The sequence below is a fragment of the Parasteatoda tepidariorum genome, chromosome 9 (genome assembly GCF_982258835.1).
Source record: "Parasteatoda tepidariorum strain Cologne lab strain chromosome 9, Ptep-v5.0, whole genome shotgun sequence".
NCBI classification, from domain to species: domain Eukaryota; kingdom Metazoa; phylum Arthropoda; class Arachnida; order Araneae; family Theridiidae; genus Parasteatoda; species Parasteatoda tepidariorum.
Genome location: NC_141763.1, coordinates 93,477,854 through 93,591,078, shown reverse-complemented (window position 1 = coordinate 93,591,078; position 113,225 = coordinate 93,477,854). Strand labels below are relative to the sequence as shown.

At 32.2% G+C, this 113,225-nt stretch overlaps 2 protein-coding genes across 2 annotated transcripts; one reads left to right on the top strand and one right to left on the bottom strand.

The window, feature by feature from the left end:
• Nucleotides 1–42,380: 42,380 nt before the first annotated feature.
• On the bottom strand, nt 42,381–43,334 carry LOC147804342 (uncharacterized). Its single transcript, XM_087151537.1, has one exon. It carries the CDS (start codon nt 43,332–43,334, stop codon nt 42,381–42,383), a length of 954 nt encoding a protein of 317 aa, XP_087007663.1.
• A 5,407-nt stretch (nt 43,335–48,741) lies between these two features.
• On the top strand, nt 48,742–112,305 carry LOC147804341 (uncharacterized). Its single transcript, XM_087151536.1, has 27 exons — nt 48,742–48,820; nt 50,782–51,082; nt 52,054–52,142; nt 54,415–54,615; nt 57,259–57,559; nt 60,168–60,247; nt 60,356–60,556; nt 62,995–63,295; nt 65,741–65,820; nt 65,915–66,115; nt 68,038–68,338; nt 71,253–71,377; nt 74,371–74,571; nt 77,728–78,019; nt 79,807–79,895; nt 83,664–83,861; nt 90,452–90,746; nt 92,773–92,900; nt 93,769–93,969; nt 97,297–97,576; nt 99,298–99,425; nt 101,570–101,773; nt 103,471–103,756; nt 106,516–106,601; nt 108,778–108,984; nt 111,551–111,818; nt 112,290–112,305. Exons 1-27 carry the CDS (start codon nt 48,742–48,744, stop codon nt 112,303–112,305), a joined length of 5,139 nt encoding a protein of 1,712 aa, XP_087007662.1.
• The last annotated feature ends 920 nt before the right edge of the window (nt 112,306–113,225 follow it).

Here is a 113,225-nt window from a genome sequence, read left to right as displayed (position 1 = left end):
CGTTAATTTTGAGATAATTCGATACCAAAAAGATGTTGCCGTGAGACCTTTTGAAATGTTCGAGTTGAACAAGAATTTGATACTAACTGTTTTCAGCGTGATTGTAAGTTATGAGGTTATAATATGGCAGTTGCATTAATAATTTCCCAAGCAATAATTTGATGGCCCTAATGAATTCTTTGTAATTGTTACCGAGTGTACTAAGAAGTTTGGAAATTGTAAATGTTACAGTACGTATTCAGATCTTTGGGAATTGCAAACTGTGCATTCAGAAGTTCGTAAATTTTTACTGTTGCAGTGTATACTCATTATTTCAGCTATAAATGTTGCAGTACATACTCAGAATTTTGGGAGTTATTAATGTTTCATTATGTTGGGAGTTATTTATGTTACATTTATACTCAGAATTATGAGAGTTATTAATGTTATATTATATGCCCAGAACTTTCTGAGTCATTAATGTTACATATATACTCAGAATTATGGGAAATAGGAATGCTACAATATAAACTCAATATCTACTCAAAATTTCGGAAGTTATTTAATGTTTCATTATCCCAAACAGCCACAAATATCCACAACACATTTTTTGAGATATCTCTTAGATAAAAATACTGGATACTCCCAAATCCAGCAGAGATCTCTAAGATATCTGAATGTCCTTGAAATATCCGACAAAAATCCAGGGGTCGCATCTGTGTGATGTCTAGCAGATATTTGGATATAGATATCTACTGTATATCCAAGAGACATCTGACAGATATGACTTATCACAGATGTCCATGAGATATCTAGCCCATAACTTTGATATCTTAGGGACTTCTAATAGATATGAGATTTATATAATATCCGATATTTGAGAGATATCTTAGTTCTTCAAAAACTTGATTTTACTAACTTAAAGGATCCTATGTAAAGAGTAAATTTATGCTTCATATCTCATAATTTTATTAATAAAATTAATTCAAATATTACAGAATGTAAAGTATAAATAATCTAATAATGATAGATCATTTTATTTTGCAAATAAAATGTATGGAATTTAAATTATTTGATGACAATTTTTATCTAAAAATTTAAATTTTTACAAATTATTCGTAATTTATAAATAAAAAAAAATATTGGAGAGACTTGAAAGTGTAAAAATACAAAGTGATATAAAAGTTCTTCATACTGATAGAAAGATTTTTTTATATTAAGTTAATTTTCTTCAGTTAACAATGTTTTTTTTTCTTCATTTTTTTAAAAAAAATGTTGAAATTTTTAATCGATTTTGTCTGGAGAGTAAGCATCAAATTGATTTTTATTTGCAAGGAAATATTTTACCATGAAATTGGACAAAATTATGTGAATAATAAAAGACAAGAGAGTTATTTATGACCCTAATCAATTTATTTATCGTATTACAAATTTATCTATAGCTAAAATAAATTTGTTATAATATTGACTATATTTGACCAGTAATATATTTTAAATCTGCTTCTATTTGGTGCTCGGCCATAGAAAATTTGTTTACAGGTAACATCAGGTTATAGAATTTGCTGTACCTTCTACATGATAAAACTCACTTTAGTTGATTAATATTATGCTCAGTAACTTAGCATAATTTTTTTAATAGAAGTATTAGCTGTATTTGATTTCTGCTTATTTATTTTTATTTTATTATTTTTTCAAAAACTGAACAAAATGGACGTTCGCAAAAAGTTTTAAAAAAATAATTGAATTTGCTTGATCCGGATAACCGAAAGTAACAAAATTTTTTTTTAGTTTGAATCCTAACAGTTTTCAAAAATTAAATATTAAATTCAGTATTAAGATTTACTAAAAGGTTTTCTACTTCAATTTATAATGCAGTATGAATTTAAATAAACAATTATCTTCCCAATTTAATGTAAGAAAAGGCTTTAGCAATTTTTCTTGTTGTTTGTTTTTCATTAAATTCACCATTCACTTCATTAAATTCACCATCACTAATGAACACTTTAACTCCAAAATCAATTAGATGAGCCATGAATGTCATAATGGGTTTTAAAGAGCACTATGATAATAAATTATACTTGTTTTTCTTCCAATTTACACATTTCATGAAGTGCAATTGTGTCAAGATATTTCAATTCAAAATGATTATTTTTAACACTTACTTGTTTCATAAATCTGAAGATAAAACATAACATATAAATACCTATCTTTTGGAGAAGAGAAACATAATAAATTGGCCCAACTATTATTGAGGCCATCCATATTTATTTAATAGTGGAACTAGGAGCTACTAAATAATACAGACTGCGGATTAATTAGTAAATTAATAATTATATAATTATGAAAATAGTCAACATTTTGTAAACAGGGCAAGATAAGTGAGCTATATGTGACCCGAATTATTTATTGTGTAATAATTATTTATTTATTGCGATAAAAGCTACCCAAGATACTCAGATAGGAATTTGATTAAGAATTTCTATTTTATGTGAAATAAAACATATAAGATCAAAAATTCTTCCAAAAACGAATTGACCCAACGAATATTTGATATTAAGTGTTATCTTTTTTCAAATTAGTAATGTATTTTTATTTTTATTCAGTTTAAGTTTTTATCCAGACTTTAAATACTGACTGCAAGTAAGTTAACTATGACGCAAACTATTTATTTGTTTAAATTTAATTATTATTATTCACATTGTATTTCTTATAACCATCGACGAAATCATCAGTAATTGATATTAAATAAATCTTTATTAAACAAATATGCATTTTACTTTTTGAGAAAGGGTAGCACTACAGTTATTTAAACAAGTAAAATGTCGCGAGTCCTCCTTTCTCATTGATTCCCACTGGGAGTTTTCTGAAACATGGATTCCACAACAACTAGCTTGTGTGCACTGACCATTTTAAAAATAAAACAAACTTAATCGCATAAAAAATATTTATTTACCTCTCGTATATCAAATATTTCATACAGAGAAAAAGAAACTTTACGTACAATTGTTGAATCAGCCAACCCTGAAATGCAAATAAACATTCAATCTTTTTAGACTTGGCTCACTGGTTTACCAAATATTTATTTTCAAGTTCCAAACCAAATTATATAATTAGCGAAGACTGAACTAAGTTAAATAATTAGATTTATAGTTCTGTTTAACAATAAAATATGTATTGAATAATCTCGTGAATTTTACGTAAGTTTTTGGGAAAAAAAATAAAAAAAATACTAGCAGATGGTCAAGATGGTGCGGTATTAGATCGATGGTGCAGCATAGTGTCATCAAAGTATTGCAAAATGAAAAAATACGAAAAAAAAAACAGAGTAATATCACTTTAAAAATTAAAATCTTGCATAATGCAACCACAATATAACACGACGCCGAAAAGTCGCAACACCTTTAGGCAACTATCTAAATACATTATAAATTTTAAATGAAATGAGGGAAAAAAGTTGATTCAGAGGAATGGTGCGTCTGGAAATTCATCATCACAATTATATGTAATGATATATTTTAAGTGAAAAGTGAATCAGCATTAGAATTTTGATAGCATATACTTAGTAACAATTTGAATACTATATCATGCATTAAAAAGCATCCATTTTTATAAAAAAAATTATGTTTCTTATAAACAAAATTAGTCATTTATGGCTGTTTTTAATAGCCTTAAAGTACGTAAAGAAATATATGTAGAGAGGCACAACAAGAAGTTTGTCAATAGAACTCTGATACTAACTCAATTTACTTATGTTACACTTACCTAAGCCAGAAATTTTGAAAATCATAATCATCAGACATAATTTTTATAATCAATGAATCATAATCTTAATCATAAACTTAAAAAAATCATAAAAGCTATTTACAGATAAAAAAAAAAATTTAGACTGAACCATGAAGTTTTATTAGTTAAAGGTTTTGGTACTTAATTTAAATTTGAAAAAATGTAAACAACGCTGGAACTTAATTTAAATTCCAAACATAAAAGTCATATTTGTACATACTATCTGGCCAAAAATATCCGAACACCCCTTAAAAAAGTGGTTCTGATCCGGTGACGCAATTTGATGCGCAATCGAAAGCTATAAAATTGTTAGTAGTGGTTTGTCAGGTTGTATTTATGCGTTTGTGAGGCAATGAGTAAATCAAAGGAGCTTAGTGAGTTCGATCGTGGCAGTATAGTGGGATGCCACCTTTGGGGAATCAGTTCGTGAGATAGCGGACATTCTACAGAAGTATAAATCCACTGTGAGTGATGTAATTAAGAAGTGTAAACGTTGGGGCAGTAAAACTGCACAAAAACGACCCGGTAGGCCAGAAAAACTTAGTGAACACAGCCGTAGAGCTCCGAAAAGGGTAGTGGAACAAAATCGCATGGGTAAAAAGCTAAAAATGTTTAAGTGCCTTGCGCATGAAGCATAGTTATAATTTTAAGCTATATATTCTCTCTTGCCGTGAAGATCTTCACGCTGTTCTTAATGCAGCGAATTACACATTTAAGGACAAGATTGAGTTAACCTTAATATGTTGTACAGCTTTAAATATCATTTGAAGCTATTGCTTACGGGTTGGCACCTAAGATAATATGCATGAGATAGGGAGTAAAATTTTTTTTTATTCCCAGCACCCTTATGACTGCCAGTATTTGGCGAGCACATCGATGTCTCATGGCAATGAGACAGCCGATGTGCTCACCAAGAATGGCTGTGATCTTCCTATGGACTGTTTGAACAGTCTTACTCCCACTGAGATCCACTCCCTGGGAAAACTTCGTTTGCTTCCAGTGTGGCGCCGCACTCCATCCCATCAGTGGTATGCTGGCAACCGCCCTGGCAACCGCCTGATCATTAACAAGCAGCGGTCCTCGGTCTTTCCAATTGGCCATGGCCAGATTTCGTAGTGGCCATCTTAAGTGTTTAAGGTTTCAAAATGGGGAGAAGACTTTCCAACCTTGTTCCTGCTCACAACCAGCAAGTCCTGATCACCTTCTTTTTTGCTTTGGCGCTTCTTATAAGCAGCTGCTGGTTGATCAGGACTTTCTGCAGATATATGGGGAACTGACGCGACGGGGCCTTCTGGACCTGGTCCAGGGGGATGTGTAACAACAACAGTACTAAAGTTGTATCAGGAGTGTTAATGTGCAAAACTTTAAAATAATTTGTAAATATCTTGAAGAAGCATACCTGTCACAGTTTTTCATTTACTTTTCTAAAATAATATGGCTTTAGAGGGAAATTAAATGCTTTAATCAATTTTATTGCCAGTGTTTTACTTATTATGGATACTTAATTAAAAACAATTCATATTTCTTGTTTGCTTATGTTGAAGGCTTTTTTATGGCTAATTAGTATCAATGCAACTGGCTGCAAGACCTTTTCATTTTTTAAATTCTTCATATTTGAGATGTTAATATTTTAAAAATTTTGCACATTATACATGAAAACCGATTTAATTTTTAGAATTACCTCTTATCGAAAAATACATTTAATAAAAGTAGTTACAGTATTTCACCAAAATTAAATTGTGTGTCATGTCAGCACCTCCAACAATTGTAAACGATGCCATTGAAATTCTATTCATTAACTATTAGGAAAAAGCTTTTTCGGAGTCTATGTGAAAATTTTGTGTGTTTTTGCATTTATAACCATCTGATTAAATATAACTTCAAGAAAACTATGAAAATATCAAAAAGAGAAAATACATTCAAATTGAGAATTGTCGTCACAATTTAGTTACTAGAATGTTATTATAGAAACTTTTAAGTACAGAGTTATAACCTATGTTATTTACTAAATAAATAGAACAAGAACAATAAATTGCTTCTCTAGATTTAGTTGCAGGTTCATTTTTTTTTTAGGGAAAAGTTTTTTGGTACTGTTAAATCTATTCAAATATGGAATTTTATTGAAAAAGGAGGTAAGTGAAAATAGCTTGATTTCATTATAATTATGTTTCCTATTATTGAAACAATTTTTTAACGAAATAGCAATTTAAAATTATAACTGTTTGTCACAGGAAAAGAGAAAAAACTGATATCATATTCATTTTATCGTTCCCTTGCTTTCGGGGAAAAAATATCACAGCTTACCAAGAATGATTAATAGTTGGTACATGTATACAAGATAGTTTCTTATCCAGAAGAAAAGGAATTATGGTAAAATTTTTTTAATTAAATTGAAAAACTTCTTCAATTCATTTTAAAAAATAAGGGTTGAAAGAGATTACACCTGCAAATGTATATCTTTAGAACTGTTAAGAAAATAGTTTTCGTGTTGAAGGATATTCTCCTTCTTTTTAAAACAACCTGGGGCCAGTTTTTGATCAGTTTCTTCTCATTTCCGGAATACAGGCATGCCTGAATATTTCCAAATACTTTTTTTTGCATACAACATAATTTCGGTGGTAACCAACATTCCGCAGCACCCGTTTCATGAATATCGTGTTGACGATGTCGGTTGACTTCCTGCAGCGTTTTTAAATGCCTTGATTTATCGATCGACATTCCATTTTTTTATGAATCGATCTACATAATTATTTCGATATTGTGCAATATGAGTAAAAGTCCGACGTATTTGCATAGATTGATGTTTCTGAATAACTTATTTCGATCTTTTAATCAGCGACTTTTTGAAATCAATTAATATTGTGTGCTACTTAAGGAGTTATCTGGAGTCTTTTAGAACGTAAAAATAACTATAAATTATATCAAACTATTTTAAAAATCGCTAACTTGGCGAGATTTATCCAACCAGATGAAAATTATCCAAGTCAACGAATAACATTAGGGAACAAATTTTTTATTGCATTAGTACAAATAATTAATCTTGCTGTAAGATTTGGAATCCCCATACCCAAATTAGATAACATTATTGCTAATTCGGGTAAAGGGGTTTTCAAACCCGAATTTAGTTTTGCTTCTAAAACTAGAGATTTTTTTTAAAAAGGACAGTTAACTATACAAGTTTATAAGCGAAAGGTATTGAGAAAAGTTTTTGCTCCGGTAAAATATAAAGAAATATGACGTATTGGAGACAATTTGAAGACTTTATGAAAGTATGAAAACATTGATATAGTCACTAACATAAAGATAAACAGACTGGAATGATTGGATTACATTAACCGGGTGAACACCAGTGATATTATTCATTTATTCATGATCATTCTTGGGAAAAGCTCCAAATCCTCACCGCAATTCAATGACACTTGCTTATTGTTGTCTATGTATAAATTCGCCTATTTATAAGTTTAATGATTACGTTCGATAGAGTTGTAAAAAAACTATGGAAGAAAATAATCATAGGCTCTAGCATATCATAGCTTTATGACTAAAATCTGCTACATAAGAAAATAATACAGGTTATCCCAATAGAGTTTTAACAATGGTAAAGTTTTATCATATAGGTGTGACAAACATATGCAATACGCTTTTAACTATTTTTGATACACGCTTTTGGCAAAAGTTACTGCATAAGAAAATAATACAGGTTATCCCAATATGGTTTTAACAATGGTAAAGTTTTATCATATAGGTGTGACAAACATATGCAATACGCTTTTAACTATTTTTGATATACGTTTATGGCAAAAGTTACTACATAAGAAAATAATACAGGTTATCCCAATAGGGTTTTAACAATGGTAAAGTTTTATCATATAGGTGTGACAAACATATGCAATACGCTTATAACTATTTTTGATATACGTTTATGGCAAAAGTTACTACATAAGAAAATAATACAGGTTATCCCAATAGGGTTTTAACAATGGTAAAGTTTTATCATATAGATGTGACAAACATATGCAATACGCTTGAAACTATTTTTGATATACGTTTATGGCAAAATTTTATCTTGATCAAAATTCAATTGGGATATTCTATGGTATTTTTCATAGCAATCCTATTGCGAATTTTTCAAAGGAAGGCACAAATGTGTGCGAAATGTTTGAACAAGTTTCCAAATCATGACCATTTTTGCCAAGAAGAGAAGGAAATGAAGGGACCTTTTAACGTCATTGATAATATGGTTCAATGTTAATATGGTCAATGTTGTTAATCAATGTTGGTTTAATAGTAAGTTGCAAAGAAGGGTAACGAAAGGCTGCATGTTATATAAGCACACCGGACAAAAAACTAGTCGCCCTTAGAAAAATGATGAAAAACATCATTTAATACCGTGTAACACCGTCTCTGGATTCTATAACAACCTGGATTCGGTTAGGAAGTTAGTCCACGAGGTTTTGCAGGTACGTCGAATCCAGTTTAAGCCACTCTCTGAGGATTTGATCGCACAAATGCACCAAATTGCGAGGATGCTGATTTCATCGTTTTACCCGTAATTCCAACATGTACCACAGATTTTCAATGGGATTGAAATCAGGTGATTTTGCAGGGCAGCCAAGATGGAATTGAGTGTCTGAGTGTTCATAAAATCAGTCACATACTCTTCCAGCCCGATGAACTTTGTTATCTTGAAAGATGGAGGCATAGAAAACACACTCTTCATGAAGATATTGACTGAAAGGCAACGTCTAATCATCCAGAATGTTCAAATAAACATGTTGGTACGTGTTAGTGGCCACCTTAGAGAGGGAGCTCAATCCATAATAAAAAAAAGTGCCCCCAAATCATGACAGACCCAACTTCGACTTGAATCTGACCTTGCACACAGTCAAATGGAAATGTTCGATGCACTCGACGACATGCGACTTTCGAATAAAAGCAAAAACGTGATTTGTCAGACCATATTACATCCCGCCAGTCAGCAACTGTCTACGTTCGGTGGCTTCCAGTCCACTGAAGTTGCGCAGCTTTATGTGCCTGTATGAGCAATGGTCTCTTACAAGATATTCGACTCTAAATGTTAATTGCGTGAAGCTCCCGTCGCAATGTTCTCTCACTAACAGGTTGGGATATACCTTAATTTACTAATTGAAGCAATTCCAATCGTATTTGGAAGCGATTTTGATCGACAAGTCGTGAAACACGTCTCCGATCCCTTTCATGTAGGATCTTTTTCCGACCATAATTCTGACGTCGTCTTTCGTGACCACGTGTATTACACCACTTCTTGTAGAGACGTTGAACAATCCGCATTGAAACACCAACAAATCCAGCAACTTCATTCACCGTATAACCACAGGCACGGCCCAACACAATTGCCCCTTTTTGCCAGTCTATCACATCCTTACACTTACCCATGTTAACACATAATTTTCGCTTCAAACAAAAATATCTCACTGATAGCTACTCACCTTTGATCAAGTTGAAGCAGCTCGCCCACAATTTAGCATGTTACTTGACCACTGCATCATCTAACGAAACCTAACGATTCATCGTAGCTTGCGTGCTAGGGTAACTAATTTTTTGTCCGGTGAGCTTATGTGTCCACGGCAGGATTTATTAAAATAGGGAAAGAACTTTTATTTTAGATTCTATTTTAGTAGGTGGTTGCTTGCCAAGCGCTTCATAATAATGTAAAGTTAAAACTGTGGGAAGAAAAGGATGGTCGTTTTTCACTTTTATTATTAAAATTGTAAATAAATAAAAATGCTTCCCTTTAAAAGATTTCTTGTACGTTGCTCAATTAAACAGCAGAAATAATGCATTTTCCTTATAAAAACATTATCTCAATTGCGGATGACTAGCAATTTTTGACTCGCCATAAACATAAAAATATAATTTTTTAATCTTTTATATTAAGATTTTGACTGTGATTTGGAAATTCGACGCAATAGCGGAGTTCTTGTACTATGCCGTATTCTTTATATCGAGCTTTTGCTGTGTGTTCGCAGTTTCTGCAGTCCCTTATATAGGAATTAAATTGTAGATCAATGATTTCATTGTGATTTTATGCAAGTGCCATTGATTAAAAACGCTATTCAAATTGCGTAGCGCTACACCTCAGTTACGCATTCGTGTAAAGAAATGCATTATTTCTGAGACACTTCCTAAACATTTTGAGATACATTTTCTTTTCTTTACGTTGAAATTACACTATATAAATTGCAGCAGAACGTAAAGAATAGTATCACCATTTTCAAAGTAAAATGTTAAATGGATGCTATTTAATAAGAAATATAGGAAAATCTTACTAACTAATGCGCCAAAATAAAAAAGATGATATAATTTTGAGCTTATCTCGCCAAATAAATTAAACAGTGCGCAAAAAAGTTAACTACTCAAATATAATGTGTGGCCAAGTGATTGGATTTTCATTCACTATTACTCAATCTTATTAGTTCCAGAACCTAACTTTAAATTTGCTTATCAATTAGTGATGACTAAGGCCCGGATTTTGATGCATTTTGATGCATTTTGATTTTTTTTTTTGCATTTTTTGCATTTTTGGATATTTTTTCTCCCTTAGAGCATTTTTTGAGATTTATAGGGCATTTTCTTTAAATTTTGGGGCGTATTTTGCATTTTAACGCATTTTTTAAATTTTTTGTTAATTTTTTTCTAATTTTTTATTCTTACACTGGCTTCTAAACAATGAAGAAAATCTCTAGGATATTTAAAGGTGAAGCAACATCTTTTCAAATTGAAGAAGAATTGTCAGTAAGTGTGACCGTCCTTTTCAAGTACGCACCAATAACATCAGTAGACGTTGAAAGAAGCTTCTCCTGGTATAAAAAATTGCTTTCAGACAAGAGACGATCGTTTACATTTCAAAATATTAAAAAAAAATTAATAATCCACTCTAATTCTGATATTTAGTAATATTATGAGATGGAAGTTGTTATATTCATTTAAGTTTCTATACAAAATGAAAATGTTTTGGAGTGAATATATTTTTCTTTTTTTTGTTATTTTAGGATATAAAACATATTTTTCAAACTTTAATGAACGTAGAACAAGTATTGCATTGCTTTATATTTTTTGAAACGACTCATAACAATTTTAAAAAGTAAAACATTGTTTTAGTTCAATATTTTTACTTTTGTTTAAGTCATGTCATAAGGCATTTTTAGCGCAATTTTCACATTTTAAGGGCATTTTTTGCAGTTGTAAGGGCATTTTTTGCACTTTATAACAGCATTTTTTGCACTTTATAAGGGCATTAATTGAGATTTTTTAGGTCATCAAAATCCGGGCTCTAGTGATGACGATATTTTAGGTGACAAAATTGTACTTTTCTAAGTAAACATGCCTTCTATTATACATTTTTGAATGTCTGACCCTTAAAATAGCCTCAATTAAAAAAATGGGGTTCCAAAAGTTAAGTCAGAGACCGATCGAAAAATTGGGTCCATCTTAGGGTTAATTTCGATCCTTGAGAATTTCGTTCAATTTTCTGATAACTAATGATGCTCCGGAACTACTGTAGTGATCAAAGAAATGTTTGAATACGATTATAAAAGACATACTTACCTAAACATAATTCAGCGGGAAAAATAATTTATTATGATTATTTATTTTTTTGTCATTTTTTTTTATTATTTACTTTATATTGAGGAGAAATAATTCATCGTAGTTTTACACCTATTTAATCTAAGAAGCAGTGACTGGGTGGCGCAATTGGTTTGTCGTCGGCCTTCTGAGCCCAAGTCTGCGGGTTCGATCCCCGGCCCAGACACCGGATTTTCGGGATGCAGAAAACCCTCAGCGGCCATGTCGTATGATTATGCGGTATGTAAAAGATACCTGGAGTGCCTTATTGGCTCTTGGCACTTCCGGCAAAATTAAATTCCTAGTTCACTTTAGCATCCAAATAGAGTCTCGGTGCTGCCATCTAGTGTGGCAGAAACTAGACGTCCAAATTAACATGACCAACGGTATCTCACCCATTGTGGTGGTCCTGAAAGAGTGGATACCACCTCTGAAGAACGCACTAGGTCTGCTTATTGGCAAGACCGATTGTGCAGCTCATTGGAAATAAAATAAAAAAAATCTAAGAAGTTCTAAATGACAAAATTCAAATTTTCAAGGTAGATTAATTCCGGAGATATGAAATTTTAAACGTACGACTTCTTTGAGATGGCGAAATATGCAAAATAAATGAAATTAACATGAAGTGGATGAATTTTCTGACTACTCTTCTTTCCAAAATATTCGGACACTATTTCTCAGTATGCCGATAGTTTGAAGGTAAGATATTCGAATAATTAGAAAATATAAATTTCATCAGAGAAATATCGTCTCCACTAATTGATTTGCATATTTCAAAATAGGCTCTCGAACTATCAAGATTGAATCATAGATAAAATTGAGTCAGAAAACTGAAGAGTTTTTCATATAGATGATTTATATAGATGATAGATAAATAGGGGATTTTTTTGTTGTTTGCATGTCATTTGAATACCCAAAGACTTTTTCCTTTTAAAGTTCAAGCATTGATGCGAACTTTTTAAAAATCAGCATGGAATACCTATATGCACTCATAAACGTTCCAAAAATTTTAAAAACTTCTGTTGAATAGTAAAGCTGTGCCTTCGTTATTTTTTTTTTTTTTTTTTTGTATTTTTTTTCTTCCATATTGCACACAAATCACCACAGAAATTTTTCTTTCGTTTTATAATATGCAAATGAAAGCACATTTTTCCAGCAGCGATCAATATAATGATTATTTTCTGAAAATTTCAAAAAATAAAAACAAGTACTAATTAATACTGATTTTGAACGAAATCTCCATGTAAAGCAACGAAAAAATTATTTATTTTATTTCTTATTTCTATCTATGTAAATTATTCTAAGGGCGGCACTATTTTGAAATGTATTTTACTTAAGGAATTATATATATATATACATACATAAATATATATATATACACATTTAAAGAATTATGTTTGTGTATTTATTGTTAAAATTTTTATCCCACTTTAACAGAGCAATTTGTTTCAAAAGGCTCTGAACAATTAAAATTTTGTTTGTTGTGTCATACACTTAACAATGAATAAAAATTTTAAAGAAACTAAACAATGCAAGAAATATACATAAGGAACGTAACAATGAAAAGTATTCACTTTGTAAAAAGCTATTGAGTGAGTTGGGCGATTTTTATTCAACTGCTCTTTTGCGATTCAATTTATATTGATTATGGCGAGAATTTTCTCGAGATTTTTCAGGTACATTCGTAAAAAACTGTAAGTAACATATATTTCATTTATTCAATTCAGTCGACTAAAAAATAAAACAAAAAAGTATCTACATATATTACTTCAAGCTTAAATCTGTTTGATGCTGCTCATACAATTCGCCAGTCCAGTTTAAATTTTTCATAAAAGAACTGAATTATGCCTGCAAAATAAAAATTTAGAGCATTAAGTTAAGCGTCTCCCATCGCCATTAATTATCATTACAGCTCCAAAAAAAGCATCGAAACTAATTTAAACTTGCATATTTTCGAAAAAATTTATTTAAATGTGTTATTTTTGTAAAAGTTGATATATTTTTTTAAAAATATATATATATTTATATCATTACTGTGTTATAACTAATTGCAAATATGATATTTTTTTCATTAAAATCATGTCCTAAATATTAAAAAGGAATATGGATATCTTAAATCATTAAAATATCTATTGCTATTATTTTTTCAGTAACAAATTGTTATTGCAAGATTAATTTGTTTTCAAATAATAATAGCTGAAATTTCGTTTCATGTAGGAAATTGAATGGTGTTCCTAAAAGAGGAGCATTAAAAAGTAGTACTGGCGGAGAGGAGGAGCCAGAGATTTGTTGTAGAATTGGAAGTGCTCTCATAGCTCCATCCGAGTTGTGTTGTTTTGATATGAATGGAGATAAAAACTTTGATGGAGCCAAACATAGTGAGTTTGGCGGAGAGGAGGAGTCAGGTTTTTGTGTTAGAATTGGAAGTGCACGCATAGCTCCTTCGGAGTTGTATTTTTTTGATATGGATAAAGTAAAAAACCTTGATGGTGCCAAACATAGTGATTTTGGCGATGAGGAGGAGCCAAAGTTTGTTTATAGAATTGGAAGTGCACGTATAGCTCCTTCTAAAATGAACTGCTTGAATATGGATGAAGCCAAAAAAATTGGTGGAGACAAAGGCAGTGATTGTGGCGACGAGGTGGAGCCAAAGCTTTGTTATAGAATTGGAAGCGCTCGCATAGATCACTCCAAAATGTATTGTGTGAATGTTGAGGGAGGAAAAAATATTGATGTAGCCAACGCCAGTGATTTTGGTGAAGGAGAGGAGCCGAAGCCTTCTAATGAAATTGGAAGTGCTCGCATAGCTCCATCCAAGATGTATATTTCCATGGTGTGATAAGGAAGAAAATGGCTGACATCAAAATGACTTTGAGAAATGAATTAGATTAAAAACGACTTTGACATTAAAAAGGACTTGGAGTTTAAAAACGATCTTGACATAAAAAATAACTGACATTAAAATGATTTTTAAAAATTACTGATATTAAAAATGACAATGACATTAAAAATGACTTCGTAAATAAAAACAATTTTACCATCAAAAAAAAAAAAAAAAAACAGGGCGATGTCCATTGAGTGTTGTTATATGCAATATTCTATTCCCAGCGGAATATCTTTCAGAAAACTATTTCGCTGGAAGACACTCGTAAAGCTCCCACAGAACAACATCTTTGCTGACCCTCACCTCCACGTGGTATCGCCCGGGCAACGGTTAATCCGGCTAACGAGGGCAGCGGACGTGGGAGCACAAATAGTTTCCCAAGGAATTCTATTATTCTACCAACTGATATTTTCAAAACAACAACCTAAACTCTGAAATAAAGAATTATCAAATTGGAGACAAATAAATCACATCTAAAAGCAAACCGGTTTTAGAAACTTCCACGCGAGTGTATATTCTCTAAATTAATCTAATTACCGATGCAGCTTTTAGTATGAAAGCTAATTAAACTAGTCTCTGATCTTCATTTTAAAAAAAACGTATCAGTGATTTTCACCAGGACCGGCTTGTAATTTAGTCATGAATTGCTTATGACCCATTGCTTAAGAAGGAAGAACTTTAGAAATTCAGATTTTAAGTCCAAAACAAATGACTGCGCCCTGAAAATAAATAAATAAATAATTAAAAAAAACAGGAGAATACTCAAAACTTCAAAGACAATAAAAGTTTACGAATGTGTCAATTATAGATCAGTCCAATTAGATCTATCGTGTATTTCACCGACTCTAAATCTTAATTTTGTAAGTAATTTAAAATCCGGAATTTTTTTAATAATATGTGCTTTTTGCTTTTTTGTTTTCTTTTCGTGTAATGTATAACCGCTAAAACGATTTAATACAAATTTAGGTTTTTTAAAGTTTAGCTTTGTATACAAAATAATTATATTAATCCAATTCGGGGATCATAAATAATTGACAAGCCATCATTGATTCCAAAATGGTTTAAGGTAGCTCAACAACATCCATAACAATATTTTGAATTTTTTCTTAAATTAACCCTTTTTATTAGTTTTTTTTATTGATTATGAATGAAAGTTATGTTTAAGAAAACAAATAATAAAAATTTTACTATTTGCTTGAAACTTCAAACAAAATTTGGTTAAAAATTCCCCTTAAGGAATACATGATATTAAAAAAGTTTATTGACAGCTTTAAATGTTTTTATTATACACTAATACTGGTCTTAAACTAAAAAATTAAGCTATCCCTGCCTAACATAAAATAACACAGCCAAAACAGCTTTTGAACACGCCAAAAACGTTAAAAAGTATAAGAACATGAGAAAATTAACTGGTTGAAAATTGTAAAATTTCTATTATTTTTCCATGATTCTAGCTTAAGATCTGCTTCATAGCAATGAAAAACTGTTATTAAAATTTGGAGTCAATGCGGGAGAAACAATTTTGTTTTTGTGTTTTGCGTAAGCAAAAAATCCCATTCTGATAAAAATTCGAAAACAGAAAACCATATTATCAATTAGATTTTAAAACCATACTACCTTGAAGACATTGAAATGTAAGGGAATTTTCTGTTTAAATTGAAAAAAAAAATTATCTCCCAAAATAATATTGAGATAAAATATTTTCCACTATTCAAGTGCAATCTAAGCAATTTGGTGTATTATTATAACAACAAATTGTTTGATTTGTATGCATGTTTTTTTTAATTTTTTTTTTTTTTTAATTTTAAAAAAAATTGGTTTTTGTGTAAAAAATATTATTTTAATCACCAAAAATAATATTTTTTTATCACAAAAAATAATCATCTAAAATAATATAACATTAATCAACAAAAATAACATATGGATAAAATATTTACCAATATTCAAGTGCAATATAAGCCATTCGCAGTATTCTTACCGGTTACCGAGTTTTAATTTAATAAGTTCTTTACAAATTAATTAATCTAGATGTAAAAATTTCAATTGAGAAAATCTTTTTTGCAATCTGCAAATAATAACAATTTAGAAAATAGGTGCGTTATTTTCTGTTTTCAGTGAGATGGTTTCAATAGTTTTGCAGTAAGTATTATTTTCTATTTGGAAACTTTTGTCCCTTCCCTTTTAAATTTTAGATCTAAACAATTTAACTTTGCTTATAGCTAAATTGAAAAGGTAAGAATTATACAAGGCTTGGTGTACATGGTAAAAGTCATTTTAAATTAATAGGCATTCAACAATGCGCTTTTTAAAGCGATACTAGTATAAAGAAGTGGAAGTGTACAGAATATTTTTTTTTAAATAGAAAAAAATAGGGTTTTGTTTTTAAAAAAATTATTTCAATCCCCCCAAAATAATATAGAGATAAAATATTTGCAATTTAAACAATTTTTCTGTATTCTACCCGGTTACCGAGTTTTTACTTAATAATGTTGTTATAAATTAATTAATCTGGGCCTAAAAATTTAAATTGAGGACATCTAAGTTAAGGAAAAAACTCTCCATTAATAAATTTAAGCAAAATATTTCAATCTGCGATTAATAACAATTTTGAAAATAGGTGCGCCATTTTCTGTTTTCAGTGAGATTGTTTCAATATTTTTGCAGTAAGTATTATTTTATAATTTGAAACTTTCAGAGAATTATTTTAGAGTATTATTTAAAGTGTTATTTTAAAGTGAAACTTATGTTTTTTATCCAGTACTATTTTAGAGGATTATTTAAAATATTATTTTAGAGTAAAACTCTTAGAGTATTATTTAATATTTGGGACAAAAGTCATAACATATTTTTTTTTTAATTTTTAGAATCAACATTTACTTAAAAAGACCATCTGGAACCCGTAAAAGAAATATCATTTTAACCATAATAACACTTCGCAGTATTAGTGGTGGACTGACGTGAAAAAGACAACAGAGATGCATAATATTTTTATCAGTTAATTTAAGACTGTTAACATTTTTAAACATTTGACCTCAGCTAAACATTTTAAAAGCCATTACAAATTACAATTTACCTACCATCCCATGCAAAAGTAGGCTTATCGAGTTTGTGCAAAGATCGTGAAGTGTTCGCCAAACCATAAAAACAAACACTGCTGATAAAGTAAAATTAATTTCCTTGTTCTAAGCTGTTTTGAAAATGAACTATTCGAGAGCAATCGAGGCATGTCTGGCTCAAAGGTACTTAAAAATGTTTAGCCAATCTTTTGAAAGTGCCCTACTCCAAGAAATGCAAACATTGCAAATTGGTCGCTATTACTTAGGCAACTGGGGCAGGTATTGAATTGAAATTTAATCGTTTTAGATAACGCGAGAACTTTTTCTAGCTATGGAACTGATTATGTAATGAAGAAGAAATCGAAAATTACCTGATTTTTCTACGTGAATTGTTACGAGTAATTTTTCGCTATGCAGTTTTAAAAACTCATAATGAAAAAATCATCGCATTTATTAGTGCTTTTTTCAATTTTAATAATTAATTTTGGTAATGCTGTTCCTCTTCAGGAAATAAATGGTAAGTTACACTTATATACGGAAATTATAAAAGATCTTAATCATAACAGATCTTAATTGTTAGGGGGACCGGAAAGTAATGCCGTTTAGGTGCATTGAATTTCCGTTAGTCTTAAAACCCAATTCATTTTTTTCAATGCATTTCGATTCATTTTCGACCCGGAACTGAAAGATTGTTGCTGAAGAGGGTGAATTATTGAATAAAAAGAAAATCTTGATAACAAATATCAAATGCACCGAAACGACATTACTTTCCGGTCCCCCTAATATAATAGATCTTATGAATCTTGTAAAACTTGTGACATAACACAACTTAAGTCAACTTTGATAAGATGTTAACTTATAAATGGGGATGAGTCATTGTTTTTTAAAATTTCTTATGTCATTGTATTCGTATTACCAATCAATATATAGTTAAATGGAATTTTCCGTAAATATGTTTAATATGATTATTAAATTTTATTCAGCGATAAAATTAGATTATATACTAGATTTTTTACACAAACTAAATATTAAATTCATTTTTTTAAAAAAAAAACAATAGATATTTGGTTTTTTAGCATTTCAATTGTTAATTATGAAACATTTCTTAAAATATCAGTATACAAGAATTTATGCAAATAGTTAATAAATATTGTAATCATTACAACATTTTAAACTTTATTTTATAATAATTATAAAATTGCTATAATAGCTTTTTACAAAACAAAAAAAAAGCCCTTCATTTGTTACAAAAGCACAAAAAGTTAATTCCCAAATAATTTTGGATTGCAGTTGGTTTAAATTTTAACACTATTTCACAAAATCATTGAATTCGAATCCCTTATTAAGTATGCTGTATATTTAATCCTTTGTCGCAAAATTTTTATTAAACTTATTTTCCATGATTTTGTACTAATTTTGATCAAAATAAGTGAAAACTATTGCATTTAGCATTTTAATAATTTATGGTGATGAAATACAGGATGAAACACCAGGATCTTTTTCTGCATTAATGGTAAAAACTTCCAAACACTGCTCACTTCCAAACAATATTTTTTCAAGTTTGCGCATATTTGCAGTTACTTGGAACTAACAGTAATTCATCACTGAAATTTTTTAACTTACAAAATCAATTAGTGATATGAAAGAAAAATAACTTTTTTTGAATTTAATATTTCAGTACAAATATTATTCGGTTAATCTAACAGAGTTTATTAGTAACTGTCAAAACGTTTTTTTTTTTTAGTATTAAAGAATTCCAGAATATATTTTTGCTTGTAATTAAAGCGTCAAAAAGAAAGAATATATAAGGAAAAAACAAACGCCGGTATCCCATATGCGTCAAAGCATTTTCAATTGCATTCAATTACACCAATTTCTATTGCACTGGACAAATTTGATTTTCGCAGAGGTCAATATGCAAGATAGACAGGTATATATTATTATATTACAATTGCAACGAAAAATCCGACAATTTAAATTAGTAGATGAAAGTTACATTACAGCAAGCTTGTCGTCAAATACGCATATTTAAAATTTTAAATAACAGTAAAAGGACTAAAATAATGCAAGCGCCACATATTCTTCGTTTATCTTGAAAAGTTTTTTTATTTAAAATACATATCGAGAGCAGACTGCGTTTTTCTACAGATTATAGGCTGATTAATTTTAATAAGTGGCCAAGAAAGAAAATAAGAAAAATATTTGAAATACATATAAAGAGCAGACTGCTTTTGTCTACAGATTATAGGCCGATTAATTTTAACAAGTCTCGTAGTGGAAAATAAAAGGGAATGGTAGATATGCAGTCAATAGCTTTAGAAGTGAACCACAAGATTTCTTCAACAAGACAGCGGAAGAACTTTTATTTTACTAGTAAGAAGAAAACTTAGCCGGTGGTTAGCCATACATTGCTTTATTAAAATAAGATAATTGTACAAAATAAATGATGTTCGTCTTTTTTCTTTTCTGTATTAATACTAGAAAAGAATAAAAATATATTTGATTTAAACCTTATTCGTATAATATTGCACAATTAAACAACAAAAAAATATAGTTCCTTAAAAATAATTTGTCGTAATAGCGGGTGACCACTAACCTTGACACGTAATAAACAAGCAATTCTTGTATCTTGATTATTAGCATTTTGGCTGTGACTTGTAAAGTTGCCGTTATATTGGACTTTTCGTAATAGCAGAAGGTTAGTAATTTTAAACTTGTTTTGTACATAATTTTTGTATCTTTAACTAGAATGTTGGTGGTGACTTGGAAATTTGCCGTTATAATGGATTTTTTTTATATTAGCAGAAAGGTAGTAATTTTTAACTCGTTTTAAACATACAATTTTTGTATCCTTAATTAGCATTTTATCTGTGACTGAGAAATTTGCCGTTATAATGGACTTTTTCATAATAGCAGAAAGGTAGTAATTTTTAACTCGTTTTAAACATACAATTTTTGTATTTTTAATTAGCATTTTATCTGTGACTGAGAAATTTGCCGTTATAATGGACTTTTTCATAATAGCAGAAAGGTAGTAATTTTTAACTCGTTTTAAGTATACAATTTTTGTATTTTTAATTAGCATTTTATCTGTGACTGAGAAATTTGCCGTTATAATGGACTTTTTCATAATAGCAGAAAGATAGTAATTTTTAACTCGTTTTAAACATACAATTTTTGTATTTTTAATTAGCATTTTATCTGTGACTGAGAAATTTGCCGTTATAATGGACTTTTTCATAATAGCAGAAAGGTAGTAATTTTTAACTCGTTTTAAACATACAATTTTTGTATTTTTAATTAGCATTTTATCTGTGACTGAGAAATTTGCCGTTATAATGGACTTTTTCATAATAGCAGACAGGTAGTAATTTTTAACTCGTTTTAAACATACAATTTTTGTATTTTTAATTAGCATTTTATCTGTGACTGAGAAATTTGCCGTTATAATGGACTTTTTCATAATAGCAGAAAGGTAGTAATTTTTAACTCGTTTTAAACATACAATTTTTGTATCTTTAATTAGCATTTTATCTGTGACTGAGAAATTTGCCGTTATAATGGATTTTTTTTATAATAGAGAAAGGTAGTAATTTTTAACTCGTTTTAAACATACAATTTTTGTATTTTTAATTAGCATTTTATCTGTGACTGAGAAATTTGCCGTTATAATGGACTTTTTCATAATAGCAGAAAGGTAGTAATTTTTAACTCGTTTTAAACATACAATTTTTGTATTTTTAATTAGCATTTTATCTGTGACTGAGAAATTTGCCGTTATAATGGACTTTTTCATAATAGCAGAAAGGTAGTAATTTTTAACTCATTCTAAACATACAATTTTTTTATCTTTAATATTGGCATTTTGGCTGTGACTTGGAAATTTACCCTAATAGTAGACATTTCGTAAAATGACAAGCTCATCATACATCGAGCACCCACTGTGCTTGGAATAAATTCGTCTATCTTGATAAGAAAGGTCAACTGTAACAGCTGATCAACTTAACATGTTTTGCTTCTGTGCTGTTTAAAAATTTATTTTTAACTGCCATGTTCAAAAAAGAAAATTACATTGCTAATTGAGTACCGCATGCAAATAAGAATTAAATTATATTTAGCAATTCCGTCTGAATTAGAATAAACAATGAAAATACAAGTAAACATTCATTAATTATATAGATACAGTTTAAGATTTTAAAGAAATAATTTTAATATATGATATCTCCCATTTTTAACATTAAATTACTTATCAAGCTCAGTTTTAAGTGTGAATCACTAACCATTTTTGAGCATAAGAACACATTGCTATATTTTGGCTTTGTATATTTTTGTCAGAACAACTAAGTGGAAACTGGGAAAGAATTTTCGCAAATCCAGATCTATAATATTCTGATACTATACCAGTACTATAATATTCTGATTTACTGTATTTACCCCAATTTTTTTTTTCGAAACTTTAGTTTGCGAAAATATACAATCCTGTTTTGCTTCGCAATTTTTCTTACTCGTTTCTGAAACGTCTGCTTCAACTGCAATATGAGATTTGCTTTTTTTTTAGATCTAAACAGTAAATGCGTCATCAGAGAAAAGTGGATTCCTTATTGTCCATTGAATGGAAAAACAGGATTATGCTCCGCCGCAAAAAGCATTTATGACGCTCAGGATATTTGCAGTGAGAATAAAACTGTTTTATTCAATCCAAAATCTATAAAAGAGTTTAGAGAGGACTTACAAGACCTTAAGAGGTGTATGCAGCTACCTAAAAGTACGTAAGATCAATATACGATTACGTCAATACATGTAATGTACATTCATGAACAAAATGTAATTAAAGTTATTGTATGGCTTTCTGATTGATGTAAATAATTTAGGCAGCCATTTTGGAATTTAGTTGTAAAAACTGCTAACAGATGGCTGAGTTACAGTACTGAGTTACAAATACAAATGCCATAGGACTTCATAATTTGTCTAAAGTAAGAACTCCCCTATCCATTCGTCTGAACCCGTCGCGGTGACCATGGTAACGAGGTATAACTATTTCATGTAGAGGTGTGGGGTCACAGTTTAGTACAGGATTCCGATCAGATCGGCGAGAGAAAGGTAATTTTTTCTCCGGTATAATGTGTTAGGCCTAGAGTGAAGAGAAGCTACCCTCCCTGAAATGCGCTATTCTTGTTTCCATAGCAGCAGACGGTCTCAGACTTTGTGGCGGGGAGAGTTCTTACGGTAGACAAACTACTATCTAACCTGTGATATTTCATGACCAGAAACACACAGTGTTCAATAGTGTGCGTGGTGTTTCCAGACCTGGTACGATAATCTCCTTCCAAGTCTCTATGCTAGAACTGATAGCTCTGGTCATAGGTGGCTTGCGCCATCTGGAGAAAGCTTCTGCAAAATTTGCAAAATATACACAAAAAAATACAAAATTTGTTAGAAATCAGACAAAAAGTCTTGTGAATTCAAATTTTGAAATCGTCAAATATTTAAAATTTGATTTCTCAGGAGACATTCAACCTATTTTGTTTAAATTTTGTATTTTGTCATATAAAGTTACGTTCCTTAAAATGACATATAAATTTGCAAGCAGTACAACTCAAAGTTTTCGATTCTTATTCAATTAATTTAAAATAATTATTAATTATTAATTTTTTGAATGGAAATTTCTTTAAATTATAGAATTTTATAATTTCGTGCAAGTATTTTTTGAAGTAAGCAAAAAGAAAAATTTGCATTAAGGGATCCAAAATTTCGACAGCTCTTCTGACCAAACTATTGGGACCACATTCCTCAGATTGCGACTATTTTGTGATTCAGGAGTATGAACCCACAGAAACAAGTGCATGCATGCCCAAAGAGAGTCTGATTCTGTGACTAATTTTATAATTTAATTATTGTCTGCACTAATTAATTAGAATATATGAAGGCATCACCACACTAAGATTGAGTCCTAGAACGTGAGGATCAGATTACTATCTCAAAAGTTATTCAGAATGTGAAATTTTTTTGCTCACAATACATGAAGTGTATAAACATGTTTGCACAGTGCACAAAATAAAAAATGAACCATCTTGAGAAACTTTTGATCCAATGATCGGATAAACGACCACCCTGAGTAACTTTTGATTCAGATTCTGGACTTAATCATATTGATTTCAGGAGGGTGATCGCAAATAAGCTAATTAATTACTGCGGACGTTATTTTAAGTAACGAAATCAAATACAAAAACACACTTTTCTGAACTGAATAAATTAATATTTATTATCTGCGAATTTATATTTCTGACCATCAAAACTAGCAATCTAGAATGTATGGTCCATATAGTTCTGTCAGGTGAAGGGTTCAAAGTTCACCCCACCTAATGATAATATGCTGGTGCAATAGTGGCGATTTCGTACTACAGGACGATAACGCCACACGAGGCTCGTATCGTGGATTATTATTTTCAGGAGCACAAAATTTAGTGCATGAGATGGCCAGCTTTATCCCCGGACTTGAATCCCATCAAGTATGTTTGGGATGTTTTAAGAAAACGTGTTGCTGCTCTCAATCCTCCTCTTCAGACCCTTGCCACGCTTGCGGCAGCTTTGCCAGCACAATGGTTTGTACTTTCAACAGAGCAGGTAGACCACATAATTAAAAGCATTACACATCGTTTTATATGCCATGACGCAACAGTGACATATCGTTGAATGTGCTGAATATTGCTACTAGAGGTGATCATACTCCATACAGACCTCACTTTCTTCATTCCAAACTTACGTACCTGATTGATTGATTTCATACCTGTGCTAATTTTTGTAACACCGCACTTGTCTGGTAAATACTTTCATATTATTTTATATATTATGATATGCACTATAATGTGTGTAAATTTCATTAAATTCTACTTTTAAATGTTTGAGTAATGTTCATTTTTGTCGAATTATGTTCATATTGTTGAGTTTAGTAAGCTCGCAATGGAGTATTAGAGTGATTTTTTCTATCAAATCAGAGATGGAAATAATTTTAACACTTCTGCCTACAGTGCTAAAATGTCTAATTCAAATTTACTGTGGTTCGCAGCATTTAAATGGCTGCCAAACAGACTTTCAGTTATTACTAAAATTTAATACATAAAGAGCTTTAAAATTATCGCTGACATCTTTTTAAAATAGTACTTTTGTGTCTGTGAAATCAATGTACTGCCGTACGTAAGGCCATGGCAATAGCTGGGGGGGTGTAAAAAATTGGTTATATACACTATCTACCAATAAGCATTTGGACATGTGTGATTGAAAAGAAAAGCAAACTTTATTCATAATCAATAGTTGGTAGAGCCTTCACGAGAGGCAATTACAGCATGAACCCTCCGAAGCATACTTTCCACAAGTCATTGTGTGACGGCTAGTGGTATTTTCTTCCACTCGACTTGGAGAAGACATGTGAGTTCCTTCGCCGATTTTGAACAGGTAGTACACCCCTTAATTCGACGATCCAACTCGTCCCAGAGGTGGTTCTCGATAGGGTTCATATCAGGCCTCTGGCCAGGCCGTCAGTCCATTTGATTAATCCCATTTGCACCATACCAAGCCTTGGTGACCCTCGCGACATGACGGCTGGCATTGTCGTCCTGGAAGTAACAGGGGTCCACCCCATAAAACTACCATAACGTGGGAAGCACATTGTCATCCAAAATAGTGCAGTAGGCATCTTGCATGGGACTAATGCCGATGTTGTTCCCCACACGATATATACCGGCGGAGGGCGTGAGGTATATCAGGACCGCAGAGTTTTTTTTAAAACTAATTAAGGTGTTAGAGTTGAGAGATGAGCTGAAGTTATGGAAGGCACATCGGCTTGATTACTGTTAAAGTCTATATGATATACACGATAATTTTGAAAGTAGACCAAGTTGTTCACTAAAAGCAGGTGGCTAATCCAATATATAAATGTTAATAATCCTCAATAATAACAATTCAGTAAATAATATGAATGATTATTAGATTTAATAATTACAAGGATTTAAAACGCATGTAGGAAAGGTGGTCTTTACAGATCCTTGAATATAAAAAGTGCTAAACAAACATGTTTTGTTAGCTGTGTTCTTTATCTCTTCAATTTAATATTTTGCTTTGAATTAATAGTGCTCTTTCAATTCACAGATAAAACAACCACTGTTTATTTTTGGACCCTCATCAAATGGCCTCATTTAAAGATGGAAATCGACAAATTGTCTGACGACTATGATTGGATGTCCAGAAAACTTGAAAAGTACTACTCAAAGAAAATAGGACATCCTTTGCCTTCAGACGCGGAAGGGTACATCATAGTCCTATATGAGAAGAATGAATTTCAGTTCACTGTTGGAAATTCATTGAGAAACGCACCATTTTTCTGTGCAAAGGGTACTCATTTTTCTCCCATGCCACTACAGCAAAAAAGGAATTTTTTTCCAAAAACAAAGAAACCAATGCAGGAAAAGAATTTTTTCGAAAAAACAGTTGAACGTCCGGAAGTAAAAACAAGGTGAGAAAGGAAACTGAAAAAGTAAAGGTGGTTTCTCAGTGGACGCCGACGTCACCGTTTCTACGCATGAAATCTAATACGCATGACCAAAGCGACACGAAAAGACATCAGAACTCTACGTCACTAGTCTATTCTACCTCTGTGCAGAGGATGTATTAGCCGTTACCGCAAGAACGAGTACACTGTAGCGTTAACGTCGGTGCCTACGGTGTAACTAACCCTAAAGTGTTAAAATTTCATGAATCTAACAACTGTCAATCCTTTCATTCCATTAAGTAATGCCGCTGACGACAGCGTTTCGACTCATGAATTCTAATGCGCATGTCCAAAGCGGTATCTCAGCTGTACTTCGATGTAAGAAGAGACGTCAGAAATCTACGTCACTAGCTTATTCTACCTTTGAGCATAGGATTCATTAGCCGTTGCCATGAGCACGGGTACACGTTGCCGTCAGTACCTACGGTGAAACTAATTCGGTTAATTTCTTGCGAGGTCACATAGCTTTCTAAAAAATTTAGATCACATTAGGACTCAGAAAAATATAAATAACATAAACGGATGTAACTAAAGCGTTTTAACCAGGAAAAATATTGATTATCTCAAATTTTGAATTTTTGTGCAGCACTTTTGCCCTCTTATGCGTCTCTCCAAAAAAAAAAATCAAGAGCGTTTTTCTATGTGTTACATTTTTCAAGTGGACCGGTCAATTAAAACAAACAAATTTTTATCAATTTAGTGCAAATTTAAACTTTAAATTTAGCATTGCATTTTATACATAGGAATTACTTTATTATGTATCTATGTTTTTTGTTATAAACAACTTTCTGGTATATTTTTTCGCCAGGATATTGAATTTTAAAAACTGATAATAAACTAATGGAATACCCGCAAGTGACGTAGTGTGTGTATCTTGGTCCTGATTAGTTGATGAAACGCGGCATTTGTTTATGTTATTAGCTGTTTTTTTTTTCAATTCTATTTCAATTAAGCCAAGCTCGTCAAATATAAATTCATTTAAGTGACACATACTATTTTCTTACACAAAGATATCAATTATTTCACTATATATTTCTTATTTAACGCAAAGACACTCGCGAAGCCGCGTAGAACATAAATTAACTAATTATGCATCGAAGTTGCCAGGTACACAAAACAGAAATATATCACGGTGATAGTAAAATACATATACAAACAATCAAAGTTAAGTAAAAGATGTAAGAGACAAATAATTATATTGTAACAAATTGGTTGTGGGATACGGTGTTTTATTTAATTAACTTAATGTCAATTAACATTCTAACTTATATAGAGAAACTTAGCTCGACTTCGACTCGCCATCTTTTTTTCTGAACGATCAGTTGGTGCTGTCATAGGTCATGTGCTTATACACTATCTACCAATAAGTATTAGGACATGTTCGATTGAAAGGAAAAACGAACTTTATTCATAATCAATAGTTGGTAGAGCTTCTACGAGAGGCAATTACAGCCTGAACCCTCCGGGGCATACTTTCCACAAGTCCTTGAGTGACGGCTAGTGGTATTTTCTTCCACTCGGCTTGGAGAAGACATGTAAGTTCCTTCACCGATTTTGGACGGGTAGTACACCCCCTTAATTCGGCGATCCAACTCGTCCCAGAGGTTCTCGGTAGGGTTCAGATCAAGGCTCTGGATAGGCCAGTCCATTCGATCAATCCCATTGCCACCATACCAAGCCTTGGTGACCCTGGCAACATGACAGCTGGCATAGTCGTCCTGGAAGTAACAGGGGTCCTACCCGTAAAACTGCCACAACGTAAGAAGCACATTGTCATCCAAAATAGTGCAGTAGGCATCTTGCATGGGACTAATACCGATGTTGTCCCGTATCTCAGGACAGCAGATATAGTCATTTGCATAGGTGTCCGAATACTTATTGGTAGATAGTGTGTATCATTGATCGTCTTCCTGAGTTGCAAGTACTCAATTATATTTCAATTGGTTATATTCTAAACAATATACACGTTTTATACAAAATTCCTGCATTCTTCATGGTCATAAAGTCCCAAATATTTGACAATATATCTTAGTATTGACTTTTGTTTAAGTTACAGCAATTATGTTTGTACTAATAAATTCATTATGTTTTTCTGCTTTATATCCAAATGTAGCAGCGATCCTCCAGAAACTTCTTCAATCTCAATCTTAGAAAGCACTCTTACAGATGCTTCTTCAGTAAAAGACATTGAAAGTACTCTCACAGATGCTTCATCAGTAAAAGACTCTGAGAGTACTCTTACAGATACTTCATCAGTAAAAGACTTAGAAAGTACTCTTACAGATACTTCATCAGTAAAAGACTTTGAGAGTACTCTTGCAGATACTTCATCAGTAAAAGACACAAACGGTAATGTATTCAAATAAGTGTTTTTTTTTTGTTTATCAGTAAAAAATAGTTTGAAAAATCAGTAATTGTCTTTTAAGGGTTGTTAAAATGCACTGTTTGTCAATTGCTGAAAAGCAACTGGTTAATGCAAAGTGACTCTCTTAACAGCTGAACAATAACAGTAAAATCAAGTGCAGAGGGCGTGATAGAGCAGTACCCGTTATCTGTATAAAAGGCCGTGCACGCAGTCTCTTCATTCTTTCAAAAATTCATGCTGTTTAGGCGTTTAGCACCATAGGTTGCTGAATTAATTTCTGTGAAATTCAGTGTGATGAATCAATAATTAAGTGCAATATGTTATCTAGATATCCTTTGAATTCTTACGATTGTGGCCAAGCAGCTAGACGACTGAAAGCAGGTCAAAATCTCTTTTGTGGTCACAGTAATTGAAGTGTCAAAAAGTGTCATCTCGAGATTAAAAAAGACCACTTACGGTGGGAGTGGTATGCGACAGCATACCGAAGGGTGATCTTTGAAGGAACACTACAGCTTAAGAGGAGCAATATGTAGTACTCCCAATAGTGAAAAGGAACAAAAATGTCTCTCCAACGCAGATAACTACAGACCTTGCAATCACCACCGGTACACATGTTTCAGCCAGAACCATCTCACAGCTCTAAAATCAAGTTAGTTTGCATGCATGGAAACCTGTTCAATGCATCCCGGTTTAACCACCGGGAAGATTACGCTGATGTAAATAACGTATTTGCTTGGGGTAACCAGCAGTAGTTCAGAGTGATGTTCTCCTTTCAATCCCGATTCACAATCATAAGTGATTCTGACTATCAGTTAGTGTGGAGAGAGGGGGAACACGTTGTGAACAACAATAGGTTCGTTAATGTGATCGGTTTGTCCCGGTGTGGACAGGAATCATGATCAATGGCTGAAAACAGCTTAACATCTTCGAGTAAAGTAACGTTACATCGCAGCGGTATTGCAGAGAGATTATTCTGGATCATGTTTGCCTTTTTAAAGAGGGTGGTACAGAAGGGGGTCCACACTTTCTGTTTATGACAATGCGCGGTCACAAAGATCAGGTGCGTTGTGGTATCGGACACACTAGTAAGTAACGACTTTGAGCGTATACAATGGCCTGTGTAGTCCTCGGACCTAAATTCAGTAGAGAATGCCTAGGATGATCTTGGTTGACTTTTTTTCACCAAAGACACTCTCTTTCTAAAACGAACAGGAGCGGAAATTTGCCTCGAGATAGAGGTGCACATCTTGCTGAGGTATTTATTCTGTTCTACTGAGGTTCTGCTTCATTGTGGCAAAAAGAAAACCATTTTTCATGGCTATTTGAAAATCGTCCAATGAGCATCTTCTTTTTTTTAATTTTATTATTTTACGATTTGTCGACATTTTAACTATTTTACATAATAATAAATGCACAATGTCTCAACTTAATATGTACTTAGTTTCATGACATCAATCAATGTCTGTTATTTGTCACAGGCCTGTCTTCTTTCTGCACCTTTTGGAGCAATTTCTTTCGGTGTTTTATTGTATTATTCTTTCTTTAATTCTTCCTAAGTTCATGCTTTAATGTATTATTCGTTCTTTTAATTAGTTTTTAACACCACTATTTGTAAAGGATTCGAAAGCTTATATAAAAAAAACACTTTGTTCCAATGCTTTAGTAGAGAGACTTTTAAAAAGTTGCTTAAATTAACTCAATAAAATATTTGAGAAAAACGTAGTAGTTGACAGCCCTGTAATTATTCAGTAAAATAAAACTACTCCTTAGCAATGGTTTAGCAGTAATAAAAGAAAAATTTTTTGTTTAAAATATTTTGGAGCAAACTGTCTTTTTATCCAAACTTTTTCTTTCTTCAAATACACGGTAATGAAATTAAACCAGTGATGGTTCCGCGTGCAAAAAGTCGTATTTTAATCTACTGTTTTTTTCACATAGCAAAACAGGTTTCTCCATGTTATTAGATAAAGAAATAGTGTATCGGAGAAGAATCATTATCCCAATTTGGCCCTTTTGCTAAACCGCCAGTGGGTTAAAACAGTATGCTGATTTCAATAATCATTTCGCGAAGTATAAATTTGAGTTTAGAAATATATATTCTTTTTTGTCTAAATTTAATAGTAAATATTAAAAGGTCTATTTACAGAACACTTTAGATCAGAGGTCGCCAAAGTGGTCTATATAGACCCCCTGGGGTCTATTTAGCAAAAGCGGGGGTCGATCTGAGCCAACGGGGGTCGAATGGGGGTTGATCCGAATCGGAAGTGTCGATTAGGGATTGAAGAAAAAACAGTTCTTAATACGCAAATCACACCTAATTAAGTATGTAAATCCTAATTAAGTATGTAAATCCTAATTAAGTATGTAAAATTTGCGAATTTTTTTATAATTGACTTAATATCAGTTTCTTTATAGAACATAAATTAATAAATATATATTTATTCGGGTAAAACAAGTATTTACGTACCAGCTCGTAGTGTTACGAATTCTGCACTTCTGGTTTATAAGTCATATGCATATGTGCGCTTGTCCAAATGTCACGTGTTACGAGCATTGACGTTAAAAACGTAACTTTCATTCTCAGTTTCAGATGTCTTTGCAAACTGTGAACAGTGTTGAATATTTGCAGCGTCATTATTAAAACTTTTATAGTTTTGCATAATTAGTTATTATTTCGATAAAACCATTCGTTTAGTTTAGATATCAATTTTAATCAGCAATACATGTAAAAAAGAAGGTAAGCATTAATAATATGGATTAGTACAGTCCGCGACAAAACTGCAAGATGAACTGGCTGAATTATTATCGGATCTTGAAGCAAAGACGCTTTTAAAAATTTAACAATAAGCAAATTTTGGACAAATATAAATATAATTCAAAAATATATGAAACTTTACGAAATAGCTCAATCATTTATGCTTGCCAAGTTCCTATATGGTTGAAGCCGGTTTCAGTCACGTAAATTCAAAGTACAGAAATAAATTAAATGTGGAGTTAAGAGGGGATTTAAGATTAAAATTGACCAATTTTGAACCCAATATAGCGAAAACATCAGGCACACCCATCTCATTGATTAAGAAGCAATAAATCTGTATTTACTTTACTAATTGTTTCTATTTATTTATAATGACTTATTATTTAATAAATATTAAGGTATTTAAATTTCAACATCAATATATTTTTCGTAAAACTATTGTTACACAATGTACTATTACTATAATAAATGTTTAGAATCATAAAATAAATGTACAAACACAGTATCTAATAGAGTTTTATTTTAATTAACAGTAAATTACTTTTATGGGGGTCGATGGAAATTTCGAAAAACTTTATAGGGGTCGATGATCAAAATAGTTTAGATATTCATTTTACGCAAACATCTGTAGAGCATATTAAAAAAATGGAATAATAAAGTGTAGAAAACTTAAAAATAAAACATGATTCCCTAGCGTTGTGTACATTTTTACTTTATTCTCTAGAGGAGACGTCTGAATGCGTCATCAGAGGAAAATGGATTCCTTACTGCCCAGAAACGAATGAAACTGGTTTGTGCCCAGCAAGCAACTTTGAAGTAGCTCAGGATACATGCCGTGAGCATGAACTGATTCCCTACATGTCAATACGATGGCATAGATTCGTTGATCTGTTTAGACAAGAATTGGAGCCACTTAAAACGTGTTTGCTATCAAAAGGTAAGCATCATAAAGGAAGGCTTCTATCTTTGTGCCAGGGTTGGTATAGCCTGGCTGGTAAGGCGTAAGGCCCATGTCTGTGAGTTAGATTCCTACCGGCTGAAGACTCCCCGAGTGCAAATGGTGCAAAATGTGCACGCTAAATCTATCGACGTCACAAAGTCCTCCAAGTTCCCATAACCAATCGATACCTCTGGGAGATTGATCGTGATAGGATTCAGATCAAAATTATGATCTGTGGATGGATGATCCTCCCTGAGGAATGCTTTCAGATTTTAGGTGTTAGATTTAATCACTAATTTTTAATAAATCAGATAGAAAGACATTCTTTTGTGCAACTCTCAAAATAAAAATTATGTGGTTGGGTCACCCACCATTGAGATGAAACTTCTATGGCAGGGCCACCAACACATCCACAGCAGGCGGAGATTTGCCATTAATGTGCAAAGTGCGTCAGAAAAATAGCGAAATGCCAAATTTGAGAGAAATCGGTTAAGTAGTTCCTGAGAAATCGAATTTAAAGGAGTCCTATAATAAAATTCTATTTCTAAGGAACTATTCATTCGATTTCCAAATTTTATATTTTGCCGTGTAAAATTTCATATTTAAAAATGATGCAAAACAATTGCATGCCTTACAATTCAAAATCGTTACGGGTATTGTTGAATGAAATAATAAAAATAATAAATATTTACTAAATTATTTTGCATGCAATTATACTTGGAGAAACAAATTTTATAAATTTCAAAATTTTATAAATTTTGAATGAACTTTTTTCTGCGTGCAAAAATTCTCAATTCGTTTGAAAAAGTCTCGCGATATTGCAGTATAAGCAAGAAAGTAAAATTAACAATAAGCTGTCCAAACTTTGGATCATTCTCCTGGTCAAACTATGGGGACCATATTTCCGAGATCCCTATGTTTTGAGGGTCTGAAATCAGAATAAGTTGAGAAAAAAAGAACGGTATGTTTATTCAGAGAAAATATATTTGCTTGTGACAAAAGTACAAAATGCATACTTTAATGTACACCTTTAAATGATGTCAAACTTGTGTTTAAGATTATTAAATTTACTTAAATTTACTAAAAAGTCAATAGGAAGTGATTATTACAAAATAATTGTAGGGGAGAGTCGGGTAGCCCCTCCCACTCAAGGATTATTGCTTATATTTCTGTATTGAGTAATAATCAATATTTTTGTATCTATCTATTGTTTTATCCCCTAATTAAAGAAAGCAAAGAGAACAAACTAAAAAAAATAATAGTTTAACTTAAAAAAATAGAAATTTAAAAAAACACGTTTTTCAGCTCTTTTCAAAATGTGTCGGGTAGCCCCGCCCAGTTACAAAAATTATGTTTTTTGACTGTTTTTTCAGGTGTAAATGAAAATGACCAATGTATTAACAATAGATAAACCTCATTTATCATTTTTATCACAAAATTATTTTATTTATTACATATTTATATACTTTTAGTGAATTCTATCATTTAATAACAGCAATATTTGTTGTTAAAAATGCATATAACATTCAAATTTGAAGCAATAAAATAATAATCCTTACAACCGTACATTTATCGACGAAATAAAATTGGGCGGTGATACCCGACATTCATGTGAGCGGGGCTACCCGAAATCCAATTTTTTTGTAAATTTGTAATTACTCGAACAATTTTTCACACATAGACTTTTTTCTCTGTGCAAATTGAACTTAAGACTGCATACTTTAATGCTGTATGTATAGAAAAAATATTTTTTTTAGTGTTAAAATGAAGTTTAATCGAAACATTCAACCACTTTTTCTTAATTTCATGACTACTGTATTTAACATATTATCAAAACTATTGTTTACCATGTTAACAGCTGCATAAATACTTGAAACTTTGAAAATAATCTTTTTTTATACAACAATTAATGTCCGATGGATGGCCCATTGACTTGAAAAAATATTCTATACATATGAAATTGGCAGAGGGCGGGGGTACCCACTGGGCGGGGCTACCCGACTCTCCCCAAGTGATCTAGCAACAGTAAATGTGTCAATCATACCAATTTCCTTTTAAATAGGCATGTATAGAAAGTGGATTAGATAGTACGTAAAATTTAACCTTTTGCTTTTTGCTTACCGTTCTTAGCATAATGAAACCATTCTGGTCCACTAAATGCACCAACCATAAGCAAAAAGTTTAATCGTAAAAAAATATGTAAAATAAAATAACCAGTTCTTGCATCAATATTCATTTTCTGCCCCTATGTTCCTTCATTTCTTTAATACTATCCAAATTTCATATTTTCTCATCCAAAGTTTTCTAGTCTGGCTTCTAGTGTAAAACCTTCATCCATGGACACTAAAACAACAAAACCTATACTGTGCGCGATACAAATAAATACTTCATAGCCGCTTTACTGTACCTATACACCACTGTCACCATTTAAAAAGCTAGAGGGGTGTTAAACTTATTCACTTGTACCCTATTGAAATGTAATGCGTGCAATAAGTAATATAACGAAATGTATATCTTCTATGATGTGATGTAATTTATGATGCGTATAATGTAAAGTAAAGTATATTACTTATTTGTTGAAAGTTGAGTATCTGTACTAATATCAATTTATTCGCATGCAGATGGAGAAGCTTCCTTGCGAATTTGGACCGCCATTGAATGGCCTGAATTTGCGAATTTAGCTATATATTCAGATGCAACTGAAAGCAGTAAATGGCTGATAGACGCTGTCTCGGAATTCGATAAAAAGAACAATTTAAAGAATTCTGTTTCAGAGGGTTACGTAACAGTCGTGTATCATACAAACGATCCGCCTGCCTTGACTGTTCAGAATGAAGAGAAACTATTGCCGTTTTTCTGTGTTAAATACGTTGAACCTACTCTTTTGACTTCTAGCAGAGATCCTCTTACTGAAACTACCAAAGAGTGAGTAATAAAAATATTGTTTTTCAGCATTAATCATTTCTCAGAGTAGGCAACACTCACTATCATGACTGTTAGGACAAGTTTATCCTATCTAAGCCTAGCACTGTCTATGGTTATTCTCAGGGCTCGAAAAACCGCCCGTCCTCGGCGGTCAAAAATTCCCCGCGGACAACGAATTTCTCGAATCCGACGTCCGCGCGTACGGCCATTTCCCCGTTAATGTTCGTGATACATTTTCAATTTTTGTTATCTTACAGGAGTCTAACGCCTCACTTCTAAAATGACCCTGAAATGGAATTGATGTTTTCTGTGTCTGGGAGTACTGCAGCGGTTGAAAGCGGCTTTTCAGCAATGAACTTACAAAAAAATGCATTACGTACTGGTCTTAAACAAGAAGCGCTAAACGCAATTATGAACATCTACCTAAATGGAACGCCCCATTCAGATTTCCATGCAGAAACCTCTGTAAATCGTTGGCTTGATTGTGGAACTGGCAAACGTCATATTTGATTCATTTAAAAAACGCAGTACCCTCGGATAAATTGACATTCCAGATAACTTGACCTTTGTCTTTTAAATTATTTCACAAAAGAAATAAATTATTTCATAAAAAAAATACTAGGTTACTATTAGTAACCTAGTGTTTCTTTTATTACTGTATAATGCCATCTTAGTAACTACTAATTCATTGTGTAATTTATATGAATGTTTGTAATAAATAAGAGAAAATTATATTTTTATTTATTTAGAAGCTACGGGTTAGTTTCAAAGGAGGACGGATACATTGTTGGACAAGCCGTCCTTGGGGACGGGTAAAATTTCTGAGTTTTTCCAAACCCTGGTTATTCTACAAATAATAAATTCATTTTTCATTTCTCGAATAATTTATTTTTCAGCAGCTATTATACTGTGAGTTTGTGACAGTTATCCATAACTGTTAGGCTAAATTTAGCCTATCTAAGGCTAGCGCTGTCTATGTTTATTCTAAAAATAATAAGTTCATTTTTCATTTCCCGAGTTAATTCATTTTTCAGCAGTTATTTTTATAACTGCTGTGAGTTTTCAATACTTTTCGAATAAATGTTAGGACAAGTTTAGTCTATCTAAGGCTAGCGCTGTCTGTGGTTATTTTGAAAATAATAAATTTATTTTTCATTTCCCGAATAATTCATTTCTCAACTGTTTTCATAAGTGCTGTGAATTTGCGACAATTATCCATAACTGTTCAGACAAGTTTAGCCTATCAAAGGCAAGCGCTGTCTACGTTTATTCTGAAAATGGCGCAAAACGTCAATATGGAGAAAGATCACAGTTTTGCGGAAATGAGAAATGTTTGTGGCTTAATTTTTTAATATTTATAAACTTAATCCACTTGTTGCATTATCTGGTCTCATAAAAATTGGCAAAACAAGTTAAATGAGGCAGTGATTTCGATAATTTTCTTCTAGGTGGAAAAATGTCACCAAATTGCCGATTTTTAAAAAAACGTTATTAACGTTTAAAATATTTAAAGTTATTTGTACTTTCTATAGCCCAGATAATTCTTCACAGCAAGATGTAACGCTAACGCACCAAACGTAACCATGTGATTAGTTACAAGTAACCAATTGCTCTAATAAGAGAATTTCAGAAATGCTCGATGGGATTAAAGACTTAAAATGTCTGGCTGATCTCCCTGCATATCTTCAGCTTCAAGGTAATTCTCGTCCAAACAAATACATAAACGCTTCTTATCATACATAAAAATTAATTGAAAATCGAAGAAATCTCTGAAAAATGGAACAAAGAGTTTTCAGATCTCAGCCCTATAGTTTCGAAATGTATGGGTGCGTCCCTTAAAGGCGTGTTGTTTTATTTCGCCATTCAGTAGTGCCATTTCCACCATAACATCTGATACTCCATAGTGGCTCACTTAGAGGGATGGTACCGTTTCATTATTATTCTACTATGGGGACCGAAAAGTAATGCCGTTTGGGTGCATTTGATATTTGCTATCAAGATTTTATTTTTAATCAATAATGTATTCACCCTCGTTAGCAACAACTTTTCAATACCGGATCGAAATAGATAAAAAAATGAATTGGTCTTTAGACTTATGAACATTTAATGCACCTAAACAACATTACTTTCCGATCCCCCTAATATATATGTGAACTCATCGTGAATCATCGTTCAAACAAAATTGGTTCTGCTATATACCAGATTGTTCCAATTTAAATATTTACTTTGTTTTTATTATTATTTTTGTCTGTCAATTTGCCTCCTGACTAAACCATGTTGTTGCTTTGAATGGTATTAATTTTAAAAACATTATTTTATTGTTTTCTCATTTAGCAATGCCATCTATTCATGTACATTGTGACTAATTTTGAAGTTTGGATAAAAAAGGTAGTTTCCGAAGCAGGGAGCATACTTTTTTTTAATATCCTTCTATTTTACTTTAATTTAAATTTAGAAAAAATTGCCCATTTTTAGGACATTTGGTATGCTTTAAGTTTTATTTTTATATTATAAGAATACAACAAACTTTTTTCATTTTTATTTAGGGATGAAACTCTACCAGATTCTACCTACATTCCAGATTTCAGAGGTAAAAAGGATTATTATTTTGTTTGAAATTTGATAATTTGTATTCTTTGATTTATGAATTAAAAATTATATCCACAATAATGAAACTATAACAGCCACAACTTTCGTCTCAGATTCCAGTGTAACTGAATCTGACACAACTTTCGTCACAAACTCCGATGAAACTGTATCAGACTCAACTTTCATCACAGACTCAAGTGAAACTGAATCGGACACAACTTTCGCCACAGATTCTAGTGAAACTGAATCTGACACAACTTTCGTCACAAACTCCGATGAAACTGTATCAGACACAACTTTCGTCACTGACGCTAATGGTAATTTCTTAAATATTTTGTATAAACTCATCATTTCTACTAATTTACAGTTTAGAAGAATTTTGAAATATAAATACAATAATTAGAGCTATAATTTTAATATTGACTACTATACTATTATAAATTGACAAATAAGGTAAATCAAGCGGAACAAAGTGTATAAAAAGATAAATTTTAAAAATAAGAAATAAAATTTTACATTTTGCATAGTTTTTGCAACTCGTTTGTCGTTTAGGAAAATATTTTTCAGTTGTAAAAATTTTTATATTTTATTGTATTAATCTTATGTCTAGATTAGATGGCTGTATTAATCTTATCACATTACAGAAAAATAAAAGAGCAACCGTACTCCACTCTCTCAGCAACTCTGAAGGCAATTTCTCCATTCGGAGTTGCAGATAGGGTTGCTTAATTGCCAGAGCGGTTGCCTTTTACGGGGTTACCATATTTAGTTATTTATCTTAACTTTTGGTTCATACTTTATCTTTTCATGAGACCTATTATGCCATAGTTTCTCAACAATGTTCGTAATGGGAGAAAAATGAAATCTCAGACGCTGCAGAATATTGATTGATTTTGATTTAATTTTGTACATTTTAAAGTCTTTATTCAGCTGCAAATAAACACTCTGAACAGTTCATTTCCACATTAGTGAAATAGCATAGTATAAAAAGGATTATGATTTCTACCTCAAATTATATAATGATATTAAGATATCCATGAATTTCATGTTACATCTCTAAAAGGATAAGGGGATAAAAGGGGGATGGACCTAAATACTATCTAGAATTTTTACGATATTTTTTTTTTACATTGAATCGAGTGACTATTGTTATAGATGATATTTATGTTTTATGCATAGTTTATTTATAAAGTACAGCTTATTTATACATTTTTGCTATCTAACATTGCTAGCTGGGCAAGAGAGGTATTATTGCCTATGTATATGCTAAATCAAATGAGAATAAAACCAAACTGTCTGATTTAAAAGTTCAGCAATTCGAAAATTTATAAAAGTTTCATGTGTAGAAAGTACATTTGATTTATACCACTTTTATGCAACTGACACTGCTATCTAAACAAATATGGCATTTCTTCAAATTTAATTTTTTATGCTTAATACAATAAAATAGTCCTTTGAAATAATTCTTTAGGAGAAATGAGGGATTAATGTATAAAATATACATTTTTGACTTACTTTGACATCAAAATTATTAGATCTATCAAATCAATTCTATTTTTTTTTTAATTCAGTCTAAAAATACATAATAAATAATGTCTGACTTGTCCATACTACAATGTTTTAGAATTTTATTGTTATAAAATTCATTTACATTACATAGAGGGATCATCACTTTTACTCATCAACTACTCATTGCATATCTGGAATATCACTTTAATGAAAGTTATTTTTTTAAATTTCTTTGTAAACAATACACAATTACTTTGTAACAAGATTTTATTAAAAGCATACTTTTTACGTATCCTATTAATTTGTTATAGTCTTTTACGTGTTTTGTTTTGCATTTTAAATAATACGAGATTTAAAATAATGCAAGAAACATTATTCATTTAAATTTTTTATTATTTAATTTCATTCATAAAACAATATTACACCTCTTTTTTCTTGTTCACCAGACAAACCTTATAAGAATATGCAAAATATCTGAAATAAAAGAAAGAAATCACTCTCATGATAAAATTTTGCCAACACATTATAAGAATAAGGGAGATTAAATACCATACCATTAATTAGAAATCATTTAACAGCCTTCAGGTATCTCTTTTAAACCAATTTTAAGTTTGAAAGATATTTTGATTATAGTTCTAAGATTATTCTATACATTAATGAAAGATGGCAGGTATATTTAGTTTTGTAATTTTTATGTTTGGACTGAAATTTGTTTTAAAAAAATTAATTGTTTTTATAAACGAAGACTATTAAAAATGTAAGTATATTGAAAAATTAGTAAAGTAAACTTACATACTTACTATCATTGTAGAAAAGTAAAGTATCAATAGATAAATGTAAAATGTAAATTATCAATAGTTAACTTTAAATAATAATAAACAAAATATTATGCAAATCATCATACACTAAAAAAAGAGGGGATGAATGTAGAGACATATAAGGCGATTGGGAATTTGTATTTTTAAAAAATACTTCTTATATATAATATTACTGCCTTTTTTTAATACTTTTCAATAATTGCGGAAAAATGGAGTAACTTTGTGAGAGACAAGATAAATTTTATAATATATATGCCTAATTTCTTTTTTTTTTCTTGGAAAAGCAACTTTATTTTATCTTTAACTGTTAATCCTGAACTACTCGGTACACAATTTGGCAGACATATTTGAATGCAGCTCAGACACATTCTGTGTAAATTCTTTTGATGACTGAATAGACATTGAACAGCCAATCGAGATCAATATCAACATTTTCGGAATGGTACAATGGTGTTTGATGGAGATTGTAAGCTGCATCATACACCCATTTCGGATTCACAAGTTCATACATGGAATGAATCATTTTTATTGCGTGGAAGACAGTCTGCGGTCTTGTGCACGTCATTGGGTGCATTGAGAATGGATTCTTTTATCCCTAACTGGTGATCAATGCATAATTCTCGTATTTGCATTAAAAGGGTTTTGAGAGCGGCCATTCGCTCTTCAGTAGGGTTCAATTCTCTCAATCACTTTGGTACTTTTGTGAGGGACGGGCTACGTGCTATGGTTTGCGAACGGAATCCTTTCATTTTTCCGTTTGTGTGTAATGCTTAAGGTATTCCCGTCTACTTTCTTTGGCTTTGGCTTTTTCAGCCTCGGTAAGTTTAGGCCTCGGCATCGTTTTTTTCTTGCTTCATTTCTAACTTTTGGGACCGCATCTATCAGTTTGGACCCTCTTTATTTGTGATATTCACCTGAATTAGTATTGAAAACGATCCGGTTTGAATTGTTGGTTAGAATTTCTGATTCTTAATTCAAACAATGAAAACAAAAATACCGTTTAAATGATGAAATTCTCTTTTATTCACAACTCAAGAAGTATTTATGGGATCTCTCTGGTCCCATATCTTAAAAATAAACTCACCAACTTAATGCATAACATAACTAAAAGTTAGAAAAAGAATTCTAAAAAAAATTATCGAACAGCAGCGGTCGCCATAGCAACGCATGCAATGACACTCCTGATTATTGTAGTTGAAAAGTGTGAGGGCGCCATAAAATCCAATACAAGACCCATTTTGCAAATGGGTAAAAAATTTAAAATAATCGAACACATGCCTTTACAATGAACAGAAATAAAGATTAAAATTTATAAATAAAGAAATACAATCATTATTATATTTTACGTTATAATAATGCAAACTTTGGCGAGTTGCTTGGTGGATATTTCAAAATGAAACTTTTCGCCGGTATAAATCTTTACATATGTATCATGTAATATATATAACGACCCACCCTATTAATTCAGGGTATGCGTTAAAAATCTGTACCGTCGCCGTGGCAGGCCCATCCAGAAGAGGGGGCGCAGGCTCAATCAGTGCCGGTCGGGGAACCCGGCGAAGCCCCACCGTGGTATTTGTTAAAATTCAGATCAGTTTATTATAAGTTACATGGCAACAGCCCGATAATTTGATTTCAGCAAGGGATACACTACAAGTTGTTCAAAATATGCCACAAGGGATAATGATAATTAAACATTTAAAACACAAAAAAGAGGAACCACCGAATTGAAATAAGATCAAAGGATCCCAATAAATTACGAAAATATTAAGTCTAGAGGTCAACGGACCCTTATATTATTATACAAACCCTTACGAATTTCAGCAATTAGTTGGCTGCACAAAGCAGCACATAGGCCAGGACTGTTTGAACTCAGGTCTAAGAGTGGACAACAACAACTCAAAACATAAACAATACAGGCAGTTAAAAGTAAAAGCATCAGATAAAAGGTCAAAGGCAATGACAAGTATAAAAGTAAAAGTTGACAGTGTCAAAACATAGAATGTATACTCAAAAGGGGAAAAAGCAATACAATTTAAAAGATTCAAATGAGTTAAAAAGAGATGTGATAAAAGGTACAGGATAAAACATTAAGAATACAAAGGCTAAAAATACATCAGGATTGCAACAAAAGGCTAAAATACAACAGTAACAATCCTCCAATAAATAAAAAGTAGATAGTAAAATACAGTAAAAATGTTAATATAAAATACGATAGTAAACATTAAAATAGTAGCAGATAAAAACAGCTAGGTAAGACCAAAAAATACATGAGAATAAAAATTATTAGAAATGAGACACCCAGGGTGGAGTGTGCAGGTTCCGGGATCTTATGGGTTATCCCCAAGAACATCCTCTAGTGTTTGTTTAATAATGATCTTAATGATTTTTCTGCAGGTCAAGTTAGCGAAGCACTGATGTTGGTTAAAATTATTAAAATGATTGTCACGAAGTGTCCGGAAATGAATACAATTTAGAATTAAGTGGTCTATAGTTTGTTGTTCACCACAGTAGTTACATTGGATGTTTTTGTTAAAAAATCTATTTTGGTGTTCTCCGAACACTCCATGACCCGTTAAAAATTGGTTAAGATAAAAACTTGCCTGCAGTCTATTTAGTTTCGGATCTTAAAAAAATTTCTGTGTCTGCCTTCCTTTCCCAGAACTCTGCCACTCTTGCTTCCAGCGTATCATTTTATGTGACTTGACCAGAGTTTTAATTTGAGCGGCGGAACTAGGGACCTCTATTGAGATTTTGCAGAGGCTAGTGGCATCTTTTGCTGCTCGATCCGCCTCCTCGTTGCCTTTAATGCCAATATGGGCTTTTACCCAGTTACACTTAATGTTATTCTTCCAGAGTAGTTTCGTGTCCTCCACCAGTTTTAAAATCGGTTTCGGATTATATAATGCTTGCAACGAGGAAAGCGAATCGGAGTAGATTATTGCATCTGGATGACCAACACTAGAAAGCCATGAAAATGCCTTATTGATTGCCACAAGCTCTGCAACATATACACTGGAATTGTTTGTGAGTCTGATGGAGGCCGCCTCGACAAGTTTGCCATCTATCCTAACTATCACTCCAGAACCTGTCCTATGATCTATCTTATTGGATGTGGGGCCGGCAACCTCCATCCTCGACCCATCAGTAAAAATTTCGAGGCCTTTATTAGATGGGAGTGATCTACCATAGGGTACAGAAAGAAAGGCTGATGGATTAAGCCTGGTAGGGGGACTCTCAAGGTGTGCAGTTTGGAGCATTGTCTGAATATCAGAATCAAAATCATCAAGTCTCCATTGCCACTTTAATTTTTTGACGCAAATATCGTCCAAAATTTTGAGATGGATCGGTTTCACCGCCGCCAGTATCTGGAGGGCCTCAGAACTAGTAGTAGCATAAGCTTTAGTAATTACAATAAGTGAGGATCTCTGAATAGAATTTAGTTTATCATTAATTTTAACAGTATTGCGATACCAGACACTGGCGGCGTATAAAATAATGCGTTCTGTAGCCCGCAGGTAGATCGTTTTGAGTATGTTTGGTTTGAGGCCCCAAGTTGCCCTGGCCACCCTTTTAATCATGTTGTTAAAGTTGGCCATCCTCTCTCTAACCTGGTTAAGATGGGGAATCCAGGTCAAGCCCGGGTCGAGTAATATACCTAGGTATTTGAGGAGTTGTACTTGTCTGACAGATTTTGTGTGATTAGGACTCATCTTAATATTAGGCAATCTACCAATTTTCTTTTTATTCTTGGAAAAAGTAATGCAGTTGGTTTTATTGTTGCTAAATTTGAGTCTATTGATCCCTGCCCAGGCTGAAAGTTCAGCAAGACAGTGGGTGGCCAGTTGGTCAAACCGATAAAGAACTGGGTGTCTCAATAAAAGTAAAAGATCGTCAGGAAAAGCAATAATGCGGCAATCATTCAAATTTACATCATGAAAGTCATTGAAATTAATGCGGTTAAAATAGTCAAAAACAGAGTTGATGTAAATAAGCCACAGCACCGGTCCAAGGGATGAGCCCTGCGGAACTCCCGTAAAAATGTTTCGTCTAAAAATACAATTACCCTCTTCATCATTAAAAATGACTTCTCGTGTCAAGAAAGCTAAAGATCATTTTAACAAGATTATCTGGGAGATCTAGTTTATTAATTTCGGTTTTAAAAGTGAACCAGTTAGCATTATTAAATGCATTGTCTATGTCCAGAGCCACCCCGACACTATGTTCACCATCCTGCCTTGCTTCCTCAACAAATTTAACAACCTCAAGGAGAGCATCCTCTGTCCCTCTCCCGGTTCGGAATCCAAATTGATTGGTACTCAGTAAATAATTATTTTCAAGAATGAATGAAAGTCTCTTAGTTAGTAATTTGTCAAAAATTTTACCCCAGACCGAGAGCAGGGAAATCGGTCTATATGAAGCAGGCAGCTTCCTGTCTCTGTCAGTTTTAGGAATCAGGGTGACTCTGGCACATTTCCAAGGCACTGGGAAATGGTTAAGAGCAAAGCAAATATTAAAAATGGCTAACAGCCAGACACTATTAAAGTTAAAAATATCTCTAAAAATCTCATTTGGGAGTCCATCAGGGCCCGGTGCTCTATTACATTTCAAATCCCCAATAACTGCCTCCAGTTCGGGCTTTGTAAAAGGTGGCTCGTTGTGACCCCTAATCAGTGGTTCACATTGTGTATCAGTATTATCCGGGAAGTGGTGCGACATGATGACAGAGACAGTCTCCTCGAAGCTGGAGGTGAGATCGCCGCTATCTTTTATCACTGGACAGTGGCTGGTAGGTCTCAAGTTATCGCCCTTAGCAATTTTGTATGAGGCTGAAAACGCCCCATCCTCATTGACCCTGTCTAGGAATTTTCTCAAGTCCAGCGCTTTGGCCTTCCTAATTTCCTTTTTATAGGCCGCAAGTTGTTGTTTGAATCTGATCTTAAAAGACGCACGTTCCTGTTCATCAGTGGTCATTTGATACCGCCTCCTAAGGGCCCTAACTTCCTTGCGCTTTTGACTAAGTCCAGGATGCCACCAAGAACAGTGGTGTCCCCTCTTGACATTCTGTCTCAGCATGCTAGCCCTACAAGCCGCTACAATATCCTTAGCAATGTCAATAATACTGGTGTCTAATTGTTCGACCGTATTGACAGGTTCAAGATTGTAGGTACTTATAGTATCCCTCAACCTAACCCTCAGGGCAATCCAGTCCAATCGTTCATATCTGATATTGGTGTTACCACCCCTGAGCCTGTAGTCACTCTCAATATTATCGACGGTGATCAACTCGTGGTCTGAGCACGATATTTTGTCGTGGACCCTATAGTGTTTAAGCTCTTCGATATTGCTTACAAATAGGTCTATCCAACTCTGTCCGAGGACAGAGTTGTAGGTAGGTGGTCCATCAGGATCATTCAGTACGTCTAAATTATGTTGGCCAAAAAAATCCAATAATGCCTCGCCCCTTGGATCCGACCTAGGTCCCCAGGCCGTGGATTTTGCGTTGAAACGGTTCGACTGTCAGAGTACTTAACCAATAGCGAATCGAGAGTCGAAAGATTCTCCATGAGGTCCTCGCTCGGTGACAGGTATACCGCAATAAAAAGATATGTTTCTCCGTAGCAGTCGAAATTAATAGCCACAATGTCCCTCTCATTCAAGACGGTAAAATCATTGGCCATGCCCTGTGCTGTCTTTACATACATAAAAATAGACATTATTTCTATCTAAAGTAATTAAAACTTTAATCGGAACAAATTATAATAAGTTTTAATTTTATTAGTTTAAAACAAATAAATATTTTAAAAGAAATTTTATCAAGAAAATAGTTTACTGAACTCACCGCTACTAAAATAATGTGCAGGTTCCTGTTATGGTACATCAACTGCATTGAGATGGTCATTTCATAGTGAGAAAGTATTTTTAATGCTTTAATTTAAAATGAAATGTTATCTATAAATGTCATCTATAAAAAATTTCATCCGATCATTCTCTTCATCAACGTCTCCACCATTTTTATTTACATTTGTATACGTCATCACATAAAATTGAAACGTCATAAAAGAAAACTATCTGATTGGTTCAAGTGTGAAGGGAGAAAAAAATTGCCTGAACAGTTGCTGATATTTCGAACAGCCGTGATTTCTATATCACTCGAGGATTTTCGAACAATTTTTGGAGAAATTGCCTTTAGAGTTGGGGATAGAGTGAAGGTTCCGCTTACGGTTGCTCTTATTTTTCTCTCGTGTGATATGCCCATTAGTTTTTATAAAATCAAAAATTCTATTTTGTCCCCATGACATAGAACAGTGGCTATCAACTGGAGGCCCGTGGGCCGCATTTGGCCTCTCGAAGCCTTTTTTTATGGAGTGCGAACTAAAATATATTAGTTGTCATTTTTTGCGGATAATTTGCGTACAAAATCTGCATGGATTTAAAATACTTTTCGTTCGTTAAAAAAAAACTAATTTCTTCGTTTCTGTGAAATATAACATACCAACGGAGCAAAAAAAATTTTCTCTGGTTTTGCATCCAAGAAAATATTTATTCAAATACAAAACTAATTGTGTACGTTGCTTAAAAATCTACTTCTAATTTTAATTTGTAATTCAATACTTTTGTTTTGTACAGCTTGATAAAAATCTGACAGTAATATTTAATGTTCCTTCAAACATAAAAGAGTTCCATTTAAAATTTTGATAACGTTTCGGCCCGCCATTTGACTGGTGTTTTTAATTGTGGCCCCCGGCCTCATGTAAATTGGAATCCCCTGACATAGAAAATAGACATAACTACATAACATCTATTAGTAAGTAGTTGCGCTATTAACTGATGTCAAAGAAGTAAAGTAATACATACATTAAGAGTTATAAATAATTTTTCAAGTGAAAAAAGGCATCATCCAAAACCTGACGAATCACTATTGAGGTAAATGATACAATTGTCCCCACTTACAATTGTAACAGTTCATAAATTAAACTAAAACATAGTTAATTATACATATTATCATAGTTGTGATATATTTTTTAATTGATCAAAATAGTAGTGATATTTTAGGAGTAAAAATAATAATGAGCAGAGACCTAAAGGGTTAAACTTTTAACTTTAAGGGGTTAAAAATTTTAATTTATGCTGCGAAAGGTGACAAATAAAATAATGCACATGCAACATAATATAAATGATATAGGAAACTATTAGTGGTCCTTAAAGAGTTAAGTAATGGTTTGTAAACATAACATCATTTATTTTCAGCTGTTACAATTTTTCCTTTGCTTATTGTTACAATCGTCCCCAAGACGCCATTTCAGCTTCATTCGTTAAAAACAATGCTAGTTAATTAACAAAACCAATCTTTTGTTTTTTGAAATGCTTTAAGGTGTCCACTTACATATTCGGTTAATAATTTTCATTTGTTTAAACAAAATTGCTTTGTTACAATATAATATTCTAATACCAAAAGAAGTACTTACGTAGAGTGAAAATATGTTTCGTGATGTAACTTTTTCAAAAGTACATAAAAATGGTTGCCAGCAGGGGTGTACGTGTAGATTTATTAAATACACCTTGTGCGCCACCTAGGAACCAAATCTAGAACCCGACACTCGAAATTTTTGCTCTGTTACAATCGTACCCTGTTACAATTGACCCCACTCTCCCCTATAGTTATCACCAATTTCATTATTTTTCAAATGTCAATGGTAAGCTAAGACTTGGTCAGCAGTCTGTTAATAACTTTTGAAAAATGAAGGGCTCAGTTTACATAACAACAAAGGGTAACATTTGAGTAACAGTAAAGGTTTTCGTGGGGTCAAGAATAGAAATAAACACAGGAACTTTTTTCTCTTTTTGTGCAATCGTTCGTCTGATTATTTCTCATTGAATTTATTTGCATTTATAAAGACAAAAATTATAAATTCGGTTATTTATGAACATAGGTGTTTAAGTTTATGATCAATTCTGTTAAGTAAGATAAAATTTTGGAGATGCATGTAAGATGATGCATTTTCTAAATAATCCCCGCTCACTCATAAATCCTATCTCACCATATCTCACCAAAAAAACAAAAAACAAATCTTAAAAATCAAAATAAATTAGGGCAATAACCGAAACGAATTACTTTTTATAAATTAATCTCGATTCCAAAAATATTTTAGCATAACATTACTAGAAAAAAATTCCCATAGAAAGGGTTAAGCGCAATTTTGTACCAGTATTGCTACATAATATATTGTACCAACATTTACCAATATTGTTTGAGGGTGATCAAACTATTTTTGTTTGTAATTTTCAAATGCAAAAAGAGGATATTCTTGAATTGCCTTTGCAACCATTGGAGAGAAAAAAGCATTTTTTTTTTGGTTGCTACGAACATTCCGTAGCATTTGTAGGGTATACCAATACATAATTTCTGGGTCGCCGGCCAAGTGGCTGAGTGGTTAGCGTGCCTGAGCTCGAAGCCAATGGCTGCGGGTCCAAATCAAGCCTCAAGGCTTGGATATTTCTCTTTGTGTTGTCCTGTGATGTGTAAATGTGGCCCAACCTATGAACGTATTTCTGTGACAGTGTGGAGTGGGTAATGTTGTTCGCCTCCGTGACTTTGGTTCACAAGTGCTTTTCGGGTAACGATGAAGGAGCAACACTTCCGGCATCTTCTAAGGTAAAGAACAAAAGTTCAGTGTCTGCCGTTTATTAAAAAAAAAACTACTACTAATAATAATAATTTCCGGGTCTTGTAACCATACACGTTATTAAACGTTCAGTAAAGATCTCAATGGGATAATTTACACTCAAGTATCAGAAACCAATGTCCTTAACAGATTTCTGTTATAACTTGTTCTTTTGACTTAACCTTTTTTTTTTCATTTAGAGGTGAATAATAACTGTCTTATAAGTGGAAACTGGCTTCCCTTTTGCCCAATTAGTAGAAAAATTGGTTTATGCCAACCACACAACTTTGGTCTCGTAAAAGGTTTCTGCCTATCAAATAACATGGATGTCTACATCCCTAAAACTGTGGAAGAATTCAAAGAAGACCTGCAAGCCCTAAAAAAGTGCATTCTATCTATAAGTAAGTTTCATCAATAAATGGTGTACTCACAAAAATTGAATACTACTGGAGGGGCCTACCCCATGAATTAAGTACACTCGCAAAGTAAGCAACATAATGTAGTTCTGTTATAAAAAAATTGGATTTAAAATAATTTTTATCACCAGTGCCTTTAAATTATTCAAATAGACGTATAACTTGCCCCAGGAATATTTTATTTTGTAACCGACATTGCACAGCCGACCCAATTTCGGGTTTACGACTATTAATGTTCAACTCCATAGCCTTTTAATTTTGTACCCAATCCAGAAGACAAAGAAATTCCTGGATCAAGTATTGGGAGAAATTTGCCTTTGTGGTGGAATTATGGATGAACTCGCATTTGCGTTACATGGAGAGGAAAGCCACGGAAACCTCCCAGGGTTAGCCTGACAGCAAGGAGATTCTCATCCATGATCCATCTACCACTGAGGATATTTTACGTTAGCACTGTGGTTGGTGGGAGCCAGGAGCGGAATTCGTAATGACCAGCCATCGCTGGTATTCAGACCCATTTACCTCATTAGAAGGTGAGCGCACTATCTCCTGAGCTAATACGACTTTCCTATAATTTGGGGGTGTCAAAAATCGGAATTCGACGAAAAATAATTCTGTTTATTCAAGGAAAGTAGGTTTTCGTGTCTGATCTCGTAAATCAAAATATCGCCTGCTCTGATTGATTAGCCTATTTGAAATCAACCTCTCAGTTAAAATTGAGTCCTTGAAAGTGAAGATCAGAACATTGTATCAAAAGTTATTCAGGGTGGTCCGTTTTTTATTTTGCGCTGAATATGTTACAGCGAATGACCGAAATAGGTGGTTGTTGACTTTCACCGTTGAATGTAGACAAACACCAAATACGTAGGTGAAAAATCGAATATTTCATTACATTCTTGTACATTCGTACCCTCACCGGTGTATGTCAACAATCACATAGTCGCTTTGGTGAATGTCCGAAATATTTGTTATATCCAATTTTATATTAATTTATTCCTTGATATTATTATATTTATTTGATATATTTATTCTGTATTTTAATACTTACTGACGATAGATTAGAAGAAACATCAGTGTTTGGAGTATCGGGCAAATATATACCGGGCAGTGGCACTTGACCTTAAAAAACATCAGTGTAGGGTATACCGGGCAAATGTATCCCGGGCAGAGGCACTTAAGTTTAAAAAAACATCAGTGTAGGGTATACCGAGCCACTGAAGGTTAAGTGCCACTGCCCGGTATACATTTGCCCGGTATACCGTACACTGACGTTTTTTTAAGGTTAAGTGCCACTGCCAGGTATACATTTGCCCGGTATACCCTACACTGATGTTTTTTTAAGGTCAAGTGCCATTGCTCGGTATATATTTGCCCGATACTTGGTGTATACCGGGCAGTGGCACTTAACCTTAAAAAAACATCAGTGTAGGGTATACCGAGCAAAGGTATACCGGGCAAATGTAAATGAATGGCCCGATACTCCAAACACTGATGTTTATTCTGATCTATCGTCAGTAAGTATTAAAGTATCGAATAAATGTAATTATATCCACGAATAAATTCATATCAAATCGAATGTAATAAATATTTCGGACATTCACCAAAGCGACTATGTGATTGTTGACATTCACCGGTGAAAGTCAGAAATAAGAGTATTTATCAAATATTTCGGACATACACCAAGCGACTACATGAATGTTGACATTCACCGGTGAATACATTTTCGAGACTTTAGTCATTCACCGTAACATATACATAACGTACGTCTTTTCTACATCATGGAAATTTCATTTGCAATGAATTCCTATATTTTTATTTCGTATAACTTGTTTTTATACATTATTTTCCTATTAACTATTTTAATTCCTTTCTGATGAGGATTAAATATATTTACGTATTTCTAATTAATTATTTTAGATATTATTTACATCTTCTCTCATTTACAGGTGAAACTACTGACTTTCGCTTTTGGACAGGAATGGAATGGCCCAGTGAAGAACTATCAAAAACATCATCGACTGATAATTATGAATGGTTGAAAGAGGAGATACAAAAATACTATGGGAAAAACATTGACACATTACCATTCCTGCGTGAACGTTTCATCACAGTTCTATACGAGTATTCTAAGTTCAAGTTTCCAATTTTGATTGGAACGATAGATATTGTGCCATTTTTCTGTAAGAAATACGTAAAATCACATTTCACGACGTCGACATCAGATCTTTCTACCATAACTACAGAAAGGTAAGCGGTAAAAAGGTAAAATCGATCCTGTATTAATATGATGCTAATACTGTATTGATATAAATTTATCGATAATATTGATCCTGTTTCCTGTTTCGAATGGAACATCTCCTAAAGTGTCATTTTTCTGTAAGAAGTATTTGGAACGATATTCCACGAGGCAGAATTAAGAATTATTTACTAAAACTACAGTAAAGTGAACAAAAAAAAATTTATACTCAAACTTTTATTTATATTCTATTGATCGTGGGCTCCTACGCAATTCTTAACCCTTATGGTGTACCCTTTTCCTCTTACCCTAGTGAACCCTATGATTTTAATATCATCTTGTGTATATAATTTTATTTTACTAAATAATAAACTTATATTTTTTAATTAATAAATTTTCTAAGGACTGATTTAAAAGAAATACAATTAGGTTTTGACAGAAAAATATTTTTTAAGATTTTTGCTATTCCAAGATGCTATTTCAAAATCATTGGTCAAGATTTCCACATCACTACTTCCCCCTTTAAAATATATTTTAAATAATTTTTCCTCGCTTGAATCAACAAATAAAGGGCTTATTTATGAACTTTATTTACTTGCAAAGAGTATTGGCAGAAAAGTATCTTAAATTATGTTTTATTCTATTAGTTAATACTAGCAATATCAAAAAATAAATAAATTAATTAATAAATAATAAATAAATAATTAAGTAATAAATAAATAATAAAAAGTAATAAATAAAATTAAATAAATAAATAAGCAAAAAAATAAAATAAAATTTTTTTTAAATTATGTTTTATTTTTCTGAATATAAATTTCGTAAAAAATGACATTTATGTTCATTTAGATGTACTATGAAACATTTTTGTTAGATAAAATAACAGATTAGCCCTCAAAGAGTGCAAAAACAAAGTGGGCTCCAGAATTAATGGTAAAATCGTAATATTTACTTCTCAATACATTTCTAACATTATTAATTTCAGAAATGAAGATAAAACTGTTGCAGATTCTACCATCGCTACAAAGGACACTGAAACTGTGCCAGATACTACTGACACTACAGATTCCAACGGTAATTAAGCAGATAGAATTTTTATTAATCAATTTTTTTTAAATTAGCATGTTTCACATTTACTCTTTAACCTCTTAGAATAAATTTTATTAAAAAGGTTCTTTTATGTTTTAGGTTTTTTTTTTCTTTTTTGACTCTGCCAAACTCATATGTTCATTTGTTTTCATAATGAAACGTATAATAACCCCCCTAATAATTTAAAGAACAATTTAATATTAATTCTTTGTAGAAATTTTCAAATTAAGAGAATTATGAGCATCACCGAATCAATTAAAGAATGATACAAATTATATAATTAAATCTAAAGGAAATATACAAATTATAAAAACAGAAAAAAATTAAAACAAAATGAACGATTTGTTTTTGTAGCATTAAAAATATAATTTTAATTACTTGTAGCAAAATTATGCTTGTAATCAAAGGTATGTGTAACAATTAGAATTACTCTGATATCTTAACTATTAACTTAAAAATAATATTAATAATCTCTTTATATTAAAATAAAGAACCACCATCGCTGTTTTGGGTGTTCTATTTTGTATTGCATTTGTTATGCTTTTTGTAACGGGGAGTTTCCGCTGTTTATGGTTGACAATACCAAAAACCACGTTCTTTTGATTTGACTTTTACAGTTTAGAAATTTGAAACAAATAATAACAATAATTGATACAATTTTATAGTCACAAACTATATCATTCATCTTCAAAGGATTTTGTAAAGGAATTCTGCACGTTTGTATTCTAATACAGGTCTCCAAAATTCAGGAAAAATAGTCTTGATACAATCCCACACTAAAATATTGCTAGCGTTTAAAATAAAAGGGAAAGCTGACAGTTCATACGTATGACTGTCATCTGCCTTTTTTTAAAAGAAAAAGGAAACATGACCCAAAGCATCACGTTCTCATTGCTCAAAATGCTTTTGAATATTTTTAAGTCGGTTCTTGTAGATGATTTTTTTTACAGGTGTTAAAATTTTTGCTCATGTTTAGTATTGGCTCAGTTACGCAATTAAATACAATTAAATAAATGTCGCTAACAATTAAAATGAAGAAATAGCCAACGATTTCGGGGTAAAACCCTCAAACTGTCAACAGCTTCTGTAAAGGAAAAAAAATGAAGCACGATAACAGAAGAACATCACGTTAAAATTGCTCACAGACCTTTTGAACATTTATAAGTTGCTTCCTGTTGATGCAACTTCCAGTATTAATAGAAATTTCTGTGATGCAATTTCCAGTATTGATAGAAATTTCTGATGATGCAACTTCCAGTATTGATAGAATGTTATAGGTTCCTGGAGTGCTACTTCCAGTTTCCTGACTGAAATTTCAATCAAATAATAGCAATAATAAATTTTTTTTAACAGCCACAATGTATGTCATTCACATTAAAAGTTTTTTTTAATAACCGTTGTTGAACAGCCGACCCAATTCTGGGTTTACTATTACTATTGTTCAACTCCGTAGCCCTGTAATTAAGAAGCTATCCGAAAAGCAAAGAAGCTTCTGGATCAGTACACCCAGAGATATTGATTTGTTATGGGAACATGGAAAACTTTGTGGCTCGACAGATTTAACGTGCATCAGTCACCATTTAATACACGGGGCGTCTTCGGCAGGCGGGGATCGAAACCGTGACCTCTTGGACATGTGCCCAGGCTATTCTGGCCGTTACCTTAAAAGGTTTGTGCAAAAGAATTTTACAGTTTCATTCAGGTGTTAAAATTTAAGAAGTTTAGTCTTGGCTTAATTGCGCAAAAAAATTTCACCAACGATTAAAATAAAGGGATAGCTCAATTATATTTATCATCATACTCAATTTTATTTATACAACACAAGGCTTGAAAAGTTAAGAAAAAAAGTGCGTCTGTGCCAACAAAGAGAGGGGGGCATTTAATAGATATACTACTTGATATATAATTTTATACAATGTGCATAGTAAACAAATAAGTGAAAAAAATCTTCACCTAAATAACTTTTGTTCTGATGAACATATTTTCTCAAACTAAGAATCGATTCTAATGTTTCAAAACGGTGGTCATAAACATGCTAATTATTAAGTGCTAATTATTAATCAAGTTATCGAAAATTGCAATTTTTCCGAATACACATTACAATTTCTATCGGCAGAATATAGCAATCTGGCAATTCCTGTATCAGGAAAAATTTCGCAATTTTAAGTTTAAAAAAATTTTTAAAAAACTCTCGTTTTCTATTACAATTCCTCTTTGTGTGACTTTTGAGACTATCTATATTTTAATTTATTTTCAGAGAGAAATAATAATTGTCTCATCAACGGTAAATGGAAACCATACTGCCCCATCAACGATGAAGAAGGCTTGTGTTTGATGCTCAACATAACAGGGGCTAAAAACATATGTGAATCCTCTGGTTTGGAATTCTACAAACCTTTGTCAGTGGAACAATTCAAAATAGATTTGAGAGAAATTGAAGAGTGTTTTATTCTCAAAAGTAAGCAACTTTAATAAAATCTTTCACTACCAGTTTTTCTTCCATTTGCAACAAAAATAAATAAATTCATCATAAATTATATTTTTTTTCGGTCCAAAATAATAGATAAATTTCCCATATACATTGCATTATTTATTTATTTTGATTCATTTATTCTACTTATTTATTATTACAGATTTTTGCTACGTATAACTTTTTATACTCCCTTCAACTATTTCTCCATTTCACTGACAATTTTTTTTTTTGTGTGCAATTTTTAAGTATTTGATTGATTGTGAGACATTTTTTTTAAAATTAATATTTTAATTAGTCAGATTAATCTTTATATATAAATTAATTAAATTATTTTTAAAGGTTAACTTTAATTAATTAAAGTATTTTTAAAAGTTTTAATTTTAATTATTTAAATTATTATTAGAATTCTAATTTTAATAAATTAATTAAAAACTAAAACGTAGTTGATTTTAATTAGTTGTTTATATATTTTAATTGGAATAATTTGAATTTTTAGTTTCAATTCTGGGGTCCTCAAATTGAACATTTGAAATAAAGTTTAAAAATTAAGAAAACATTTTTCAAAATAAGGGCAAACTTGAGCTTAAAAGCCATAAAGAAAAAACATGCCTTTCTCTGAGTGAAATTAGTTCAAAAATTCAACTTTTTGCTTCGTTCCATTAAAAATTATTGAATAAAGATAGAATTGAGTGAACTTATATTAGCGTTCCGAAATCTTTTCATGTAGTACGATTATTTCGATTCACAAAATTTTCTATCCTTTGCCAAATCTGTTAGTTTTAATTTTAGTTCTACCCTATGTAAAACGTGTTTCTCTCATATATTTATTTACTCTTGCTCTTTTTTATTCTGTAATATGATAAATTCTTTTATGAACAGAGAAAATAAAAAAAATAACATTAATAACGATTTTGGAATTTATTCTTTGGTTTAAAAGGGGTAATGGTATGTGCCATTCATATAAATACGTATCTTATTAAACATAAAAACAAATCTATTTATAGGGAAAATGTTGAAAAATCAAAATATTTAAAATGAAATCGTAACTTACTTTGCAAAGTATGTTTTTGCCTTTATTAACAAACAACATCCTTAAAGAATTAAACTTTAAGCATTTCATTGGATTAAAATAAAACAAAAAAACGAACAATCGCAATGAACTTCATATAAAATCAATTATATAAAAGAAAACGATTTATATTCAACGAATATAAATCGATTATTCAATTATAAAAGGAAACGATAAACTCGTGAGTCAAACTAGTAGTTAACCTTTTTGCTGTAGCATGAAGCTAAGAAAGTTATGGCTAGAGTGCTGCCATTTTATTGAGCTTTTATAAAAAATAAAAATAAAAACATATCGTCTTATAAAAATATTTTTTTTATCTTTTGATTTCATTTTTATTCTTTCGAATTTTTTTATCGATAAACGCCAAAACTGTAAGTCTAGCGCAAACGATTTTATCGCCACTCCACAGCAAAAAGCTCAACTAACAGTTAGATTGATGAATTGGTTAGTTTTTCGCTTTCTTTTATTTTAAATAATAATTGAATTTATAAAAATCTTTATGATCGTTTGGTCATTTGTTTTATTTTAGTTCCATAAAATGCTTAGATGTTAAATATTTAAGAATATGTCGTTTGTTAATGAAGACCATTCATTTTTCAAAGTTAAGAAAATTTTATTTTACATATTTTAATTTCTCATTATTGTGGTTGATTCTGGAGGAATACCTGCACAGCTCCTTCCATTTTGTAGTTTGAATAGAAACGTGTTACGCTCACCTAAGAAGCCCAAAGATGCTGAAGTTAAAAGGGTGACAAATTTGGACTGTATGGTGAGTGCTCCAGTACATCCCAATGGAAATTTTGTAAGGTCGTCTTGTTTTCACGAATGGTCAGACATCGTCATATAGAAGGATAATTTCTTATGAGAAAAAGCTTTTGATTGCTTTCCGTAGTTTCATCAGTGTACTACAGTATTGTGTTGAATTGATAGTGCCCCTTGGGACAGTAAATTAATCGTTGTTTTCATTTGAACGCAACCGTGCATATCACGGCTTTATTTCAATCAAATTTCTCAACCACGAAAAAATTCACTGTTTTACGCTGTATTGCGCTATATCCCTGTTCGGTGTTGCAGCTATCGTTGTAGTCATTCTGACACAATCGCTCGTGTCCACTTTTTTTTGGACAATCCTTAAATCTGTTATCCAATAAAATCAATGCATTTTAATTTTTATGTTATTTATAAGAAATCAAACACGAAATCGTTCCCACAAAGTATGAACTTTTTTTCTTTTTGAATTTTTCATTCCAATAAATGAAACAAGTTCTGAAAACCTTCAGCCTTTTAAAAATATTTTAAACAATTTTGAAATCTAAAATTTTAAAGCGGAACTCTAAGAAATAAAATTGATGATTTCATGAGAATACAATGCAAGAGTATAATAACTTTAGTGACTTATTGGTATTGATTATTAATGTTCTAAAATTTTTACTAATTGATTATTTTTAAAGTTTATTTTCATAATTACTTTATGATTAATTTCTGATGAAAGTTAAAAACTATTTATGTACTCTAAATAAAATCATTTAGATAATATTCATATTTCCTCTTATTTTCAGATAAAATTACCGACCTTCGCTTTTGGACGGGAATGGAATGGCCCAATAAAGAACTATCAAAAACATCATCGTCTGATAATTATGAATGGTTGAAAGAGGAGATTAAAAAATACTTCGTAAAAAATATTGACCGATTACCATTCCTGTATGAAGGTTTCATCACAGTCCTATACGAGGAATCTAAGTTCGTGTTTCCAGTTTTAAATGGAACGATACGTAGAGTGTCATTTTTCTGTAAGAAATACGTAAAATCAAATTTCACGACGTCGATATCAGATCTTTCTACCATAACTACAATAAGGTAAGCGGTAAAAAGTTATGATCGATCTTTTATAGATATGATACCAAAACTATATCGATATTAATTTATAGATGACCTTGATATGATCGCAATCGTTTCTCGTAAGAAACAATCCGGACTGCATTTTATAATTATCAGTAAAATGATATCAATGCAAAATTGGTGGGCTCAGGTGAGGGTTAACATACATCAACTTTCTCCTCTTAAATTGGGAGAGTTTATTATTTTTAGAGACATTTACTGGGTGTTGGAACTCGTATTATTACTGAAGTTAGCATAAGCAGATCTGGCAACAGAAAGAGAGATGATTTTGGTGTTCTATTAATTTTTGTTGACATGTTATACGATATTAAGAATACGAAATAAAGTTTAATTATTATTATACGTTTATATTACGTTTCAGTTACTTAAGATTACGATAAATTAAATCCTGTATAAGCAGCGATTACGAATCTTTATTGAATAACAATACTGGGGTTACACCAAGCATATTTATCTATCTGTTTATGATCAAACTATTTGTATATGATCGACTGATACCGTATGTTAGTTTAAGCTGTTGATGAACTTTCTTCTTATACCACTTAAATCTGTCAAAAACTATTGATTTCAGTGCAAGCTGGGGGGAAAATATACTTGAGGGTGCCCCTTGGCGAAATTGGCGACTTATGTTTGGCGCCATACTTGTTTGTCCGGAACGCCGTGGTAACCCACAAACAGGACATTTATATCTATTACTAATTAAACCTTCATCCATACACCCGTCAATCACTGTTTTTTTTTTCATTGTTATTAAAATCGTACAAAAACGTAAGATTTATCTTATTGACAGTATTCATTTTTAGTACTAGAAGCAAAAATAACCTCACCAGCCGATATCCAAACTAGAACTAACGGATCTCTGAAATTACATTTGAAAATTTCATTTAAAAACAACGCTAAATTCTAAACTAATCAGAATCACGATTAAAATCTAAACCAATCAGAATCATGATTGGTTTTCAACATCGCCCAGCTTGGCGATCAATCGCGATCACAACTTGGCGGGGGCACCCTCAAGTATAGTCTACCCCAAGCTGGTAGAAGGACATCTAAAGCACAGATTTACATATAAATGTATGAATAAATTTTAAAATTCTATTTATTATGAAGTGTTTCTGAGGTAGTTTAAGTGGGCACATGCTTTGGAATAGCTAAGTGTTGTATGATAGGGATATTTGTTTATGTTTGTGTTAGCTTGAGTAAGTATCTAATGCTCTGTCTTGTAAGGAAATAGTTAAGTTAGATTATAGCCCTACATGATAATTTTAACAGTGAAAACAAAAAACGTTTTTAAATTTTATTTTTCAATGGGGAGGAATGACAATATTACAGACTTATTATACAATTAAAATTACCGAGATAGCATAATGGTCCAAACTAGGGAGCATATTTTAAAAATATAGATCACGAAACTTTCCGCCTTCATATGGTAGTCTTCATCTATAAATAATAAAATAACTTTAAATTACCACTATGGATATTAATTTTTGCACTCTAATTTATATTTCAATTTATATTATTAAGTCTAATACCAAACCTAATTTATATTACCGAAAACTATTACTGTTTTTTATGGCATTTTTTGAAGAAATTATGAAGAGTTAAGCAAAATATACTGCATCCGAAATAAAACCTAATTTTGATAGGCATGGGACATTAACTCTTTAATTGAATAATACAAAAAATTAGTATTCATTTTTTTTAAACACAATCATGATTGATAAATTTAAGAGCATTTTTACTCCTAAAACAATGCGTACTTTGAGTTTTTAGTGCAATTTATGCTAATTTTAGAACTTTACCCACTTAACCCCACTCTGGGGTATTAAAACATGGTCTTTTGAATACATTACTGTAAGAACAATAAAAAATAGATAAATATATGCTTTATATTTAATATATATGAATATAATGTACATAAAATCCATCAAAATTTCAGTAGAATTAAGTTAATGATTTGGTTTCAGAGACTTCTTTAAAAAATTCTTTCTTGTTTATCCACTTCACCCCATTGATTAAAGCAATATTTATCCCCTTGGGTAAGATGGGACACCGGTGTCTCTTTTATACATATTTTACTGACACTCTAATTACAAGAAAAATATATTTTGGTACTTTTTAATTTGAAAAAAATGGAGCTGATCACTTTACTTTAGAACAGTTTAACGAGGACCTATACCTCGCCCCCTCGGTGTCTACACAGGCTGATCAAAGTGGTCACCCACCGGCTTGCTGACCGCAACCAATGATGCTTGACTTCGGAGTTCTACTGGGAACCGTGCCTTTATTATCAGTCCACTGCAGGACCAAAATATTGAGAGTTGCCATTTCATCACTGGTACAAAATATTTTGTATATGAATAAGTAGGCCCTTGACCTATTAAGACTGAAAATGTGAAAATCAGATCATTAGATCAAAATTTATCAAGGTATTCTTTCCTCCTTTGTTGTTGGGTAAAAAAAAATCGAATTTGTGTGGTTGATTGATAAATACTAGAACAAAGAGACGTTTGAAATGCTTTCTTTGTATTTGGGCTCAGTTCATTTCTATTCTACGTAATTTCAGGAATGATGATGAAACTGCTGAAGAGTCAACGCTCGAAAGTGAAACTGTACCAGAAACAAGTTATTCCACTGACTCCAACGGTATTTTGTCGGATATTTTTTGTTTGTTTTTGTTTTTTGCTTTCGGTTTTCTCTAAAATTACTTCCTGCGTGACTTCTTAGACACCCGGCATTTCAATTTATTTTCAGAGAAGGATAATAACTGTCTCATCAACGGTAAATGGATACCATACTGTCCAATCAACGATGAAATCGGTTTGTGCTTGATGCTCAACATAACAGGGGCTAAAGACATATGTGAATCCGCTGGTTTGGAATTCTACAAACCTTTGTCAGTGGAACAATTCAAAATAGATTTGAGAGGAATTGAAGAGTGTTTTCTTTTCAAAAGTAAGCAACTTTAATAAAAAACTTTCGCTACCAGTTTTTCTTCCATTTGAAACAAAAATAAATTAATTCATCATAAATTATATTTTTTTCGGTCCAAAATAATATATAAATTTCCTATATACTTTGCATTATTTATTTATTTTGATTCATTTATTGTACTTGTTTATTATTACAGATTTTTGTCACTTATAACTTTTTATACTCCCTTCAACTATTTCTCCATTTCACTGACAATTTTTTTGTGTGCAATTTTTAAGTATTTGATTGTTTGTGAGACATTTTTTTAAAAAAAATTTATATTTTAATTAGTCAGATTAATCTTAATATCTAAATTAATTAAATTATTTTTAAAAGGTTAACTTTAATTAATTTAATTATTTAAATTATTATTACAATTCTAATTTTAATTAATTAATTAAAAACTAAAACGTAGTTGATTTTAATTAGTTGTTTATATATTTTAATTGGAATAATTTAAATTTTTAGTTTTAAGTCTGGGGTCTTCAAATTTAAAATTTAAAATAATGTTTAAAAATTAAGAAAACATTTCTCAAAATAAGGGCATTTCTATCCAATTTTCTATCCTTTGCCAATACTGTTAGTTTTGATTTGAGTTCTATCCTATGTAAAACCTGTTTTTCTCATATATTTATTTACTCTTGCTCTTTTTTATTCTGTAATATGATAAATTCTTTTATGAACAGAGAAAATTAAAAAAAAATAACATTAATAACGATTTTGGAATTTATTCTTTGGTTTAAAAGGGGTAATGGTATGTGTCATTCATATGAATACGTATTTTGTTAAATATAAAAACAAATCTATTTAAAGGGAAAATGTTGAGAAATCAAAATATTTAAAATGAAATCGTAACTTGCTCTGCAAAGTGTGATTTTGTCTTTATTAACAAACAACATCCTTAAAGAATTAAGCCTTAAGCATTTCATTGGACTAAAATAAAACAAACAACTGTCAATTGCTATGAACTTTATATTAAGTCAATTAAAAATCATGAAAGGAAACGATAAACTCGTCAGTCAAACTAGTAGTTAACCTTTTTGCTGTAGCATTAAGCTAAGAAAGTTATGGCTAGAGTGCTGCCATTTTATTGAGCTTTTATAAAAAATAAAAATAAAAACATATCGTCTTATAAAAATACTTTTTTTTTATCTTTTGATTAGATTTTTTATCTTTCGATTTTTTTTCTATCGATAAACGCCGAAACTGTAAGTCTAGCGCAAACGATTTTATTGCCACTCCACAGCAAAAAACTCAACTAACAGTTAGATTGATGAAATGATTAATTTTTCGTTTTCTTTTATTTTAAATAATAAATGAATTTATAAAAATCTTTATGATCGTTTGGTCATTTGTTTTATTTTAGTTCCATGAAATGCTTAGATGTTAAATATTTAAGAATATGCCGTTTGTTAATGAAGACCATTCATTTTTCAAAGTTAAGAAAATTTTACTTTGCATATTTCAATTTTTCATCATTGTGGTTGATTCTGGAGGAATACCTGCGCAGCTTCTTCCATTTTGTCGTTTGAATAGAAGCGTGTTACGCTTACCTAAGAAACCCAAAGATGCTGAAGTTAGAGGGTGACAAATTTGGACTGTATGGTGAGTGCTCCAGTACATCCCAATGGAAATTTTGTAAGGTCGTCTTGTTATCACGAATGGGCAGGCATCGTCATATAGAAGGATAATTTCTTATGAGAAAAAGCTTTAGATTTCTTTTCGTAGTTTCATCAGTGTACTACAGTATTGTGTTGGATTGATAGTGCCCCTTGGGACAGTAAATTAATCGTTGTTTTGATTTGGACGCAACCATGCATACCACGGCTTTATTTCAATCAAATTTCTCAACCACTAAAAAATTCAATGTTTTACGCTGTATGAAGACCACCTTCTGCCCTTTATATCCCTGTTCGGTGTTACAGCTATCGCTGCAGTCATTCTGACACAATCGCTCGTCTCCACTTTTTATTTGGACCATCTTTAAATCATTTATCCAATAAAATCACTGCATTTTAATTTTTATATTATTTAGAAGAAATCAAACACGAAATCGTTCCAACAAAGTATGGACTTTTTTTCTTTTTGAAGTTTTAATCCCAATGAATAAAACAAGTTCTGAAAACTTTCAGCCTTTCAGCTTTCAGCCAAACATTCTAAACAATTTTGAAATCTAAAATTTTATAGCGGAACTCTAAGAAATAAAAATGATTATTTCATGAGAATACAATGCAAGAGTATAATAACTTCAGTGACTTATTGGTATTGATTATTAATGTTCTAAAATTTTTACTAATTGATTATTTTTAAAGTTTATTTTCATAATTATTTTATGATTAATTTCTGATGAAAGTTAAAAACTATTTATGTACTCTAAATAAAATCATTTAGATAATATTTATATTTCCTTTTATTTTCAGATGAAATTACCGACCTTCGCTTTTGGACAGGAATGGAATGGCCCAGTAAAGAACTATCAAAAACATCATCGTCTGATAATTATGAATGGTTAAAAGAGGAGATTAAAAAATACTTCGTAAAAAATATTGACCGATTACCATTCCTGTATGAAGGTTTCATTACAGTCCTATACGAGGAATCTAAGTTCGTGTTTCCAGTTTTAAATGGAACGATACGTAGAGTGCCATTTTTCTGTAAGAAATACGTAAAATCAAATTTCACGACGTCGATATCAGATCTTTCTACCTTAACTACAATAAGGTAAGTGGTAAAAAGTTATGATCGATCTTTTATTGATATGATACCAAAACTATATCGATATTAATTTATCGATGACATTGATACGATCGCAATCGTTTCTTGTAAGAAATAATCTGGAGTGCATTTTGCGATGTCGTTGTTGTTGTTGTAGTTCATTTACGTCGCACTAAAGCTGCACAATGGGCTATTGGCGACGGTCTTGGAAACATTCCTGTGGATGATCCGAAGACATGCCATCACAATTTTGATTATCTGCAGAAGGGATGGCACCCCAGCGTCGGTAGCCGGACGACCTGCACGCGAAGTCGAGCACTTTACGGTAGAACAGTTTAACGAGGACCAATACCGCACACGCTCGGTCCCTACGCAGACTGATCCAAGTGGTCACCCATCCGCACACTGACCGCAGCCAGTGATGCTTGACTTCGGTGATCTACTGGGAACCGTGTCTTAACGATCAGTCCACTGCGGGACATTTTGCGATGTCAATTTCCGTTTGAGTACTGAAACCAGTGATATAAAATTACATTTTATAATTATCAGTAAAATGATACCAATGCAAAATTAGTGGGGTCAGGCGGGGGAAAGTGGGCATGTGTTGACAAGCATCTATTTTCTCCTCTTAAATTGAGAGAGTTTGTTTATTATTTTCAGAGACATTTACTGGGGTTACGCCAAGCATTTCTCTATCTGTTTATGATCAAACTATCTATATATGATCAACTAATGCAGTATGTTAGTTTAAGCTGTTGAAGAACTTTCATCTTATATCACTAAAATCTATAAAAAAAAAGTTTTAATTTTAGTTCAAACTGGTAGAAGGGTATCTAACGCACAGATTTACATAGAAATTTATGAATAAGTTTTAAAATTCTATATATTATGAATTGTTTTCAGAGATAGTTAAAGTGGTCATATGATTTGGCTTTGCTAAGTGTAGTAAGATAGGGATATTTGTTTATGTTTGTGTTAGCTTGAGAAAGTATCTAATGCTCTATGTCTTATAAGGAAAAAATTAAAAAATAATTTACTTGTTTGATTACAGCACTACATGATAATTTTAACACTGAAAACAAAAAAAAATTTAAATTTTATTTTTCAAAGAAAAGATTTATGGGAAGGGATAACAACATTATATTATGCAATTAAAATTACTGAGATAGTATAATGGTCCAAACTAGTGAGCACATTTGAAGACATAGTTAAATTTACACGAAAATTTTTGCATTCATATGGCAGTTTTTTCATGGAAAAGAAAGCAATTTCTTTAAAATAACTAAATTGAATAAGAATAATTTGCTGTAAATAATAAAAGAACTTTAAATTTTTCACTATGGATATTAATTTTTGCACTCGAATTTATATTTTAATTTATCTAATAACAAATCTATTACTACATCTGATTTATATTACCAAAAACTATTACAGTTTTTTTGGCATTTTTTGAAGAAATTTTGAAGAGTTAAGCAAAATATACTGCATCCGAAGTGAAACCTAATTTTGATAGGTATGGGACATTAACTCTTTAATTTAATAATACAAAAAATTAGTATTCATTTTTTTAAACACAATAATGATTGATAAATTCAAGAGTATTTGTTACTTCTAAAACAATGCCTACTTTGAGTTTTTAGTGTAATTTATGCTAAATTTAGAACTTTACCCACTTTACCCCACTCTGGGGTATTATAACATGGTCTTATGAATACATTACTGTAAGAACAATAAAAAATAGATAAATTATGCTTTATATTTAATATATATGAATGTAATGTATATAAAATGCATCAAAATTTCAGTAGAATTAAGTTAATGGTTCGGTTTCAGAGCCTTCTTGAAAAAAATCTTGATTCTTTACCCAATTTATCTCACCTGACCCCATTGATTAAAGCAATATTTATCCCCTTGGGTAAGATGGGACACCGGGATCTCTTCTATACATATTTTTCTGACACTCTAATTACAAGAAAAATATATTTTGGTATTTTTTAATTTGAAAAAACGGAGTTGATCACTTTACTTTAGAACAGTTTAACGAGGACCTATACCTCGCCCCCTCGGTCGGTCCCCCTTTGATCGCCAGGCTGATCAAAGTGGTCACCCACCGGTTTACTGACCGCAGCCAATGATGCTTGACTTCGGAGTTCTACTGGGAACCATGTCTTTATGATTAGTCCACTGCAGGACCAAAATATTGAGAGTTGCCATTTCATCACTGGTACAAAATATTTTGTAAATGAATAAGTTGGCCCTTGACTTATTAAGATTGAAAATGTGAAAATCAGATCATTAGATCAAAATTTATCAAGGTGTTCATTCCTCTTTTGTTGTTGCGTAACAAAAATTGAATTTGTGTGGTTGATCGATCGATACTAGAACAAAGAAACGTTTAAAATGCATTCTTTGTATTTGTTCTCAGTCCATTTCTATTCTACGTAATTTCAGGAATGATGATGAAACTGTTGAAGAATCAACGCTCGAAAATGAAACTGTACCAGAAACAAGTTACTCCACTGACTCCAACGGTATTTTGTCGGATTTTTTTTTTTCCTTGCGGTTTTTTCTAAAATTACTTTCTGCTTTACTTCTTAGACACCCTGTATTTTATTTCATTTTCAGAGAGGAATAATAACTGTCTCATCAACGGTAACTGGAAACCATACTGCCCCATCAACGATGAAGTCGGTTTGTGCTTGATGCTCAACTTAAGAGCTGCTAAACACGTTTGTCAGTCTGCTGGAATGGAATTCTACAAACCTTTCTCAGTGGAACAATTCAGAAAGGATTTGAACGAAATTGAAGAGTGTCTTCTGGAGAAAAGTAAACCATATTCATTAACCCTTTCACTACTAGCTTTTCAATCCACAATTTTCCACTTTCTTTCTATAAAAATCAATTTATTCACCCTAAATTGCAGTTTTCTTTTCTTTCTTTTTTTCTTTTGAACAAAAATATTTTTTTTTATTTGATTTGCTTACTTATTTTGATTCATTGTTGTTTATTTATTCATTGGAATTTATTTACTTTTGTTTGGTATTCTTTGGCTACCTCATTTATTCTTCCAAACCTATTTTGTCATTAATTTGCAAATCTAATGTGTAATTTAATTTATTACACCTAAATTACCGCTTTTTGTTTAAAAAAATATTTTTTATATATTAAATTGCTTACTTCTTTATTTATTGTAATTTATTTATTTATTGCTAGTTATTTTTTGGTATTATAATTTATTCTTCCAAATTATAGCCTGTTTTTTCGTTCCACTCGCCTCTCCATCGCGTAATTCTATTTAATCCTCCAAAATTACCATTTGTTAGGTCAGATATATTCAAATATATATTTTAAAAAAAGCATTTGAATCATTTATTTATTTTGATTTATTGCTACTTATTTGTTTATTCATTTATTGTAATTTATTTATTTATTGTAATTTATTTATTTATTGCAATTTGTTTATTGATTATAATTTATTTATTTATTGCAATTTATTTATTTGTGTTCGTTATTTTTTGGTTACATTATTTATTTTTCCAAGCCTATTTTTTCATTTAACTTGTAATTCTAGTGAATACTTCAATTTATTTCACCTAACTTACCATTTTTGCGTACAAGAAAAAAAAAATTTGCATTTTGAATGCATTTTTATTTTATTTATTGCTATGTAATTTTTGGTTTAGTTTCCGTCAAGACGCATGGCTGACAACAATGTTTGGTAACAATGTAGAAAAATTATTTTCGAATTGCTCTTCCATACAAAAATTAAAATTGTTTGGACAAATATTTTCATGCGAGTTTTTCAAAAACGGGGCTTATAAATTCATATGTTTTAATTAATATTAAATTAAAACATGCTCGGGTATGTAGATTAGCATGCGCAGCAGGACGTGTATATATTTAGGGATTTTTCAAGCCTTGTTTTTACATAATCATAAAACACTTGGTCTATTTATGGATCTCTAGTGGTCGGTCCGTCCAACTGATTAATATGAGATTTCAGATATAGCTATTTAGAGGCATGAGCTTGAGCTTCTGAGATCAACAGCAAAATGACGCCCACAGTTACGGTTATTTCTACAGGCACTAAATTTTTTTGAATATCACAATCTCTTTTTTCCCGTCGCCAAATATTCAGAGCATGCAAAAACTCCGATAGAGCATTGGAACGATATGCGTATCACAACGGAAGCGCCATGCACGTCGTACAAAATACAATACTACGCACCGCCAAAAAATACACAATCGTGGCATATGGAAAATATTTGGAGTCAAGACAAAAGTCAGAGAAAGACGTTTGCCAGATATTTAACATAGAAAATCTGTAATTAGCAGAGTGAAGATATTGATTTTTCAATCGGGAGCACGCATATGCCGACACCATGACTCAGCCAAAGCTAGTTCGTGGAGAATTATAATAACTCCTTCATTAAAATGAGATAACTGCTACGAAAAAAATTCCATATCTACAGCCAAAACTATCGCTAAAAACATGGCTCATGTTCCCGGAAAAATTGCATGATTTCATAAATAAATTCGAAGCAACTGGGTGAACCTTTGATAGACAGCTATCTTTACACTGTACTGCTGAGGACGTTGTTCACGTCGTTGAGTGTGACGTAAATAAAGTACATACGATGTTCAGACAATATGGGAATGCTCAACAATCTTGTAGTTTACCGGTCGATTTTCAGCATTGCGTACAATTGTACGCTATTTGAAATTAACTTCATTGTCTATATTTACAGATGAGTTCTTCAATGGCGTGTTTTGGACTGAGATTGAGTGGCCCGATTATTCCTTGGAGAATACATCATCAGCCGATAATTACAAGTGGTTGAGCTTAGAGATAGAAAAATATTGGCAGAAACAGCAGGATAGTGCTCCAGAAACTTACAGTGGCTTCATTGCAGTACTCTTGCACAAAAGCAACCAGTTGGAATTGGCTGTTGAGAAGGAAGACAGCGGCTTGACTTTTTTTTGTATGAAGTATATAAAAAACGATACTTGGATGTCAACAACGGATCTTCTCACTATATCTACAGACAGGTGAGTATACAATACAACAGCGGTTTCCAATCCATGGGCAGGCGAACTGTAAGTTGGCCAGGATAGCACTAAGCCTTGGACGGTGGTTTAGAGTTCAAACCAAGATAATACTTTGAGACTAATACCAGTTTTTTGGGTGAATAATTCAGTTTTGCCCTAGTAAAAGATGGAGGCTTTGGTTCATAGCAATAGATATTAATTAATAGATCATAGCAATATTTAGCATTATATGTAACAGTGGCTCTCAGAGTTCTATTTCGACAAAATTGGCTGCCCGGACAACTAAAAAGATAAGCACCACTGCAATAAAACGATTTCTTTAAGGAAACGAAGTTAAGAATCGATTTTACAGTAAAATGTGCTGTTTTCTTTTGATAAGTAATGAGTGAGATGTATAAGTCATACTATTAAATAAAATTTTTTTAAAAATTATATAAATACGATATTTAAAAATAAGGTAAGAATAAATGTTTATTAACTCTTCACCCATTTTTGACGTAATATTAAGCGATACGGCATTTTATACATCCTACTTTAGACGTAGTATTCCGTTCCGGTTTAGTCCTTCGATTTCCTCTTGTTTTTGGATCATCACTTTGTTTTCTACACTTTTCCAGCATGCTAGCAAAAAGCAAAGAATATCTGCCTGTTAACAAAGTGAGATGAAAAAGCAAACAGTATTAAAACATGTAACGAGTTAAATCTTTGTTGTGTCAGTGATGATGAAAACTTGCAATTGAATTTCACTACCTTACTAACTAATTAGAGTTTTTAAATTTCCACTGCAGCCAAGTGTTTGATAAAAAATACAAAGTACAATCGCTTTTCAAATCCTATCAACACATTTTATCGCCAATGGGTTGTATTTTTTTGAAATTTTGTAATTGTTGTTGAACAGCCGAACCAATTCTGAGTTTTCGACTATCAATTCTCCACTCTGTAGCTTTGTAATTCAGAAGACATGGCAATTTCAGATCAAGCAGTGAGACAAACTAACCTTCGTTGTGTACTTTTTCATGGAACTAAACCTCGTTTGCGCTACTTGGAGAGGGAAACCACAAAAACCTCCCATGGTTAGCCCGCCAGCAAGGAGATTCTTACCCATGATCAGTCTAAAACTGAAGATATTTTGCATCAGCACTGTTGGTCGGTGATAGCCGTAAGCAGAATTTGTATAAACCAGCAGCCACTGGGATTTGCACCTGGGTAACCTCATTGGTGGGGAATGCTCCTTCACCTGAGCCACCAGGATTTATCCAAAGATTATTATATTTTACAACCATCATTGAACAGTTAACCAAATTTTGAGTTTAAGAAGACCAATATTTAACTCTGCAGCCTTGTACTTTTAATCCCGATCCAGAAGACAAGAGAACTCTTGGATCAAATATTGGGTGAAATTTTGAGGATTTGGGAGGATTTTTTTGATGGAACTAACCTGCATACGCGGTACATGGAGAACCATGAAATTTTCGTGGTTTTCTTCTTTTTCGTGACGAAAACATCCTACGATTTGTCTCACGACAAAGGGACCCTATTCATGATTCGTCTAACACTGAGGATATTTCAAATAAGCACTATGGTTCGTGCGCGCCGGATGCGGAATTCGTATCAGCTAGCTATCTCTGGGATTCAAACCCGGTACACCTCATTAGGTCCATCCCTGAGCCCCACGGTTCCACCCATGGATTACTATCCATATTTTGACCACTTGCCAATTAGCTACAAATAATAATAGTTTTCGATATGGCAAAAGCAAAATTCGCCCACCTTTTCTTGCTAATCGAAAGCTTCTCGAATTTTTGATCTAAAGAAACAAACATAAAACCGAAACAAAGAAAATAATAATAATATTTTTAAAAATATTTTTAGGTATATTCAAAAAAATAATTTTTTTTATCAAATTTAAAACGATAAACGTTAGAAGCTGTAACACAATGCAACCAGATATGATGCATGATTACAAAACAGAAAAAGTTCTACACCAGTCCTTCAATTCCTCTCAAAGGGAGTGGACTGTTCCATATCCTTTGAGAGTTGAAAAAGGGAAAATTATACAAGCCAAAATTTTCTCAAAACATATACAGTAGACAGAATTTATTTTCGATTTCAGAATTTGGAAGTCGAAAATGAAAAAATACATTAACGCTTCAAGTTTTCCCATAGTTTGTATCGATTTTTATTTTATATGATTACAGTTATTCATTTTTCTTCAACAGTAGGGATAGTTTTTGTTTCGGAGGTGGTTGCGAATTTCTCACGGTTTAGTGCACCTAATATTAGGAATCGCAAATACTGGGCAATGATCCTTGCACATAAAAGCAACCCGTATAGTAAGTGCCGGGAAAGTGTGTGCTGCGCTACGGCACTTTACAATAAAAAAATATCAGTGTTAAAAATGCGATGCATTTCCTATATTTCTAAACTTGCAAGCAAATGGCAGCAATCTACTCGTGTAATTAAAGGGCTAGCGCTGCACGATATTGGTTTTATAATATTTTCAGATGACAATAATATACATCGAAAGAGAAACTTTAAAATCACTTTTATAAAATATACAATTGCAGTTAGGAAAAATATGACACATATCATCATCAACGTTTTTTTATGCGGCGTCGTTAAATTGCTCTTTTTTGTAGAGTTGTTGTTGTTGTTAATTTACGTCGCACTAGAGCTGCACAATGGGCTATTGGCGACGGTCTCGGAGGCATCCCGGAGGATGATCTGAAGACATGCCATTACAATTTTGATCATCTGCGGAGGGGATGGCACCCCCGCTTCGGTAGCCCAACGACCTGCGCGCGAAGTCGAGCACTTTATCTTTTTCGTAGAGAACACTCTAACTATTTACTTTCGAACAAAATTAAATCATTCTGTATAACGGACTTCAATAACACTTAACTGTTTGTTTCAGATTCAAGGACAGTACTCTAACTGATACAACTGTTACTGACTTCACTGGAACTTTATCTAATACTACTCCAGTCACACTCACGAGTGAAATTTCATCTGATACAACTACTGCAAAGGACATTAATGGTAATTTAGTAAACGCTACATTTACCATCGACTTCATTTATTGTTATTTTAAATTTTAAAATAACTCTATTTTAATTTTATAAAACTCAGATATAAGATTAATAGTGACCGACCTATCCCCGGGGGAGTTCTCGATAAGGGTTCGACCCGCTGCCACGTGCGAACCAAACACTACAAAATTATAGTAAAATTGAAACTAATAAAGATTGATACACATTCGAGAATATCACAATATCGATGACGCGTAAATTTAAAACCATAAATCTAGTATTTTAAACCATGATGTAAAGTAAAAAACACGAAGGGGATAAATGAACGCAAAATGTGCCCGTTCAAGAAGAGATAGTTCACCATCACCAGTGAGATTTATAAAATTTAAAATCAATCATAATAATTCCAAAAGGGGATTTATAGTTAAAGCCAATACATGGAGTACGACGTCAAAGTGTATGGGTATCACAAAAGAGGTCACCAATGACCAAAAGTTCTCCATTGAGGAGAAAGGCCCCGGAACAGCAACCAGTCCGAGTGTCCGATTTAAAATAAAAGATTAAAGGGATCTTGAAGAGAACCAGAATTCTTAAAAACAAATAAAAAGCGCCTAGAACATCTAAAAAAGTGAATTTAATCAAAAATACAGTTAAAAAACGTATAAAGTGTAAAATCAGGTAACATCAAATGGTAATGATAAGAAAAATCACATTAAAAACATATAAGATCTAAAATAAGATTAATAAAATAATTAAAATAGTCGATTAAAAATTCAAGTGTCCCCTTTTCAAGACAAAGTGTCAATAGGATTAAAAATGCTCTTAGGTATACCAAGTTTCTCTTAAGAAGATTAAATGTCACCAGGTAAGACTGGAGGTGCTGAAGATTCAAAAATTCAGTTTGAATCGTCCAATGTATGATGAGGATTTTAGTCAAAAAGGAGGACGACAAAGTCACCAGAGCACGGTAAAAACCAAGGTAAAATACTAAAAGGTAAATATTAAAACCAGGAAATCTAAAAGCCAAAAATTTAAAACAAGATAAAATTACTCAGGTGTGTTCTCCAGGTGTACCAAGACGATAGACGATGTCTCAAATATAAAAGTAATCTGTTATTTTTTATTTAGATATTAAAGCTTGCAGTATTGTGTTATTCTCTAACTCTAAGCATGTTTATTTTTACGTATAGTAAAAGAAGTGTTTAAATTTGAAAAATAAATAACATCCTGCTACAAACTGTTAAGTGCCCTTCACATAACAAGTAGTAAAAAACGCTATTAAATTGTAAATGATGGGATAAATTTACACTTTGCTGTTTAGACGTATGAGGTCTTGTTTCTGATATCTTATGCTGTTTCAAGGTTACGACTTATCAATTCCTAGACGATAGACAGTTAAAAGGATTTTCTATGTAAAATGTACAATTTTGTACCAGCACCTATTTCCGAATAGGATATTGCTATCTGAACGTTGAATAATATATGAAGATGCATGAAGCGTTGTTTTTTCGTATTAAGTCTTATGTATTAACTAATCATTAGTATTATTATTTCAAATAAAAATAGAGCTTTTATGAAGAAAGAAATTAGTATTAACATACCTGATATCATATATTACTTATATTTATGTATATTTAAATATATTTTACGCTGATTCAAATGAAACCAAAAACATGCTGATGGATAAAAACGTATAGCAGTCATTTTAGAAGTTGTAAAGGTTTAACATAAAGAAAGTACAATTTTCTTTTTACTTTACAAGTTTTCAAGTCATAAATTGCTATTTAGACAAATGAGGTACTTTTTCCCAATGCATTTTTATTGTACTTGAGTCAACAGACTAAATTGTTCCGAAGCCATAAGGATTGGATACATAGATTTGTCTCAGTCAAAAACAATGTTCTTCATGTGTAAAATTCTCAAAACTTCTTAACTATTAGTCCTATCACCTTGGTTTTGGTTTCATTCAATTCATCGTAAGCAAATACTTTGGAAATAATATAACACATATCTTCATAAAAATGTCTTCACTTTTTCACCCCCTCCACCTCAATAGCAGTTTTCCTTCAGTTAATGTAGCTGGTTTAATCTTCATATCACTAGGAAATGAGTCGGTCTTGGATTCTTTATGCCAATAGCTGGAATCTAATCGAATCAAATCTTCACCAATCGAGTCTTAGTGATTCAAAATCCACCTTGATACAATGTTCCCAGCATTTACAAATACTGAAAAAGGTCACGCATGATGGGATAGGGAAAAAACGTGGATTCACATCATAAGTGGCGCGGAGATCATATGATTACTACCATTCCATATCCTTTTACTTTATTTTATTTTATTTTATTTTATTTTATTTTATTTTATCTTTTATTTTATTTTATTTTATTTTATTTTATTTTATTTTATTTTATTTTATTTTATTTTATTTCATTTTATTTTTTATTTTATTTTTTATTTTATTCTATTTTATTATCGTCGCTAAGCAGTTTTTTGAACAATCGACCCAACTTTTGGGTTTACGACTACTAATGTTCAATTCCGTAGCCTTGTAATTTTGCACCCATCCAGAAAAAAGGGAACTCCTGGATCAAGTATTGGGAAAAATTTGATGACTTTTTGATGGAACTAACCCTCATTTGCATTACATGGAAAAGAAAACCACGAGAGCATCCCATGGTTAGTCTGACGGCACTCTAACACATGATCCATCTACCACTGAAGATATTTTACGTCAGTATTTTGGTCGGTGCAAGCCGGATACGGATTCGTATCGACCAGCCATCGCTGGAATTCGAACCCGGATCACCTCATTGGAAGGCGAATGCTCTATCCCCTGAGCCATCGCGGCTCCAGGTCCTTTGATTAAACTTTTAGGCTTGTAATGTGCACAAGCCTCGAATCATCGGTATGGTTGAGTCCCAGACAGTCGCGAAAATAGCCCATTATTATAGCTATAGAGCGATGTTGACAGCCAAAACCTTAACAACCTTCATTTTTTTCAGAGATAAATAACAAGTGCCTCATCGGGGGAAAATGGACTCCGTATTGCCCTGAGAACGATGATATCGGTTTATGCCCGGAACTCAATTATACTGCCGCTGTGAGCACCTGTGAGTCCATTGGAATGGAAATCTACTCACCTTACTTAATAGAAGAGTTCAGAATGGACTTGAAAGAACTTGAATCGTGTATTCTATCGAAAAGTAAGAGTTCTTTGAAGGTTGAATAGTTTTTCCTAGAAACTATTCGACCTATATTTTGTACAAATTTTGTATTTTGTATCATTAATTTGCATTCCTTAAAATGAGATTATAAAGATTTGTGTATCTTACAATTCAAAACTTTTGTTTGAATTTTATTAAATAAAATAATAAATAATTATTAAAAATAATTTTTGCACGGAGTTATTTTGGGAGAAACAAATTTTTTAATTCTGTTCAAGTATTTTTTATTCTGTTCATAAGTTTCTAGAAATGTTGCAAAATATTAAGGGAGGGATAATCGAGGGATCCAAAATTTTGATCACTCACCTAACCAAACTATAGGAGCTGCAATTCCCATATTGTGGCTACCCCAATATTTTGGGAGTCAGAAATCCGAATCTGTCCACTAAAAAAGGGTCTGAGTAAGTAGGTTTTTTTGTCTGGCATCGTAACACAGAATATTATCTGCACAAATCATTTATCATAATTGAGGTCACCCTCTCAATCTATTAAGGTTCTGTCGCAGTAAGTGAAAATCCAATCATTAGATCAGAAGTTATTCTGGGCGGTATTTTTTTAAGCTCACTATACATATAAAATATTACACCGTAAGCAGATATAACATTACTAGAGGGCCATGTGACAATTTAAAATCTCTTAACTCCGCAACTTCGAAAAGTTTGAGTTTTCTAAATTTAAACTATTGTAGATACAACTTCGAAAAATAAATATAATAATGCATTTGGTTTTTATTTTAAATCTAGTCAATCTGAAATAAAAATGCTTTTTGTACTTCGATTTTCGAAAATAAATGTTTAGAGCTGATATGTACAATGAGCCAAATAAATAAATGAATTAAAAAAACGGCTCACCCTGATTGACTTTTGATGTAATGATGGGATCTTCACGTTCTAGGTCTTAATCTTAATGGCTTAAATGGTCAACCTGAAATATGCTAATTAACAAAAGCAGACGATATTTTAAGTTACGAAATCATGCACAAAAATATATTTTCTATAAAATGAACATACCATTTTTCGATGCATTCGGATTTCTGACCTACAAAATATAGGGGGTAGCCAAAAATGCTAATATATGCGAAAAATATGCTAACTTATAAGTGAATTTTGAAAAAGTTGTATTTTTTTAATTCGATTTCTAAGGAACTATTCGACAAATTTCGCGCATTTTTTCTTACTTTGACGTTTAAAATTACATTCTTTAAAATGATATGCAAATATTTTATCCTTTACAATTCAAAAGTTTTTCGACTATCTTTTAATCAAATAATAAATATTTACTTAAAGTTATATTCTGCAGGGAAATATCTTTAGATAAGGGAATTTTATATATGTTCGCAAAATTTTTCGGCTTGCTTTAAAAGTTCTTGAGAGATGGCAAAATATGTGAAAATTAACATTAAGGACTTCGGACCGCTCTAATTACCAAAATATAGGAATCATATTTCCCCGATTGTGATTACCCTCTATATTTAGAGGGTAAAAAAATCTGAATCCGTTGTGAAAAAGATACGTTTATTTGACGTACGTTTGTTCTGTCTTGTGTCTGATTTCAGAACTTAAAATATCGTCTGCACTAATTAATTAGCATTTTTGATTTCACTCCTTCGAACCAATAAGAGTCCTAGAACGTGAAGGTTCGATTCTTAGATCGAAAGTTATTTGGGGTGTTCCGTTTATTTTATTACTTTTTTCCTTTACATACTGTACAATGAACCGAAACCAGAAATAAAAAAAATGGACCATTCTGAATAACTTATGATCTATTGATCGGATCTTCGGGTTCTAAAACTTTATTTTATCTATGGTTAGGTTGCAAAATCAGACTGAAAAACATGCTTTCTCTGAATAAACATACCCTTTTTTCAACGACCTTCGTGTATTATGATCTGATTCACAAAATATCAGGAGTAGCTGCAACCTGGGATGTATGGTCCAATAGTTCGGTCAAGAGGGGGATCGAAAGTTTGGACACTTTAATGTTGAATTCCTTTGGAACTGTTCAACTTTTTGAACTCAAATTTTTATATTTTGTTATGTAAAATTACATTTTACAAATTATCTAAAAAATTTATACCTAATGAACCTTAATATTTTTAAACATTAATAAGTAAAATAATAAAAAAATATTAAATATTTACTAAAAATCATTTTATGCATTGAATTACATTTGAATAAACATATTTTATAATTGTGCACTAAAATTTTTCAATTAGCTTAAAGAGTTCTCGAGATGTATTGAGATAGCAAAAAATAAAATTATCACTCTTGTCACCAAAGTCTGATTTCGTAACTTTAAATATCGTCTGCATTTATCAATTATTACCATTAAGATCGAGTCTTAAAATGTTAAGATACGGACATTAGATCAAAAGTTATTCTGGGTGGTCAATTTTAAAAATAATTTTTAAGGGTGTAACTTTAGATTAGACTATAAATTTACGACTGATTGCTGATTGACAGATTATTGAAGTAAATGTTCTTGAAGCCTTGAGTTAAAAGTTAATAATGGCTCAATCTGGAGGGATTCTTCGAAGGAAGAATAGTTTTAAGGAAGGAAAAAAAACATTCAAACTTTATTGAATTCCCAATATAATTTTTGAGGCCGGGATAGCCTGGTTGGCAGAGTACTGGACTCACATTCGTGAGAGTGAATGGTGGTGTACGTTAAATCTGTGAGATCACAAAGTCCTCAATGTTCCCATTACAAATTAATACCTCTGAGGGTACTGGATAGGATATTGATCGTTCTCTGGTTCTGGTCAAAATGGATGTTGGTCAAAATGGATGTTTTGTGGATGAATGAATGACTGTACGAATGGGTCCGCCCTATAAACGGGTGTGTCTCATGGGTGGGGCAGAAGTCGAATTCTTGGCCACAGATGGCGCCACTAGAAAATCAGGACAACCGCAATCTTTGTTTAATGGCCTACGGCAACAATAACAACAGAATTCCTAATACCTAATTCTGAGTATCAAGAAGTTAATCATTAAATTTACTACTTTAACCCTCGTGCGAAAAAAAAGTTATTGATATTTTCGGAAATTGTGTTATGATTTAGAAGATAATTCGAAAAACTGATTATCAAGTTTTAACTACCTACAACTATCTAGTCTTAACTATCTATATTTACAGAGAAATATTCTTATAATGGTTTCTGGACTGGAATGGCGTGGCCTGCAATTTGGTCAGAGATTGCATCATCTAAAAATACTTACGAATGGTTTAAGAAGGTTGCTGAAATAAACGATCACCCAGACTATTCTTCATTTATCATAGATGGCTATATCACAGTTTTGTTCGAAAAGGATAAGTTGGTGTTGAATGTTGGAGAAACATTTCGAAAATTGCCATTTTTCTGTAAGAAATTTGCTGCAAGTTCTACTTGGGTATCAAAATTAGATGTTACTACTAAAACTACAGAAGGGTAAGTAACAAAAATAAAAGCCTTTTTTTAAAAAAAAATTTAAAAACCTTGTATGATGCTCTAATTATATAGTTTAAAAATTTCGATTATATATGAAATTCAATAAAAGCATCAAAGTAACGTTATAAAAAAACTAAGTGAAAATTGCAAAAAATCTGATAAGCTCCAAATAATATTTAGTATTAAGACTCGAAAAGTAAAAATACAGATTCCTTTTTGAAGAAAAGATTCCTTTTTGAAGAAATGTTATGTATATTTTTGTTTGGGAGAATTTTCGTTAAATTTATATCAATACTTGCCAGTATTGAAATTAATATATACTGGTTTTAATTTCTTTTGGCAGTTGAGACATTTTATAAAGACGGCATGAACTACATCGAACATTTTTTGGATCCAACTCCCCTGAAATAAATGTTTTCCATGATACACGTAAAGGAAATTAATACAGCCTAATTTCCTTAAGATTAAAGGCAGAGAGAACATCAAAACGAATTTGTTTACCGGATGAAACTTGAAGTTGTATCTAGAAATTGCCTTTCAATGCTTCTCTGTTTCCCCCGTCAATTTAATAAGATTTGAAGTTTTCAATCCGATCTCTCTCAGTGGTGGTTTTGCTATATCTCAAGAAGACTTAATCTTCTTTCATTTAAATATCAATTCACAGCCACTCGCATGTCGTTTTTTTTTTGTATATTAAGTAAAGGAATCGGAAATTAGATAATAATTCCAAATTCATTCCTCCATCTAAAATGGATAGTACTCAGAATAGATTTTCAAATAATATATTCCGAATCCTTCGACAAAACTTCTCGAAGTGTACATTCCGAATACTTCGACATGGATGTTAAAATAATATATTCCGTCTCCTTCGACAAGGTGTCAGAAGTAATACATTCCGAATCCTTTGACAAGGCTCCTAGAAATATATATAATCCGAATACTTCGACATGGGTCTTAAAATAATATATTTCGAATCCTTCGACAAGGTTTCATAAATAATATATTCCGAATCCTTCGACAAGATTTCTGTAAATTTATATTCCAAATATTTCGACATTGGTCTTAAAATAATATATTTCGAATCCAACAAGATTTCTGTAAATATATATTTCAAATACTTCGTCATGTGTCTTAAAATAATATATTCCAAATCCTTCGACAAGGTTTCAGAAATAATATATTCTGAACCCTTCTTCAAGATTTCTCGTAATATATATTTCAAATACTTTAACATGGTTCTTAAAATAATATATTCCGAATAATTCGACATTGTTTAAGAAAAAATATATTCAGAATCCTTCGACAAGGTTTCTGGAAATGTATATTCCGACATGGGTCTTAAAATAATATATTCCGACTTTTCCGAAGAGGTTTGAGAAATAATAAATTCCGAATCCTTCGACTAGGTTTCTGTAAGTATATAATTCGACATGGGTCTTAAAATAATATATTCTTACCCCTTCGTCAAGGTTTCAAAAAAATATATATTCCGAATCTTTCGACAAGGTTTCTGTGAATATATATTTCGAATACTTCGACAGGGATTTTAAAATATTATATTCAGATTCCCCTGACAAGGTTTCTGGAATCATTTATAACTAGTATTGATAACGGTGTAATAGTTCTTCTTGAATTCTGAATATTTAATGTACGTAATTTTTGGCCAATGAAGGGTCATCAAATTCACTAAACTAATAAATTTGCCTTCATAACGAAATAATCTCTTTATCGTGAATTTTTGATTATAATTGAATACAATAACAAATCACTTTTTTTTATTACTCCAGATACATGAAAAATACTCAACCAGATACTACTGCTGCCACAGACTCTAAAGAAACTTTACCGGATACTACTCCTGTCGACGACTTTAAAGGTAATGTACTGAATACTATATTCATCTTAGATTGAAATAAGTGGTACATTTGTTGAATATTTAAAAAATGCATAAAATTAAGAAACCTTTCTGATTGCGCTAACTAATCCCTGGAACAGCTTTCACAGTTCTTTTAAATTATCTCTGTATGAAATGTAATCCAGCTTTGTGCGAATATTAATGCCTTTTTAAAAATAAATTCGTACAAGCAATATTTTCATTTCGTCAGACCTCCACGGAGTAAATTACTATAGTATATTATATGGAGTAAACCTTCCAAAAAATTATCATACTTACATAGTAATGATATTTCTGCCGAAAAAAGTATAATTCTAGTAATAAAGTCAACATATACGGTATTGAAACCAATTATTCAGTAACTTTTCCGTTCATGTGGTGATTATTTTCTAGAAATTCAGATTTTAAAAATTATAGTTCATATTACCACACATCTAGTAAAAATACAAAGCTGTAACTGTTTGGTCTAAAAATTAAGATTCTGACTAGCTCTTAATTTAATTTATTGAAATTTATGAAATCAAGTTCATATAAGAAAAAGAAATATGGAAGTACAAATATTAATTTTAAAATTTAATGTAACATTTACTATTCGTAAAGTGTCGCTGACTATAGTGTATTCTGACTCTAGTGTCGCTAGATAGCGCTTAGAAAATAATTTAGTGCAGAAGGGTTGCCATGACAACTTCAATTGTAAATAAATACGGCGTTATATACCCCTCTCTGACTTCATCGACTTCTTTGCAGGAAGTCAGAAATTGACACAATCTTGTGCTGGAAATGGAGAATGATATGATATGATAGGATAGGGCTCAATTTTTAAGATATGATATGGCTCTAATTTTAAAATGATATGATATGATAGGGCTCTATTTTTAAGAATAGTAACTGGAGGTTTAGTAGATACCGGTTTGCAGAGAACACATGAGTTGGAAATTTATTTCGCCCTTGATACGACATCAAGGCAGAAAATATGGTACTTCCCTTGAATTTTATCAGGTTCTTTTGGATCGGCAATATCAAAGATTGCAGAAGATCTCATAGTCACTTTCGCGTATGGAGACCGTTTCACTTTGGCACGAGCTTCTTGTTTTTGTTATTTATTGATTTGCTTACTGGATGCAACACTATGCATACGCTGTTTCCAGGTTTATAAAAAAAACTCGTCTACATTTCTAATCGAAGTATTCAGTTCTATGGTCTTATTTCAAATCAACACGCTCCAATATTTCAGGTGTCAAGCTAGCAAATTTTTTCAGATACAGTGTAATTTCAGGAACAAAGTTATTGTTATTAATAAGGGCTTTAAATAGTGATTGACGTCATCAATAGCTCGAAATTCTTTTCCAAAGTGAATCCGAGTAACCTGTTGTGTCATATCTTGATGTATTTATCTCAAACTGAATTATTGACAATTTTTCTTCCCAAGCACCTTCAGCTAGTATGTCTAGTCTGGATTATTAAGTCCCTATTCTTCCGTTTCGAAGCATTATTGTTGTTGTTGTTAATTTACGTCGCACTAGAGCTGCACAATGGGCTATTGGCGACAGTCTGGGAAACATCCCGGAGGATGATCCGAAGACATGCCATCACAATTTTGATCCTATGCGGAGGGGATGGCACCCCCGCTTCGGTAGCCCGACGACCTGCGCGTGAAGTCGAGCACTTTACGGTAGCACAGTTTAGCGAGGACCAATACCGCACACCCTCGGTCCCTACGCAGACTGATCCAAGTGGTCACCCACCCGCACACTGACCGTAGCCAGTGATGCTTGACTTCGGTGATCTGCTGGGAACCGTGTCTTAACGATCAGTCCACTGCGGGACTTCGAAGCATTAGATTGAGATTAATGAATAACTTGTTTAATACAGTAATGAGTATTTATTTAAAACAGCAAAGTACTTGTTTAACACCAAGGAAATAATGCGTCTGCTACTTTTCAGCACTGACAAACAGTTGTCCGTTAAAACTTAGCAGCCTTATCAGCGCAATCCATAACGCAAGAAAACTTCTTCAATGAAGATTTTCGCACATTTTTCCGTAGTGACATCAGCTTGGGCATAGCTTTCTACCCATTTTGTGCCAGCATTTTCAATAAGAAAAATCAATTTTCAGAAGAGGTTTCTGGGAATGGAGTGAAAAGATCTATCGCAATAGTCTCAAAACGTTGCTCACAGACAGGAGTGATCTTCATGGATTTTGATTTGAGGTTTAGTGCGACCACATTTAGGGCAGCTTTTGACATAATCCGAGATATTTTTTCTCATTCCAATCCAGTAGTTTGTTTTCTCTTTGCTATTCCATAAAATGTTCCGTCTGATCCACAGTGATCCGCCAAGGGTGAATTCTTTCAGGGTTTCTGCTTTTCTCTGTTAGAGTATAACTAATTGTGCTTCTATGAGATAAACCGGGTTCGAATCCCAGTGATGGCTGGCCGATATGAATTTCGCATTTGGCTTGCATCGACCACAGTCCTGACATGAAACATCCTCAGTGGTAGACGGATTATGGGTCAGAGTCCCCTTGCCGTCAGATTAACCAATGGGAGGTTTTAGTGGTTTTGCTCGCCATGTAACGAAAATGCTGGTTATTTCCTTCAATAAGTCCTCCATGAAAGCAAATTTCTAGTAATACTTGATCCCGAAGTTCCCTTGTCTTCTGCTTTGAGTTCAAAATTACAAGGTTGCGGAGCTGAACATAAGTAGCGGTAAACCCGAAATCGGGTCGGCTGTTCTACAGCGGTTAAAATATAAAAAATGAAATATCGATGTAACACTCTTCTGTTCATAATGCAACCTCTTCCAGTCTCTGTTCATAATGTAACCTTTTCTCAGTTAGCATTAAGTTTAAATAAATTAAGGCGTTTTAAAACCTGTTCCAAGGCAGAAAGGTGATTTCATGACACGATGACAATGCAAACACATTATTCAATCTGGAACGAAATTTATCTAACAGTCTGGAAGAGATGGCAGGAGCCTTCTTCAATCCGAAGGTCATTCATTTAAATTTAAAGATTACAAATGGGAAAATAAATGCAGTTTTATGTTCATCTTTCTTAGCAACTTTCACCAAATGGTGACCATATCTTAAGTCAGTGACTGTCATATAAGGAACCATGTAAGGAGCTATGCTTCATTCAATAAATCGTTCATGCGGGGCAAAAGGATGATGGTCTGTAACAGTCAGGGCATAAAAAGTTATGGAAGTCAATAGAGAACCACACAGGATGTTTCCTTTTTTATCCAGTAACCAATTAATATTCTTAAATAATTTTTATTTCATTTTATTCAGTGAAATGATTGAATTTTTTCTACTTAGTTTTAGATTATCAAGTAGCATCTGCAAAAGTGTTGAAAACACTTTGAAAAAGTTTTAAGAAACTTAAAAACCAGACAAAAATTTAAAATTCGGGAATCAGGTTCAACGACCCTATTAAAATTGAATAAAATGAAATAAAATTTATTCACAAATATAAATTAGTTATTGAATAGATAAAGAAATTTTGGACAACCGTTAATTCTCCTTAGATTAACGAAATGAAGTTAAATCCTTTTTTTTTTCAGAAGGGGAACCTTAGATAACTATGTAATTCACATAATATTTTCAAGCAATTGGATTAATAATATGATATTAATATCATACCTAGTATAATAATTGATATTATATTAATATTAATTAGATAAAAAATTTTAGTATTAGATCAGAGTTGGAAATTAATATCCTCACCTTGATTCCTCCTCCTTTTTCAGACAATGAGTGTCTCATCAACGGAAGATGGATTCCGTATTGTCCGGTGGGTAACTATAAAATTGATTTATGCCCCCGACTCAATTTTACTGATGCTGAAGAGATGTGTGTGTCACATGGCCTGCAGTTCTACAACCCTATTTCAGCGGAACAATTCAGAAGTGACTTAAAGGGAATTGAGGCGTGTTTCCTATCCAAAAGTAAGCAACACCGATCCACCTTTTTCATAAAAATCAACCGAGTTGGAAAGTTTTTAAAATACAAAGAATTGAGCAGTGGTGGTTTAGGGGATAGAGTGCGTTCGTCTTCCAATGAAATAATCCAAGTTCGAATCCCTGCGGTGGCTTGGTTGATACGCACCCGAACATTGCTAACGTATAATATTCTCAGTGGTAGACGGGTCATGTGCTAGAAGCCCCTTGCCGTCAGGATGACCATGAAAAGTTTTTGTGGTTTTCCTCTCCATATTGCGCAAATGCGAGTTAGTCATATCAAAAAGTCCTCATCGAAGGTAAATTGGTCCCAATCCAGGAGTTTCCTTATTTTCTGGGTTGGGTTCAAAATTACAAGGCTACACTCTAAAAACTGTACCTCTTAAATAAAAGGCACAAGCTAAATGTACCCTTTATTTTCTCGCGTTAGAGGCACATAACTAATGTGCCTTTAAAAATGAGAGGCACCACAAGAAATGAAAGGCACCAAAGCAAACGCGAGTCAATGCGCGGTACGAAAGGATTTTACCGGTTCCCTGTGCCTCTCAAATGGGCTTCTCTTTTTTTTCTTCGGTACGATGTAACGGAGAAGAAGCGCATGCGCACATCAATGAAATATTTTATGACGAAATACAAATAATAAAAGCAGACGATAAAATTAGAACACCAGAAAGTTGTTGATTTTTTAGAATTAGTTTTGTGTGGAATTTGAGTTTTCATATTACCCGTTACGGGTTTATCTAGTTTGTTTTATGATATTTTATCTATCCCGTTACGGGTGAGTTTTCATATATCCCGCTACGGGCACTTTTTCTAGTTTCCTTTATAAGATTTAACTATCCCGTTACGGGTACTTTGTATTTGTTGTGGTGTGAAATAAATGTTTTTATAAACAAACTGAACAGTTCTTTAATATAGCTTGATACGCTACAGCTATGTATTAATTGGTGGCAGCGGTGGGATCCGTTCCAGAAATGTTTTATTAAGTTTTTGAAAGAATTGGTGACAAATATTATTGTTATAAAGGATTTCCTACTTTAGAAAAAATTAGTGAATGAGATGTTTAAAATTGATGCCAAGAAGTGTGGAATTCGACGGTACTTCGATCTCTTTGAACAGAAAGCGAAGAGATTTAGTGTGAATTTCGATTTTTGGTTTTCGTGTGCTTTACAGCTTATTCCTGCTGAAAGGTCAGAAATTTATGATGATAATTATTATCACTTTAAAGAAAATCTCATTGCCAATTTTCAGTATGATCCACAAGCTATTCCGTGTAATAACGATCGCCAGAAAGAACATTTTAATGAGAAATGGAATTCGCCAAGTATGAAGAAGATCTGAACGTGAATGTTTCTATTGTGGTGAAATAGGACATTTTAGGAAATACTGTAGACATCGAAATTCGGATTATAGAAAAGAGAATTATATCCGATTGTTGTAATCAAGTTTAAGCACGAAAGTAATTTTTATTTTAATAATATTTATAAAACAAATGCATGTTTAATGATTGGGGCAAAAATGCAGAATTTCACGTTTTTTAAAATACAATAAAAAAAAATTCTGAAACAAGCTTTCCAAAAAAATTGCAGAAGGCTTTTCATATATTCTGAACTCAAATAAAATCATCGATTAAATAATATTAAGTACAGTTAGTTCTAAAAAAATTGAAAGCCTAACGGGTTAATATGTTTCGCCAAAATCTGGATTTTAAAAAAATTCATTTCAATAGAAAAAAATCTTTTATTTTACACTTGTTAAGTCATTTGTTTAAGCATATTTCATGTTATAAAATATCCAAGTTGTCAAAATCTACATCTATCATTTTAAAATATTCTATGTTTTTCCAAATTTGTGCAGCTGTATACATCATATTGCAACTGTTACTAAATTATGTAATATAGTTCTTTATGTGTGAAAATAAAAGATATTAGATTTCATGATATTTAGTGTTTAATTTTGATTCTTATAAAGCTATTTTATTAAATCTCTAAATATTTAAAAATATCTGAATTTATAAGAAATTTCCATTTTGAGGATACTTTTTGGAAAAAAAATCCATGAATTATATTGACTTGGAATAAACAGAAATAAATATTATTTTTTTATACCTATATCTGATTAGAAAAACATCATTGTAATTGTTGAAGTATCATTAAACGCTACATAATTAAAGAAATTGTGTAAATTTACATATTTTATAATTGCCTATGAGATCACCTCAAGTGGCCAATATTCAAAGAATTCAGAAATATTTTTCATTAAGAATTATTATAATTAATATCTTGGTAATAGTGTAAACCCCTTTTTATATGAAGTGCAAGCAAATTACAAATGGGTAAAAAAAAAAGTGTGTTCAAATCTGGTAAATAACAGGTTTTGGTACCACTAAATGCTTATTTCAATGAGTGGTTCATAAAAGCAAAATGTAAGGTACAATGTACCTTTCAAGCTAAGAGGTACATCTGATTTTGTGCCTTTCATTTTTAAAGGTACGTTGTGCCCTTAAAATTCAGAGGCACAAACTATCCAAATGTGCCTCTGAAATCAGAGGTACATTGTGCATTTCATTTTTAAAGGTACGTTGTGCCCTTAAAATTCAGAGGCACAAACGATCCAAATGTGCCTCTGAAATCAGCGGTACAGTTTTTAGAGTGTATGGAGTTGAGCATTAATACTCGTAAAACCAGAATTGAGTCGGCTGTTCTACGCCGGCTGTAAAATAAAATAAAATACAAAAATTATTATTTTTGAAGGGTTGAAGAACATGCGGGGTATGAAGGAAAATAAAAATTATTTTCTTTTTCTTAATTTTAATTCAAATGTTGTTCAATAACAATTGTTGCTCATGTGACTGTGTCCGTGAGCGAGGTAATATGTTTGCAAAGCGCAGTTTTAGATCAACACCATCTACACTCGATGACACATATGTTTTGCTCTGAGCATAAGCTTTCGATGACACATATATTTTGCTCTGAGTATCACAAGTGAAATATCTAACTTAAGATGTCACTTAGAGAACCATTGAGTAGTTTTTGTACCAACTGTTGCTCATGTGACTGCATTCGCGATCATGGTAATATGTCTGAAAAACGCAACCATCAACACCATCCACATCCAATAACATGGAGTTAGCGAATAAATTTTTTAAAAAAAATTTTTGATCAATACATTGGTTGGCGAGCGGTAGTGAGCAGGGGGCGGAGCCCTCTAGTATATATAATATATATAAGATTTGGTGACCACTCTTTCAGGAGCACAATATTAGGTGGGCCAACATTGTTCCCACATTAACAATAAATAGTACGGAGAATGAAGGAACATCCATGTCTTTCCCGGGATTCTATCCCCGGACCTTTCTGATGTGAGATCAACTTTCTGACCACTACTCAGCCCGGTCGGCTCTTTCGATATATCTTTTTTTCTATTCTTCTTTAACATAAAAATTATAGTCCAAATTAATGTAATAGAGAAGTATTTGATTAACCGCAACATCTTGCTAATACAACTTTCAGCCAACGAAAATATAAAACTTATTTACTTATTACTTTTTCAACTAAATTTAGAATTTAGTATAATTGGAAAGTATTGTAATGCGTCTTTTCAAAAACCTTCGTTTTCTCAAAAACGTTTTCTCTAAAACTAATATAAACTATATATTTAACTTACCTCTACTGCGTGGGTCCATACATATGTATGTCTGTCCTATCAAGACTTATGATCACAACTATAAAAGATGATATAACACGAGCCTGAAACAAACAACTTCCATTGCACAATGTGGTGTCTTAAAGCAGTAAACAATAAGCCATGAGGTGGCATCAGGGGGGGGATGGCTAAAATAGTTATTTTCCAAGTCCCTATGTGTTAGCTTTTTTTTATTTAATTGTCTCTTTTTTTAAAAATATTATAAATTAAAAGTGATCATTACGAAACATAGAGGTTAGTATAGATAGTACTACTTTTGTTTTAGTTTATTTAGGACTTTCAATATTTTTTATCTACAAAAGGACTAAGCCAAAAAATTGAGTTATAATATTATTTTTTTTTGTATTTTTTCCAAATTTTTTTATTTCAAAACCTTTGTTTCATTTTTTTTTAGGATTTTCAATATTTTTTACCAATGGACTAGGTCGAAAAATTGGTTCATAATATTTTTTTTTATATATCAAACCTTTTGTTTTAGATCTTTTAGTAATTTCAATATTTTTTCGTCTACAAATGAACCAACTCAAAAAATGGAATTTCAATATTTTTTGTTATTTCAAATTCTTTGTTTTTTATTTTTATAGGAATTTTGATTTTTTTTATTAGAAATAGACCACACCAGAAAATTGGGTTTACAATGCATTCTTCTTTTCAAACCTTTCATTTCAGATTTTTTAGAACTTTCAATATTTTCTTTTCTACAAATGGGCAATTTCAAAAAATTGGGATGCAATATTTTTTTTTATTTCAAATTTTTTATTTTCGTTTTTATAGGAATTTTAATATTTTCATATTACAAATCCATACTAGAATTCGGTTACAATATTTTTTCATTTCAAACCTTATGTTACAGATATTTTAGGACTTTCAATATTTTATTTTTCCACAAATAGACAAATCCAATAAATTGGGCTACAATAGATTTCTACTTACAACTGTAAGCCTCATGCTATACTTTGTGGTGCATGAGGAGTTTTAAGTCGTTTAAATAAAAAAATTTAAAAAAAATTAAAAAAATAGATTTTTTTATTTCAAGCAATTTATAGTAATTAAAATTAATCATAAAAGTTCAGTTTCATAATTTAAAGTTAAATTATTTGCATTGGTTGACCTTATGCAAAATATACAATAGATTTTTTTTATTTCGAGCAATTTATAGTAATTAAAATTAATCATAAAAGTTCAGTTTCATGATTTAAAGTTAGAATATTTGCATTGGTTGACCTTATGCAAAATACTTTCAACAATGACAAACATTTTTCAATCTGTCTTTCGCACAAGTCTCTTGAGGCACAACGTCCAATATATTGGGCAAACTTTTATGTAATTTTTTGATTCTTTCCTATTTGTGTGCTTTTTAAAAGCGTATGTCAAATTACAAACAAAATTTTTTTACCACGTTTAGTCCATATTTTCAAATACGATGGAAAATTGCAAAAAAAAAACAATAAATTTTATTTAAGTAGCATTTTGAAGAGTTTGATGGCATACAAATATGTTTTGAGTCTAAAGGATATTTCAATGACCAAATAGTGAAGAAAGTTTACAACAGTGCGCAAAGTTAACAAAAATTAAAGCTTTTCATTTTTCAATCTACATAGTTAAAAACAATTAATCAAACTTATAAAGTTTAATTAATCTAAATTAAAGAAAATATTTTACCACAAAGAGTTAACTTCATCCTAAGCTTTATTTTTTTTAATATAATATAGCGTAAATAATTTTTTTTATTACTTTTTATGAGATTTTTGTGCACTGTAAAAATGGATACTCGAAGTCCACGAGACATTCGTCGTTTTGACGAAACCGTTCCCTGGTATGTGTACCGAATAAAAATTTCGTCAAAAGGAAAAATAACCATTGCCACTTCTTTGAGTCAACAAATTTTATCAAAAAGAAAATTTTGTCATTCTATTTTATTTCTTTTCTTCCTAAAATGAAAATCTTATAGCGCTTAATGTATCAGATTTTTCTCATAAGCATTTACCGTTGGCATCGTATGGGGGGTGAATTGATCTCGCTTAAACAACACAAGAAGGACATATAAGACAAGGAGATAAATTACACCCATGTTCAAAGAGGAATCTGAACCCGTAATCTACTTGACCATTATACAGCCGGTCGGCTTGCACCGTCATTCTATTTTCGATCATCCGCTCTTCACTCTACTTAACAATCTCCTACAATGCACTTTGATGAAGTTTCGAGTTGAGGAAACATTTTCGTTATATACTTCAGAGTTTCGTCACAAAAAAACGTAATTTCGTGACGAAATGATTCTCAAAGTTAGCAAAATACATCTCATGGATTGCTGAATCGTCAAAGGTGCAAATTTTATTTCTGATATAGTGTTTACTTTCTTTTTAGATACATATTTACAAAAGCTTTATTTAGTACTCGGGACTCAGGCAATGCCTCCTGTAACTGAAAGCCACCTGTAACTGAAAGCCTCCTCATGGTTTTTTATAGTTAGTCCAATCAGACCATTATAAAGGTAAACCAGTTTACGAAAGAGCCATTTAATCAAACATCTGATAGAAAAAAGAAAGTGATGGAAAATATATGTTTAAAATTTGTTTAATTTATGAATATGATTGGTTTTTCTTATTTACTTGTCAGCCACTGCAGATTCAATTCTCAAATATACTTGATAAGTTTCCCTCGCTTACTTTTAAACTAGAACTTGGGTTCATGCGCACAACTAGTTCACTTTTTAAATTGTCTGCGCAAACTACTTATAAGAAACCGTGTGAAGGCTTTCTGGTGTAGGAGGTGATGACTCAGGTGCCTGGAAGATTATTAATTGAAAGGAAAGCAAATTATCCGGTGTGAAATTAACTATGTGAAATTAACCTCCTTTATTATATTTACAGATAAACATTTCTATAATGGTTTCTGGACTAGAATTCCGTGGCCTGCTTTTTCGTTAAAGACTACGTCGTCAATGAAGGCTTTCAAATGGTTGACGCAGAGAGTTATGGTAGAGTTCGGAAGGGAAGACTGGGATACTTCAACATTTAACAACTATTACATTACAGTCGAACAGAACGAGAACAATAATATAATGTTACTTCTTAAAAAAACACACGACTTTTTGCCGTATTTTTGTGTGAAGTATTGGGAAAAATCTTCTACGATTTCTCAGATCTCCACAAAAACTACAGAAGGGTGAGTAATGAAAATAATGCCTTTTATAAGGAAACAATTCAACCCAGTTTCTGATTTCTTTATTTTTAAAATTGCACCAGAGCATCTTATAGAGGTGAGCAGCGTGATTTAGTCGTTTCCAGCTAAAGTGGTAAGCGAAAATTGATTCATTTCAGCCAATGGCGAAGAAGTACTAGTAGTATTTTATGTCGTACTAGATCTGCATAATCGGCTGTTGGCGACGGTCTGGGAAAAATCCCTGAGGATGATCCGAAAAAATGAAATCACAATTTTGATCCTGTGCAGAAAGGATGGTTTCACCTCTTTGTTAGCCCGATGACTTTCGCACGAAGAGCAGTACAGTCGACGGACACAGTGGAGCAGTTTAATAATGACGGACACCACTCGGCCCCTTCGCAGGCCGTTCATAATGATCATTTTTCTCTTTATGCGGTCGATATAAAAAATTAAAATTTTTCTGGTTACTTCCAATTCAACTGTTAGCGTTATAATGTACTAAGGTAAACTTAGAATTATTTTTAAGATCCATTTCAAACGAGCTTAAAAAAAACTATAACAGGCAATAATTCTAATATCCGAGATCAGAAACAAATGTGTACGAAATTAAATCAAAAAATAAAAACACCTTAATTATTTTTAATCCAGTAAATAAATTTTTGCAAACTAAGTAACTATCCGAATGCTGTCCAAACTAAGTAACTATCCGAATATTAATATACTATTGAAATATACTATACTTAATAAATATATATTGCATTCTCCCTTATTAATTTTTAAGTAACGAAATCACACACAAACCACTTAGCCTGCCTAAGTCTGGTGATTAGTAGCTAAAAAATCAAGTAGCTGAAAAATCAGATTCTTTACCTCAATGAGTCTCCACCTTCACTACGCCCTTGCAAAAATATAACGGGCTTTTGAGGTTTGTTTGAGGTTGTTTTGAGGTGTTAAGGTTGATTTGAGGTTTGTATGCAGTTGACTTCAAAAGCAACTTAAAAAATTAGCAACTGCCCGAGGTTTATAATCATGGCGGAAGAAGTTTTTTTATTTACACTTTAGGATATTTTGAGGTTGAAAGAAATCTAACTTTTAGCATCCGCTCATAGAGGTTGTTTCTGAGGTGTACATGTTACTTTTTCTGCACTTTAAGCAAAGAAGTGAATATACTATATACTATACTATATAGTATATATATATAGTATACTATATATTATATATATATATACTTAAATATAGTATATTGAAATATGCTATACTTAAATATATATTGCATTCTCCCTTATTAATTTTTAAGTAACGAAATCACACACAAACCACTTAGCCTGCCTAAGTCGGGTGATTAGTAGCTGAAAAATCAGATTCTTTACCTCAATGAGACTCCACCTTCACTACGCCCTTGCAAAAATGCAGCAAGTTTTTGAAGTTTGTTTGAGGTTGTTTTGAGGTGTTTAGGTTGATTTGAGGTTTATATGCATTTGACTTCAGAAACAACTTTAAAAAATCAACAACTTCCCGAAGTTTGTGATAAAGGTGGAAGACGTTGTTTTATTTACACTTTAGGATATTTTGAGGTTGAAAGAAATCTAACTTTTAGCATCCAACTCATAGAGGTTGTTTCTGAGGTGTGCATGTTATTTTTTTCTGCACTTTAAGGAAGAAATATATTTGAGGTGTTAATAATTTTCCCTCGATTTCAATTAAAAGCACTGCTGAGCTATAAATGAGATAGATTTTATGAAGTACAAATGTTATTGAAATTGTTATTTATGGATGAGGTTATTTTTAGTGCAAAATATAACTTAATCTTCTTCCTCCGGTGCATTGTGTTACACCAGTCAACCTCAAAACAACTCCAAAATTTATTTTTTGTAACAATTGTATTCAATCAAACCCTTATAAGAATTAGGAAAAGTTCAAAATTCGCCATCAAAACTTAAAACTGTAACTGTTTTATCAATGTTATAACATTTCGCAATTCTCAGTATTCAGAATTTATTGCTACTTATAAATTTTTCTTTAAATTTAGATTCGTGGGCAAAACTCTACCAGAAACTTCTCATGCCACAGACTTCACTGACACTCTACCAGATACTACTACCGCTAAACATATCAGTGAAACTCTACCTGATTCTACCACCGTCTCAGAATCTGAAGGTAACTCATTCAACTATAATTTTGGATTTCAATGATAATTTACCACATACAAATTTCGACTCTTGTTTCTTATATCTTATTTTATTACCGTCATTGAACAGCTGAACCAATTTTGAGTTTACGGCTACCAATATTCAATTCCGTAGCCTTGTAATTTTAAACCCAATCCAGAAGGCAAGGGAACTCCTAGACCAAGTATTGGGAGAATTTGTATGCATGGAGGATTTTTTTATGGAACTAACCTGCATTTGCGTTACATGTAGAGGAAAACCGCGAAAACTTCCCGCGGTTAGCCTGAGGCAAAGGGGACTCTAATCCGTTATGCGTCTACCACTGAGGATATTTTAAGTCACCCCTGTGGTCGATGAGAACCGGATGCGGAATTCGTGTCGACCAGCCATAGCTGGGATTCGAACCCGGTTCACCACATTTCAAGACGAACGCTCTATCTCCTGAGTCACCCTTACACGGATTATAAATTTCATGACTGTACAGGGTTCGTTATTTTCTTGGAGAGCACAAAAAATTTTGTGCAGTATTTTTCTTTCAAAAATTAGTAGCCTGATTTGGATACGTTTACTCAATGCCCGACCTTCACTAAGATAGGTGCTTTACACATGCTGAATTTTTTTTTCTATCGCTAATGAATCGTGTTCTTAGGTAAACATCTTTTAAGCTATTTAAAAATCAATCCATAATTTTTTGATGTTACTTTGGTTGAGTTAACAACATGAATTTAAATGGATTTGTTACACTTTGTGCTACGTAGATGAAAGTTAAGAATGACGTAAATAAAGTTAAAATACTCAATTACGTAAATAATAAATAGATATTTTTTGCAATAAAAACTATCTTTATTTATTTTCAGTGATAAATAAAAAGTGTCTCATCAACGGAAGATGGGCTCCATATTGTCCCATGTTCAGAGAAATCGGTCTATGCTCACCAGAAATCTTTGATGCAGCTGAGGACATCTGCGATAATATTGGAATGGATTTCTACGAACCTTCTACAATGGAAGAGTTCAGAGAGGACATAAAAGAACTTGCAGCATGTTTTCAACCAACAGGTAAGCAACATATTAATAATTACTTTCATAGGTACTAATATTTTGAGAGGGAGATAATGCTTTTTTCTAAACTAAACAGGAACATCTAATTATGTTATTATTATGAATTACAACTTCGTTATTTTTTAATTCTCATTCTCAATTCAATTTAGACCATATACTTTATAAGTATTTTTTTTCAATTTTTTTTCAGTGCATACAAAAAAAAATAGAAAAAATCACAGTTAAGGTTACGATAAGGCAAATTTACGAATCTTTAAACATGCATGGCCACATTGTGTGGCACTTCTTACTTTCTTTTTTCACACATTTATTTCTTTTTATTGCCTTGGTGGTATAGGGAGTGAGTTACCTCTCATAAATATGTATTTATTAAATGTAGTGTTTTTTATCATTTTGTTTCAATAAATACAAAAAAAAATAAGAAAAATCACTGCTGGGGTTTGACACTTTTTTTCTTCCATTTCTTACATATTTATTTCTTTTTCTTGCCCGGGCGGTACTGGGAGTGAGTTACCTCTTGTAAATGTGTATTTATATACATGTAGTGTTTTTTTTTCTCAATTTGTTCCAATGCATACAAGAAAATAAGAAAAATGACTTCTAGGTACTGATACTTATTTTCTTATCTCTTTTCTTGCGCTTTTTTTCTTGCCCGGGAAGGACAGGGAGTGAATTACTTTTTATAAATAGGTGTTTATGATGAGGATTTGTGGGGTTAATGATGATAATTTTAGGTTAAATGAGGATTTCTAACAGTAACGAGGAGAGCTCCCCATGCATCATACTTGATATTCCTGCTTTAGTAGATGAAAATGTTGAAACTTGTAGTGTTGTCGGTTCAAAAATTGGTTCCAGAAGCTGTAGAAGTGCAATGTGATACCAATGAAAACCATTAGTTTAGTCGCAACCAGGTTTTGAAGGAAGCCTTTGAAGCAACTAGAAACTTTTTATATTCAAAGGAAGTTACAAGAAATGAACAGCTAACTGCTACAAATGTTGAAAATTTATTGTTTTGCTCTAAGAAGAGAAGATTGTGTTCAGACTAAAATTCACACACATCTTAAACAAATAAATATACTCTGATCTTCCTTTTTTTGCATCGTCAAACTTTTTGCATTAAGTACATAATTTTTTCAATTAAATTTTTAGACTAATTATTAAATTATTTATTTTCTTCTAAGACTTCTTTATTATTTTATGTCATTATTCGTCGTTTTATCCCTCATTCGTCGTTGTCCCTTGTCTATCATTCGTAATGAATTGTTCCTTGAAAAATGATTGATCGAGTTTTGACAGCATTGAAGAAAAAAGTGGTCAAAGAAATACAAGATATATCCAGTTTCTCTGGATAAGTGAAGAATTTCCTTCTGTCCGCAAGAACACTATTTAAAATGTATGCCTGGTAATACTTCAAAGATTTTCAAGGGGCCGAATGAACTTGTGTAGTGTTCAGGGAGCTGACCTTGCAACAGAAAGTTTCTGAATTTGAATCCCGGACAAGGCATGGATGTTCGTTCATTCTCTGTACTCTCTGTCCTTACAGTAGGAGCAACATTGGTCCACCTAATAGGGTACTCCTGAAAGAGTGGCCAGCAAATCTGCACTTCTAATACCTGAATGACGAGTGTCAATTGGTTGGGCTATGGATAAAAAAAATTAATTTGGCAACCACAAAGTCCTTTAGAAAAATGTTCAAGGACATTCCATCTATATTGTTTTATTCCATTTTCTTAAATAAAAAAAATTCGTAGGATGGCTAAGTTACGAACAAAAATTTAAGTATTTTCTTCCCTGCTAAAGTCTGTATAGCTTTACTATAGATATTTTGATACTTTTTGAGATTTAGTGAGAGAAGGGTAAAGTAATCTACTTTTCCTATAACTTATCACTGCCCACCAAAAGATTACTGGAAAATTTGATTTCCAAAAATTCCACTATCTCTCTTCTAATGTTTTTTACACATTACACAAATAGTAGTGATATGAATAACTATCGAGATGCTAGCTCAACCATTTCTATCACTATACAAATTAATCAATGAAATGTATAACTATCAATATGCTAGCTCAACCGTTGCTATCACTATACAAATTAATTAATTTGACATTGAAAAACTATCACTAAATGAAGAGACATTGGATCAGATCACCATTGCAACTAACAGCCTTCATTTATTACAAAGCTCTCAAAAGCCTATAAGTTTTTAATTTTTGGGAACTAACTTTTTAGGGCATAGCCAAAATTACACCGCTCTCTAAAGTAACCCCCAGTCTAGTAGAGTGTATAACGATAAACTTTCAAATTTGCCTTAGAATAGTCTCAAGATTCTTATCTATTGCAAGAAGTTCACTTCTGAAAACAGGAGTCTGGATTACGCTGTCATAAAGAAACTGTATCTTTAGAAGTTTGAATAAAAGTTCCCCTTCCTGCCTTCCAACGTGAATATACATTAAAATGACTTGGTAGACAGTCTTACAAAAGCAGGATGCAGTCTCTCTCCTGCTTCTTCTATAAAGCTAACATATCTTGAACTTTTCTGAAAGAAACAATCTTAAATTAAGAAGGATTGGTTAATACTTCCTACTCACCATTGGTACAGGGATAGTAGACCAGGCCTAGCTTTGACCCTTTCTTATAATGGGAAAATCTGTACCAGCCTCTATCGCCTCGCCAGAGGCTACTTAAACAGTTTAAACAGTTTTCTAAGGATATAAAAACATACCCACTTTTCCAACACCAGGCTTCACCTGAACGCATATTGGACTGTTTGGAACTTATGTGAAAGGAAATTCATGCACAACGGATTCTTAGATCTGATCTGGCTCCGTCAGACCAGATAGGAAATAAATAACAACTTTCAGATTTGCAGTACCACAATTGTCAGGAAAACATAGAATAACAAATGTAACGAAATAACGCTATGAAAAAGGAATTTGAATTTTTCTGGAAAATGAGCAATCTAAAGAATTTTGTGAATTTTTTTTTTCAAATAAAATAATATTTTTGTTTATTCGAAACTCTGGATCATTCGAACGTTACGCTCTTTATCTCAGATTAAATATGCTGTCTATGGTGGCTCCGTTAAGTGAATCTTACTTTTGATCAATATCAAATGAATCTTGAATGACATATTTTAACACATTTGCGATAATTAACATTCTTTTAACATTTAGATAGACTGACATTTTTAAAATAATTGAAATTTTTAATGCTTTAAAATTTTTTTAAAATTTATTTTATTCAAATTTTTTAATGCATGTTCGAAGATGACTAAAAAAAAAATATTTATTTTTTGAAATACAACCTCATTTTCTACATTTACAGATAAAAATTCATATAAAGAATTTTGGACTGGAATAGCATGGCCTGCTTCTTCCTTAGAAGCTACTTCATCGGAGGACAATTACAAGTGGTGGAAGAACAATATTAAAGAATTCAAAGAGAAGAACGGAAATAATCTACCAGGAAACAAAAAGAGCTACGTTACTGTAGTTTTACACAGGAGCAATGAGTTGGAGTTTCTTATTAAAAAATCGGTGAACAAAGCTTCATTTTTCTGCAAGCAGTATTTAACAATTTCAAAACCAGATGAAACTACAGAAAGGTAAGTGTTGAAAATAAATTTTAAAATGCCTTGTCAAGCCTATTTTTAGTTATATTTTATACTGCCGTCGAACAACCGACCCAATTATGGGTTTAAAACAACCAATGTTCAACTTCATAGCCTTGTAATTCTGAGCCCTAGTCACCTCATTGATGACCCAGGTTCAATTGGGAGGCGAGTGCTCTATCCACTGAGCCACCATGACTCTCCTCAGGGTGGTTACAGTACCACACAGCCAGTTGCCGATTGATTGACGTACAGCAAAAAATCATTTTTTCAAAGAAAAACTTAACCAAAGTTATGCAGGCGCTTCCATAGTAGGTAGTTGAAAATTGTTTCATTTCAAAGTATGGGACAAAGTATTTGCCAAGTTATCTTGCTTGATTCAGTGTTATCCTGCTTAACAATAGAATTTAGTTTGACTTAAAAATAAAGTTTAAAATATAACTTATACGCCAAATGTAATACAACGAAATATTTTATTTTTAAATATTTCTTCTATTTTAGTTGTTGGTATATTTTTTTAAACTATTGTTCCTTTTTTCTTGAAAATAGTGTAAGGATTACGGGTAATTAGTTGTAATAAGCATCTATTTATTTTAATGCAACAGAATATAATAGAGCAAAATATTTCATGTTAAAATATTTTTTTATTACATTAGTAGTTAGGATATTTTTTTTTAATTTTTGCTTATTTTTGTAATAAGGGTAATTAGTAGTAATCATCATTTATTATTAATACTAATCAGAGTGATTGTGATTATAACAAAGCAAGCATGTCTGTGATAGTTCTCTATTTACTCTCGCTTGCTGCTTTCTACACTATTGGTCTTTATTGTTAAGCTACATTTCTCACTAAATTATACACTAATGTTTTCCTAAATATCCCAATCAGGTATTGTTATAACAGTAATTACAGATTATTAACAATAACTATATTAACCGGTAAATGGGAAATTCGTGTTTCATAAAAAAAATTTTATTTGATAAAATAAATTTTTATTTCTCGTAGCAAGGGGCATCAGTCTTTCTACGATCTTTGTTATATCTATACATATTAATGAAATTGGCCTTTATTTCTGAATTTAACGAGGGAATAGCCACTGGTCTAAATTTAAAGAAGAAAGCCTCTTTTCGTATTAATGAATTGCGGCCTTCATTCTGAATTTAGAGATGAAATAGCAAATGATCTGAAGAATTGAACAATGAAAGATGAAATTGCCAAGGAGTTCTCAGAGTCATTATATGCCTTTTGCCTTTTCAAGAACAAAAACCGCATCCGGCTTGCACCGACCACAGTGCTGACGGAAAAACTTCGCAGAGGTAGGCGGGTGGTCACGGGTTAGAGTCCCCTTGCCATCAGATTAACCGTGGGAGATTTCCGTGGTTTTCCTCTCCATGTAACTCAAATGCAGGTTCTCCATGAAGGTAAATTTCGCTCAATACTTGATCCAGGAGTTCCCTTGTCTTCTGGATTGGATTCAAAATTACAAAGCTACGGATTTGAACATTAATAGTCGTAAACTCAAAAACTTGGTTCAGCTGTTCAACGACGGTTATAAAAAAATCCGTCGCACTGACAGCTCTTTACCTTTCACACCTGTCTTTAAACCTTGATTCATATCTCGTCATATCTTGAACCTTGAGAATGACTATTGCTCTTATTCTTTGAGTCGCACAACTTCAACTTGAAAAAAAAAATTTCTCTTTTTTTATTTTAGTGATATGAAGGGGACTCAACCTGCTACAACTCCCATCAAAAACTTCAGTGAAACTTTACCAGATACAACTTTCGTGACGGATGACAATGATACTCTTCCTGATACAACTTATACCACGGACTTAGATGGTAAACTTATAAAAAATTTCTTTCCGTATAGACTTCAGTGAGCTTTGAGTTTTTTCATGAAACAGACAGATACACCAGGTTTCTCATGGGAACAAAACTTAAAACATGTGTACGAATTAATAACGGAAAAGTAACAAACGTCGATTTTATTTAAAACATTTTTAAGTATGTATTTCTAAAAATTATTCTACAGGAAACGTATATCTTTATAAAATTTATGTTTTATCAGACTTCTAAAAGATGAATTGGTATTTGTAAGAAAAGACAATTTCTTCGGCTATTAACAACAGCTATAAAACTTTTACTTGCCCCGATTTTACACAAAAAGTAAAAAGAAAAAAACTTGTTATACATATGTTAGGTAGGGGGTATGTGTGTGTTAGAGTATAGTATAGGTTAGTAGTGGAGTAGTAGTAGTAGTGAGTATGGATAGTGTTGAGTAGTAGAGTGGGTAGTAGTGAGTAGTGAAGTGGGTGGTGAGTGTAGATGGTAGATAGTAGTGTATAGAGTATGATAGTGATATGTAGTGAGTATAGTAGAGTAGATAGAGTGATTTATAGTAGAGTATATTAGAGATAGTTAGTAGTAGTATAGTAGTATTAGTGTAGTATAATATAGAGATGATATTATATATTATATATATATATAATACTATATATAATATATATATATATATATTATATATATATATATATTAATAAATTACTTAATCTATATAATATATAATATTATATATTAATATATAACTATACTATATTACCTACTATACTACATTCTAATACTATATAACTACTACTTATTATATAACTATACTATATCTTATATACTATAATATTATATATATACTACTATATATACTACTATCACTTCAACTACACTATAATCATACTCACACTACTCTAAACACTATCACTACTCACTACTCTACTATACTAACTATATATATATACTACACTATATCAACTAACTATCTATATAATACTATAACTACTATAATATTACTATATATATACTATATCCTAATAATATATACTAATACTATATACTAGTTTTTCATGAGACCTGGCTATTAAGTAGTTTCCCCCTGCAATGTAGATTTGTAGACTCCTTCTTCTAAATAATTCAGTAAGTCAAAAGTCAGAGTAGTAAATTAAGTTATTTTAATAACCAATACACGTGGTTTGTATGTTCTCTCTTAGAAAAACATTTTTAATTTGATATAAATAATCAAATGCAATTTATGACGGGTAAGAATCCGAATACTATGCATCGCTTTCAAATATATAAAACATACAGAAAGAAAAAAAAAACAGATCTCTTTCAATAATTAATATTCTAATGATCGGTTCTTCACGTGCTAAAATCAAATCTTTAATATTTCAAAGTTTTAACCTCAAATATGCTTATTAATTATCACTAGCTATTAATCAAACTACGGAATTAAGGAAGCCGCACACTGTCAGAATTTCCATTCTGAAATTCCGATAAAGCTGCCAGCAGTAGTTTGTCCATCCGATTGACCATAAAGTTTATGGTTAGAAATTTTTTTTTTACATTTAGTGTTTTGTAACCGTTTACAATTGGTACGGTTAAAAATACCGGGAATTCCAAACTATGAGGCCTTGTAACCATTTACGACAAACGCAGTTTATAAACAATAAATATGAAACTTAAAAGGACATGTTAGCTCTGTTGCTGCATCGCTATTTATGTGTTAATGATAGTTTTGTATTCGTATAGTTCAGGGTCTCAGATTGAAGAGTGCAGGACAATGGAAACTCTTCATCTATTGAAGGAATGAACGAAAACTTTTAGTTCCGAAGTCGGGATTCGAGCCTCTGAAGGATGAAAGGCTGAAGGCATGAAAGCCCAGGAAGCGCTACCGCTCAGCCACCGGGCGTTGAGAAATTAGCATTATTTCTTATTATTTTATAGAATATTTATTTCATTGAATACCTAGTTAAATCACGGAATTCAAAAATTTTATATACTTTACTCGATTTGTCTAGATATTTCATAAAATACCTAGTTATTCAATGAAATAACGGATTTTACACTTTAACAGTAACATATATAATAAAGATTGTTGATAGCGTTTATGCTTAAATTATATTTAAAATAATGATTATACTACTTATTTCCAGAGGTCAATGATGATTGCCTGATCAATGGTAGATGGATTCCTTACTGTCCATTAAACGGAGGGGGAATAGGGTTGTGTCCTGCTGCAAATATTAGATATGCTAAAATAACTTGTTTTAAACCTTACATGGATTTATACACACCGAAATCTCTTGAAGAATTCAGAGAAGACCTACAAGCACTTAAAACGTGCATAATAGCTAAAAGTAAGCCTGGTTCCTTTGGTTTTTATCGAAAATATATAATAATTTAACAGCAAACTGTTACATGCAGCGATGTTTAAAACTGACAATAATCAATAGCTTAAGATCATTCAGTAATACAGATTTAATTTACTGTATAATCTTTGTTCATATTTTATTAAACTATATATTTAAAATTGATAACTAATCGTTCAGGGTTATTCGGAAATTCATCTTTTATATGTCATTTTCATCCACGTTCAAAAAGTTGATGTTCAAAACAATAACTTTTCTTTAATGGTATATCATCTTTGAATATGCAATGTTTTATCCAGATTCTATAAAGTAATGTTCAAAACAAAACTCATCATTCAGTGTTAACCATATTTAATATGTAATTTTTATCCAGGTTCTATAAGGCAATGTTTAAAACAAGAACTAATCACATTCGGAGTCATTAATCCTTAATATGTAATTTTTATCCAGGTTCTATTAGGCGATATTTAAAACAAGAACTAATCACATTCCGAGTCATTAAACCTTAATATGTAACTTTTATCCAGGTTCTATAAGGCGATGTTTAAAACAAGAACTAATCACATTCCGAGTCATTAATCCTTAATATGTAATTTTAATCCAGGTTCTATAAGGCGATGTTTAAAACAAGAACTAATCACATTCCGAGTCATTAATCCTTAATATGCAATTTTAATCCAGGTTCTATAAGGCGATGTTTAAAAAAAGAACTTATCACATTCGGAGTCATTAAACCTTAATATGTAATTTTAATCCAGGTTCTATAAGGCGATGTTTAAAACAAGAACTAATCACATTCGGAGTCATTAATCCTTAATATGTAATTTTTATCCAGGTTCTACAAGGCGATGTTTAAAACAAGATCTAATCACATTCGAAGTCATTAATCCTTAATATGTAATTTTTATCCAGGTTCTATAAGGCGATGTTAAACAAGAACTAATCACATTCGGAGTCATTAATCCTTAATATGCAATTTTAATCCAGGTTCTATAAGGCGATGTTTAAAACAAGAACTAATCACATTCGGAGTCATTAATCCTTAATATGTAATTTTTATCCAGGTTCTACAAGGCGATGTTTAAAACAAGATCTAATCACATTCGGAGTCATTAATCCTTAATATGTAATTTTTATCCAGGTTCTATAAGGCGATGTTTAAAACAAGATTTAATCACATTCGGAGTCATTAATCCTTAATATGTAATTTTAATCCAGGTTCTATAAGGCAATGCTTAAAACAAGATTTAATCACATTCGGAGTCATTAATCCTTAATATGTAATTTTAATCCAGGTTCTATAAGGCAATGCTTAAAACAAGATTTAATCACATTCGGAATCATTAATTTTTAATGTACAATTTTTATCCAGAATCTATAAAGCGATGTTAAAAACAAAACTTATCATTCAGGGTCATCTATCTTTACTTTGTAATTTTTATCAGGTTCCAATTATTGTTATAATGTGATAAATTCGATCCGGTTAATGTGATATTTTCGATCAAATTATTAACTTTGACCAGCTTATTTGGTTATTATTAATATTGACCGGTTAGTATTACTAATAATCGACTATTCACATTGACCTTAATAGAGTTTATATTTTTTGTCAATTCTTAACACTCTCTGTTGTTAACACATATGGTTTTTCAATTTGAAACTTAACCTTTCGTCCCTTTTAATAGACAAAACAGCCGATTTTCAATCTTGGACTCAAATTTGGTGGCCTTCCATAGACTCTGGATTCAAGATACAGTCAACGAATGAAAGTTATGATTGGCTCAAAACAAAAATCGAAACATACAAGGAGAAACATCAATCTGATAAATTATCAGTCGATCAAGGATACATCACAATCTTCTACGAAAAAGATAATTTTGAGTTCGCTGTTCAAAGAGCAAAAATTCCGTTTTTCTGTCAAAAGCATTTAAGATTGTCGACACCTGATTATGTCACTGAAACAACAGAAAGGTGAGTTACCAAAAAGTATTTTCATCAAATTTTTATTGATAATTTGTTTTAAGTGGCAACACCTCTATTTGGGATATTGATCACGTAATATATTTTATTTAAGTCACTGTACATTTTTGTTTACATAGATTACATGACATTTAATGCTTGATATTAACTAATTCGGATGTGGGTTTTCAAAACTAAAATTAATTTTGTTCAAAACTAAAATTAATTAGTAACCTTTTCTTATTACTAAGGTTGAAAAAAAATTTAATTGTAAGATCTGAAATTTTTTTATAAATTATAAAGAAATCATATGTTTAAAATTCAATTTATCAGGAACTAATGAACCGATTTTGATAATATTTTGTATTTTGCCATGTAAAATTACGTTCTTTAAAATGTTGCAAAAAATTGTATACCTTACAATTCAAAACCTTTTGACCATTATTAAATAAAGTACACTAGTGTGCAAAACTTAAGCAACAAGTACGTTTTTTGTCATAACTCTACAAGAAATCATCCAATTGACATGAAATTTGAATATGATGTACATTATTTTGTACTTAAACGATGGTAAAAGAATAATGGCCCAGAAAGGAATATAAAGTTTAAAGTAGGGTATGGAACAAAAAAAAGGCTTTATTTGACATATAGTGGCGTTACACATGATTGCCTGAAGAAGCGTAAGTACAACTGGCAGATGTTCCCTAGTATGGGATATGCCCTTCCCTTACTATATTTGTTGCTTGGCATCGTCTCTCCATGCTAAGCACCAGATTATCCAGGAGTTCATGGGGTAAACGTCTCCATTCCTCCTTTAATGCATCTTTCAGCTGATGGGTGTTACCAGGAGGATACGGTCGTGTCGCAAGATGTCTCCCTAATGCATCCCACACGTGCTCTATGGGATTTAGATCTGAAAAGTAAGCTGAATCTATTCGTGTGATATCTTCACTTTCCAGTAGCTCTTCAACATTAGCAGTACGGTGTGGCTGGGCATTGTCATCCATAAAAAGGAAGTCTGGTCCAATGGCCACTCGGAACAGACGCACATGGGGTAGGATTACCTCATTGCAGTAGCGGTCTCCAGTTACAGAACCTCGGTCGAAGATCTGAAGCTCAGGCCGCCGGTTCAACATAATACCACCCCAGACGACATCTCCAGGTCCACCGTAACGATCTCTTTCCGCGATGTTATTGGGATGAAATCGAGCTCCAACCTCTCTCCAAATCAACTGGCGTTGAGAATCGCTTGTAGCACTAAAACGACTCTCATCTATGAAGAAGACACGACTCCATTGATGAGGTGTCCAGGTTTCATGTTCTCTGCACCACTCTAAACGGTGCCGCCGATGGCTAACTTTAAAAGTTATGCAGCGTTCAGGACGTCTAGCAAATAAGCCACTTTTGTGGAGGAGTCTGGCCACTGTAAATCTTTATACTTGTCGTCCTGTGGCTGTGCACAGTTGCTGAGATATGGCGCTCGCTGACTGAAAACGGTTTCTTTTCGCCGGGAGGACAATGTAACGGTCATCTCTTGGTGTTTTTTTCCTTGGACGGCCACCACCAACCTTCCATGCCGCTGTACCAGTAGTTTTAAAGGCATTCCAAGCAAGAGAAACAACACTTTTGTTGATCTCGAACTCTTCGGCGACACTGGTCACACTACGCCCCTCCTCAAGCTTCCCAATCATTCTTCCTCGAGTAAAGTCATTTAAATGATTTCTTGAAGACATGTTTCACAGAACAAATCACTTGCACTTGCAGCGAATGTCTTTAACTACGGTGCTCTTCATCCTTTTATCACAACTTTGACCAGCGCGCCCCGACCCACAAGGTTTACGTACACTTACATCACCTACGACGTTTCATTTCTAAAATTTGCATACAAATAATCTTTCTACTGAATTATGTGCATAATATACTGCAACTTCATGGCTATCTTATACTTTGTTGGGGAGCTGTGGCCGAAAAACCACTTGTTGCTGAAGTTTTGCACACCAGTGTAATAAAAAATAATAAATATTTACTAAAAGTTACTTTTTGTATGGAATTATCTTTGGATGAACGAATTTTATAACTGTGTACAATAATTTTAATTGGTTTAAAAAGTTCTCGAAATATAGTGAAATGCGCAAAAAGTACAATTAACATTCAGGGGTACAAACTTTGAAGTGCTCTCCTGACTAAACTATGAAGATTATATTTCCCAGATTGCGGCTACTCCCTTTATTTTGAGGGTCTCAAATCCGAATCCTCCCGAAAAAGATATGTTTATTCAGAGAAAGTCCGTTTTTGTGTCTAATTTCTTAACTGAAAATATCGTCCTCACTTATTAATTAGCATATTTGAGATCACCCCTTCAAGTCATTAAGATTGAGTCCCAGAACGGGAAGATCCAATCATTAGAATAAAATTTATTCAAAGTGGAACGGTTTTCTTTCTTTTTGTGCGCACTGTGTATCCTGAAATACAAACCTTCGATCTTCACATCGCTAAGGTTTAGAGATTTACTAGCTTGAAAATAAATGTATTGAATGTACTGGTAGTATCAATTAAATGTTTTTCTTTCATGCTTTAGTGGTGTTACAAACACCCTAGTGCTTACTCCTTTGTCTTTATTTTTAGTGTAGTTGTTTATTATTATAGCTTTAGAGTTGTATTTACAGAACACCCTATATATTAAAGGCATTGATTACATAGTGTCTTGAATGACAGTTCAAGAAGTTTAAGATGAACTAAAAAATTTTCATTCCTTCATTTTAATTTTTTAGGCATGAAACTGAATCAGAAGCTACAATTACGACAGATATCCATGAAACTTCACAGGAAAATACTACTTACGTCACAGAAACCGATGGTAAATTAATAAATACTGCTTTTATATCATAAAATTCAACAAAATCGTAAACTAATACTTTTTAGAAGCAAAGCAGGCAGTAAAAGTCTGAAGAAAATCGCTTCTGTCCTTCACCCTGCTTGCTGAGTAGCATTTTCGAGTTGTCGTCGTATGCCATTGAGTCAAAGGAAGTGCTCTTCATCTTGTTTTTTAGTGGCGCCATCTATCGACAAGAATTTGACTTCTACCACACACATACGTCACAACCCGTTTTTAGGGCAGACCCGTAAATACATCTATTCCTTTATCCAGATCTTAATTCTGACCTGAACCAGAGAATGATCAATCTCCAATTCAACATCCCAGAGGTATGATCCGTTGCGGAAACATGGAGGACTTTGTGAACCAACACATTTAACGTGCACTAGTCCCCCCATTTACCAAATGGGAACTCTTTGGAAGACGAGGATCGAAACTCACGACCTCTTGGACTTGGGCCCAACACCCTATCAAACAGGCTATCCCGACCCTAGCAATTTCGTAAGAAAAATGAATAAATAATTGAAATTAAAATATAAAAATAAATAAATAATAATACGAATTAATCTGTATTTCACTTATCGTAATTCGTTGCCATTTAATATCCCCCTGAAACATATATTTTTCTTGGAGGTGTTAGAGACTAAAGATTTGTTTTTAAAACACGAGCATTAATGTATGCATTCTGATGGTATTAGATTTATCTTAGTGCCAAAAGGCTCCGCTCACCATCCCTCGGAATATAGGGAGCAAAGCCTTTTAGTACTGAGATAAATATCGTAACAAAACAAACTAGTACCTGAATATTTTTTAAAAAATCAACTCTCCTTTTAAAAAAATTTAACATAAGAAAACAGAATAACTTACTTTTTTTTTTACTCTTGACATTAAGTCAAGCGATAATATATAAAAGAAAAACCTCAAGAGGAAGAAATAAAATTTTCTATGATCGATAAATAATCATCATTTAAAACAACGAAAGAGAGAAAAATCGTTATAAAAATACTTAAAATCACCATAACTTACGAGAAAATTGGATTTTTTTTAAGGAGCTTTCGTCAAGTTCATAAACGAAAATGGCCCTTTCAACACGTCAAGTTTCAATACCTACCGCCATTAGGGCAGCCCGCATACTATACTTAACTAAAACTTTAACAGTTAATAATTCTCAAACTAATATGTAAAACTTATAGTGTTTTGCTCAGCAAAACAAGTGTAACATTAAGTTCAACTCACAAAACAGTGGCGGTGGGGACAGCGGTTACGATTTATTTAATATAGAAATATATTAATATAGATACTAATAACATATTTTCGTATGGTTGAAAAAATCAATATTTATATAGGAGTCGTGGTGGATCAGGGGATAGAGTGTTCACCTCCCAATGGGGTGAGCCGGGTTCAAATCTCAGCCATAGTTTGTCGATGCGAATTCCTCACCCTGCTGGCACCGACCACAGCGATGGCGTAAAACATTCCTCAGTAATAGACAGATCATGGGTTAGAGTCCCTTTGAAGTCAGGATTACAGTGAGAGGTTTTCTTGGTTTCCTCTTCATGTAACGCAGATGCTGGCTAGTTCCACCAGAATGTCCTCCACTATGGCAAATCATCCCAATATTTATTCAGTATTTCCCTTGTCTTCTGGATTGGATTCAAAATTACAAGGCAAAGGCGTTGAACATTGATAGCCATAAACTCAAAATTGGGTCGTCTGTTCAACGACGGTTATTAAATATTTATCACTGATCCGGCTCAGGGAACAGAGCTTTCGAATCCTGACCATCACTGGTTGATACGAATTCGACACCTGACTCGTACCAACCTCAATGCCGACGTAAAATATCCTCAGTGGTCGACGGATCATAGGTTAGAGTCCCCTCGCCGTCAGGCTGACCATTGGAGGTTTTTGTGGTTTTCCTCTCCATGTAACGCAAATGTGGGTTTGTTCCACCAAAAAGTTCTCCACTAAAGCCAATTTCCCCTAAATACTTAATACACGAATTCCCTTGTCTTCTGGGTAAGGTTCAAAATTACTAGGTTACGAAGTCGAACATGGGTAGCCGTAAATGTCTGTTGCTCAACGACAACTCGAAAATAAAATTTTTATCTCGAAAACGTCTTAATTCCTTTAAAAACAATTTACATCATACTTGTAGAGACAGAACAGTTGAGGAATTGCCGCCTAGACAATAAATGGATTCCTTATTGCCCAATAACAAAAGAAATCGGATTGTGTCCTGAACACAGATTTCTAGAGGCAGCGTCAACCTGTCGACAGTACAGCATGCATTTCTCACCTGCCGGTTCATTCACAGCACTAAGAAAAGAGTTAGAAATACTTAGAAAGTGTAAACTATCAAAGAGTAAGATATTTTAACTATTTTATATTCTTCTTATTGTTCTGTAAACTGATAACATCATTTAATAGTCCTCTTCCTACCTAACTGCACTCAACTGTCAAAGGGCAGGAGAAGGATTATTAAATAGTAAATATGTTTATTTAATTTTCTTAAATAAATCGATTTAATTTTCAAAATCATCTTTATTTAATTTTAATTTCGAACTCAACTGTCAAAGTGAAGACAGTTAAGCAAATTCTAAATACTATATTCATTTAATTTTCATAAATAAATTGATTTGACTTTCAAAATCATCTTTATTTAAATTTAATTTCGAACTAAATCATCAAAGGGAAGGCGACAAATAAGGAAATTCTAAATATGGTTATTTCATTTTTATAAATAAATTTATGTTGGATAATTAACATATACTGCAGTATATTTCTAAATATGAAAAATTCAAGACCGTCTCCCAGCCAGAATTTAAAGGAGGTGCGTGATATTTTAGACACTTTATTGATTTGACAAAATTATACCATTGTGATTCTGCTATTAGAATTCTTTGGAAAGTTATTTAAATGTATTATGCTTTATTGATGCCTTTAGAGTTATGATAAATATCCATATTTTTGTACCTAACCATAATTTATATATATATATATATATATATATATATATATATATATATATATATATATATATATATATATATATATATATATATATATATATATATATATATATATATATATATATATATATATATATATATATATATATATATATATATATATATACAAGGGTTGATCAAATGAAAAGGTACGAAACGACCCGGTGGGTACAAATGTAGACTTTATTCAAAATATACACCGTAGGCCTGTGCACAGCGATCCCACTGATGAACAAGCCGCCTTGTTCCCAGAATTCCTGTGGTCTTGACGAGACCCAGTCCTTCACAGCGTCCTTGAGTATGTCGTCCGAGTTGAAGAGCTTCCCTTTCAGGTGTTTCTTCAGTGGACCAAACACATGTAATTCGCAGGGCGACTAGTCCGGATTGTAGGGCGGATGGTCCAACGTGTCCCACTTGAACTTGGCCAGTTCCATGTGTGTGAGTCTGGAGACGTGTGGACGCGCGTTATCACGGAGCAGAACCACACCCTTCTTGAGCAGCTCCGGTCTTTTGTTCTTGATGGACCTGCGTAGGCGTCAGAGTGTCTCACAGTACACATCGGAGTTAATGGTTTTTCTGTGCACCTCACTGCTCCTCAATCGTCGAATTTTGCAACGCGAACGCCATCCAGTCCTCATACGGACTGCCGCATTTGGACGCCGCTTTTGATAAGAGCCTCTGCTCTCTCCTGCTTAAGTGGGCACCCGCGCATGCTCCGATCCCAGTCATAGACTCCAATCGCATCCCGAGATGTCTCGCTACGTTCTCCCATAGCGGAATATGTAAATATTTAACTGTTACGTTTTTACGTCGCTTCGTACCTTTTCATTTGATCACCCCTTGTATATATATATATATATATATATATATATATATATGAAGTTTCAAAAATTTTTAAATGCTATTTCTTCTAATCTAATAAAATGATGCCTTTATTCGTATTGTTCCTCTTTCTACGTTATAGCACTCTCAAATTATATATCATCATCAAAATTTTGTTAAGAACAGAACGCACGCTGAGCAATCAAAAATTAAAAGTATAACACATAATCCAAGATGGGACAGGGGCGGATTCAGAGATTCTTAAAATTAAAGAATTTGCTTTGATAAAATTTTCACGGAAACCTACCGCCATTTTCCACAAATAGACTATACGATTTCAACTTACAGTTGAATATAGCAGGGATAAAAATCAGATGAATGGATACCACTAGATGCCGTATTTTCGGAAAGACCGAGAGAGCTGTATTAAAGTCACCGGATTGTGAACGCTGATAATGAGAGCTGTTTTTAAGTCCATCGAGTTTAGAGCGTTTGTCGTAAAAGCCGTATTAAGTTCATGGTTGTGTGTGTGGTCTTTCCTATGTTGCTACTAACAGTTGAGTGCAAATGAGACTGAGCAGCAACAGCGCGAGAAGGGTGATAACGTAATCGCAAATAGCAAGTCACCTGTTCAATTTAGACTATCCATCGAAGTGGGCGTACTCATATCACGACAACAGGTCTCCAATGTGGGGAAAGGATCTTTCGACAATGCCAGCCTTCGTCTATCAACAACTACCCCAAGATTGTTTCGAGTTAGCATATCTTATATACTAGTGAATTGATGTTTAATAATTGTTGTGGTAGTTACGCCACAGTACCATGCTCTTATTTCAGTATCGTTCAAAAAGTCATTGATGCTATCATGTTGCCCAAATTTGAATAGTATGAAAGCTGAAGCAAATGTGAACCATACTATAGTTCAATGAGTATGATGTACAGCATAAACTTTACTTGATTAGTTTACCCCTACTAACCCTTATTTTTTTTTTGGAAAATGATATCGCAATAAATTCTTTTAATAAAGAGTTTAAATGAATTATCTTTTTTCTTTTATTCTAAAAAGCTGAATTTAGTTGAAAGTTACTCTGATTTCAGGATTCACAAAGGAAAAAACAGTCAATCATTACTGGTCTTGGTGTAGTTGGCCGCGTGACTTTAGATTAACAACTGATTCAAATTCAGACGAAGAATTCAAATGGGTGGTAGAAAATATCGTTGCCGATGACACAGAAGAAGGATACATCTCAGTAATGTACGATGAAAGTTATTTCAAATTAACTATTCAGAATGCATACGCAATGGCGCCGTTTTTCTGTCTGAAAGACGTCAAATCTTTCCAAACGACACCTACTGAAATGACAAGGTGAGTACTAGACCTATTTTAAATTAATATTCATTTTGAATGGCTGTTTTCAATAACATGTCCTCGTTGTAAAGTTATGAAAAGAAAAACAAATAAATTTAATCCATTCAGACACAATTTCTTATGGATGATTGACTGTGTAAAGCTAAGTACAGATGGCGCTAGTGGTTAAAATTCGTCGTATTACATCCGGGTTACTACTTCCGATAGATTTTTAAGCTTAAGCTTAAAGAAGATCGCTATCAAACACTATTATACTTGTAGTGTTTCCACTATAACACGTTTTTTGAGTTTAAATTTCAAGGAAACACAAACAACATAAAAATTTGGAAGACTCCATAAGCATGCTATGACCTGCAAAATGCAACCCAAAAAATAACTAACGTAGCCAAACAAGGGATAACACTCAAAACATTGCAAACCTTACACTTTATTTATGCTGTGATATTTATTTCTCCAAATTTGTTTTAGGGTTACAACCAGTTAGAATTCATAAATTACCGAATGCCCTTTGAATTGTAAAATTACTCGCAAATTTAAACTTAAATCACGTTAATAAAGCTTCCCAGAATAATAAGCCTGCTCACACATCGCCTCTTAATCATAACATGAGCGGAGGGATACACCAGAAGTTTTCTAAATTACTTCCGGTTTTAGGAAGCTTGTTATTGTTTACATTCGGTCAGCCACATCCATATTAAATTTGACAAAACTAAATGTAAAGGAATAAGATTCAAACTTTATCAAGGAAATCTATCATAATAATAAAAAATAAAAAAGAATTTGTGCGTCTGTAACTCCAGAACCATGTGTACTATTAGCGTCCTTAAATTTGGACACGTGTGCAAGGATCAATTTTAGTTCAAAATTCCAAAAATCGTTCAAAAATTTCATATAGTTCGTTCCATAGACACGCTTAAAAAAATGGTTTTTTTCACTGGTTTAGTAGTAGCCATTGATAAATTAAACTGTACTCGATTAATCAAAAATTTGTTTTATTGACTTAGCAATGGTAATTGTTAAGGTGAACTGTAAAAGAGTTTCGTTTCCACTGTTTTAAAAAATAATATCGCGAATGCGTTCTCTCTAATAAGAAAGACTTTATTTCTGGTTCCTCAATGTTCAATTTTTTATTCGTTATGTTAGGTAAACTCAACTGGGATGACCTGCTAAGACTTCGTCTTATTACGTACTTTAGAAGAGTTGCTATTCTTTTACTTAATAGTGGCAACAACACGTCTTTCTTTCTGAACTAATTCCTTTTTTCACTCATTTCTCACATATAGGAATGAAACAGTTCCAGAAACAACTTACGACGAAGACTTCAATGGTAACTCACCAAATGTTTTAATTTATTTCTCACAATTTACAATTTATAAAAAATTTAATAAATGGATGCGTAATTTT

Excerpts from the sequence above, each read along its gene's own strand:
- LOC147804342 (XM_087151537.1), bottom strand. The coding sequence starts at position 43,334 with ATGATTAAAAGGGTGGCCAGGGCAACTTGGGGCCTCAAACCAAACATA.
- LOC147804341 (XM_087151536.1), top strand. The coding sequence starts at position 48,742 with ATGGATGTCTACATCCCTAAAACTGTGGAAGAATTCAAAGAAGACCTG. Across the intron at positions 60,557-62,994 it reads AGAGTGTTTTCTTTTCAAAA|ATGAAATTACCGACCTTCGC; the intron begins GTAAGCAACTTT and ends TTTTATTTTCAG. Across the intron at positions 78,020-79,806 it reads ACTACTAAAACTACAGAAGG|ATACATGAAAAATACTCAAC; the intron begins GTAAGTAACAAA and ends TTATTACTCCAG.